This window comes from Sebastes fasciatus, chromosome 23, assembly GCF_043250625.1.
Source record: "Sebastes fasciatus isolate fSebFas1 chromosome 23, fSebFas1.pri, whole genome shotgun sequence".
NCBI lineage: Eukaryota > Metazoa > Chordata > Actinopteri > Perciformes > Sebastidae > Sebastes > Sebastes fasciatus.
This window is the reverse complement of record NC_133817.1, coordinates 18583287-18711781: the sequence shown is the minus strand read 5'-3', so window position 1 is coordinate 18711781 and position 128495 is coordinate 18583287. Positions and strand designations below refer to the sequence as shown.

General features: G+C 41.9%; 5 protein-coding genes across 13 annotated transcripts; 1 reads left to right on the top strand and 4 right to left on the bottom strand.

Annotated features, from left to right (window-relative positions):
• Positions 1–29676: 29676 nt before the first annotated feature.
• On the bottom strand, positions 29677–42550 carry LOC141762232 (glucoside xylosyltransferase 1-like). Its single transcript, XM_074626241.1, has 7 exons — positions 42246–42550; positions 40120–40330; positions 39863–39994; positions 39241–39492; positions 38889–39012; positions 38587–38759; positions 29677–31228 (listed from the first exon to the last, which is right to left on the bottom strand). Exons 1-7 carry the CDS (start codon positions 42449–42451, stop codon positions 31067–31069), a joined length of 1260 nt encoding a protein of 419 aa, XP_074482342.1. The 5' UTR covers positions 42452–42550; the 3' UTR covers positions 29677–31066.
• A 2866-nt stretch (positions 42551–45416) lies between these two features.
• Positions 45417–65596, bottom strand: LOC141762239 (YY1-associated factor 2-like). The gene is made up of 4 exons (XM_074626253.1): positions 65378–65596; positions 64845–64970; positions 49375–49530; positions 45417–49056 (listed from the first exon to the last, which is right to left on the bottom strand). The coding sequence occupies exons 1-4, from the start codon at positions 65401–65403 to the stop codon at positions 48804–48806; spliced, it is 561 nt and encodes a 186-aa protein (XP_074482354.1). The 5' UTR covers positions 65404–65596; the 3' UTR covers positions 45417–48803.
• A 1991-nt stretch (positions 65597–67587) lies between these two features.
• Positions 67588–70918, bottom strand: zcrb1 (zinc finger CCHC-type and RNA binding motif 1). The gene is made up of 8 exons (XM_074625876.1): positions 70769–70918; positions 70551–70653; positions 70369–70397; positions 68781–68892; positions 68538–68645; positions 68256–68365; positions 68084–68165; positions 67588–67891 (listed from the first exon to the last, which is right to left on the bottom strand). Exons 2-8 carry the CDS (start codon positions 70632–70634, stop codon positions 67742–67744), a joined length of 675 nt encoding a protein of 224 aa, XP_074481977.1. The 5' UTR covers positions 70635–70653; positions 70769–70918; the 3' UTR covers positions 67588–67741.
• Positions 70919–72010: 1092 nt separating this feature from the next.
• Positions 72011–96092, top strand: pphln1 (periphilin 1). 8 transcript variants are annotated; one of them, XM_074626244.1, is made up of 12 exons: positions 72011–72103; positions 73023–73086; positions 74177–74241; positions 74653–74874; positions 77474–77538; positions 79431–79547; positions 79732–79904; positions 80770–80856; positions 82483–82518; positions 83328–83383; positions 88765–88905; positions 95112–96092. In XM_074626244.1, coding segments are annotated over exons 2-12 (1239 nt in total). In that variant the 5' UTR covers positions 72011–72103; positions 73023–73085; the 3' UTR covers positions 95388–96092. The 8 variants fall into 8 exon arrangements, with proteins under 8 accessions (XP_074482345.1, XP_074482343.1, XP_074482347.1 ...); XM_074626242.1 differs by having other exon boundaries at positions 79732–79910; XM_074626243.1 differs by having other exon boundaries at positions 72085–72153; positions 79732–79910.
• Positions 96093–96440: 348 nt separating this feature from the next.
• On the bottom strand, positions 96441–127935 carry LOC141762225 (prickle-like protein 1). 2 transcript variants are annotated; one of them, XM_074626231.1, is made up of 8 exons: positions 127687–127935; positions 105761–105958; positions 104991–105104; positions 102754–102891; positions 99903–100106; positions 99611–99797; positions 98433–99431; positions 96441–98332 (listed from the first exon to the last, which is right to left on the bottom strand). In XM_074626231.1, the coding sequence occupies exons 2-8, from the start codon at positions 105944–105946 to the stop codon at positions 97386–97388; spliced, it is 2775 nt and encodes a 924-aa protein (XP_074482332.1). In that variant the 5' UTR covers positions 105947–105958; positions 127687–127935; the 3' UTR covers positions 96441–97385. The 2 variants fall into 2 exon arrangements, with proteins under 2 accessions (XP_074482332.1, XP_074482331.1); XM_074626230.1 differs by lacking the exon at positions 127687–127935 and adding an exon at positions 110491–113183.
• Positions 127936–128495: the final 560 nt, after the last annotated feature.

The window sequence follows — 128495 nt, the reverse complement described above, 5'->3', positions numbered from 1 at the left end:
AAAAAGTCTACATTTTAAGGCCCTGACACACCAAGCCGACTGTCAGCCGTTGGACAGTTTGGGGCCGTCGTTGAGTGTCCGTCGGCCTAGTTTTTTGGTGTGTCCCGCACCGTCGGTTCTAGTCTGCCCATGTCTGACTTTTTCCGGCGTATTCAGCATGTTGAATTGGCGGCGGCGCCCGTCTGTGAGAGAAATCACATGAGAACAGAAACGGACTTGAGGAAAGCAAGCCAACGAGTAAAGTCAAGAGGGCACACACAGAAGGCTCTTCTCATTTTTCATCTTCATCTCATCATTCCAGATATTTTCACAGCGGCATGAACATCTGGAACGAAGCTAAGTGGTGAGTGAGAGTGGTGTGAAAATGGTCGGCAAACGCCGCTTTGTTTCATGTACGTATCATAACAACGGCTTTTATATCCGCAGTCTTCGGGTTTCCCGTTTTGAATGACAAATACAGACTACCACCACCTGCTGGTAGGGAGAGTTATTTCCTCTCACGCAGGCGCAGAACGTTCGTGGTAGTTGGCCATCGACTGTAGTCGCGGTGTCTTCGAGTGCAGCTTTTTCGCCGAGACAAAGGATACATGAGGCGACGCTACTGGTAGTTCTTTGATGTCGGGTCGGTGTGTCTGGGCCTTTAGATGCTAAAGCATGGCATTAAAAATGAAATGCATTATTGATACCCGCTGGATGGATGCAATCGCTGCTGATTGATACCTCTCTCTCATATGAGATGGTGGTATCGATCTTCTCGCCTAACACTCTGCATTTTGTTTCCCCCAAAATGTCAAACTATACTTTTAATGGATGTGACCTACATAGTTCTTTTGAAGAAAAACTCGCCAGCACCTTTACACACAAGAAACAAAACAAACAACCATAAAAAACAGAGAAAATGAGCAAAGAAAAAGTAGAAAACACTGTTAAAAAAAAGGTTCAGTCCAGGTAATATCTATTGATTTTCCCAAAGCTGCAACTCCATGAGGAAGACATCTGGGGGATTTTGTTCAGTCAGTAATCAGCGTTTGTGGAAGAGTTAGGTCGGTATTTGTTGGAAACTCTACAGCTGTTTATTCTCTCAAATCTGGAGCTATCCTCACAGCAGGATGCCGCCCCGAACACACAAACACGCACACGTGAAATCCATGAATCCTGACTCCTCTTCTCATCTTGATCTGTCTCATTCAAATTCCAACAGCTGAGCGGCCTGGCGCTGCACCGTGGCACAGATGAAAAAGCATCCAGGTATCCCGGCTCTCTTTAATCTAACGACGCCTTTGAAGCAGCCGCGAAACGAGCGGGACTAGAACAAAGTCAGGTGTTCTTCACTGAGACGGCGGTTTAGACGACGTGACGGGAAGTGGGTGACATGTTGTGTGTGTGTGTGTGTGTTTGGGTGTTGACTGTGTGTCCTTGAGAGAATATGCCATTATAATCCTCATCTGATGCTCCATTATAAGAAGAAACAAATTTGGAATATCAATATTTCATTTTCACAGTTATCATCAGTACCAGTACATCACAACTCCCCCAGTTGTGGCTTTTGTTGAATGACCTGCAGATGTTCATTTGTTCAATCAGCGTTGTTTGCCGTGCCAACAAGTCTGTCATATATTTTAATATGCAGCGGCACAATCAAGAGTTGTGTCTTATTACGGAATAAATGACTGATTAGGGTGGGGTAATGACTGATAATTTTCCATTCATTAAACCTCTATTTACGGCCTCAATTATGCGCTAATGGCTCATTCAGACTTCTAATTAACCAAATGGATATTTTTCACCGTCTTTTTCCTCATGAAGGACGACTAACTGTACTCCCGTGGAACTTCAGTCAGTTAAGAACACAGAAATGTCACTATGTTTTTGTCTTTTCCAATTCTCCCTGTATTGATTTATTGTCATGTTGCCTTCAAGGCTTCGCACAGACAGCATGCACTTTCTGAATATCTGGTTCTTTGCACAACAGAAATCAACCTCTTGGACCTTTCTGCTCTTCCTCACTTGGATGATGTTACCCAAACATGAAGCATCCCATTCAGAAAAGACAACATTTATGACATAAAGTATATAAGTAAGTAGATGTTCAATGTTTTGCATTGATGGAAACATTAGGGGCAACATCTGGGATCAACCCTGTGACCCAGGTGTTGTTAGAACGGTCTCTTTTGCCACTAAACCACCACATTTCCATCAATTGTTAGTCAAACAGAGAGACCACTGTGTGCGGTTTCAGCAGATAAGATGCTGCAATGTAAAGAGGTGCTATTATAGAGCGAAAACGCGCGCAGAGCTGTATAGCGGAAACAGTAAAAGTGGCTCAACTCGGGCCTAATTAGCAATATAAAATATTCAGAGGACCATGCAGTCCCGACGCAGATTTAACACTTGAGATAATTGGAACAGAATACACACTGAAGAGGTGGGATGGCAGGAACAAAAGAGGCTGTAAGTGTTCCTCTGTGGTGGGATGTAGGGAGGGAGGAGAAGATTGTATATGAACGAGAGGATTTTCTGAATGAGGTACAGTAGGTGTGTGTTTTGGAAGATGTTGCTCATGATTATTTTCAATTAAACACTTAAAAGTCAACTGGATTTACTCATTTTAAGAGATTTGTTCCAAATGCTTCAAGACATGAGAAAAATAAGATACCCTTTACAAAATTTCATTTGCTTTTTATATTTTTTGGAACCTTATATATTACAAGACCGATTTTTGATGTGAGCATAATACATTATTTCCAAGTAGCTTTTTTTCAGTCTCAGCAGTGACAATAATATGCGGTTGGTTGCAGCTGGTTTCATAATCCTGCCGATCTGACACCTGGATTATCTTGAGAGACAAACCATTCTGTGTCAGGCTCTCCTGTGGGCTGAAGGCTTTGATTAGCCACAACTATTGATCCGGCTGACTGCTCCTTATCTTTCCCAGTTATCACTGGTTTACTGCAGGCCGTCCTGGTGGGCTCAGTTTAGAGCGTTTCTGCTGGGAATACCATCTCTGCCCTGCTCGGAGGATTCAAAGCTCTGTCGAGCAGAGCCAAACCCCAGCTTTTTCCAAAATATTCGATAAAAAGGCTTCATAGGCTCCATAGGCTCTGTTTTGAAGAAGAATACAAGAATAACAAGCATCTCAAATATAGCTTTGTCAGGTATCCATCCACTTTACTTTAAATGATAATGATACGATAAAACTACATGATGTATTTTCCAGTCTTTTCTGCTGCTTTTGTTTCGCCTCTGCAGCATTGCAGCCAAAATAACTCAACAGTGTGAATTGATAGCACCAAAAAGTTCCATTAAAAATGATTGCGAGAGGTCATGTCATGTTAGGGGAAAAACTGCAATCCACACGCTGTTTGACACGATGTATGACATGTGTCGAGACAGCAGTACGTCTTCCCAAGCTGTTTTTAATGGATCTGTTAAAACAATGTGAGCCTGTGACCTCCAGGAGGGAGGGAACAAACAGTAATGGCTGTGGACTGTGGCAGAATTTCATGGCCATAAGTGACGTGGGAAAAATAAAAATGACTATACTTAAAAATACATTAATTTGTATGATTTTTAGCCATGCTACCGATGTGGTTTAAGGGATGGAAATGTCATTTTGATCCAGACTCCTGAGGTGGAATGGCTTTTTTCTTTGACAGATATTTGAACTCTTGAATCAAAGCCTTTATGTTTACATGGAGGATAGAAATAACCAGGGCCTTCCAATGACAGAGCTGGGTCAGATTATGGCCACAGCTCTCTCCCTCTTGAGGTCCTATGGGAATTGTACATGTGGACCTGAAGCCTGACAATATTATGTTTGGGGACCAGCAGCAGCAGCCACCGAGAGTGAAAATGATTGACTTTGACCTGGTGCATCTCGTCTCTGTGCAGACCACCTGGACAGAGCACCAGAAGTCATGCTTCACATTCCCTTTAATGAGGCCATCGATATGTGGTCTCTGGACCCTGGTAGCTGCAGAACTACCCACTCTATCCTGGACTACGACTATTACTTCTACAAACAGCAGACCAGTCCAGATCCCCGAGGAGTTTGCTATTGAGATGGGGTTTTATGCTCAAGGTATACATCAGACTCAAGGGTCTTAAGCAGGTGATGGAGATAAATTGACACCAGAGCGTCCAGCATCTATTAGTAGATCTGGTCAAGAAGATGTTGCAGCTGGATGCAGAACTGTGCATCAAACCCCTGGAGGTTCTGCAGAGCCTCCCTCAGAGCTCCCATCATCCTGACACCTACATGGTGATGATAATGGACACTGAAGAGGCTGAGACGGACACCAGCTGGCAGCCTGGCTCACATCAGACAGCAGGACCAGAGAGCACTCTTAGATGACAGAGTCACAACTACGAAAACTGGCTCCCCTGTTGAAGAAATTGGAGTGAAAGAAAATGACACATGCCTCATTGCTGCTCTGTTTTCCTGTTTGCAAGGGCTGGACCTGAAGGCAGCACAGTCAGTGGCATGGGGACACACATTCGTGCCCGGCCATAGACTCCCCCCACAGACTACTGTATTGTGGCTTTTGTTGTTTTATCTTTTTGTTTGTGCAACACAACATCCAAACAGCACACTCTCACTCTTCACTACTGATATTACAAACTGCACCTACCTATATGCTTACATTATTTTCTACTAATGTGTTGTAAATAACTATAATTTTTCTACTAATTTGCTGTTAATAAATGTGTTGTTTTTCTACTGATTTCTTGTAAATAACTTATTTTTTCTACTAATTTGTGTAAAATAAATGCATTATTTCTCTACTAATTTATTGTAAATAAATGTATTATTTTTCTACTAATTGTTTGTAAATAATTATTATTTTTCTACCAATTTACTGTAAACAAATGTGGTGTTTTTCTACTAATATATTTTAAATAACTATTATTTTTCTACTAATTTGCTGTAAATAAATTTAATATTTCTCTACTAATTTATTTTTAAATAATTAGTATTTTTCTACTAATTTGCTGTTAATAAATGTGTGGTTTTTCTACTAATATATTGACAATAATATACTCCAAATGGTTGAATATTGGTATAATATCATCACCATCTTCTCACATCATTTGCAATATTAACATGAAGTGGTCTTTTTAAGTATCATACAATATTATACAATTTTAAGATGCTTGTACTTGCTTGTTTCTAACATTACTGCTGCAAATAAATCAGAAAAGCTTATCAACTTGGACTGGAGTTATTATTTAACATCTCTGTATTAAGACCAGTCAATCAGTTTGAGAGTGATGGCAGATTCTAATCCTGTGTTTTCACTTTTAATATGCCACTGAGTGCCATCATCATCAGCCTCAGCTGTGCTATCTGTTTAGTGCTAATTAGTAAAAGTTAGCATACCGGCTAAACTAAGATGGAGAACATCAGCATTGTTTAGCTCAAGCGCTGCTGTGTGGCTGTAAACTCTCAACACAGTTATTAAAAACACTTAACACTGATGCGTCAACTGTCACAGCTGTATTGTAGAATCCAATTATTGGGTTTAGGGGGCATAAAGGAGCATGCATGAGTCAAATAAATAAATAAAACTAAGTAAATAAATAAATGAATATGCCACTTGGGTTAAATGTTCACATTTTAAAAGTAGATATACAATTGAGGGTGAGCCCTTCTCTGATCCTTTCAGCAAAGTCTATTGACCATATGGATCATTGGATTCTGAAGTGTTTTCACTAAGTTACTTCATCCTCCATGAATAGCTCCCTGAATGGCCTACTTGGAAACGGCAGCCCTAACCAAGTATCATTAGGCCTGATGAAAGCAAATTGATTTCAGTGGCAAGAGGATTTCCAGAGGAACAAATGCCTCCATGAGATTATCTTAAACACAGAGAGAACGTGTTTTCTTCTTCTATTTTGGGGGGGAGGACACAGATGGTGCTCCCATTCCCCTATAGTCCCTGTGAAGCTGTGAAAAAAGAGGACAGGAAATGAGAGAAAAATCAGGTCTCACTTGGAGTAATTGATCTGGCTTTATGAGACGCTGCACTGTGATGTTGTAGTGGAGTCACTGGGACCCGTGGGCCAATTATGCTGAGAAAAAATGAGGTGAAAGGCTACTGGAAGCTGCACCATACTAGTCTGGTGAATTAACAGAAAAGCAATAAAAGGCAAGCTGTTCAATATGTGTTGCCTTTTCATTGGCAGAATGAGGAAAATGTATCGGGCTAACATAGTGCACATCAAAATTTGCCAGTACAGTATGTGCAGTGCTGTGTAACTATGTACACTGCACACATTTAGTGATGTAGGAAGGACTTCAAATGTCCTCTAAATCTCAAACGGATCCCCTGGCAACAGTCAAAATACCAAATATGATATAAAAGTTAAGTATAACAAAAGACTTGCATTTATACAGCGCCTTTCTAGTCTTCCGACCACTCAAAGCGCTTTACACTACATGTGAGCATTCACCCATTCACCTACCTCTGAGCCACAGCCAACCCAAGGAACAAGACTCATACAATACAACACAATCATTCGTATGATGTCTTACGAGAAATGATTCCTCGTTTTTCAACCAATGTCCAGCAACACGTGTCAATTTCCGCTTGTTACATGCATACAGATTTTTCAAGACAAACTTTCCGTCGTGGTTTGGGTTAAAATAACTCTGAAAGTGACGTAACTGAAGTACGGAAGTTACGTGACAAATAAATCAACATTGACCTCTGGTTTCACATGGGGTACGAACATTAGTCTCCTGAGCGAAAGTCCAGCATTTTTTGACCCACCCACCCACCTCGACCTCTTCCCTATGTGCTGTTTGTCGCTCTTTATACCTCCTGGTTCATGATTGTGTGGATTACATAGGAATGTATTTAAAGGGACTGTTTGTAACTTCTTACACGTATAAATCAATCCGGGTCGGTGTCCCATGCGCACTCGCATGTGGCTACGCTGTTCAGACTCAGACTCCAACACAAACTACACGGAAGCACCAAAACCGCAAAGTTATATTTAGTGAAGCCCGTCTTGTCAAACCGTAGCTTTGTCGCCAGGGCCGTAGTCTCTGCTGTACTCTGCTCCTCTTCCTGCTTGTCTTCACTCACACAATGCGCTCGTTCTTGCTCTCTCACTCCACCTCTACACGTGCATGCGTGCACACTACACACTGCAGAAGAGTTAGTTTAGCTCTGAGAATATCTAGTGGACGTTCTTGCAGAAATAACTGCTGCAGCTCCTCCAGACCGACAGAGGTTTTCTGTGTATTTTGAAGTGACGGGGCTCCGTAGCAAGTTACGTTATCGTCCCCGACCAAAACTCCGGTGTCTTCCTCCGGCCGCGGTCGGGAGGCTGAGGCAGGAAAAGCCAACACTAGGATCAGCAGTGATTCATGGAGAGACCTTCATCTGGTCAGCTAACATTACTGCCAAGCAGGTGAAATATAGAGTGATATTGTGGTTTTAGCTGACGTGTGTCGCCTCACTGTTTTGCGGATGCTCGCTCACATTCAGTTAGCGCGTGCACATGGGCGAGCGCGAGCAACAGGACGCTGACTTTCGTTGACTTAACGGCCACAGGTGTCGCTGCTACAACCAATTTCTGATTCTTACAAACAGTCCCTTTAATGGGATATAAATTACAGTGCATTACTTTTCGTAGGTATAGCTACGAACGGTGTATGAGACCAGCCTGCAGCAGTGCTTTGGGCTTATTGCTATCGTCAGCATGCGAACATTCTTACAAAAATAATGCTAACACACTGATGTGGACACCTTCTTGTGGAGGAAAAGTCAGGGTATCACAAAAGTCAGTAGGATTCATCCTCTGAGCACCCTTGAATGTCATGGCAATCCATCCGATAGCTGTCGACTAACGTGGTTAAAAATGGATATGTAAGTAAGTTTAATTAAAAACTTCTAAAAGTCAAAGTGAAAGAGAGACTCCAGGTGCTCCAGAGTGCAAAGGTCTTTCAAGTTTGATGAGGACCAAAATCTCCTTCAGATTTCTCATCGTTTCTTTCAAACATTTATCCGTTCGATCATTCATTTATGAAGTTATCCAAGAAGATCTCTGAAACTGTCTGTCTCTCCTTTGACAAACTGGCTTTAGGCAATCTGAAACCTCCATTAAAAAGACTTAAAGGAAATGTACTGTATATCCTCTAGATAAGATGTGTTATATACTGACAAGGTGGCTATATGTTGCTGACTTGTTTCTATCTTCTATCAGACTTATTTAGTCAAAAAAGGTTGAAAACACAAAGTACACCTCTAGACATTTGCAGCAAAAGAAAGACGGTGTTTTTGAAGGCTGAAATCAATAAAAGATTCATCTGAGCGAGGAAAGTAAGTTGGTATGAAAAAAAAGAAGAAAACACAAGAAACATCGAGGGATATCAATAAAAACAGCTTTAGACCAAAGCAGCTTTATTTGACAGCATGACGGAGAAGTGTTTGCTTTGCGATCGATTACGTTAATTAACTGTTTCACACAGCAGAGCTCTGTAAATATCAGCTAAACAACAGGTCAATAAAGACAAACCAGCTTACATTCTGCATGTTGCATTTATCTCCCGCACTGATTTAAAAAAAAAAAAAAAACGTACATATGCTTCACACTCTGATCGATTCCATCACTATTATGAGAGACTTTGTCCTGTAAGTCATCACCACCGGACTGCATCGACAGATTTCCGTAATTGCTGGAGCAGGCCCTCTCACGTTCTGATGCCGTAATAGTCTCATAAGTAATTGCCATTTGACAAAGTGAGGCTGAGTGAGAAAAAGGGGCCGAGTTGGTGTCCACAGCTGAAAATGGGCTTCGGAAATGTCTGTGGGCAAGGCACTGTGTAGAAATCATAGGTCGTAAATGTACAGGCAGTAAGCCACTCAAGTCAAGTTCTTGAGAACTTCAGGCAGTCTAATATTAAAAGACTTAAAGAGGACCTATCATGCTCATTTTCAGGTGCATACTTGTATTTTGGGTTTCTACTAGAACATGTTTACATGCTTTAATGTTCAAAAAACACTTTACTCTTCTCATACTGCTGATGTGCTGCAGCGCCTCTTTTCACCCTCTGTCTGAAACCCTCTGTTTGAGCTCCTGCCCCACCCCTTCTGAAAAGCCCAGTCTGCTCTGATTGGTCAGCTGGCCCACTCTGTTGTGATTGGTCTACCGAACCAAACTCTTCGGACTCTACTCCAGCTCCGCTCTAACTAGCTTTGTTTGAGTGCGTGCCAAACTAGCGGCCAGGAATTTTGCAAATATGTTACTTGGTGACATCACCATGTTAAGGGAGAAAAGGCGGGACTTCAAGCAAGGTGTTTCAGGCAGTTCAGGAGCAGTGTTTCTGTGGGGGAGAGTAACTCCCTTTGGTGTAGGTTTTCTTTTCTTTTGCTTTCATTTGCACAAAATAACTATATAACACACTAAAGGAAAGGGAAGAAGCACAAAAGCATAATAGGTCCCCTTTAAAACTTCTCATGTTAATGGAGGTATTATGTACACGTTACTGTAAATACACATGGAGTAGAAGAAGGATGATGCATTGTCAAATTATGAATCATGAAAAGGATAGCCATGTTTACCAGTGAGACTGAAGGGATGTAGAGAAAAACATTCCCACTAACTCAAGAAAGCCCAGATAAAAATAGACTTAATGGTGATAATGTAAATTTTGTGTTTACAGCTTTTTGTGATGCCCCTAATTAAAATAAACAACAACAACAAAAATTAATTCAGGTTCAAAGTATAAAAGTCTGGTTAAATTCAGGCCTATTACCTGTCTAACAGAGTTACCACTTCCCTGTATCACAGCAGTTAAGCTGGTAAGTAAAATTGTATCATAACTAAGAGATTATGACCAAAACTATGAAAATAAAAAAAAAAATTACTGTCTACAGTGCCATTTGCCTAGAGCATTGTACCATTACCACTACAGTACACTACAGTAACACTGACTTCTACAGTATAGAAGGAATAAATGTCCACAGTAAAGTGCCTTTTACATCAGTGCACATTCAAGGTGTCCTCCTCCCATCTCTCCTCCTCTGCTTACTGTAGTTCCATGTTTTCCCTCCTTTTCCCCAGCCGTTTGGGTCTCCTAACATCGAAGCCTCGCTGCAGGGCTCTCCATAATCATGTAATCCATTCATTCACTAGATGGAACCTCTTTAAATCCCCCTTATATTTACCCACACGTTCTCCTCGGGGGTGCCGAGGCCAACTAATAAGCAATAAGCTACAGTGGAGCTAATGCTACGATATCCTTCCAATCCTTCATCGCTGATAGGGGAAAAGACCTGAGGAAAGCCGTGGGGGAGCGAGATAGACGTGGCTATTAACACTGGACCACCTCAACCGTGTGTACGTCCACATACTGGGGGCCCCCCATAGACGACTTCTATCTCTCGGGCCCTGCTTCTCTACTCCCTATGTCTGAATCGCAGGGCCATATGTCTAAATTGTGTGTCAACACACAATCTAAATGCAAATGGTTAATCGTCTCTTCTGCAGTCCTCGGGCCTCCCAGGAATCAATGCACACCCCCAGCAGACATCCAAGCCGTTATTAGGTTAGTGGGGAAGCGATCACAGGTACAATCAAATAATTAAAGCTGCATTTTTTAAAAACCCTCTATAGCTTTGCCTTGCCTCCGAATAGCCAAGGGACTCTTTTGCTGCATGTTTGTGTATACCATGGCTCCAACGACGGATGCTGTTGTGCAAGCAGCGTTATTTCTAAGGATATTTCATGTTGTATATTATGAGAATTTTGCATTTGTTTGTCTCTACAACTAAGGAGAAGTGGGGTATTTAAAAATGCATGTTCAAAAAGGTATAAATGTTTTAGTATATAACATGAAATACATGTTTGTTTCTTCTTTCTTTCCATACATGGGAGAAGAGCTTAATTACATTTAAACACCGGTGTAGGCATTTAACCTTTTTTCGACACCAATACATTAACTACTCGCTCTACTTGTTCATTGTAAGCACCGGGGAATAGATCCTCAGAGCCAGACAACCAATTATTGGTGGGTAGTTTAAGTCTGCTCTCACTCTTAAGAGGAGTCCCACATACTGGAGTACCTATACAGTATGGTAATAAGGAGGGCAGGTACGCTACAGCGGGAGCTGCTTCTTGTGGGTCAAATATCATGTTATATGTGATAAATGAAATTCCTTTATCTGGAACCCCAAACAGCCTCTATACTTGATGCTCATATTTCCAGGGCCGGCTCTAGCCCTTTTGGTGCCATATAGGCGAAATTTGGATTTGGAGCCCCCAATAACCCTAACCCTAGCCCATCACAATGGTTTTAAGACAAAAATTTATATTTATATTTTCATAAATAACTGTATTTATTATAATATAAATAAACAGTTGGTTCCTTATATTGTTGGCTTCAAAGTGTTTAGTCAGTTTCACTACAATTTACACTTTTATTAACAAATAAGTGCGGCCGAGCCGGTGAAAAAGTGTGAGAAAGAGAGTTACAGGGGTGAAAATTGTATTTCTTTATTTGTTCATTTGTTACCTCAATGCAGAAAATAAGGAAGGGCGTCCAGAAGGCATTTTTTTTTTTTTAGAGGGCGACCAGCTCCCCCAGAAGGTGGCGCCCTAGGCGACTGCCTACTGTATATAGCCTATGCCTTAAGCCGGCCCTGCATATTTCTATCACACTGGACTGCAGCATGATGAATCCAACACTTATAAGTATTTTATAACCTCAGGATTTTGGTAGATATGTCTCGACAATGATGAACCATGAATAATTCTGTGCGTTTCCTCTCGCTGAAATCCCTTCAGAGAGGTTCTGTGAATATCACAACCCACCTACTTCTGACTTAGCCTATGAAATGTCTTGTTAACACATAGCACATCATGCTGATGATAACCTACATTTCTTCCAGACAATTTTTTTTGGGTGAGTTGAGGGGCTCGTGTTCTTTTTTTGGAGGAGGAGGAGGGGGCAATAAGGTTTAGTGTGCAATTATGCAAAAAAATCAGCTCTGGAGGAATCCCCCTGCGAGCGCTGAACTCAAAACTAAAGGCGGCTCAACTCGTGGCTTGCAGCCTTTTCTTTTTTGAATAATTCCTCACTTCCTGAATTAATTATTGCCTGAAAAAAAAGAAGCACACACACAGAGGGTGGGCTATAATACTGCTATTGTGTCAAAAAACACATGTATTGACTTCAGCGCTTCAGGCATTTGATGATGGGAAGCTGTTTTTGGAAGCTGTATCAGGCTGAATCAAAACGGCAGTGAGGCCACCCCCTCCTGTGATAGTGTTTTCTTACATTTAGGCACGAATCCCTGAAGAGTGTGCAAAGTGCTGGCTTAGTTAAGGAGCGACTGGCGGGCATGAGAGAAGTACCGTAGAGAAGAGAGAAAGAGTTTAATGCACTTTGAAGCACAAGAAAAACAAACCAGATTGCATGCTGCTGAGATGCCACGCCATTAAGCTCCCCGCCGCATTTCTTTAAACAACTCAACGCATCACAAAGACGACTAATTCACCTCCGGGCGTCGAATACGCCTTCCAGTCAAGGCCCCGCCCTTTTTTTTTTTTCATGTACGGTACACACTCATGTGCCGAGCATCTGTCAAAAATACATATTCTCCCCAAAGCATTCCCAGACACCTCCATTCAAGGACAAATCAATTAGCGGCGAAAGACAGGCAGATGGTTCTGAAGGACGTCGGCGCCTGCGCCTCAGGTGAGAGGCATCGGGATGGCGGCGAGCAACTGTCAAGCACCATACTCGTCTGAGTGATTCCCCCGATGTCATCCGCGCACGCTCTCTCTCCCCGAGAGCATCCAGCAGTATCACACACATACACACGGCGCCACAAAGAGGCAGCTTATACTGTAGGATGCACAAAAAAATCCACGCCGAGAGAGAGAGAGAAGAGTGAATATTTCATACACACATTATCAAACTGAATCCTAGATTAGCATTCCTTCCAAACTACCCCAGGTGATGCTAAAGAGCCTCTGTGGAAACTGAATGTTTTGTGCGCCTAGAGAGCAAAAACATGGGAGATCAAAATGTGAATAATTAAAAAAAAAATATTACAGAAAAAGAAATCAAAAGCTGTTAAAAGTGGATTTCAGCAGCGGAATAAGCAAATCTTTTCTTGCTGATTGTATACTTACAAAGGGACAATACATCAAAAGTAGCTAATTAGGTGATTTCCCAGCATCTTTCATTCTACCGTCCAACTGATGAGATAACGAGCTAACTGGATTATCCTATAGCTGCTTATCTGCAGGTAACCAGGGCGACCGTTTTGGTTTGTTAATAATTGTGAGCAGGTACAAAGGCAGCCATTTTTTGAGAACCTGTGGCGAGGAATGATAGAGGACCAGGAAGCTGAGACAAAGGGCCTATCAGTTAAAAAGACTCGTTGTCTCCCATTCAGCCATAATTAAGGCACACAATGGCGAGAGGATACGGTACACAGTGGCTAGTATGGAGAGACAAAACGCTACAGACAATGGGAAATCATTAATTATAAGACAAAAAGGAAACAACAGCAGCAGCTATAAGAGCACTTCAACACTGAATGTGAAAAAGTGCTGATTTAGTGTAAATAATAGATCTGTTTGCAAGAATCTCACTGGTATGATGCACTGTAATAAAAAACAGTTCATACCAATACATTTTACATTTTTTCCCTGTACTTCAAAGTGACAGGAAATCATGTTAAAATTACAAGAATGAACTGTTTATTGAAATGTGTCATGTGTTTTAACAAAGAAATCTGTATAAAGGCAATACATTAAATATCTGTTTTTTAACAGCTTTTGAATGCTAATTTTTACTAAAGTAACTGTAAAAATAAAGTATTATGAATTAATAAAAGTAGCAGGATTTTCTGTAATTTTACAAAAAGTACTTTTGTTATGCCGATATATCACTGTCAAATATATAAAAATACTGTTATTAATCTATTAAAGCTTCAGGAGGCAGTATTTTTTGGCATCATTGGGCAAAAATTCCATAATAACCTTTCATCATATTGTAATTCAAGTGTTCTGAGAGAAAACTAGACTTCTACTCCTCCTCATGGCTCTGTTTACAGGCTTTAGAATTTCTAGCCTGTGACGGGAGACTTTGACCAATCACAGGTCATTTCATTGAGAGAGCGTTCCTATTGGCTGTGCTCCGGTCATGTGACCGGTACTTGGCGTTCCTTCACCAGATTTCACAATGGCGGCGGCGTCACAAACTTTCTCATTTTACAGCTAAACCGTGCACTACAAGATGATTCTGAAAACATCTGAGGAGAGAAATAGGCATTAACGTAACATAATATTGATTCATATTTGATCAGCGCTGCCTAGTTTGACCATTTGGTCGGAGTTCGCGAGTGATTGACAGCCGGCTGTCATAGACGGTAGCTGGACAGCAGACCTCAGATCAGCTCTTACTGCTTGTTTTTCTCCGGTCTGTGAAATCTTGCAGATGCCGTTAGGAGCACCGGAGGACACAGAGGCACATGGTTACCCGTTTCATGTACTACTGTCACAATAGCGGCCGTTTTATAAAAATAACTTTTTTAAATCATATTTGCTCCAATCTCGCCTACTTCAGCTTTAAAGTTTATAATTTCAAGAAAATATGTGCCTAAAGAAGTAAATATATTGTCATTTTGCATAACTTAACCACTACTTTACATACATAAACTGAAAAAAACACAGGTATTGACTATAAGACAGTTAAAAACTGGATTTTAACAGATTTTGACCTCCTCTTTAGCGCTACATTCGTATAAATTTAAAAGATTTTATGGCTAAATAAGTGCATTTATATGACTTGTAAATCAAGCATAAATTACCCATCACTACATTCCCAATACACAGAAAAAGGTATTACAGTCCATCCGTGCAACATGTTGGGTGCACATTCCTACCAAGGCACCATGCAGATAGAAAATGATGCTATAACCCACCAGTTACAGCAGACATTTGGCGATGTCATCATAAATAGAGGTCAAAGGTGTCAGCGTTCACTGCAGGTAAACCTCATGTGACCACTCACTTATGATTTCTAAGTAAAAAGAAAAAGTAGTTGCTAATCAGGAATGTATTAATGGGCTAAAATGTGTGAGAGTCAAACAGAAGATCTGCATGCAATGACTGCAAAAATATGTTGCTCAAGTAAAATTGAAATGCCATATACTTTTAAGATATTTTGCATCCTAAATTAACATCTGACGACTCATATTTTCTCTGGCTGTTTACAAAAGATTACCATCGATGCAGTATATTAACCCTGGCAGGCTCCAATTAGGAAATGGACTCCGCATAACTGCCAAAAACAGATCCTAATGCCTGCTAATTGAGATTCATGGCTTCAAATACCAATCAGATAAAGTGATTAAGTCTCAGCTTGTCCAGATCTTTAAATCACAGCTTCCCCTCCCGGCGCATCATCCTCTGATAGTCCGTGTCTCATCATTTCATTATTAATCTCTCTTTGTTTAGGAGCGGTGTCGCTCCCTCGAGAGCTCGGACTCGGCGCAATTAGAGGATGTGATTATTCCTCGGCAGCGCTGTAAATCTAAACAATCTATATATATACACACACTACTGTCTTCAATAAGCTTAAATCATGCTGTGTAGCGTTTTGAGCGTGTGTAAGATCGCAGTGAAAAACATGCCAGCATTCATACTTCTCAGCCAAATTGCTCAGTTGTGAGTGTTGTGCTTCACTGTTGTCACACATTGCAGAGTGAAATGGCAATGAAAAGGCACCATTCACAGCTGGTAAAAGTGAATAAACACTTCAGAAAATGGAGAAAAGAAAAAAAAAAGTAAGAAGTCCTTGGATTTTTTTTTGTGCCCATTTGTTAAGACATCACTGTATGCCTTCTACAATTCCCTTTTAATCCAACCCATCCTAATTCATTGGATACCCAGTAGTCCTTTATCAACATTTGTATATAGTGTGTACAACCGTAAAGTCTATATATAATGGAATGACAAAAAAAATGTTTTATTGGGGACAAAGGCTTTCCAAAGCACAGACTGCTGTACATATAATTGTAATGCAATTGGTCCAAACAGAAACAATAAATATCTCAAGCTCAACTTTTAGTTCTTAAAGGGCTCTAAATGGAAATTTGAACATCTACAAATCCATTACAACTGAGTAAACTCCATCTGCTGATGAAGATCATGTGATATGATTGAAACAGCTGGACATTGCGGTGGAATTATTTTTGTCAACTGCTATTTCCAAGGTTAACAATTAACTTAAAAGCTCAAATAAATGAACTGCGTTGTACATACTGTATTATGTATTGCATTGTGCTTTGATCCACCAGGATTTCAGTTTGTTCAGTTTTTATTTGTTTGCTTTTGTTTTTTTGTATTGTAAGGGATTGTAAGGGAAAATCTTCATAAATAAAATATGTTAAAAAAAAAAAATCAGTATATGTGGTACAGACACATCCTGCCACGTTTATGTAACATTGTCATATTATATATAAGTATGTAAGAAAAAAAATTGTAATTGTTAATAAATTTGGACTCCACGCCGTAAGACTATACAGTTATGTGAAGCTGTATTTTTGGCACAGCGGTGCTTTAGGCTAAATGCTAACTTGTTAGCCTGCCAACATCTACTAATTAGCACTAAACACAAAGTACAACAGAGGTTTGATGGGAATGTCATTAGTTTTGCAAGGTTTTGGTCATAAACCAAAGTACTGTTTGGTACAAATTTGAGCATGGCTAAAAATACATACTCTTCATTATGTGAAACAAAGAGGCAAATCCAGATAAAAGCCAGTGCTTTTTATTGATTACCCTCATATTTCTTGGCATTTCATCTCTCTTAGATCACAGAGGTGAACAACGGTAGGACAGCTTGCACGGGGATGACATTCAGCAAAGGTTCCACATTTGGACTCAACCCCCCAAACATGGCACACAGTCCAGACCACCGATCCACAAGGACACCACATTCCTTTCATCAAATCTGTACCATTAAAGGTCCCATATTATAAAAAAGTGAGAAACACTCAATCCACAGGGAAATACACACAGCCCGTATTCAGAAACTGTGCATTTGAAACAAGCTGTCAGGATTTCTGCCCATTTGTGATGTCACAAATATACAGATATTTAGACCCTTGACACAATTTTAAACGTAAACATTGTAAATGTGTCCCAGTATATTCCTGGTGGCAGTGTATGTGAATGTCATCAGCTGACAGGAAGTACACATGGACCCAAGCTGTTGCCTAGCAACGCAATTCTGTTGCAATTCCGTCAAAATGTGTGAGTGTTCCAGACAGAGGGTGAATACAGGCATATTCAGGCAGACAGTATGAGGAAAATAAAGTTTTTTTTAACATTACAGCATGTAAACATGTTCTAGTAGAAACACAAAATACAAGTATGAACCTGAAAATGAGCATAATATGGGACCTTTAAGTAATAAAGGAAAGGCAGATATAGAAAATGGCTCGAAGATGTCCTTCATATTTTGTACATTCTGTATATTCTATAGATTTTAACTAATGAATTGGCTCAAGTTTGTTTCAGCGTAATCGCCATTAGATATTGAAAACATGTCGACAAAAGACATTAACCAGGAAGCGGAAATGACCTTGCCCCCCGCGGCGACAGCTTAATCACTGTTGACCAATATTGAGAGCCTGAATCACCAGCGATCCAAATTTAAAGCTTTAATCAGCATCGGCCAATATAACTGACAGTAAGCCTGTATAGCCGGCCTGACAACTGAAATAGTGTTCACTTCCACAAAGACTGTGTCTTTTTATGATGGCACTGAATCAAAAAGGAATTAAGCACTCTGCAAACACAACATTACTGTGATGAGCTCGGGGTAAATTATGATCAGAAATTGTCATCATGCTGCATGCATGGATACTTTCAGTGGCCATCTGTTTTTATTGCTCCCCAGTGAGCAAGAGAATGGAGTTTGTTTGTTTTTTACAGTAAGTAAGTCTTCCACTAAAGACTTACTTACTGTCAGTTCACTAAAGGTTTCCACCAGCTGTCGAGTTCATATATGTGGCTCAGTCCAATGATATAATAATCTCTAAGTCAAAATCTCTGTCCTTTTTCATTTTTTAATTCACTATATTCATAAATACATCTCAGGCCAGCTGCTCTATTGAAGACGTGTCTTTTTGGCTCCAAAATGTTAATTAAACCATAAATTGAATCGTGGCCATGAAAAAAAGCAACAGCCCATATCTATGATCGGTATATAGCAGAAAATGGAGTTCACTGAAGAAGGGAGGGGTCCATTCATCTTGACTTTGAAGAACATTATAGGCCGATGAATGAGCACGGTCCATCCCTCACACGCACACACACTCGCAGGGAATGTTCCATTGGACGTTAAATTAATTTCCCATTTCGAGTCATTAACCTCTTAACGAATGAGTCCTTAGAAAGTGGAAATCATTCCATCGGACGGTATTCAGGGCGTCGATTTCACTTCTATTTCACCATCAGGGCAGTAAAGATTGAGAAGTCCTCACGCCGTTGCCACGACCTTGACTGCAGTTTGACTGTTATGTTTGAAATGCCCGAGACCTCTCCGCCATTCCCCTTCAATTGAGACGCTCCGTGTTCAGGACCCACATGTGTCAGGGTCTTTTTATTTCGCTTCTGTTACCCTTGTCTCTCTCCCAGCGTGTCTCTTTCGTCCGTGCTCTCAGAAGCGTTTCTTTCCCCCAAAGTGGCGGTGATCTGAGCGGCGGGCTGGGATCTGCTGCTTACATAAGCTGTCAGCGCCGAGGACTCTGTGTATTCCCAGATCAAAGTGAGGCCTGTCTGAGCAGCTGAAGTGCCCTTAATATGTTCGCCCCAGCAGGAGGATCCGCCGGCTGGTTTCTGCCCCGCCTTGCCGCTGCTGGTTCGTGACTTGGGAAAAGAGATGTTTTTTTTCTCAAGATTAAAAAAACCTTGAAGAAAGTACTTGAATTTCCATAGGTAATCTCTATAAACAGAAATCTGCATAATATGAAAGCAGAATCTGTAAGCAACGGGATAAGATTTGAATATCGGAAGCGTTCTGGTTTCCGTTTGTAGTCTGAGTAGTATATTGACCAATCACGTTTGAGCAGGCTTTGGTTGAATGCAGGTAAACAGTCCCTGTGGAGAGCAAAAGAGATGGAATACATTGGCCGAAATGCAATCTGGGAACCCAGCGGCTATCGTCTGACGTCCATTTAGCTTTTTATTAGCTAAAATATTAACTGTTAAAGGTGCAGTGTGTAGGTTTTGGCACCATCTAGCGGTGACGTTGCAGATCGCAACCAACTGAAACTTCTCCCATGTGCCAAGCGTGTAGGAGAACTACGGTGGAAAACACGAATGGCCCTATCTGTAGCCAGGGTTTGGTTTGTCCGTTCTGGGCTACTGTAGAAACATGGCGGCCGGCTCCGTGAAGAGGATTCGCTCCCTATGTAGATATTAATGGCTCATTCTAAGGTAACGAAAACAAAATTATTCTTATTTTCAGGTGATTATACACTAAAGAAAACATACTTATTGATATTATATTCCAATTTGTGCCAATAAAGCCGGTCGTAGACATCGCTTCTCAACTCCAACTCCATTCTTGCGTCTCTCAAAGTGTTAATCAATCTGTAAACAATGACCAGCGCACAGAGAAAGAATATCTGGATATAGCTACACCGCCAAAATATTGTCCGTCGGAGGAGTTTAGTTTTATTCTACAATTTAACTTAAAGCTACTATGAGGAACTTTAATTTTGTGTTGATTTTGGCGCTCCCTGTGGACAAAAGCGGTAGTGTTTCCGTGCACCAGATTCCCTTTAGAAAACCTCTCATTTTACTGCAGCAGGGTCTGACGGTCTGCCCCGCTCAGTCCTGTTTCTGGTTCTCCCCATGCCTCCCTTCCCTCAAGCGGGCCCAGCAATACGGCCTGGGCCTCCAGCAGCGTGGTGTCGGTGTTGTCTCCCACCGGGGACCGGCGGAGCAGCGAGGCGAAGCTCTGCTCGTGGCCAGAGTAAGAGCCAGTGCTGCCGGATGCGGAGCTTTCCACCTCCTGCCGGACCTCCGACTGCAGGTCGAAGGCGGCAGCGAAGCTGGATCAGATTCTGTCTATGGTGGGCTGGTCATTGCTGGAATCTGAGATGGTGAACCTGCATGATGTCGTCTGATTTTGTGCGGAATCCAACCAAGTGGCACAAATGATGAGCATTAAGAATAACTATACAGAAATAGAAAATATTCTCGCTGATTGTCTCGTTTACTTTTGTAGGTCATCTAAATTGAGACTGTTTCATAACCAGTTAACATCAGTATTTCTAAAATCCCGGCTATGTTCCTGTTTACTATGTTTTATTTTTTAAGTGTAAAGGCCTATAGTATATTTAGACTTTGCTATTTATGTTACTAAATCAACCATTTTAGTCTGGGATCAATAACATTCTGTGTTATCATATATAACAGCGAGCAGGTAGGGTTTCACTTGTCTCTCAGGGATTCATTGACAGGAGACATGACTGTTCGCTGTAGTCTTTGTCTTTCTAAACACTTCCCCGCTTTGCACTGTTTCAGTATTGACCTTTTAATTCACTTCTCCTTCTTTCTCCCTCCCTCCTTCCCCAAGTCTCCCCGGACAGTATGAATCCATCTTCGAGGTAGATAATCCTGAGTTTTTTTCCCAATTACATCCTTTTCCTCCGTGTTCCTTCGTTAGAAGACCTCGTTAGTCCCCGTGTGATGCTATCAGTGATTGATCACAACCATCAGCCTCATATCCTGTCTCGCATCCTCCGCCCGGAACATCAAGAAGAGCGCTGAGCCTGATAAACATCGCTGATAAACTCTGAATGCATTTGATTACGGCGACTTGGAGCCCTGCCAGGAACGCCTAACCATTAGCTGCTCTGCGTTTTACTCATTGACATAATTTAGGAGCCACAAAAGCAAGTATGTGACGGCAAATCATCTTCATGCGTCACTGCTTTTACCTGGGGAAATAACAGTAAGCTGCAAACACATTGAGGAACAATGGAGCATTTAGAGTCCTCCACTTAGTCGCGTCACTAAATTATTGCATTTGTGTTTACGTGTGTGTTTTTATACACGTGTAAGCCCCTAAGTGCACACTTTAACCTGTCCGTCACATAACATAACGGCGAAGTAAAAGGCTTTAATTAACCGAGTGGATCGTTATCGTCATGGGAACAGATGTGATAGGGTGTTACTGACGTATTCCGCCACCTTGAGAGGTTGGAGAATTATACGGTGTGAAACACACACACATCATCAATATGTAGCAGACATTTTGCCTTTGTCTTAACAGAGCTTTAGAGCCTTAACATGTGTGTTCAAGCAGATCAATAGGTGCTCACTATAAAATGGACCCGGGTGTAAATTAACACAACAGGGAGCTGCCAGAAAAAGACACCAGAACAAGACTCAACAGGGTGTCATTTGGACAAATACACCTCAGCTGCTTGGGTGAACAACAAGTAGTTGGGGGGTGCAATTTGCTGTAGGCGACTATTTTTACATTTATGACACTGCATAATCATTATTTACTCGTGAGTTGCAGTACTCACGAGTAAATAATGATTATGCAGTGTCATAAATGTAAAAATGTAAAAGAGCTAAACTCAAAAAACTTTCCTGGCACAGCTTTACCTTGCACATATCTATTATTAGGCTATATACATAAGTTATTATAGGTTGTCAAAACCTTTAATGCATAGTATATTTTTCCCTTGCACTCCATGCCATTGGCTAAATGCAGTTATGGTGATCTAATGTGTTATCATCCGCATTTTATGAAATGTTTAAATTCTATTCTAAGCTTGTTCGCTGACGCTACGTGGATCTAAAAGTGTGTTCAAAACAAAAGTAATAAGGTAAAGTGATGCGTTTCACACCAGATTTTTTTACTTTGATGCACTGACGTCATCACCTACATAAAAACAGTAGGGGTTCCACTTCACCAGCCTCTCACTCGCAATTAATGCAAAGGAAAACAGCAGGATTCAAAAGCAGCTCTACACCATCTTAGAATTTCTACTTGACATTAAATTAACAGTGTGTGTTTGTTCTGAATATTACTTGATTATTGGTAACGAAACAAAGAACAACAAAGTTAATCCAGGGGAGGATGAGCAAACATATTTTTTGTCATTTTGCTATAGAGCGACTGCAATTTCCAGAGTGTCAGTTAACAGCTATCCAGTGCTAGTTCAGGGTCATGTAGAGAAGGTAACCTGCAAATTGCAAAAACTTGCAAAACTCTCGCGAGACTCGCTCCCCGTCGACCAATCCTATCCTTTTGAGGTCAATGCCTAACCTTAGCCATCTCAGGAGAGTTTCGCAATTTGCATGTTAACCTTCCTGACACGACCCTGGATCAGGGAGTTAACAACGCAAACTTCTACGGCCCACAGTAACCTGTGTAGCCTACTGTCAGTGAAACCAGTACATCTCACCTTCTTCTTCTTTGGAGAAGCTAAAATATATTACACGGTACCCTACGGTATTTTTTTTTAATCACAAGTACCACTGCCAAGTAGGGCTGGAAATGTTTTATAATTGAATTAAATTAAAATATTGAATCATGATTAATCACACATTTTTTTCTGTTCAAAATGTACCTTAAAGGGAGATTTGTCAAGTATTTAATACTCTTATCAACATGGGAGTGGATAAATATGCTTGCTTTATGCAAATGTATGTAAATATTTATTATTTGAAATGAATTAACAACAAAAAACAATCACAACTATTATCCAGAAACCCTCACAGGTACTGCATTTAGCATAAAAATATGCTCAAATCATAACATGGCAAACTGCAGCCCAACAGGCAGCAACAGCTGTCAGTGTGCTGACTTGACTATGACTTGCCTCTAACTGCATGTGATTATCATAAAGTGGGAATGTCTGTAAAGGGGAGACTCGTGGGTACCAATAGAACCCATTTTCGGTCCCATATCTTAAGGTCAAAAGTCAAGGGACCCCTTCGAAAATGACCATGACAGTTTTTTCTCACCAATATTTAGGGTACGTTTGGAGCGTTATTTAACCTCCTTCTCGACAAGCTAGTATGACATGGTTGGTACCAATGGATTCCTCAGGTTTTCTAGTTTTATATGATGTCAATATCTTCACCCTTGCCCGGTACAACCTCCAGAAGATTAATTGCGTTAATGCGTTAAAGAAATTAGTGGCGTTAAAACTAATTTGTGTTAACGCGTTATCACGTTAACTTTGACAGCAGTACTGCAAAACAATGTTTTTATGAATGGGTCCCTGTCCAAGTTTGTAACTTCTCACACACACAACTCAAGTGTAATTTAGTTTGATGTTGTTTATTGTGCGTAATATGTTCCTTTTTCAGTCTTTCTGTGACTTTTAACATTTTTGTCGAGCACCTCCGTTATGGCCAGATATACAGTATAGCCCATAAGGAAACTGGAGTGGCCCCCTACTCAAAGCATTCTGAAGTTGCTCCAATTTTTCTCTCCACTTATTCTCTACTCACGCTGAGAGAAAATCCACTTTAATTCTCTCCATAGCAGGGCTAAAAAGTGTTTAACAACATGATGAACGCTGCTGCTCGTATAGGCGCCGGCGGGATCGGAGCTGCTCCAGGCAAAATAACGCTGCTCTGCTCCCACTGCACGCCGCTCGCATATACCCTGAATGCAACACTGGCATTTAACACGTACAATCCACATCTTCACATGAAAGTTAGGGTTGATAAATGTTTTGGTGAACATGAGCTCAAATGAAAGTTTACTTTCTAAATCTCCCTCCATCACTGTCACGGAATATGACTAATTAAGAATCTTGCGCCGCCAGCTCCGACACACACACAATAGACCCCGTAGCGCCTAAAATCAGTGTGCACACAAACACACCTGCTTAGGTACAGTGTACACACACAGGCTGAGCAGACCCATGCAGACACAGTCGCTGTTTCACACACACAAATATATGCACACAGACAATAGCCTGCAACTCCCCTCCAGCCTGCCAGGTAATTGCTGTCTATGGGGGGACAGGTGCTTCTACAATAGAGTGCCAGTGTCCAGGCAGGCTCTATTCACTGCCACTGTAATTACCTAATTGAAAAGCTAACAGGGGAAAGAGAGAGTGTGTGTGAGTAAGAGAGACTGGAGGAGAGAGGAAAAGATAAGCTCTGGGCTTTTTGGAATACAATAAAGTTATATATTTCACACCACACACGACTCATATTCATACCATCATTTTTTTGCAGCCACGAACAAATATTCACATGACCACACACACAAGCACGCGCTGAGGTATTTTCTGAAACAGACCACTCTGGGGGTAAATATTGTCGAGCTGTGATTGAGGGATGGAGTGAAGGAGGGAGCAGTAATGGGAAATCTATTGTTGTGCGATGAGGATGCGGCAGGGAGAAGAGGAGGAGGGTCAGGGTACGTTTGGATATAAAAGCGCCACGGTCACTCTCATTTCTGATGTCGGCCCCCTCTATCTCGGCGCCCCCCTCTGCTTCGGCTTTAAGTTTTATATGGGATCTATGGAGAGGGGAGAGCAGATGGTGTGTGTATGCATTTCCCATGCATATAAATGTGCAGCTTTGTGTTCCCATCCTGCTGACATTCTGTGCAAAAAAAAATGTAGTTGGAATATCACATCAGAACAAAGAGTCTAAGCACCCATTGCAAATGTTATCGGCCGATTGAATGGGCATCATCAGTGGTTATCACTACCATGCTAATGCTTCAGACGTGCCAAACTGCACCCCTACCACATTGTTAAAGTGAAACTAAACGTTTTGAATTGAAACAAAACAACTATAGGTTTAGGCAACAACATTAACTTTGTTAGGTTTAGGAAAGGATCGTGGTTTGTGTTCAAGTACGTACGCTTGTTATGTAACTTTGCATTGGTGAAGTATGGAAGATATGCGACAAAAGTATGGTAAAATACGACAAATTTTTGGTTTCATACGGGTTAAGAACAGCGGCCTCCCGAGTGAAAGTCCTGTGTTTGTTGGACCCCAACCATCGCCCCCCCCCCTACCACCACTCAAATGGACTTTGTCGCTATGTCACCTGACTTCCTCCTTTGCTCCCGTCATAATTACTACGGCCACTAGAGTTCGGCATCGTCTTCTTGTATTCGTGACTGTAATCAAACATGTGAATAGATGATAACGACCTTCTGAGCCTACTAGTAGGTGTAGCAGGCCGTTATCTATTCAACCATGTGAATAGATGAAAATGGCCTTCTGAACCCACTAGTAGGTGTAGCAGGACGTTATCATCTATTCAACCATGTGAATAGATGATAACGGCCTTCTGAACCCACTAGTAGGTGTAGCAGGACGTTATCATCTATTCAACCATGTGAATAGATGATAACGGCCTTCTGAACCTACTAGTAGGTGTAGCAGGGCGTTATCATATATTCAACCATGTGAATAGGTGATAACAGCCTTCTGAACCCACTAGTAGGTGTAGCAGGATGTTATCATATATTCAACCATGTGAATAGATGACGGCCTTCTGAACCTTACTACCTTACTAGTAGGTGTAGCAGGCCCCTTCTAAACCATATCTATGAGGCTAAGCGCTGATAAAACTCATTCAATTGACTGATAACATTCAAAGCGGGGGCACCAACACATTTAAAGATCTTAAAGGAATAGTTCAACATTTCTTGCAGAGAGTTAGATGAGAAAAATGTATATCAATTTCATCAGCTAGCTAGAAATAGCTAGCCTGGTTCAGTCCAAACGCTTTAAAGTCCTTAAGCTCTCTAATCAATACATTTGTTTTATCTGTTCAAAAACAGAAGTGTAAAGATGATGATTAAGCTTCGTTAAGCTTAGCTGCTGGTTCATATTTACCACGCAAATCCGAGAGTGGTATCGAGCAGCAAAAAGGCTAATAAGCGCAATGTCAAACTTTTCCTTTAAAAAAGACGTGACTCACTCTGAAGAGAATCACGGAGCCGTGTGTGCTTTTGACACTATTTAAAGCTTCTATGTTTCTAAAGCAAATCCAGCTGCTTCAGAACCCCTCCTGAGCATCCCATTTTGTTGCAAGCGGTACCTCAACAACCTCACATGCTTGAAGAGACAATAACGTCTCGTTACTGTCCTTGGATGCGTTTGTCTCGCGGTAGCAGCCTGGTTTCGGCTCTTATGTGTGCCTACGGTCTAGTACAAAGCAAAGGAGCTCATATCCCCAAGGCTAGTATTTCTAAGTAGGCACAGACTCGCACTGGTGTTCTTGAAATGTTTGGAGGTGAGAAGCACAATCTGTCTTTGAAAGCAAGTCTGTTGCCATTTCTTGAAGAAAAAAAAAGCAGAAATGTGAGCATGTTTGATGAGCACATTGGGTATTTTTGTATTCGCAGTGTGGTTTGTCTTTGGAAGTTTGCGTGCCCTCTGATGGGTGCAGGAAAAAAAGAAATCAGGCGTGAGAAACTAGGTCAGAAACTGAGGATTTCAGAGGTAGATTCTTGTAGAAATAATGTGGAAAGATAGGAATTTAGGAATGCGAGAAGAAAGGCAGGACATGGGTGAAATAAACTGATGAAAAGGAAGATGGAAGGAACATACGATGAGGACAAAAACAAAGGCCACATTTGGGAGAAAGCCTGGTAATAGTTGGACATTCCTGACTCCCTTGAAAGCAGCCAGATTTCTACAGAGAGCTGGAAGGAGACATCCTTTGGCTTTGGCTGCGTGGCATTTGCCGTATCGGGTCTAACAAACACACACAGAAAAATAAGCTGTGAAGTAAATAAACCAATCTGCCGAAACACCCATCACTCTCTCTCTCTCTCTCCTCATATGACGTACCCCAGCGAAGCACTGAAGCAGATTCAGGGTCGGTATACGAGCAAAGATGTCGTATTCCATCTCACTGGGCATCAAATGTACCCCGCAGTCGCACACATGTAAATAAGAACATGACATTCTGTTTGTGGGGAACGTTTGTGCCTCTCTCTCTCTCTCTCTCTCATCTCCTACAGCAGAGTGATATGTAGACCCTATTACAGCATGTAAATGACCCCCTGCTGTGCAATCTACGAGTACGGTACGACATACATGCTCAAATTTGCGGAGCAGAAGTCGTATATAGTATAAAAGAGTGTGTGTGTGTGTGTGTGTGTGCGATGCCTCTCGACCCTAATGCCTCTCCTCGCTGTGTGTGTGTGTTTGAACATGTGTGCATTATGCATCAATACACTGTATGATTCAAGCTGTCGGAGTTAGACAGATGCAGTCTTGTCTTTTTAGATAGAAAGTCACATGAATAAGAGGAAATTCTACTTCAGATCAAAGCGTACGCTCACTATAAATGACACACGTATGCAAGCACGGCCAAAGCAAACAGAGCCCATATTGAAATAGATACCACTTTGAAATAAGGCATAGTTACTGTATAAAGGGAGTTTTAATGCAAATTCGTTTGAACGCCACTAATTTCTTCAACGCATTAATACAATGTGATTTTTAGGTTGTAGCTGGCTCAGTTTTAAAGCTAGAGTGAAGATACTGATATCATATGAAACTGAAAAACCTAAGGAATCCATCGGTACCAACCATGTCACAGTAACTTGTCACATAGGAGGTTAAATAATGCTCCAAACTTGCGCTCAATTTTGGGGAGGAAAAACTGTCATGGCCATTCTCAAAGGGGTCCCTTGACCTCTGACCTCAAGATATGTGAATGAACATGGGTTCTATGGGTACCCACGAGTCTCCCCTTTACTGACACTTTATGATGATCACATGCAGTTGTGGGCAAGTCATAGTCAAGTCAGCACACTGACACACTGACAGCTGTTGTTGCCTGTTGGGCTGCAGTTTGCCATGTTATGATTTGATATTTTTGTGCTAAATGCAGTACCTGTGAGGGTTTCTGGACAATATTTGTCATTGTTTTGTGTTGTTAATTGATTTCCAATAATAAATATATACATACATTTGTATAAAGCAAGCATATTTGCCCACTCCCATGTTGATAAGAGTATTAAATACTTGACAAATCTCCCTTTAAGATACATTTTGAAGGAAAAAAAACTGTGCAATTAATCGTGATTAACTATGGACAATCATGCGATTAATCACGATTAAATATTTTAATCGATTGACAGCCCTAGATTTAATTTGTGCTTTATTTGACCAGCTTTCTTAAAAAATGGATGCATTTAGAGCCACAGTGTGGATGGATTAGCAACAAAGCCTCCCCCCTTGACAAGTTAAAAATAGAATAAGGTTTCTTATGTTGCACTTATGTGTCTCTTTAGGTTCTTGTGGCTTTTATCGATTTCAGATTCTCCATCTGTTTCCCCTATTTGATCAGTGAATACAGTTCCATAATTAGCCCACTATTTATTCACTGCAACATCCCAATGTGTACACATACAGGCCTATATTTGTTTCTATAGAAATCTCTCTGTTGCTGTTTTCTTTTGATGACACCATTTATAGGTCCTACTCTGTTTTCAGGAAAGCAATAACCAAAAGACGGAGCTCTGAAGCAACAAAGTGCCCTAATTGCTGTATTGGCTATGACAGCCTTCTTTTCTTTCATCACTAACACACTCCATCAGCCCTTTTCTCTGTCCTCCCACTATGCACTCATCTCTCCTCTTCAACATTTTGTCCTGTGACAAAAGAGGAAAAATGGCCAAACCGTACCTGGATTTAAAAAAAAAAAAAATCTCTTTCTCCCTCACACACACACATTTAATTACTCTGTGATGTGCCCATTTCCTCCTCATCTAAACCCACCCTGACCCCACCCTAAACGCTGGAGGTCACATATTTATTTTACATAGTTTCTCTTCCAGCCGCGACGGCACAAAAGGGAATAAAATCAGAGTTATTTATTACAAAATAAAACACGTAGTTTCAGGAAAATGAAACCTCGGGAGGAAGGCGATATTGAATTTTTCAACATGGTGCTCAATCCGAGCCATTGTCTCCCTCTCTCCCCGGGGACCCGGCCTCTTAAATGTTGCATTTAAGCACACAGGTCAATAAAGGTAATTGATAAGCTCTCATACGGATATATAGTGATGAATGAAGGATGTTTCTGCTGCAATGAATCAAACTACCTCTGGAGCCATAAATGCTCGGTTGTATCCCCCCACCTAATGGGAATAAGCATAAACTCATTCTCCATAGTCAATGCCGTACAGTGTCACAGACAGGCTGCGTTATTGGTCCATCACTTACACTTTATGAGCGCCTCAGAGCTGAAGCAGGAATGGTGTAGCACCTCCGGTGGCCTAGTCATAGATTATTGGCAAATCCATTGATCCGCCCTAGAGGAGGCGATAGAAACGTGGCATCAATCTTCCTCATGCCAGATCTTTATAGAATCAACTAACAAAGATGCCTTGTGTGGTAAAAAAGATAAAAAATCTAATGTTTGTATTTGCCTGATGTAACATAAATATTGAAATTATATCAAGTGAAAATGATAGCAACAATTTAAAAAAAAATGAAATTAAGTAGCTTTCCCCTTATAATCATTCATTTGTCATAAATTAGATTTATCTCCTACAAAACAAATAGTTCTTTTAAAAGTACCTCAATATCTTTCATCCCTATAAGCACTAGTGGACATATCAAAAAATGCTACCCTCTGGTGGTGAAACAAGACACACTGCTACAAACATCTCACAAAATGATCTTTTAATGTAAAAAACACACAAAAACACATAAAGGAGTAAACATGTCACTGAGGATATCCTCACATTACAACCAACATGATGAGAACTGATCATAACATTTTGACTTCAACCCTTCTTCAAAATACATTCAATGGTGCAAAACCCATAATTACAGTAAAAAAAAGAAATGCTTTGGCATCGGGAGAGGAACTTGTAGCTTATTCAAATAGCATTACATATCCTTTAAAAACAAAAGAGTACATGGTATCCAATTATTCAAGCAATGTGCCAGCGACATAAGTAAATGTATGACGTCATAAGACACAAAAACAAACGTTTGTGTAGTCGCAAAATTGTACACTTGATATTATACAACATACAAATGACCTTTTGCTTTTATTTCGGGTCAAAGTAACAAATAAAATAACAGAATAGAACAAACCTTTACTCAGGAAAACAGTACTCTGATAGAGGTTTAAACCCTGCCACTGTAGAAAATCACACATGAGGAACTATTCCAGAAACTGTTTACATAATCAATCACTTTACAAACTCAGAAATCCTGCTATCTGAAACGACTTCTCTTCCATCTCGTTGGTACTGAAGTGGTTTCTGAAGGTTGAAAAAGTGGTCCAGTGCATACATCACCCTGCTGAAAGCCTTTGTCCAGTTCTCTTTTAATAATAAAAGTGTTTCACAAGGTTCAATAAATTCTCCAATATGGAAAGTTAATAGCTACTCTTCCAGACTTTTACACATCTTTTTGCACCGTGAGGATTATTCGCCGTTTAGTCAGTAACCAAAGGGGCACTGAAAGGAGAACATTATTGGAAGAAAAAGCCTAGATGCTTGCTGTTTTCTTAAAAAATAAAAATCCCCAGTTGTCAACAAAATATCAAATGTTGTGAAAGTCTGTAATCGAAACACCTGGGGGAAAAGAATCCATCTGTAGTAAATAGTTTTTCTCTGTAACGTTCAGTTCTTTGCCACAAAGCCAACTGGCATTTGCAACATTTACGATAGATTTCAGGCATTTACTTCACGCTCTTATCCAGAGCAATTTACAAGAGGTGAGCAGTAATTAGTCTCAGTTTGAGACAATCCCAACTGTCTTATGTAGCAGCTGTTCACCAAAATAAGCTAAAAGCTCCACTCATTAGTTGTCCACAATGCCGTCTATGCATCTTTGGACAACTCAGGTTCATTATTATTGAACAGTTTGCCAGGTAAAAACATGTTAACTGTGTTGTAGTGGTTGCTTTTTTTTGTATATCAGTCAAAAAAAGAACCCTGTTGTACAAGTTTGTACGGCCAGTCACAATCAAGTCCTTCTGACCAAGCCCAAGGTCTACAGTTTCTCCTTTAGATCTCCGTCCCATCATTGTGATTCAGTATTGTCACCGTCCACGTGGGGCCTTCCTGTTGATGTTTGCCAGGCTGTGCGACAGTCTCATGGTGAGGAGCGCGTGGGATTTACCACAATAAGTGTGTGTCGTCTTCAACAGCTCCTCCTCTAGTGGATCCAGCAGAGAAGTCACAGGGTCTGCGCCAAACGAGTACTGGAACGACAAAATAATTCACTGGTTAGATTTGATGTGATGTATTGTTTTTAAATTTAAAGCTAAAGATAAATTCCAAACAGGGCTGGGTATCGGTACTGAAATAACCCAGTACCAAGTAGTATTGAATCCTTGATCGATCCTTTTTGAGCCCAGATCTTGAAAAAAAAAATTACTTTGGATGGAACGCGGTGCGTATTTTTTTAAAAGTTGGAGCGATGTTTCATCTCCTGCTCCAATTTCGCTCCAGTACCGCTCACACCATTAGTTTGAAGCATGCCCGAGTGAGCCTGACCCAGAATGTATTGTAAGTATTGTGCATGCTGGCTGCGTAGGATTGTTTCTGACTCGTGTAATCCAAACATTTCCAATAACTCGTAAACGATGTAAAGTCCAAAAGTCAGGTCAAGATAGAGGTATTAATTTCCCAAATTCATAACGTGTTTTTATCTAACGAAACATTCTGCTTCAATCCATAATTGTTGGCGTTTAGCCTTTCAAAAACAACACTGCGGTCAAAAAACTGTTTTCTTTCCAACTCGCCGCACACGTAGGACACACCTGTATTAACGGGGTGGTCTAGCAGCAATCAAATGAAACTGACGAGTTATATTCATTAGAGAACGTTGATTTAATAAAAAAGACTAGCTCGTTCAATCTGATGAATCACTTTATTCAAATTGAAAATTTTGTTCAAGGATTTCAGACATTCGAAGCTTCATCCGAAAACCTCAATAGAAGCTTTGAATGTGAAAAACATACATTTAGTAGCCTACAGCCCTAATTAAAATACAACGTAGCTTGTTTCTTTATTGGAGCGATTTTAGAGGAGCAGCTTTGAGCTGGGGAGTGGAGGGAATGAACAGTTCCTTGAGCTAGCCACTGGGACACACGAACAAAGCTTCCATTTACATGAAAGTCAGATCCTACGCCACTTCAACCTGGACTTCCACTGCTATGCTGACGACACTCAGATCTACCTCAGCACCAACACCCCTCACAACCCACCGCTCTCCCACATCAACTCCTGCCTCTCTGCAATTAAAGCCTGGATGCAACAGAACTTTCTAAAACTCAACAGCGACAAAACACAACTCCTCCTCATCGGCTCCAAATCCACCCTCACCAAAACCAACAACCTCACACTCAACATCGATGGCACTTCTGTTTCCCCCTGCCCCCAGGCACGTAACCTTGGCGTGATCTTCGACTCCACCTTCTCCCTTGAGCCCCACATCCGCCAACTGGTCAAAATATCCTTCTTCCACCTTCGCAATATCGTAAAAATCCGTCCGTCCCTCACACCCCCCACAGCAGAGAAACTCATCCACGCCTTCATCTCCTCCCGCCTTGACTATTGCAACTCACTCCTATATGGCATCAGCAACACCTCCATAAATAAATTACAACTGGTCCAGAATGCAGCTGCCCGACTCCTCACCCACACCAAATCATGGCATCATATCACCCCAGTCCTGAAAGACCTTCACTGGCTCCCCGTCTCCCACCGGATCTCCTACAAAATCCTGACCCTCACCTACAAAGCCCTCCACCAACTTGCACCCCCCTATCTCTCTGAACTCCTCTCCCCCTACCAACCTCAACGGTCCCTCAGATCCACCTCGGCTGGTTTACTCTCCACCCCCACGTCCAAACTCCGCAGCTTTGGGGACAGCGCATTCTCCAGGGCAGCTCCCCAGCTCTGGAACTCACTCCCCAATCTCATCAGAGACTCCGATTCCCTCACCATATTCCAGTCCCGCCTCAAAACACATCTTTTCTCATCTGCTTACCCGTAGCCCCCTCCCTCCCCCTACCCATCAGTCCATGTGTATGTATGTGATTGTGCCTGTGTATGTCGCTTTTTGTCGTTCGTCTCCTGTCTGTCTCACACCGTTTTCCCCCCGACTATGTTAAAGCGTCTTTGAGATTAATATAAAGCGCTATATAAATCCAATATATTATTATTATATTATTATTATGAAGGGTAGAATGAAATACTCTATTGGTATCAGTCAGTGGGCAACTCCTGGGTCTGAAAAGTGAAGCCAATGCGGAAGAACCTTAAACTTGCATTCTTTCTAATAGCCAGCAGGGGGTGACTCCTCTGGTTGCAGAAAGAAGTCTGATCGTATAGAAGTCTATGAGAAAATGAGCCTACTTCTCACTTGATTTATTACCTCAGTAAACATTGTAGACATGACACAGCGTTTTCAGTTCGTGGAAGTTAATTATAACCTTTTTGGTTGCCTAAAAATGTCTTATTCAGCGTTCGGTTGTACTTAGCTCCACCCTCTCGAGTCTCTTCTGGTTGCAATAAACCAAGATGGCGACGGCCAAAATGCCGACATCGAGGCTTCAAAACCGTAGTCCACAAGCCAATGGTTGACGTCACAATGACTACGCCCACTTCTTATATACAGTGTATGCGTATCAGTATCGTAATTTGCCAAACGATACCCAGCCCTAATTCCAAAGCACTCTATACTCATTCGGAGAATAAGATCCTCAATATAAATGTATCGATCTTACATATTGAGACATTCAGTAAACAAAAAGCACCCTGATAGAAAAGAACTTTTAAAACAAGGAAATGTACTGAATATAAAAAGGCAGAATCACAGGATATGAAGACTTGCCAAGTAAGATGACTTGTTCTCTCCTGTTTCCACAGAGAGCTGGAACACGGGGGTGGTGGTTGTCTAAAGGTTGGAGGAGTGGGCTCGGAAAATGAGCAGCTGAAATCCCAAACTACTATCCAAACTCCCCCCCGAGGACAGCTCTCAACCTCCTACTGTTCCCATGGAATTGATCAGATTCCCTCAGTAAGTAAGCAAAGTGGTGCTGTGGGCAGCATTTGGGCTTGGAGGATATCTTTCCCTGGATAAATTAAAAACTAAATCCGCAAGGCATTTCCGAGCTCAGAAGGGACTCCAAATCTAATCTGATCGGTCAGCCGGAGCGAAACATAAAGCAGCCAACGTTGTTGGAGTCGGTTTTATGCTATAGGCTTACCGTCCAGCGATAACCGCGGATCACACAAGAAATTTCATGTCTTCCCAATAATGAAGGAGCCTTTACAATGCTCCGAGGAAATCAAAGGGGAATTACCATTTTTTATGCCAGCTCATTTGCTTGCGGTTGGGTCCCAAAGAGAATGACGTTTTTACGAGCACATACTTACGCACACACACATGCACACACACCCCGCACGGTCATAAAGTTGCATTTACAGTTGGTGTATTGATTTTGTGTGGCTGATGGGGCACTGTTGGTGTGCAGACTCCAACTCTAAACGTACCATCGGCTGTAAAAATTTAACTGCTCCTTCCTCGGCTCAGCTTTTTGCAGCGGGGAGGGGAGGGAGGAGATGCTTTATGACGGACAGACCGCTGTGGTCTGTTCGAGACACAGACGGGCAGACAGACAGGGAGGAGCACTGCTGCTTGTATTCCCATTTCTTTGTGTGAGGACGGACACTAATTTATGTACATCTGTCTCTAGTTTATTAAGAATATTAGCTTCTATGACAAAAAGAAACAACTAAATTTAACGGTAGAATTTATGACTTGTTGTGACATTAACAACAAATGGATTTAGGGCTTTCAAATTACATTAACAACAATTTTGATGATCAATTAATTATCAAAGTCATTTTTATCAAGCAATAGTGCTCATCATTCACTGCTCTAAAATGTGAGGATTTGCTGCTTTTCTACATTTTATAGAATTGTAACATGAATGTGTTTCAGTTTCGGACTGTTGGTCGGACAAAAAAAGCAAAAGATGTCACATGGAGCTCTGACACATTTCACTATTTTGTGACATTTCATCAGAGCTGCAAAGATTAATTGATTAGTTGTCAACTATTAAATTAATTGCCAGCTATTTTGATAATTACTTGAGAAATTTTTAAAGAAAAAAAAGTAAAAAATTCTCTGATTCCTGCTACTTAAATGTGAATATTTTCTGATTTCTTTACTCCTCTGTGACAGTAAACTAAATGTATTTGAGTTGTGGACAAAACAAGACATTTGAGGATGTCATCTTGGAGGACATTTTTCACTATTTTCTGACATTTTATTGACCAAACTAATCGATTCATCTAGAAAATAATCTTCAGATTTAATGACCATTAAAATAATCATTAGTTGCAGCCCTACATTTTATAGATTAAAAGATTAAACAGGAGGGATTAACAGAAAATGAAAATAATCATTAGTTGTTGTGGCCCAACATAAATGACATGTTTATCAGACTTTCTGTCGCGCTGTGGCCTTTATCCTTAATTTGCTGATTGGCTTTTCAGTGATTTTTACTCATTGCAGTGGGCAGGTGTTTTGTAATTTTGGTGAACAGAAAGCTAACTTGTGGCTACTTTGCTCAAGTAAGTTATATCAACTTCAACAAGCACATAAAAGAGTCCAAGCAACAGAAAAGCTAAAAATGTGCAGGGATACAACAGAGCCATCGTTAATGTCTGAGCAACACCTGTGCTCCTCCCGATTTCCTCACATGTCCTTCAGCTGTGTTCGGTGTGTTTCCCCGCCTAAACCCCTCCCCTGACCTGCCACCTGACTACACACCTGGTCCACATTGGTAATCAGCCCCAGTATATACGTGTTCTCCAACCAGCACTCACACTTTTGCCAGATTGTCTCTGTTGCAGAAGCTTGTCCTGCTTTCCTGTATGACCCTTTTAGATTGGCTTGCCTCTGAGCTTGAACCCTATTAAACTAGACATTTTGTTAGTCACAGAATACAAGCCAGGCTGGGAATGGCTGATGGGGAGCATGGGATTGCACATAGGGCCATGTTTAATGTGGGTTATGCTGTGTCTGTCCGCCTTCTCACACGGGGCAATTGTTTGTGAGAGCAAAATAAAGTCATGGATGATTGAAACTTGGAATTCGAGGGCTGTCCTCGACCAAAGAAATTCTTAGTATACTAACACTCATACGATTTTGTCCACTAATCGACAGATCTGTGAAACTGAGTTTCTCAACAAAGAATGACACAAAAGCACCACTTTTCAATGTGCTCGCAAGATTCTTAGAAATGTGTCGGCATGAAAAATAACTTGTCGACTAAAGAAATCTTAGTCGACTAAGACCAAAACAACCGATTAGTTGATGATTAATCGACTAAGAGGGGGCAGCCCTAATTAATTCCCCTGCAACTATGCTATATTTTAAAAAATTGGGCCAGTTTTCTGAACCGTCACACTGTTGTTGAGCAGCAAATGTAGTACTGTCCTGTTTGTTATTCACTCCATAACACTACAAAGATTGCCTGCGGTTCTGCTGCAGATTAACAAGAAATAAATGGATGAAATGGTCTGTCCAGTGAGATGAAACACATGGAAGATCAATCCATACTCCCGGCAAAGCAGACTTAATCACACATCTATGAAAGTATCAATACCTGCCTACATAGGCTATTGGAAAAAACAGGGTGTGTTAGTGCTACGGGCCCCTTTGTGGGGGTTTTATGCTCACTTGTAGCAGCACAGGTACATGTGTGTGTCTACTGCCGTAATTGATCCTGTCCTATAAAGCCCCAGTTTTAACTGCAGGCCATGGATAAGGTATGGATCAGCCATCGCTCTGATCTACGTTCAATGCTTTGTTAATAGGAAAGCAATGAGACTTCCAACGTTGATGGCTTCATTAAGTAAAATGCCACTGGTGTCGTCAATATCATTACACTGCTGGTAAACAACCCATAAACATCCTCATGGGGGAAATTAGCTTTCGCTCCAGCCTTCTGGAGACGGTGGATATTTGTTTTCCAATGCAGACAGTCGGATGTCGCGAACACTTGCGGGCTGTGGGGTCAGAACCAATCCAAAATCTCATCTAGGAGGGTGAAGGGACAGGGCAGCGGAGGAGAGCAGGTGTGTCACTGGGGTTATAAAAGGGCTCCTCTCATCAGATGTTGCACTAAATTACACCCATAACACTGAAAAGGCTCAGCAGGCTCTTTTTTTTGGTAACTTTAATGGACCCAAGAGACTTTTAACTGGGTGCTCGTTTTCAGTCACTGTTGTGGTAGACACTTTATTTCCCATTTGAGGCTGCCTTTTCTCTAGGGATGGGCATTTCAAGTCAAAATATTATTCCATACTGGGAACTAGATGATCATTCTTTGAAGATTGCCCAGTTGTAACATCACTACCAGGTGGCGCCTGCGACGGTAACAACAAGCGAAAATATATATTTTTAAGACAAGACGATAGTCCCATAAACTATTCAATTTTGAAATAATTTAATGACTGTTCGAAAATCATGACCAATCCCTCCTTTGCTCCTCCTCTGCTACCATCAATATCTGCCTGTATAATGTCTGTGAGATGGAATAAAGCCTTTGGAGCCTCAGGGGCAGATACTAAAACAGATTTTCTTTTCTGTTAATATTTAAGATTCTTTTTTGTTGTCGTTATTAAATGTAATTGTAGACACGCATCTTGATATGACGTCTTGTTATCTACATGTAGTCTTCAATAATTATAAGTGAAATAGATCACAAAAATGAAAGGGTGTGTTCAAGAGCTTTTTTTCACAAGTTTTGCACAGTTCTGTGATGAAGATGGCTAAAGTGAACAAAAAAAAGTTATTAAAAGATAAATAGAAGTGCAGTTAATTTTCTGCACTCAGTGCAACTTGAGGGCACTTTCACAAGCTTTAGTCCCTTTGGCTGGTCCGAATTAGAGATAAATTGATATTTTTGGTTTGTTTTCTATTTAGTCTGGTTTGGTTTTACCGTGCACAAATTAAAGCGGACCAAATGTGTGTAGGATACGAAGGAGAACATTTTTTTTTTTTCATCTTGAGAGCTTCCACTTCCATGCAGGAAATTCCAAACTTTGATGCTGTCATAGTTTTTTCACTTTGACTCGGCACTGATCTACTGTGTGCACCAATCCCTCCTCCAAGACCACCACTCGCAAGCGGTCTCAGTCCGATTGTTTTGGTCCGCACCAGAGTACAATTACTGTGTTCACAACACCCAAACGAACTGCACCAGAGTTCAATTAAAGAGGACTAAATGTTGGCTTGTGAAAGCTCCCTTAGATAACATTAAAGTAGATGCATCTTGACAGTTGATGCATCAGCGGTTGGAGTTCAATGTTAATACAGCTCATTTTAATGTTTTTTTTTCTTTTATGTAGAGAGTTCTGTATTTTACTGCTGCCAATCTTTCTGGTTTGAACACTGCATACATGTGTCAAATCCAAGTCCCGGCTCAACATGTGACCAACATCAGAAGAAGGCCCCATGCTATAGCTGAATTCACATAGCCTAAAGATGGACAAGTGTATTCAAGCACCTCACATACACTAACACACGTGTGCCCACCTTTCGTATGGCCTCATAAACAGCTCTGAAGGCGGGTTGTTTGTTGTCGTGGTAAACCCCTCTGTTTCCATGCAGTATGTAGATGCCATCTTCTTCAGCTGACGCACAGTTGCTGCCATAGATGCAGTGATCTGGACGATAATTCCACTGGCACGGAAACTCCAGCAAGGACTCTGTGAATGGAAGTGCACAAACACAGAAACACTTTAGTTTAACAAATCAGTGCTACAAAATTGACACCCTGTAGACTTTGAGTATGATAGGCTGATATCTAACTTTAAAAAATGTGCGTGCAGGTTTACCAGGGTTGTGGTGGAAAATGATATTGAGAAGGTCCTGGTCTCCCCAGGTTATGTTGAGTTTGTATTTCTGAAGTAGAGGCATCAGCAGCTCCTCCCAGCGCAGCCCCACGGACGTCATGTCATTCTGTCAACACAGACATGAATACACACCAGTCAAAAAGATGCCTTTTAATGTGTCACCATATTGTCAAGTGGTTAAGAGTAGCAGACAGGATCATATTGACTCCTTTCACAGGCCTCAGTGCACAACAACTGCAGCAGAAGGAGGACATCTTGTGGCCAATAGAAGTAGTACACTAACACAGTAAACAGAATCAAACAAATCTCTCCCTCTTCAGCACTCAGAACCTACCTTAAAGAACATGTCCCTCATCCGCGTCATGTTCATAAGCATAACCCCCGAGTTGATGCCAGTCCTGCCGTAGAAGGGGTGGCGGGCGAAGCGGTTATACCAGGCGATACGGGGCTCCTCGTGCTCCGGGGCCATGGCAGCCAGCTGGGAGGAATTAAACTGGGACAGGAACGCCCACAGGCGGTCTACGGGCTGCAGGAAGAGGATGTCTGAGTCGACGTACACGATTGAGTCGACGTCCTTCAGGATCAGCTGCAGAGATTGAAAAAGACAGATGTCACCGAGGATATAAATAATGTGGATGTTCTCTGGTGTTTTGAGTGGTGCATACTGCCGGTATGTTCTGCAGTGGCCTTAGAAAGAGGATTTTACTCAGGATAACAGAATATAATCACCCTCTATCTTGTATAAAGGTGAACTTCAGTGATTTGGAAACATTACATTTCACTGCAGTGGTCCTGAATTATTGTATTTCACTTTTTTCCCCATGATTAAATTGATTTCTTGGGTTATGTTTTGTCTGTACAAAAGGAACTCTTCAAAAAAAATTATTGAGAATGTTGTAATGATGTCAGATATGTGTTTCCATGCTGAAGGGTTCTCGCTCTATAAAAAAACTCACAGGTAAGAAGAGCCTCTGAGAAGCGCAGGGTTTGAAGAGCTTCTTCCACTCGGCTGCGTTCTCACTGGGGAAGCTGATGGAGTAGACTGTGTAGTTGAACCTGGAGCGAATAAAACCAGGCCACGACTCCAACTGGAAAACAGATAACACAATAAATTACTAGTGAGGGATATATATAGCACATAATATAATCAACACAAACTCGGCGTCATTCGCAGTCAACAGAAAGCAATTTGCAGTTAACATTTCCTACTCACAGCTTCCACGAAGCTGGCGTGTAGCTGATCTTCAGCGAAGATGTGCAGGCAGAGGCGCTTGATGCTGAAAAGCACAGCAGACTTTATCATGGTGAGAGTCTCCTCCAGTCTCTCCCCACAGGCCACCACGGCCAGGTGCATGGGAGGTTCAGGTCTGCTGTGAACGTTGCCACCGCCTGCCTCCACCTGACCCCGCTGACGCATGATGTACCTGAGTGAGAGGATGGAGAGTTGGACAGATGTTATAATATGTAAATTACAGAGTCCTGAGTATATAGGTTTGGGTAATATTACATGGTTTTGACAAAAGGCTTCATCAGGGTGGCAACGTAGGTGTCAGCCATGTTTTCTTATTAGCGTTCATCGCTAATGGGAACATGATTTGAGTGACTTTTTAAAAATACTTCTGATTTATTGTCCATAAAGCAAACACACACTGCAGTTTTCTCTTTTTGTATATAAAAAAAAACATTAAAAGACGTCAATGTCAAGTCACCAGAAGATGTTCATCATACTGTGGATTGATATCAATTCAATCTTCCAGAAGCTAACAGTTTTAATTATGTGTATACTTTTAAGTATATTTTCTTATGTCTGGAACAACTTCACTCAGATTAGAGTTTGGCTGTGTGGCTGACGACCACCAATATGTCTTTGTACTGGTATAAACCCGAGCTGAAGTCCAATTTTAAGCAAAAATACCAATCATACCCTGGTTCCAGCTTCTCAAATGTGCTTTCCTTTGTCTCTTAGTAAACTCTTATCTTTATGTTTTGGACTTTTAGTGGGACAAAACAAGCAATTTGAAGACTTCTTTAAATCCATTGTCTGGCCTTTACACAAACCAAACTGTTGATGACCTGATAACATGTTTATTAAGAAGTAGTATCTATATGCTATGGACATTATCTTGACTAGCTGGGCCCAGTTTTGCCTACAGCCATGATAACAGTGACCTCTGTAACCGATCTCTTCCTGTTGAACTTTATTAGCGCCTCCTCCCATTCATCCTACTCCTCAAACCCCAAACATCTGGCAGACACATAAACATATAACAGTCATGTGTGAATACAAGCTGTAGTAAAGCAAGAATGCCAGAATGTTCTTCAGCTGAACAAAGACAAAACTGAGGTTGTAGTTTTTGGAGCCAAAAAGGAAAGCTTAAAGGTTAGTGCTCACCTACAATATGTAATGTTAAAAAGCCAGAGATCTTGGTGTAGTCATGGACTCTGACCTGAGCTTTAACAGCCATATTAAGACAATTACAAAGACAGCCTTCTATCACCTGAAGAATACAGCAAGAATTAGAGGACTGATGTCTCAGCAGGATTTGGAAAAACTAGTCCATGCATTTATCTTCAGCCGACTTGATTACTGTAACAGTGTCTTTACTGGTCTTCCTAAGAAATGGATCAGACAGCTGCAGCTGATTCAGAACCTGCTGCTGCTAGAGTCCTCACTAAGACCAAGAAAGAGGATCATATCAGTCCAGTTCTGAAGTCTCTACACTGGCTCCCTGTCTCTCAGAGAATTGATTTCAAAATACTGCTGCTGGTTTACAAAGCACTAAATGGTTTAGGGCCAAAATACATTTCTGATCTTCTGCTATGTTGTGAACCATCCAGACCTCTCAGGTCATCTGGATCAGGTCTGCTTAGTGTCCCCAGAGTCAGAACTAAACATGCAGAAGAAGCAGTGTTCAGTTTTTATGCATTATGCATTTTCCATGTGCCTTTCATTTGTTTGTCTTTCTGTCTGACATCTAAAATTGAAAATCTGTCAAAATGTAAAGGTAGTTTGGTGTGTGTGTGAGTCATACTGTGTGTAGGCTATTCTTTGCACGACAACTGTATCTGCAGCTTTAGTGACGAATCAATTATTACGCTGCACGTAAGGTCACACACCTGTCCAAGTCTCGCGTTATTGCAACCATAGGAAGATGTAACGTTAGCTCGCTAAATGAAGTGTCTGCAGTGTTCAGTCAGTCAGCGTCACATTCCTATACATCACAAAGTGTGTTAAAGAGTACATATCTACATCTATACTCACGTTTATCGTATGAAATGTATTTATCCCCCATTTAATACCCCGTTAAAGCAGCATAAACCTGATAAACCCAGTCCTACCTATTGTACCAGTGCGGGCTTCGGGCCCCGGGTTTGTCCGCGGCCCCTCGCCTGCCTCCGGAGACTCTCCCCGGTGGGATGAAAGCCCTCCTCGGTCCGCTCCCACCGACCGACCCGTCCGAGTAGAACAACTTACTGTAAACATACAAGCCCGAAAACACGGCGAACACCGTGCACAGCATTAGTGCACGAATGTAACGCCGCATTTTGGGAGTTTGTAAACGCAACTCTGAGCTAAAGTCATGACACAGAAAACTACTAGCGTTTAATATGATGACTAACAAGCTCGTCGCTGTGTCGACACCCTTCCGGTCAGGGTTTAAAAAATAAAAGTCTTATCAGTAGTGGCAATCACGCTCTCTGGCGGTCATGTTGAAGCTCTGCAACTCTTCTCCACATTTCTTACTTTAAAGGATTTGGAAAAATGTAAAAATGTAAATGCTGTTTTAGCTTTAATCAGCTATTCTCAACCCCTGGGCGGGGCCCCACTGTTGGGCCTCAGAGAGACACCTAGTGGGCCGCGAAGGTGCTGCCAAATGGTTAGATTAACCGCTATTCTGTATTTCAGAGGTTGTAGCGGGCTCACTTTTAAAGCTAGAAGAAGATAGTGGCATCATATTAAACTAGAAAAACCTAATGAATCCATTGGTACCAACCATGTCATGCTAGCTTTTCGGGAAGGAGGCTAAATAACGCTCCAAACTTGCGCTAAATTCTGGCGAGGAAAAACTGCCGTGGTCATTTTCAAAGGGGTCCCTTCACCTTTGACCTCAAGATATGTGAATGAAAATAGGTTCTATGGGAACCCACGAGTCTCCCCTTTACAGACATATATGTTACAGATGCAGTGACACAAAATCAAGCAATTTTTGAAACCAGTAAAAGTGTGTGGTGAGCCAAATATGATCCTCAATACTTTGGATTCATAATGGCAGGCAGTGATGAGGTGAGGGTAAGCTAAATATTGATGTGGGTCATTACACCTGACAGTGGCATATCACATATTTATAGCCCAGTTTGTCATTTATTTGGGAAGGTGGTCCTTGGAAATTTTTTAACAATCGGAAGTGGACCTCGAGTTACAAAGGGTTGAGAACCCCTGGCTTTAACTACATGTTATTTGTCTGTTTGATCTGAAGGAATGAGTTACTGTCTTGTCTAATGAGACAAATAGCTTATTACAAAACAAAACATGGTCAGGACTCCCTCAGATATCGTGGTGTACAAATATGGAACACCAAAATACAAGTTATCAAGAGCTCATTATCCTTAGAACATTTTTCTTTTCTTCTGTACTGTTTTTATTGGATTGTTTTCCACTGTTTGGTTAGGGTTTTTCTGCACATTTTGTGTACTTCTTGTTGTTGTTTAACGTTTGTTGTTTTTAAAATTAAGTTAGTTTAGATCTTTCTTCCTTTTTTGTTATAGTTTTTTCTCCTGGGGTTGGGGGGAGGTCCTTCGTATAAGCCTGTAAGGCTTCCCGACCTCTCCTGACACATTTTCTTGTTTTCATTGACTGGATTTTGTGCAGATTTATATATGTGCAAATAAAAAATAAAAAATAAAAATAAATAGAGAAGACTATACAAACAGATTACACACTAATTGCATGCCAGATGATAATACTACGCCTCAATGTAAATACTGTGCAACAGTTTAACAGAGTGGGAAACAATATAACAAAATATTATAATGGCTCCACAGCTGTCATACTCACTCTATACAGTATATTATGCATACGCCGTACTGCTCATTTTATTTAGGCATGTTTGGTACTGTACATTTTTGTTTCGATTTTATACATCTCACTCACCAGCAACCTTAAAGGGTTTTGCAGGTCTTTCCTTTCTAGAAAGATCATGTTTATGCATTGAGTAAGTGGGCGTTTCTGCTCCAAAATAGGAGTGTGGTAAATTGGATAAGATTACTTACATCACTATGAGCATTTATGACATTCAAGACCCATTTATGCAGTTATGCAGTGTTACATTTTTATTTTTTTATTTTTTTTGTAACCGATCATGCTCCTGCCAACGCTTAAAAGCATACCTCAGATATCCCTTGTGTGGTGTTAAACTCTTGTTCTTGAATAATGTGAGGGAGGGATTTACAATATCTTTAGCCCTCCTCCTACAAAAATTCAAGAATTTTGACATTTGGCAAACTTACTCCTGAAAGACGGGAGACTTCGGAATATACCCTAATACAAAAAAATGATATGCGTGTGCTCATAATCCATCCATCCAGCCATCCATTATATGTAACCGCTTATCCTATTCAGGGTCGCAAGGGAGCTGGAGCCGATCCTAGCTGACATTGGGCCGAGGCCAAGACTAATCACAGGGCTGACACACATAGAGACAGACAACCATTCACGCTCATATTCACACCTATGGGCAATTTAGAGTCAACAATTAACCTGCATGTCTTTGGACTGTGGGAGGAAACCGGAGAAAACCCACGCTAACACGGGGAGAACATGCACACAGAAGGGCCCCAAGCCGGGTTTGAACCTGCCACCCCCTTTTGGTGTGATCTTAATCACATATTGTAATACTCTGTGCAGCCACTATCAGTATATTTTAGGCTTTTATTTTGAAGGCCTTAACAAACATCCGGGTTTTCTCTATTCTACCAGTTTCACTTGATGCGCTTCACTGCAACAGAAGCAGGAGGTCGGGACCCTTAAATGGGGGAAGGGTGGGAGCCATAAGCAGAGTTGATTCCTCCCCCTCCTCAGGCTGTGTGTGTGTCTGCAGCAACTTTCAATTGATTTCACCTCTGAAAAGACCCATTCATGGCTTTAAGTGACTAGTAGTCTCTATTGATGTGGCTCCACATAGACAACAGACCTGAACATCCACTGCATTTTCATTTAGTGTGGGAAAATGACTGATGTAGTGGGTGATTAATTAGTGTGTAAACCACACCTTATGCTCATAACTACTGTAAGCCTATATAATGAAGTCATGACATGGATAAACACAATTTTCAATGTATGCAGAGAGTTGCATTATGGGCCTTTTGAAACCTGCATATGTTGAGGATGAGTAGCAGTTATTATGTCGTTCACCAGATGGAGCTGGAAACACAACAAGCTGCTTAGAAAAAGGCTGGATGACACAAAAGTGCATGCACCTTCATGAAATGACAGGAAACTAAAATTATCTCTTTTGTTTGAATTTTCTTATTTTCTTATTTCAGACATGTAATAAACAAGTTCACACATTTTTTTTTTTAAAACAACTGAGCATGGCAAAGCAAAGCAAAAAAAAAAAAAAATCAACAAGTGACAACCAACATATTTTTAAGTGTCTTTCCATTTTTGCCACAAACCGAATAATAACAAAAAAAGGTCTTGTCCAGACGGTTCTCACGAGTCCACACAGCTAGTCCCAGCTAGTGCGGTGAACCTATGAGACACATTAAAACGATGCTAACAAACTAAGAGACATAGCCTGTCCCACAATATACCGAGACCGTAATATTATCATGCCATGATAGTTCTCAGGATCTGTGCTAAAAATGTTAACGTAAAACTCTCGACGATAACACTGCTATGATGGATAATACAACCACATCAAAACATTGTAGCACAATATTTTTTAGAAATATCCATTTCATCTGTGTAGTACTCTACAGGTTTTCATAAGTTATTGTGTAGTTAGGTTGATCTATAGTTGTTCTGCTGGAGGGGTTTAGTATATTCTAAAGCTCCCCCCACTTTGCTACGTCAAAATGGAGGAATTTAAAACAGTTTTCTGAAGTCCGTCACAACCGCGGGGCCATCAAGCTTACGCATGTCCAGGAGTCAAAGCTCCTTTTCCCCGTAGTAGTAGAAGCACCATGCTGTGTCCAAACTGGGTCCATAGTGGAGGGTGGAGGAGGCAGAACAGCATGAGCACCATCCGGTTTTCCACTCTGACGCTGAGCAGGTGCAGCCCTGTTTGTGCAGCAGAGATTTTAAAAAGGAGAATACCGGTGTCATTTACAGCTACAGTCCCTCAACTATCGTCTACATTTAGTGGACATATTCCTCATTTTGCAATTAATTCTTCTTTTTTTTCGTCTTCCCTGACTTGAAGTTAGCTCTTGTTGGAGAAAAAAATACAAATAAAAGCACATTATATGATGATGTATAAAGAACTGTTGCTATATTTGTGTAGATCTCATTCTGTGGGAGTCTTGTGATTGACAGTAACCACGGTGGTGTACCATGGAGGACGTCACATCATGTACTCACAATGTGACAGATAAAGTACGACCGAGCTGACAGCAATTATTAACAAATCTTGGATAACTTAAAGCTGCATTAAGTGATTTTTTTTGATAGCATGAGGGTACAGCAAGACTGCAAAATCAACTCAAAGCCCTGAGAGACTGTCATGGCTAATATGTGAGCAATGTATTGGTCTACTTGCATATCTAGCAGACATATACCGACATAAACATCCCTTTGGATTAGTGTTTCTGGTCTTTCTGACCAATATTAGCTCAATATGTACCCAACTTTTAGCTCTGGTTTGGTCTGTACTAGTTAACTAGTAGCTGGTAAAGACTTTCTTTACCAGAAACTTCAATCCTCTGTGATTTAGTGCTGGCCAGGTAGTCTAACAACAGCTGGTTTGCTGGACACGGATAGTCTATGGTTGGTCTATGTGAGGGTCAGAACACCAAAACAATGAGCCTCATGCAAGAACATTTTCGTATTCTTAACTTTCTCTTACATTTGTTCGTACCGTGGGCTCGTACGAGCGTGCCACGTCAGATTCAGGAAACGCTCCTAACTTCAGATAACCCTGTAAATGACCTGAAAGCCACCTGTGCGTTAACGAGAATTGTAAATTAGCATATCATTTGGGCATAATTAACGCCCCAATGATACCATATAAGGCTACGCGTCCTGTCATAGTCATCTGCCTCTACCAATATATCTGCACGCTGTTTAAAGACGTGCTACGTGTACACGTAAGTCAGCCATGACGCGCCTGGTTACACTTCCTGTTGACATTATTATGTAGAGAGACAAATTAACATAGTCATTTTGCAGTTTGACATGTTCATATTGATATTGTAGTGTTATACAATAGCATCAATGGCCAATTTGAAATGAATGATATCATTAGGCTTTATGAATACATTTAGAATGACATTATAATTGCAGAGTCAAACAGGATAATGTCAACATAATTATGAGGAGTAATTTTAGATAGGATATTCAAACTTTAAATTGCTTCAAAGTAATGAAATACACAATCCATAACTTTGGTTTGGATAACAGCAGACTGATTACACATGACTCCTATGACAGGTGTGGACCACTCGTAAGTTGTTTTCATGAGAGAAAATTAAAAATACAAGAAAATTGGTGAATGTGAGTTCTCCTAAATCACGCTTACAAGCCACTTAAGAACGAATCTGTTCGTACGAGCGGTTCTTGCATGAGGCCCATTGAGCTTAAAGCTGCATATGGCCGGAGAGTTGCTAATTCTTTACATGTTCATCTTTTCACATTGCTCAAATTAGCATGATTTACATCAAAAATATCACTTAATGCAGGTTTATATACTGTACAAAAGGAATGGCTGCAAAGATAGAATAACAAAACCCTGATTTGTATCTCCAACTGTGTGCAAACCAAACAGCGGGGTAGCGTACAGTAGATTATTGGCACAAACTGGGAAAAAAACAAAAAAAAACACCGGTATTATCCTTTAAAATCATACACTATACCTTCCAGCACCATTTCAAAGAGGACGTTTTATCAAAACCTGCCCGATGCCCTTACACGGACATAACGAGCATTACCTGAACTAAAACAACCTGCTCCAAGCGTTACCCTAAAACAGTTCAGCCGCTGTGCTGCGTCACCAAAAAGTCACTCCACAGCAGAGGCAGTCCACGAGGAAAAGCTTGGGAGTAATCGAGAGCAGGAGCAGAGGTTTCGCTGCGAGGTTGAAGGGTTCAGCGTGGGGGACTCTGAGAGCTGTGTAATAGATGGTTCAGGTTTATAACGGGGGTAGGTAAAGATCCCAAACGGAGGCTGAAGATTCCACAAGAGGGTCCCTCTGCCGGCCACCGAAGGTGATATCGAGGGTGGGGGCTGCACAAAAAATATTGAAAAGGAAAAACCTCAACAGGCGGGTGCTTCTGAGAGGGAAACCGCACAGGACCGTGAAGTCCAAACATTTATTCAGACAGATCTCAGGTCAGTTCTGAGGAAGTTCTTCGTCAGAATAAAACCGTCTTTTGGACAGCGGGTGGGAATCCTTTTTCGAGTGCACCGAAGTGAAAATGTAGATCACTTAAAAATGTTGAAGATGGAGCAAAAAGAGGTCTTTTATATTGCTTTCTAAACGCAGAAATCCAGTGCCGTGGAGAATCTTTTAAACTGATGAAACTCGCCAAATCTGATGCTCACAATTCCTATTGAAATTGTAATAATCCAGAAGAAAGAAAACGGTTTTAGTCGTGTGCAGCTCTGAAGTTGAGGCAGGATGCAGATGAGATGTGGAGGTGGAGGAGGCCGGGGGTGGGGGTGGGAGTGGGAGGAATGACTCAGTGGGACTCTCCGTTGACCAAGCTCCCCTCTCCTCTGGGCGAGGACGAGCGGGAAAGCCCCTTCTCTGTGTTCTCTGAGCTGGAGCCGTTCTGGCTGTGGTGGTCGGCCGTGGACGCGGTGCTGGACGACGTCGCCGAGGTGGACGAGGGCTTGGCCTTCTCCTTAAAGTCCGTTATGATGACCGTCAGGTCCCCGACCGTCACCTCCAGGTGCTGGGCGCTGCTCCGGTCGATGTTTTTTAACCTCGGCCTGGTGAGTGAGTGGGAGAGTGAGTATATTAATAAGCCCCTTGCAAAATCTCTCATTTCCCCATGACTGAAAGCACCTTGATGTTTTTGCTACAATGTCACTGAAAACTCCCAAAAAGCATTTTCAAGACGCCGCTTTGAAACGGGGTTTCCCTCCCTCCTCATATCTATCTTTTGAAGTATTTTATAAAATATGACAACCTCACTCTAGGTGGCAACGCAAACACCATCTATGCTTTCTAGTGTTTATTCATGCACTCCTGTAATATCTGATTCCTGTTGATCCCACCCCCACAACCCCCAGTGTCAGCTTGTTTACCTCATCTTCTTGTGACTGTTCTTCTTGAGCGCCGGCTCTCTGTCGCCCTTCTCCCTCTCTACCCGCTCCTTCTTTTCCTTCTTGGGCTGCGAGGGCAACACGAACTGCTGCGTTACCTGCTGCTGCGAGACGAGCTGGGAGACGGGACGAGGCTTCCTGATCCGGAGGGGAGAGGAAGGGAGGCATAAAGAGAGGGGAGAGACAGAGTGTGGCAGATTAATGAGAGGGAAAATCACAGTGAGCACATGGCTTCATGCTAGCGTACCGCCATAATCAAGAGCCAATAATCGCTGCCAGTGCCGGTTAGGACGGATGCTGCTGAAGTGTTCTTAGCACTGGCACCACGTCGAGAATAGAAACCCAGGATTCAGCCATCTGTGAGATATGTGCTGGTGTACCTGCACAGGCTTGTTTTAGGGCTCAGAGGGATAAACATTGACACGCTGAGATCTGTTTTTTGGTGAACACAAAGATGTGACAGGAATTATAAGTGTGCGAGATCCGCTGAATTCAGAATGCATGAGAGGCGTTTTCTACTTGCTTGCTTTTTGCAAAGAAATCCATGAGACTCAAGAGGGGTGTGATGCTGTGTGTAAAGGAGAGAAGTGAGATCAGCTCTGACATCAAACCACAATGCGTCACGTTTTTATTAAAAAGGTCACACCCAAGATGTTTTTCCCCGTTCTTCCCAAAATGTGGTAAAATTCTCCTGCACTGCAGTCTTTGGGTCTCTTATAACTCCAGGCGAGGGTGTAAGCAGCCTAAACGAGCATCACCTGCTGCTTCTTTTTAGGCTAGATCCACACTAATACGGCGTTTTCAAGCCCCTAAAACGGAGGCGTTTGAAAACGCTGCTGACCCCGTTTTGGTTTTAAAACTCCGGGTGTTGCGTTTTACTCAGAACGGGTAGAAACGGTGATGCAGACACCCACATTTGCGTCCTGATTGGGTCTTATCAGTAACAACGTGTCCTTCCCTGATTCGTCACGTGAACCTTTTCTGGTAGAAAACTATATCAGCCTCGACCACCAGTGGTTAATTTCAACATGGATAACGAGTCACAAGCGTTGCCGACCTTGTTGTCGATCCTAGCAGCTTTTGTGCAGTTAAATTTGCATTTTATAATGCTACAGCTGAAAACAATATACGACTAAAATTACAATATATTCACCTATTATGTACCGAAAAATGAACTTCCAAGGCCTCCGCTATCTCTGACAACGTCAACAAACACGTCACAACTCGGAGCTTTCAGAAACTTTCCACTTATGAGGTCGTGAACGCCACAAGAGGGGGGGCGTTCATATGGACTCTTCTCGCGAACACGCTAAACACGACCCCCATTTGAAGGCACCATTAGTCACTACTGCAGCATCAGGAGGCGTGATCCCTCACCGGCTTCCCATCCGTGATCACAATCTGTTGTGTTTTGTGGCTTCTGTGTAATTATGTTTTCCCATGATGGATTTTAAGATTTCATTATTCAGTACAAAACACACTGTAATGTATTCGCCGCCTCGCATCAGAAGTCCCGGGTCCCGGGTTTGTTATTGATGACAGAGAAAAACAAAGTGTTTCGCTGATGGCGATGCTTTGCCTGATAAAGTGAGGATGATGCACCTTGCGCACACACGAGCTCCGCAGAATGCTAAAAGGCAAATATCCAATATCAAATAGAAAAGTGGAACACCGTTGACTAAAACGTTCCTCCTCACAGTCACATTTCCATCCTCCGCGAGTGCCTGCTGTCTCAAAAAATTATACATTATGCAATTGGTCTGGCAACAGTTTGCAATGCACAAAGGCTGCGATCGTATTTCTGTGCAGGAGTGTGTGTCACTGCGTGTGTGTGTGTTTTGGGGGCTGGCAAGAGCCCTAGCCGAGAGGCGAGTGTGCTGAAAAGGCCATCTGTTGAGAGAGCCTGCACATCTAGTGCCCGATTTTTGCATGTGCACAGACAAACACATTGACACAGTTGTATGTATGTATGAATGCACCTATGCACATCGCGGCGTGCACACACACGCTGCACCAAAAAGCCAAAGTGATGCATGCAAATAAAAAATGGGTGCACGTGAAAACATATGCATGCTTTATAAATGCATGCATACGTGCACGTGACTGCACGCACGCATGCATGCAAACACACACACACACACACACACACACACACACACACACACACACACACACAGCAGATGAAGCATGATGGGGCACGATGGGAACAGCAGAAGAGCACAGTGTGTTTCCTGAGCCCTGTCGAGACGAGTCGGGTTTATAATTCGAGCTAAAAATGAACACAGAAAACAAACTCATCAGACATACAGTGTAAGCTTTAAACTATCAATAGATTAAAATATTTAATCATGATTGTCCATGATTAATCGCACATTTTGTATCTGTTCTAAATGTACCTTAAAAAGGGAGATTTGTCAAGTATTTAATACTCTTATTAACATGGGAGTGGGAAAATATGCTGCTTTATGCAAATGTATGCATATATTTATTATTGGAAATCAATTACCAACATAAAACAACGACAAATATTGTCCAGAAACCCTCACAGGTACTGCATTTAGCATAAAAAATATGCTCAAATCATAACATGGCTATCTGAAGCCCAGCAAGCAACAACAGCTGTCAGTCAAGTCAGCACACTGACGCACTATGACTTGCCTCAAACTGCATGTGATTATCATAAAGTGGGCATGTCTGTAAAGGGGAGACTCGTTGGTACCCATAGAACCCATTTTCATTCACATATCTTGAGGTCAGAGGTCAAGGGACCCCTTTGAAAAATGGACATCCATGCCAGTTTTTCTTCACCAAAGTTCGGAGCGTTATTTAACCTCCTTTGTGACAAGCTAGTATGACATGGTTGGTACCAATGGACTCCTTAGGTTTTTTCTAGTTTCATATGATGCCAGTATCTTCATTGTAACTTTAAAACTGAGCCCGCTACAACCTCCAGGACGATTGATAATCTCATACTGTAACTCTCTGGTACAACAGCTTCACTCAAGTCCACCAACCTGTGAGTGAACCCCTTCGAAAAGTATTGCAATTATAAAACATTGGCCTCCGGGTGCTTTTGTGAAAAATGTCCCTTTGCTCTTGCCTAATGCAATTACAGTCTGAGGGTGAAACGCAGTACCGAGTAGTACAGAGTGTACAAAATGCACCGGACTTGACAAGAATCCATCCACAAAATGAGTTTGAGCACCTGGCACAAGTGCAATGCGCCACATTTTGTTTGCCAAAAAAGAGCCTCGGTGGCCTATTTAGCTTAATTTAGAGGCTTCTACCCCGTTTTCTAAAAGGGAAATAATTATATAAGCCGGTTGCTGCTGGTCTGCTGTCTTGTTCTAAGGGCAAAGCTGTTGTTTAACAGTTCTGGGATGACCTAAATTGGGGCCCAGCTTCAAAGAGTCTCTCTCTCTCTCTCTCCCAGAGTCAGTCTTTTTTTTTTCTTTCCCGGAGTTATCATTGCCTTCACAGAACATGCTGCGGTGATGCTAGCGAGGCTAGAGCGAAATGCAAATGGGTCTCTTGGCCTACATAACCGCCTGATAGGGAGGAGATGTGGAGATCCTCTAATATGTCTGTCTTGTCAGCACGACGCTGCAAAGAACTGCTGACACCTTTTTTTTAACAAAATAAAAGAAGAGACCTCTCCTCAACTCCTCAGCTCAAATCATTCGCGGCACTCTTTGACATCCTTCTAAAACCGATATAACGTAGAAAATGTCTGTTTTTTTCTGAATTTACTGAAGCCTACACACAAAACAGCAACTGTCATAACAGAATGGACCATCCTGCCCTCGGGCCGAGCTTCCCAAAAATAAAAACAACATTCATAACCTCCTTTTGATTTATGATTTCTGTTCAGGATGACATTATCTGGTTGCTGTGATTTACTTGCATGTAATAAACAGAATGAATTACTACTGTCTCCATTGCTCATTAATGCAGTGTGTTTTGCTTGATGTGCGTTCAAGAAAAAAAAAAGAAAAAAACACCACCTGAGGCTAGTTCTGCTCTTTTCTGTTTCAAAATAAGACTGCCTGAGAGCGATCGAGGCCAACACCATAAACATATTTTGTACATCCTATCTTCTTCACGTATAACAATGAAGTCGATTCTCACTAATAGAGCCGGCTCAATAACCCGGAGGTGAAAGAGGAGACGAGCTAATATCACTCGGTGAGGCAGAGCAGCAGGCCTAAACAGAGCTGCCTCTGTTAACCCAATCAAATGGTTATTATCTTAGCACTTAGGCCGTTCGCTACTGGCCTCCATCTGGATGCCGAGTGTGTGTGTGTGTTTGTGTTTCTATCGATTCCAAACAGGAATTTCTGTGCCTAATGTAACGGCCTATTCTTTCTGACATTAATACAGCGTGTTGGAGGCCGCTGTTTTCCAATCGATATTCGCTCCACTCGTGCTCATCTATTCCACGGCAGCTAATGGAGTCCCACGCTGGGAAATTAGGACATCACGACGAGGGCGTAAACGCACCGAATTTGATTTTCTTGAAAAGGAAATCACAATCTCTTTGTATTCATTCTGTTTTTATGTAGTTTATCTATACAGGCGTGTTTGTTGTTGATAATATTTCACTGTCTGTTGTCATCAGTCCTTCTGTTTCACCCGTTTTGTTCCAGTTCACTTTCATTACTTCAATAAAGATCTTAAATTTCCACAGCGTAAGTGCAAAACACTCTGCCATAGGGATGTCACAGTACCAGAAATCTAGTAGTTGATACCAATACAAGTGCATTTCCACGATTCTCGATACCAAATTCGATACCACGGAAAAAAACAAAACAACAACAATAAATCCCATGTAATTCAACACGCACTCTTATTAAAAACATTTGAACAATACAAAAAACAGAGGCATGTAGCTTAGAAATAAAAATAATTGACCTATTTAGTTCATTTTGGCGTATCACCGTCATGTTATCAATCGATAGTCAAATGGCGGACGCTACAAACTGAATGTGAACGCATCTGGTCCGTCAACTCAGATTAGTAGGAGCAGGAGGCAGAGGATTTGTTGTCGAATTGAAAAGCAAACGCACCTATTTGGCAATATTTCACATTTAATCTCAATGCTATAAGGGAACCATAGCGTCATGAGGTAATCGTCGCGAGGTGGATGGAGCCGTCACAGCTGGTGTGCACGGAGCAGCGGCTTCCAAAAGCGCTACCGGAGAGACCAGACACACCGGCACCCGGCAGTAAAGATCAGATTCAGCGCTCTGCACATATTGACCGGAATCTTTCTTGTAAAATGTCCGGTGTAATCGGTAACACTGGCTTTGTCACAAGTTTATTAACCGGTGGGAAAATTTTCCTCACTGTCACATCACTACCAACGACCAATACAGGCATCGGTACTGTAGAAAAAAAGTACCGTCACTTTTTTTAGAATTTTGGCATCGACTTGGTATAACCTGCCATGTTCTATCTTGCTTTAGATTAAACAAACAAAATAAGCATAATTTTGCTTTTAAAAGTTACGATTGTGCAGCATCTAGTGGTGCGGTTGCAGATTGCAACCAACTGAGTACCCCTCCGCTCACTCCTCCCTTTCCAAGACTGCGCTAACGGTGAGCCAACGAGTGCAAAACTCGAGCAACGGAAGTCAGATGGAAGCCATACGATGTGGTTTTGTCCATTCCTGAACGCAACATGGCGGAGTAACATGGCGAACTCCGTAAAGAGGACCCGCTGTAGATGTGAAGGGCTCATTCTAAGCTAACGAAAACAATGATTCTTAGTATCAGGTGATTATACACTAATGAAAACATAGTTCTGAATATTATATTCCATTTCCGCTAACAGATCCCCCAAAATGTTACACGCTGGCCCTTTAACAGCAAGCTAAAGACAAACTCGTCCTGTGCTGCAGACTGGAAGAGCTGGAAAGTGCCACTGATCCTGCACACATTTCACTGACAGGGAAACTCTGGCTGACCCCTTTTCAAATATGTCATACACACACACACACACACCGTCTATCGCTATCTCCCTCCCTCCTTCTGATGCACCCACTGACCTCACACTCCTCCACCAACACAAAGCAGTCGAAGAACCAACGACGCTGCCAGAAAAATGTCTCCTCTGGTCCCAATTTGGTCGCATAACACATTCAGTAGGTGGTCGAATTATGACTCAGGACGGTTTGACCGTCAAGTTTCTGCCACAGCGGACAAACGGGTCATAAACGCCGCAGCTCACAGAAGACTCGGCAGTTAACGCAGGCGGTGCGAGCCAGAATCTGTTTATAGACGAGGCAAAATAACCTTTGTGAAAAGACGACTTGGAAATCACAGCGACGATGAGTGGTTTCAGCTTTGTGACGATGCATGTTTTTCAGATAATCCAATGTTTTTTTTTATTTAGCCTAAGATAACACATAAAGCAAAAGGTATCTCTTCAGTTTATCTACTAAAAATGACCAAATTTGGAGATATATTGATTTTCACTAGATAGCGACAATTGGTTTTGTGGCCTTTCAATGTTATTAAAATGACACTTTAAAATCTGAACAGCATCATCTTTTTCCAACTATACCTTCAAGGTTACTCAGTGTTCTGACTGACAACTACTTTCTACCAAAGTATGCATACCAATTGTCAAACCACTCAAGTCTTATTATGTTTTTTGGGTGGACAGGCCCTAATAAAACTGAAAACTGACGCTGTAACGAATACAAATCTCACTTCCTCGGGAGGTGAAGTGTTTGTGCAAGGACAGAAAGGTCCATGCAAAGGAGATGCACTGATAAAGGTGCAGTATTTATCTTAAAAAAAACACGCAGTCTTTCGGCAAAGCATTCAGTCTTTTATTTTGAAATATTTTCAAAGCTCCAAAAGGTGTCTCTCGTCTTTTCAGCCTTTTTTAATAAAAAAAATCCACTTTAAAATCTAAATTGCATCATCTATTTCCAAATATACCCACGAGGTTACTCACAATTCTCTAACCGAGTACTACTTTCTCCCAAAGTATGCATACCAATTGTCTTGTGTTTTTTTGGGTGGACAGACTCTAAATAAAATCAACAATCTCACCTCTTCAAGGAGGTGAAGTGTTTGTGCAAAGACATAAAAGTCCAGGTGCACAGATGTACAGTGCAGTATTTATCTTAAAAACACAAGTGTATTTAGGGAAAGCCTTCATAGTCTTTTATTTTGAAATATTTGCAAAGCTCAAAAACTGTGACAGGGCAACACTGGCCCCATTATTCCAGGCATTAAAATGTTGAACTGATAACGTTTTACACCCCCCAAAAGACAGCAGTGCAGAATCCTGCAGATGTTTGGACTGCTTGCTAACATTTGTCGAGTACATTGTGTGATGAGCAAACAGCCCACAGGACAGCTGATGGACTGCAAATAAGCACTGACGAGTGCTGCTGCTGCCGCTGCTATAAACAAATCTCATCTCGCTGTTCTGTGCCGATTGTAAGATCATTGTGAAATAGCTTATTTTCTGCCCTGTTGAACAAACACTCTCCGTCGAAGTGTAGGTGTGTGTCAGGTTTTCTATCAGCGGGTCGTAGGCCGCTCCTGGGAGCTCCTCCAACCCGATGATTAATGCCTCTCCCTGCCCGTACATGCAAACGCCATGCGTGTGTGTGTGTGTGTGTGAGACAGATGGCTCTCCACGTCCTGTGGTTTATGACACCTTCCACAGCCCGCTAGCCACACTATATAGCACATTCTCCTCTCTCACACACCCACACACCACACACATACACACGCTCTCGCACGCATAGAGCAGTATGTCATGCATCAGTGTCACCGCAGTAATTACAGGCTTATCACGTAGCCATAATCTTGAGCCATGGTGATGTGATAACAGCCAGCTTCATTGTCCTCGGCGTACGCTCGGCGTCCGTGTGCTGCGTGCGAGCGCTAAAACTAGTAACCCACACGACCGAGCACGACTTATAAGAGGATGTAATCATTTTAGATTGGTGATGTAAAGTCAATCGTTTCATTAAACAGTTGCAGTAATCAGTTATTTGTATTAATAGCATACATGTTGTCACTCTCACTTTGCAGATCCAGCTCATGAAACCGGTTCAGTATTTGTTGTTGTCGTTGTTACATGCCCTCTAAAACTGAAGAATGCAACACAACCAAGAATGTCTGCAAAGAGATCTTTTCAGGGGATTATACGTTACGTGACTCGACGTTTAGCACCGAAGGTGTTGCAGAACAATACGACATGACTCTAGGGTGAGAGTGAAATGTGTCGCTCTCTGCTAGTTGCACGTTTTGGGTAATCAGATCGGGGGAAATTAACACCGACGTTAACACGGCAGCCAAATGGCAGTTGCGTCTGGTAAATTAGCTTGCTTTTCCAACATGTTGCCAGCTAAACAACATTAGTTTCTGATTTAAAAATGATTTTGATTCTCGACCCTGTAAAATGCTGTAAAAGGTGCAGAGGAGGGAAGCTAGGAAGCTAACAATTAGGGGGTTTAAATCACAAGTTTCATTAAGATACGATCCATCGATTCTTTGGACAACGATACGATATTACTGATATCACAAAGTCTGACATGATACCATTTTGATTTGGTTCAATTCAGGGACCTGCGATCGATATGAGATGATATTATTTCATTTATATTTAACACAGCTGCATTTATATCAACTCACAAAAAGCAACCAAATTATGACTATTTTATTACTGGGCTCTTCCAGACATTTAAATGAAAAACAATCTATACTTTTAGTGAACAACAGGAGGTCTATTTTCATTATGTCGTGCCACATTTCTCATGTTTAAGTGCAAATGCTTTATCGGTTAAGAATTTCAAAATAAATGAGCATCTTGAAAGACATTGATCCAGATCGATGTATCGTTACACCACTAATAATAATAATATGCACAATAGAGGGTAACTGATTTAATTGCCAAGAGGAAACTGCATTCTTCCAAGTATATACTGTATGTGATACCCCTCAGGCAGTGGAACAATATGGAGGTACAGCTAATTCACACTTTACACTGTGCATTTCAAACGGATACATTTTCCTTCAGGCAGCATTTTAATGTATGTATATAGCGTATATTAGTATTCCATGGCGGTTGCACACTTTTTTTTTTTTAACCAATGCAGAATAAACAGAGAGAAAAGAGAGATAATTAATCCGTTTCCTTTTTGCAGTAGAAGTTTTGTTTCGCATTTTGAATCCCAAATTTCTATCCATCCACTTAGTCTATGCAGCTCACAGCTCCCAGTTTCATATGATCTGATGGCTCCAGCAGGCTGATCACTATCTCATATTTATGATGCATATCTACTGCAACCAATCGCTGGCTTGATTCGTAAAGGTCATGCAAAAGCTTCGAAATGGCAACAATTTCATTACTGATACCTACATCAGAATTTGTTTCTTCCACTGTACTACATCTTGATTTTTATGATGGCATTTGGTTCCATATTATCTTGTTTACATGCAATTCATTGCTGTGTTTTTTTTCTGTAAAATGCCCCAAATTTGCTGGCTACAAGCTCTAGAAAATTAAGATTTACGGCTTTTCTCTGTTTTATATACTTGTAAACTACATATCTTTAGTCAGACAAAACAAGATATTTGAAGATGCCCATGGAGTTGGACATTTAGCATTATTTTCCTGACACTTTCTGGACTAAATGGTTAGGTACTTATATGTATTGGTTTAATACCTTTAATACTAGGGGTGGGTGAAAAACGATACAGTATGATATTGCGATATTTTGCGTGGGAAATTTGTATCAATACACGGACGTCAAGTATCAATTTTTTTTATTATATAAACTATTAACCTCCTAACAGTCGGGCTGCTATTCTGTCTTTCAGAGGATGTAGCGGGCTCAGTCTTAAAGTGAAGAGACTGGTACCATTCATGTCATGTTAGCTTGTCGGGAACAACACAAAATAACGCTCCAATGCTAAGTTTTTGAGAGGAAAAACTGGCATGACCATTTTCAAAAGGTGTCCCTTGACCTCTGACCTCAAGATATGTGAATAAAAACAGATCAACAGAGTGAAAACTGTATCTTATTAGATAAACCAGATGTTGACAAACTGCATAATTTGCAGTTGAAAAAAAAGGTAATAAAACATATCTGATTGCAATAAGATCGTATCGTGATAATATCATATCGTGGGGCCTCTGGTGATTCGCACTCCTATTTATATATACAAATCTGTCTTGCCTCTGTTCGACTGTTTTGAGTTTTTTTATTTTATTTTATATGATAAATAAACTCAATAAAAATGCTGGAATCCTACACTACATACTCTTAACTACGTCATATTGAAAGATACATTTAAAAAAAAAAAAGTACATCAATAACAACGGTGCCAATTCCACAATTTCAGCAATTACACAATCTTTTAGTGGGTGTGCACTTGCGCATGAACTGTGAGGGCGAGCCTGAGCGGAGAGATGATAAAACAACATCTAAACAGCCAGATGCTGACAGGTTGCCAGCGAGCCAGAATAGCGTGTGCTTGTTTAGGTGGAGCTGACGAAAACGCGCACATCAGTCAATCTGTCACCGAGAGACGCCCCTAGGTTAAGTTCAAGTGCTGGAAAAGAGAGAAGAAGACACGGACTGGCTGGGAGAAAGACGCGATAAAAGGTAGGGAGAAAGTGAGCACAAACAGAGAGGGAAGAACTAATCAGAGCATGATCAGGCTCACTGTCCTGACCTGTAGAAACACAATGCTGCAAAACAAGCTCCTGAACGCAGCGCATGCACACACACACACACACACGGAGAGTGTTTCCCCCGGCGGGCCCGACTTGTCAAAGCTGAACAGATGCAGGTGGTGTCGGCGAGACACAAGAGAAGGTCACACACACACACCGCCGCTCTATTACACTCGGCTGTTAAACCCAAACCTAAACACGGTCCTTAGCCAAATACTACTGTCTGTCAGCACCACTTCACATGACATTTTCAGCTTATTCCAGCTATTCCAAAACACCAGACGGGAGCATTAACTCTGTCATATGCCTCGTCTTCCATCTTTAAACATTAAGATGACACTCTAATCCGGGACAAGTCGTAATGGGCGCACCGGAGAGAGGGAGAGAGGAGGGAGGCCTCGCTCTGCCGGGTGTATTTCAGCCGATGCAGGAATCAAACCTGTGACCTTGCACTTATCAAACAGCCTCTTTTTTTTCAACCGCTGTACCGTGACTTTCATCTATCACGCTGCAGCTTTTTTTCAAAGGGCTGGGACTGAGCCCAAAGAGTCGCGGGAAGATAAAACACCTCTCCTACTTTTTTTTTCTCGGAAAAGTCTTAAAGGTGTAATGAGGCTGCGTGATATGTCGCGAACCCGATGCTCCTCTAAGATGGGTTTAATTAATACAGTGTAAACTAGCAGCTCACTGTAGAAAAACCATCTTTTTTCAATATTATTCTGCACATTTGTGTGCATTTTCTTTAAAAAGAGTAGAGAATATTTAAATACTCCTTTCTGTTTCTTACTGTGTAAATTAGGGGCTGTCCCGAATACCACGCCGCGACTGACATGTTCTTCTGTTTGTCTGTCTCCATCTCCCACAACTGTACGCACCTCTACACACAACAAACAGCAACATCCGTCTGAGAAAACCTAATAATAATTCATGTTGAATATGAATAATGAATAATGTTGTGGGATTATTCCTTATTTCATGGGGTATTTTGGGATTTCTACATTATTACTACATACTGTATATTACAAAATAACAAAGCATTTGATTACTGATTCGGAGGTCAATTACCATGACAACAGTCAAAGCTTCGAAGTCCCACTTATGTTTCCTCAAACTCGACTCCCTAGCCGCTAACAGAATTAGTGAAACGTCAGGCTATTCCCTCTTCTGTCTCTCTCTCTCTCTCTCTCTCTTCCATTTCACTCCACCTCCTCCCTCCGATAAGCGAGTCCAATCCTGCTGACGTATCCCCTGTCTTCAGTCAAACTCGCAGCCTTTCGCCGACGATGCTTTCAATCAGCCCGCCAGCTTTGGGTCCTCCGCAGTAGATCATCTCTCCGCATCAGAGAGGGGATCTAGGCGGCGAAGATCTTCTCTAAACCCTTCACCTTCATAAAACATTCATCTCCATCTCTCCGACGGCTCCTGAAATACTTCTCTGCCGTGTCCTAAAATGTTCCCTATATACTTGCTGATCCTGTCACTTAGGTAGAGTGCGTTTTCGACCGATGATAAGTGATAAGCGGCACTTCCACTGAGCGCCCACACTGGCTGTCGCACCTGTGACCTTCAGGCTACGGGACACCGCTGGATGCCCCCGTTACCCGTGTCGAGCATTAATTCATTACTCCGCAGCGGCGGCTCCGTCGTGCTTGTTTAGCAACCCGGCGAGGGAATTTGTCGTGTCCTACATTTATATTCTGCACGTGCCCTTTTTGCCACCTTTTGGCTTGCTCGCTGCGAAATCCACTTGTCTCTTGTGTTCGGCCTCGCTAACAGCTGCGACCACCTGTGTGGCCATTTTGCTGCAGCGTTAGCCTGCGTGTGGTGTGGGGGGGGAAAAAAGAGCATGACAAAACACTACAGCATTTCTGGGAACATTAAATAAGACCTTCTCATGGACTAAATTTGTCAGGGGGTGTATTAGGCGAGGAACTCTGGGTCCTCGCGTCCTTGCCCAAAAAACGCCCAGATGGGGAAGACAAAAGAGTGTCACAGCTTTTTTGGTGACGTGAGGATTCCAGACAGGTTCTTGGCAAAGCTGCAGGCCGCTTGTTTTTTTTTACAGAAGCGAGTCCCTGGAGTGTCCTCTCAACAATCAACCGCAATAAGCTGAACCCTACGACAACAGCATGTCTGCCGCTCAATCGCTTTGTTTGCCGCCGAGCGGCGACCGTGCACTCGAGTGCGCGATTACGGGCGAGCGTGTTAAGGATGTTTGTGTGTGGGGATGCGCACGCGGTCATGTGTAAAATTTGCATGTTGAGTGCATCTGTATACGCGAGTGTCTCTGATGACAGCGGGGCTGATTAAGCTGTTGCATAGTAATGAGCTATGGCTGTCTGTCTGGCAGCTGCTCTGACAACCTCTTTTCACAACTAGCCCTCCCACACACGCACACACACACACACACACACACACACACACACACACACAAAACAACACACGGGGAGATAAGTGCATGCGCCGACACAAGAAATACGACAATTCTGTAAAGCTGACAACTGCACTGATGTGTTGTTGTTGTAGTTAAATCATTGGGGGAAGTTGTGCGAATGCAAGGAGAGGATACATTAAAAGAGGGAGATCATGTAACAACACACTGTGTTCCTCGTAGCCAAACACTTCCTGTCCTTTCACCCTTTGTTGTGTTTTCATCCTGATAATGACTGCCACTCAGTCACTTCCTGCCTCAAATCACTGATGTCAGGACAAAACGCCAACCAGTGTGTGTGTGTACCTACATGCTGTGTATTTCTATGCTCAAGCACCTGTGTGTGTGTGTGTGTGTGTGTGTGTATATGAGTTTATGTGCATGCCTATTGGCAGTATCTAGTCCCCCCCCCCTACTCACCCACTTCCCCTCATCTGTTACAAATATCTCCGGGGCAACAAGATGGATGTGTGTGTGTGCTTATAGAGCCGAGACATCCCCGTTCCCTCATTTTACGGAGGTCAGTGTGGGCAAGAAGATGGAGACTAATGCACCGATCAGAGGAGAGGAGATGTGAAAAAGAGATGTTGAGTTTGAGGACAACTATCATTTGCACACAAACATGCAGCATGAATCCAGTTATTGTCAGGAAACTATGGATGCACCGATCTGACTTCTTCAGTCCTGACACAGATAGCTTTGGGTAATCGGCCGATACCGAGTACCGATCTGATACCAGTGTTTAATTAATAAGCTTCACTGTGTGGAAGTGACTGGGATCATTCTTTTACGTGTAAGGCAACATCAGACTTGACTTAAATATTGCTTTCCTAACAAATAAATACATAGATATACATTTACTGAATTGATATTTATTATCAAAATAATAAATCATGCACCAGCAACCTGGTTAAAAAGCTTCAAAATTAGCAGGAATTACAACTGACATGTAAACCTTTTTAATGCAGCAACAAATTGGTCAAAACTTTAACAGGAATTAAAATCCCAGTATATAATGTATATAGTATATAAACATAGAATTGAACTGAATAGATCGGCCCCATTGTCACCGATACCCGACCCAGCTATTTGAGTCAGTATCGGCCCGATATCCGATCCGGTATCGGTGCATCCCTACAGGAAACTGCAATAAAAGAACTAGCCTACACACCATGTTTGTTTGTTTGTTTACTGTCTGAGCTGTATATAGAATAGTAACAGTGGGAAGGTTTGCATAATTATCTTAATAAGATGGATGTGTGTGTGCTTAAAGAGTGAGGCATCCCTCTTTTCCTCATTTTAGGGAGGTCAGTGTGAACATGCAGACTAATGCACTACTCAGAGGAAATGGGAATTAAAATGATGAGTTTGAGGACAACTCGGATAAAGCAACTGTCATATCTTTTGCATATACAAACATACAGCATAAATGCAATTATTGCCCGGAAATTACAATACAAGAGCTAGCCTACACCATGTTTGTTTACTGTCTGAGCTGTTTATAGAATAGTAACAGCGGGAAGGTTTCAATATCTGAAGGAAATATACATAATTATCTTAATAAGATGGATGTGTGTGTGCTCAAAGAGTGAGGCATCCCTCTTTTCATCATTTTAGGGAGGTCAGTGTGAACTACTCAGAGGAAATGGGAATTAAAATGGTGAGTTTGAGGACAACTCGGATAAAGCAACTGTTATATCTTTTTTAATATACAAACATACAGCATGAATGCAATTATTGCCAGGAAATGACAATAAAAGAACTAGCCTACACCATGTTTGTTTACTGTGTGAGCTGTTTATAGAATAGTAACAGTGGGAAGGTTTGCATATCTGAAAAAGATCATTATCTTAATAAGACGGATGTGTGTGTGCTTAAAGACTGACTATTTCCTCATTTTAGGGAGGTCAGTGTGAACATGCAGACTAATGCACTACTCAGAGGAAATGGGAATTAAAATGATGAGTTTGAGGACAACTCGGATAAAGCAATTGTCATATATTTTACAGCATAAATGCATTAAATTACCAGGAAATTACACTAAAAGAACTAGCCTACTAGCCTGTGTTTACTGTTTGAGCTGTTTATAGAATAGTAACAGTGGGATAAGGTTTCAATATCTGAAAATATACGATAATTCATTGTCTCAAATGCACAAATTGCTTAAAGGGAGAGGGGTGAGATATTAAAATGATCCTCATTTTGTTGAGAGGAGGAGGGGGAGTCCCCAAGGACCCCCCCACCTCCTCCCACCTTGGGGACCTGCTATTGCAAAAAAAAAAAAAAAAGCTAGTATCCATCCATCCATCCTTACCTTGTTGACGTCCCCTTCCTGACATCACACATCATGCACTTAAAAGCCTCCGCCGTGTTCTTGTACGTGCACACGCTGCAGTCCCAGAACCCCTCGTCGGAGGAGGGCTTCGGTTGACGCTTCGGCCTTTAAAAACAAGAAAATACACACAAAAATAGATATAAAAAATAAAATGTAGATGGTGGAGAGAGAGGGAGAGAGAGGAGGAAAAGGAAGGAGAGTGAGTTGAGCTCGGCTATCGATAGCAAACATCTGGGTAAGCCTAGTAGAGGAGGATTTAGTGAAATCATCTGCAAAGCGCTGCTGTGTGATCCGACACTACTGTAATTGGCGATGAGGTTTTAACACCAGCGCGCACACACATTTACCCGCACGAACACAGACACATGCAGAGAGAGAGAGAGAGCGAGAGAAAGAGAGAGAGAGAGAGAGACGGTGGAGAGAAAACCCATTTTTTTCCTCCGTGTCCGCTCCCCCCCTCTCTGCTACTAGCTTTGCCTGCTCTCTGGCTGCTCTGCCTCGCTGGTTTTTACCTTGTGGGACTCCTCTTGTCGCCCATGCCAGACCAGGGTTTCTCTGGAGGTGCTGAGACGAGCAGAAGTCTGGTTATTTCCCGATATTTCGTAGCAGAAAAGAAAAGAAACGATGCGCCGCCTGGTCTGTGTTGCCCCGCTCGGCTTCCAGCTGTCGTGGAAACTCCGCTTGGGAAAGAGGGGCGTCACGTGACGTCGCCACGGCCAATCAGAGGCCGAGCTGCATCCCGAGGCTGACATTCCTCTTGATGAATCGATGCCGCCTTCATGGTACACGCTGGAAAGTCGTATTACTGTGTACTAAAGGGTTGTTAAAGAGACATATTAACTAGTTATTATGACAATTGGACACTGACTAGTCGTATGTAGCCTACGCATGTTTGTACACATTAAGAGGGAAAAATACTGAAAAACACATTGTGTTTGATATAAAATACAAATACAAATAGCACCTTATTCACAAAATGTTTCAAAAACTAAAAAAAGAGAAATATATCCATATTGATTGGTTATTATGACATGTAGCCATTTTTGTACACATAAAGAGGGAAAATACTGAAAAAACACATTGTGTTTGATATAAAATACAAAAACATATAGAGGCTTAATCATTCATTCATTCATTTCATTCTCACTGTGCAATATCATTTTCCACTTGGTCAATTTTGTTAATAGTCTGTTTATTGTCAATACTGTATATACTGCTCCTATTCTTATAGTTCCTTCTATTTAAATGGTTCATATTTTGTTACACTTTGTGAAGCTATTTTTTTTTTTACTGTGTTAGCTGATGCTGATGCATCTTGTTTTTTGCACTATCCCCTTTGCTGCTGTACACTGCACATTTCACTGCTGCGGGACTAATAAAGGAATATCCGATTTTATTCTCCATCGTTATAAGCTTGTTTAATTTCCGACAGTACTTAAACGCACCAAAGCCATAGCAGCTAATGTAGCGCCTGCAGCAGTGTGTGTGTGTTAACCGCTCATATCAGCGCACTGTGTGCTGAGGGGAATCAGCTCATATCCGTGCAGATTCGCGTTTAACTCGCAGACTGCAGATATTTCCGCAGCAGTTCAGATCCCAGGCGCATTATTAAACTGTGGGGAATCCCTCTCTTTGTTTGCGTGCTGCTGACGCAAGTAGGGCATCAAAAAAAGGCACATTTTCCTGTGACTCATCTATCATGCTGGTAGTCAAAGAGATGGGGCTGCTGAGCCCTGAGCTCGGGCTGCTGAGCCCTGAGCTCGGACTGAAGGCCGCAGGGGTTCCCAAACCTTTTTCATATCAACTAGATCTCCATTATTATCTCGATTGTGAGATTGTGCAGCATGGAAACCTCATCTGATGCTTTTTATCTGTTGCAGTATTTAGGATTTACATGCACTAGATTAGTGGTTTTCAAAGTGGGGTCCTTGAAGGGGTTCCCCAACAAAAAGGGGAATCATTTATTTTCTCTATAATTCAATCCAAAGTGCTCATTCCAGTTGTGGCAGGAACACAGGATCATTTCATGTATTCTTTTATACGTGATAACGTATGATTTTCTGCTATTGAATCTCATTCTGTTCAGTGGATTATAAGGTTCATGGAGTCTGTTCATTATAAAGTAATTCACTGCAGGAAAATGTTTGTTCTTATGGAACAGCAGCTTCATCTTCACATTGGGACAAGTTTTAAGAAACTAAGACAAAATATGTCTGTGATTGTCATGTTTTCTCTACTACAATTTAAGTCTTTTCATACTCCGATAACATTTTTTATTAACAGATATATGGCTTGTTTTGTTTACTATAGTTTTATATAGACTAGGGCTGCAACTAACAATTATTTTCATTATTAATCAATTAATTGTTTGGTCTATAAAATGGTGATTTTTTTTGTAATCCTTGCTGGTAATCTATTAAGTAGAAAACTGCTCATAAAAACTGACATACATCAACACTCTTGACTTTTTTTTGGACAAAATGAGTCATATATAAAATATAATCCAATCTCTAAATTGATTAATGATAAATAAAATTGACATTTAAAGCATTTTCCTATTTCCATTTACTTCATCAACCTAAGCAAAGTAGTAAATAACCTTTTCTTCCTTCAGCATTCTTTATCGGATTCTGTGTTTAACACTGGAACAACCAACAATTCATTTAGTTTGTCGTTAAGAAACACGGTTTTATTGACTGACGTAGAAAAAGACTCAATCAACCCAAGAACAATTACTTTATTTTTAGAAACAGAAAAAAAGCCCTAGTTCTATGTACAAGAATAAAAAAAAAAGTATAATTGGAAGCATCCCCACTATATAATACAATACAACTTAGAAAAATAAAGCAATATTTGATGTATTATAATGATTATTATTAGTCACTGAGCTCCTCCTCGTCACTGAAGTACGCGCTCTTTTTGATCCTTGGTTTCTTGGAGTCTGAAGACGTTGAAGCTAGACCGCCGTCCTCTTGAGACATACGTGCCTGCTTCCTCTGTACCTCCTCTTCCTCGATACGGGCTTGCTAGAGGGACACAAAAGACAGAAGAGAATATGACACTGCTAAACGATAATAACATATGGTTTAAATAAATCCAGTTCCCATAGCCTCAATCTCAAACAGCAGTTCTTCATATTACCTACTAGCTCTCTAGGGAGAGTATGCTACATTTCATTTGAGATGTCTATTTGGATTTCTATATCTGCACGCACTTACCTGAAAAGCTATGGCTTGGCTCAGACTATCTAAGTTTGGGTCCTCTCCCTCTTCTTCACTTTCTTCTTCTTGTTCTTCTTCACTATAAAAAGGGAAAAAGATGTAGGCATTACAAAAACATCACTATCTAATATAAAAATCTCACAATATATATCAGCAATAAAGTACGTACACATGCTCAGGTTCTTGAGCCCTTTTCTTCTTTTTCTTTTCTTTCTTCTTCGGAGGTTCCCTCTCTCCCAGAATGTTTTTGGGGCATGCGTAGCTCAGATGACCCGTATCCTGTGATGTTTCATTTAAAAAAAACAACAAAAAAAACACACAAAACCAGATCTCTGGGATCATTTTCTACACTCTTTTTTTATTCAGGGCAGAAAAAAAGGATATACCTGCAAATGCAATTCAATAAAATTGGACGATCTCACGGGATAAAAGATGTGAAATATGTACTGACCCCACATTCGTAACATTTAGTCTTGTCCGTGTAGTTCCGTCTTCTTATGAACTCAGTTGCACGCCCGTTGTCTACGGCGATGCTCGCTGTCACTGTTCTGCCAAACAACTGGGAGGCAAACACATTTGTATGTGAAGTGAATATCCATTAAAGAAACATCACTGACAAGGAGACTGCAGTTTATGTTCAGAGACATATTGCTGTACGAGAGCACTGACGGTCTTTTAAATGTGACAGTCTCACCTGTTTGTTGTTCACTGCTCTTGCACAGTTATGAGCGGATTCTCTGTCCAGGAAGAGAACAAACGCCACCCCTTTACTCTGGCGAGTGTCTTTGTCCTTAACGATCGTAACCCTGAAATAAGCATCACAGGTATTAATACCTACTGAGAACCGCGGGATTGCTGGGGATTCCGACCGATGTTACTGCCTTTCAGAGACTGTAGCAGGTTCGGCTTTCAGTTTAGAGCTAGAGTGAAGATACTGACATCATGTGTACCTAGAAAACCTAAGCAATTGGTAACAACCATGTCATGCTAGCCTGTCGGGAAGGAGGCTAAATATTGCTCCAAAGTTGGGCAAAATTTTGCCAAGGAGGAAAAACTGGCATTGGCCATTTTCAAAGGGGTCCCTTGACGTCTGACCTCAAGATATGTGAATGAAAATGAGTTCTATTGGTACCCACGTGTCTCCCCTTTACAGACATGCCCACTTTATGATAATCACATGCAGTATAAATGTGTTCTTTTTTTGCCTATTCTAAAAATGATGTGTTTGAATATTTCTGCATACTGGCGTCCCTAAACAGTCTTGGAATTACATAAATTGGGTATCACTGTAAAGCTGAGACTCTTGTGGATCCAATGAGACAATGTTAGTCCTCATAGTAGCCATTTCATTGTAGTGAGATCATTTTTTTTTTAAAATTTGACCTCACTGTATAAAATGACCTGTTGTGACCTCTAAGATAATCACAGCCTCATGAAACTGTACAACCACAAACTAGAGACCTAGAGCATTCAGGGGATGTATGGATGTCCTACGTACATTGACAATAAGGGGGTTTCTGAGCAGTTTCTAGAACAGAAGTGGTTCCCAGTTTTTAGATGATGTACACCACTTCTATGTGACATATACTGTCCTCCCCAAAAAAGACAAACGGGTCTAATGTGGGTCTCAGAGGGTTAAAACGTGTAATAACTAATACAAGTATTCAGAGCCTTTAACTGATTGTTGTGGGCGTTATTCATTCACTGCTTTGTTTGGTTTACAAAGCACTAAATGGATTAGGGCCAAAATACATTTCAGATCTTCTGCTATATTCTGAACCATCCAGACCTCTCAGGTCATCTGGATCAGGTCTGCTTAGTGTCCCCTTAGAGTCAGAACTAAACATGCAGAAGAAGCAGCGTTCAGTTTTTATGCAGCAAATATCTAGAACAAGCTCCCAGAAACCTGCAGGACCAACTCCAACTCTGAGTTCTTTTAAATCAAAGCTTAAAACGTTCTTGTTTGCTGCCTTTTATGAAACCAGATAATGATCTTATACTGCACTAGAGCTTTTACTCTTGTGTGTTATACTCTATTTAAGCTTCTATCCTAGCTTTTATTTTTAGCTTGTTTTTATTTTCTAATCTTTAATGTTTTTATAACTGTTTTAATTATGTCTTGATGTTCTTTTGCACTTTGTCGCAATGTTCTTCAATGTTTATGTAAAGCACTTTGAATTGCCCTGTTGCTGAAATGTGCTCTACAAATAAAGCTGCCTTGCCTTACACATTGCTGTAAAATATAAATAATACAAAGACATTATGACAGAGCCATTACTTACTTTACAACTTTTCCATATTTGGTGAATAGCTGAAATGAGACAAAGTGATCCATTTCAGTAAGGGAAGTTTGCTTGGACTCAGAGACCACAGCGGAATATGACTCTCATTGAAAGTGAAAGCATCATTAACATGATTTCAAAACACTGATCACAGCACTTTGTCAACATCTGTAGGAACTCACCTTGTGTAGGTCATTGTTGGTGAGAGAGAATGGCAGGTTGGACACATACACTGTGCTCTTGCTTGGTGCCAAACCCCCACTCATACTGGACTCATGTGACACACTGTGAGGCAACAATAAGAAAACCAAATGATCATAACAATAGTTTAATGCACAGCCAGCTTGTTTCACATGTAAACAGAACTGCAAGCAGCTGAGTACATTATTAAATGACTTACCAACACAGCCTCCAGCGTTTGAATAATGTCTAAATGTGTTTAAAATAGCAGAATTGTGTGTATTTGTAATACAGCTTAACGTTTAGCAAACAGCAACAAACGCCATGTCTGCTCGTCCCAGCTTGATGACGTATGCGCATCCCTCGTCCAATAAAAACAGACGTTCTCCAGTAGTGATGGGAATCGGGGCTCTTTTTAGTGAGCCAGATCATTTGGCTCAGCTCACCAAGAGGAACCGGCTCTTTCGGCTCCCCAAACGGCTCTTCGTTTTACTTCACTTCTGCCTTTTTATAATTCAGCCAAATTTAGCACTGTCTTGACCTATTATTAGTATGTGTGTGCATATATCATTTAAATTATTCAATTTAATTATGCTAAACCTTATAATTTCCAGAATATTGAATTTTACATGCTGTTTCGTTTCCGACTGTCACTCATCTTGTCTGCTATTCGCGCACCACACTCCTCTCTCTCTTTCTCTCCTCCTCTCCCTCCTGCTCTGTACCTGTAGACCGTCAGCGCCCCTCCCTGCTTGATGGTATGATCCTTGTCTGTCATCACCTGATTGGTCGCACGGATGTCAATAACACAACGTCAGTCAAAGTAATGGTACGTGTCCACAGGTTCCGTGCTTTCCACGCTCCCCATTCATTGTCTATGTAAGCAGCCGCGTAATGCATTCTGGTAGCGTGGCGTCGCGATCCGAGAAACGGAGCGTCACGACGCCCGCTCCTCATTTGCATAAAGCTGAGGTCTAGTCTACTTTATGCAAATCACGGGCGTCCGACATGACTCGCCGCTTCTCGAAACTCCCGAGAATCTTTAAAATAAACGTTGTCAATCCAAAATAAAGACATATTCAGAAACTGCGTGGCTTATTTCTCGCCTCAAATGTTCTCAGAAACACATTTCGGTGAACTATTTTCGTGAAATAAGAGAAGAAGGTTTCCAAACAAGCCTCCATACTGTTTCAGGTTTGAAAGCTTAGAGCAGCAGCCCCACGGAGGGAAAGTGTTCGTCCAATCAGGTGGGGACAGCCTTGTGTCTAGACAACCCACCAAGCGTCCAATGTTGGGAAGTGTCGCGTCCCCTCGCGATAAAAAACGTCCCTGTGGACACGTACCAACAGTCAGTGCATGGAGTGCCCGTGGTGCGGAGAAGATCGTCCTATCATTCTGCCTTGAATTAATTAAAGAAAAAAGAAGAAAAAGAAAAGAGTCGGCTCTTATCGTTCACTTAAAAGAGCCGGCTCTTTTAGCCGGTTCGTTCACGACTGACACATCACTATTCTCCATGTAGCTAGCTACCAGGAAAGGCTAGGCTAACTAGAGGAAGGTGAGATTGTTTTGCTTAATTTGAGAGGAATAAAGGAGCTTTTCTGTGAGGTATTTAACACGTGTTCATCCAGAAGATTCAATAGTTTACCCGCACATATGTGTTGTGTCTGTATTGGTTGTTTAACTTGATCTGAGATGAAATAAAAACGTGATATATGGAGGCTATAGCTAGTTATTAGCAATGCTAGCTGTGGGTTGTACGTGGAGTTACAGTAGATATCAGTACAATCACCCACACAGGACATGTTGCACTGACTTCCGGGTGGGTGATATGAAGCTAGAGCTGTGTTTAATATGTTGTGTTGTTGGTTAAATGGTCATTCATCCATTAGGTCAGTATGTTCTGCAGAAAGTAGCTCACATGGCCAAGCAGCAGTGCTCCCTATCTTAAGATCAGATAAGAGATTCCTTTCTTAGTCCCACAGTGGGGACATTAGCAGTTTACAGCAGCAAAGGGGATAGTGCAAAAAAACAAGCTGCATCAGCTAACACTGTAAAAAAGAGCTAAACAAAGTGCAACAAAACATGAACCATTGAAATAGAAGGAAGTATAAGAATAGGAGCAGTATATACAGTATTGACAATAAACAGACTATTAACAAAATTGCACAAGTGGAAAATGATATTGCACAGTGAGAATGAATGAGAGATTCCACCTGAAACTATCAGGTTATTGTCAGTGTTTTGGTGTGTAAGTGGTCTACTGGGAGCTGTGCTGGTTGTGGAGTCTGACAGTTGCAGGAAGGACAGCTGTATGTTGCATGTTTTTTTAAATGACTGAAAAAAAAGATGCATCTCTCTCTTTTTCTTTCTTTTATAGGCTGAATTATGAAGATTCTTTCCTAAACAGTTGCATGAAAGCTTATACCAAGTGTACAGTCTTGACACTGTTTTAAAAAGAAATAATCTTTTTACAGATTGGTGTTGAAGACCATAGTTTCTCTCCATCACCCCGATTCCCAGAGGTCCTTGAGTCCGAAAGTAAGTTAGAGATTAACCCTTGCATTTAACACTTGTTTTACACAGAGACGACAACAAGAGAAATGCCACTACTGCCTAAATAATATAAGATAAGATATACTTTTATTGTCCTCGTCCTCCGTCCAACTGCAGTTACAAACACTAAATTAAAACAGCATCAACAACAATACTGAACGATTCCACACAAGACAGGGAAACAGTTTCACAGAAACAGATGTTTCAACACATAACACCGTCCATGTACATAATGGCACGTACTATCTCACACACCATGGCAGGTAATGCACCCAGGTAGTGCACTGCACCGTCTGCCGTCTTGCCCATATTGCACAGACAATAGCCCAATATCACACAGATGCAACATATTGCACTGTCCCTGTTTAACATATTGCATTGACAACTTATATTGCACCGTCCTTATGATAGCTTTATGTTACGAGTTGTGGAGAAGTTTAATAGACATCGGCAAGAATGTTTGTAACTGTTCAATCTGCACCGTGGGACTCTATATCTCTTGCCGGAAGGTAAAAGTTGGTACCCCTGATGTAAGATGTGAGTTGGGTCTGACAAAATGTTCTGTGCCTGTCTGATGACAGACTGCTCATAAAGCATCTGGAGGTATAGGGTGGTTTTTGACCCCCATAATCTTCATGGCAGTCTGCACCAGGCGAGAAATCTGTGACCTCAACTGCACGGTCAGGTTACCGTACCAGGCCGCAATGCCATATCTTATTATACTAGATAGAGCTAAAATTAAAAAAAACAGGATCTTATAGCACATGCAAAAGCATTTTATATATTGTAAAAGTGTTTTTGCAAGAGCTGTGTTAAGTGTAGCAGCATGCACCGGACTGAGGCCCAAACCAAAAATGCTTTCACATGAACAAAGTCCTGTCCAGTCCCCTGTTTATAGACTATCATTCTATTGTTATTGCATAGTGATACTGTCTTTTTTACATGAATATTGCTGCCCTAAAAGAAGTAGACTTGAACAAACACACCGTCAATGAATACAGAAACGAGTTTGCATTATTTATTTTGTGGAACCACCCTTGCACGACTGTACATACTCACTGTTTGCCTTTCGCAGTGACGTACAGGAGAGACAGGACTATACGAGAAGTGTATGATGACCGGTTTATAAATGAGAGGCAGGTGAGTGTGTACAAAGTGACTTCGCAGTCTTTTCTTCTCTTGATGACCTTGTTGTATCCCATTCAAAGTATGCAAATAGACTTGTCTATTGTCCAAGCAGCCAGTATACATAGTTTGGTGAAGGAGGGCTAAAATATGGCAGACCACTTCTTTTAATAGCATATTTCTACTATAACAACTAAAGATAAATGTCATGTTTTTCTGATGTGGTTGTGATCAAATATGCTACGGCTTTCCTTAGAGATTTAATTCTACATCAGGTGAAGAAGTCCTTAGTCAGGTTTGGAGTAATTTCAGCAGACAGACATCTTCAAGCAGAAATGTACAAAATAGGATTCCCCCAACAACATTTTTTTTAAAAAACAAATTTAACTGCAAATGTAAAATCCTAAAATGTGCCCATCCTGGTAGGGTCAGTACCCACGGGGAGGCGGGGGAGCGGAGAGGAGGGGCCCCTTCAACAGACCAGAGGAAGACTACAATCGCGGCGGGTACGAATACGAAGGAGGTCCACGCTTTTTCCCGAATGGAGGAGGCCCACGAAATTATCACGAAGATCAGAGGGGCTACCACGGTGGTGACAACGTTCAACATTTCCCCGCTGAACGCAGAACTGGTCCACCTTCAAGGAGGGTGAGAACATAAATGTCATGCAACTAACATTGTTTTATACACATGAACCAATTAGATAAATTGTAGTAAAAATGTGCGCAGCGGAGATAAAATAATATATATATTACGAACTTCAGAGACTGCCTCAACTCTGAAGAAAAGTCACAATCAAAAAAATTAGTTACTTACTTCAATTTTTATAGAGCACATTTAAAAACAACAGAATATACAGCGGGTAAAATAAGTATTGAACACGTCACCATTTTTCTCAGTAAATATATTTCCAAAGGCGCTATTGACATGAAATTTTCACCGGATGTTGGTAACAACCCAAGTAATCTATACATACAAAGAAACCAAAACAAATATGTTCAGAAATTAAGTTATGTGTAATAATGTGAAATGACACAAGGAAAAAGTATTGAACACATGAGGAAAGGGAGGTGCAAAAAGGCATGGAAAGCCGAGACAACAGCTGAAATCTATCAGTAATTAGAAAGCAATCCAACCCCTTGTCAGTGCAAATTAATTTCAACTGGTTCAGTCCCAACTGATGGCCTATGAAAAGGTGTCTCATGACCAAGGTGTCACACAAGAATCACTCATGATGGATAAAAGAAAAGAGCTCTCTCAAGACCTTGGCAACCTTATTGTTGCAAAACATACTGATGACATTGGTTACAGGCACATTTCTAAACTTCTGAATGTTCCAGTGAGCACTGTTGGGGCCATAATCCGGAAGTGGAAAGAACATCATTTCACCATAAACTGGCCACGACCAGGTGCTCCTCGCAAGATTTCTGACAGAGGAGTAAAAGAATTATCAGAAGAGTTGTCCAAGAGCCAAGGACCACTTGTGGAGAGCTTCAGAAAGACCTGGAATTAGCAGGAACAATCGTTTCAAAGAAATCAATAAGTAATGCACTCAACCGCCATGGCCTGTATGCACGCTCACCACGCAAGACTCCATTGCTGAAGAAAAAGCATGTTGAAGCTCGTTTAAAGTTTGCTGCACAACATTTGGACAAGCCTGTGAAATACTGGGAGAATATAGTCTGGTCAGATGAGAGCAAAATTGAACTCTTTGGATGCCATAATACACACCATGTTTGGAGGACAAATGGCACTGCACATCACCCTAAAAACACCATACCAACAGTGAAGTTTGGAGGTGGGAACGTCATGGTGTGGGGCTGCTTTTCAGCATACGGTACTGGCAAACTTCACATAATTGAAGGAAGGATGAATGGGAAAATGTACCGAGACATTCTTGATAAAAAATCTGCTGCCATCTACCAGGATGATGAAGATGAAACGAGGGTGGACATTTCAGCAAGACAATGATCCCAAACGCACAGCCAAGGAAGCTCTCAATTGGTTTCAGAGAAAGAAAATAAAGCTGCTAGAATGGCCCAGCCAATCACCTGACTTGAATCCAATTGAAAATCTATGGAAAGAACTGAAGATCAGAGTTCATAGAAGAGGCCCACGGAACCTTCAAGATCTGAAGACTGTTTGTGTGGAAGAACGGGCCAAAATCACACCTGAGCAATGCATACGACTAGTTTCTCCATACAGGAGGCGTCTTGAAGGTGTCATTACCAACAAAGGCTTTTGTACAAAGTATTAAATAAATATCAGTATGCGTGTTCAATACTTTTTCCCTGTGTCATTTCACATTATTACACATAACTTAGTTTCTGAACTTATTTGTTTTGGTTTCTTTGTATGTATAGATTACTTGGGTTGTTACCAACATCTGGTGAACATTTCATGTCAATAGCACCTTTGGAAATATATTTACTGAGAAAAATGGTGACGTGTTCAATACTTATTTTACCCGCTGTATAAGAAATGATAAAACATAGTCCAAACATATGCGGCAAAAACATGAATACAACCAGAACAATGAGAGTCAACTACATATAACAAACAGGAGGGCAAAACAAGCTTGTTAAACAAGCAAAATAAGAAGTAGATAAAATAAATAGAAGCACGTAGAGTTGCAAACGAGTTGTTCTATCACAGCAAAATTATTTCAGAATTGAATACGGGCCAAAAAGTTTGTTTTGAAAGTCAGAAATATTAGCAGCTGCCACTTTACACTCTGATATCAGACTGACTGACTGTCATTGTTGATATCAATTTACACCAAGGGTCTTAAACATGCTGTATGCTAATCATACTTGGCCAGCAGAGGGCGCTATAGTTGAGGATTCACGTTTAAATATTTTCCAGCCTTCCCTTTTTGCAGTAGTTTTTTGTTTTTCTTTATAGCCGACTGACTAACTTGGTGACATTTCTTCGAGAAACATTCTACTTAAAATGATGCATCCATATTTAGTCATCATATTTATGAGTTTAAATGTCATGAATCCATGTAATACTATTACATAAACTGCAGGAGGGGAAATTCTATATGTATGGAAGTGAAAATGCACATTTTAAAAACCAAAACTTGTTACATTGTTTGTAGTTTTAGACTGATTATTCATAACAAAGTCCCATAACATCTGTATTTAAGGACATGATCAAATCATTTGAAGAAAAATGCCAGCAAAGCATGCCAGCTTCCATGGATTTGATCTTTTTTTTTTTTTACATTTTGTTTATTGTATAGGAGGAATATCCTTACAGAGGAGGACCCAGGGAAGACCAACACACAGGGCGGCCGATGGAGTTCGGGTAAATTGCAGCTAATATTTCTCATCCAAAAAGATGAATCTTGTCTACCAAGTCGTACTTCACATGTAACAGCACTCATTGGAATTGGATGTTATCATTATGGACAGCAGGGGACAGTCTTTTTCTATGAACTTGTGTTGTGGAAAAAGTCCTCTGTGTTTAATTCCTCTAGTTATGCCCAGAAGGGGAATTCTGCAGGAGTAGGCCTCCGTTTTCAGTATGTGTTTGTTTACTGTACATAGCAGCAATTCTAAATCATGGTCTGTCAGACCCATACTGGACTTTCTCATCCTGTTCACATTTCTGACGCTCTCAGTGCTCACCTGGTTCCACACTTTTGTAGGTTAGACCTGAACATTCTCCTGTATTTCGGCTACAGATTGGGTTGCAAAAATCTCGGCCACTGACCTAACAGGTTCACAATATTCACTCAAAACCCTTTTGCTCTGGTTCCACTCTGGCATTTCGGTAAAAGTATGTTAAAGTTTGTCGATGGGCAAAGCCAGGGCGAGATGACCACAGATGACATTATCAAACACAGTCATTGTTTTACCTGCTTGTGTTGTTGGTCATCTAAGATTTGCAGCTTAATACTATATACAACAGTGTTGACTAAACATACAAATGTCAAGCAAATTAAGGGTGAAACTGACCAAAAGGCTTTAATTTGTTTTCTATATTAAAATGGTCAGAAACTTCCAACTATTGATTTGATTTTTGAAGAATAGCATCATTTTGTAAATATGATTTTTAAAAAAAAAAAAATGTATAGGTGTGCTGGAGGAGTATAGGAAAACACTAAAACTGGTGCATTTGCATGTTGGGAAACGCTCTTTCCTTCTCGGTTACTGAGAACGTTGATCAGGTTTTCAGGGCACACCTGTGTTGTCTGACGAGTGCCAAAGCTAATGATATGTTTGAGTTTAATATTTGACAGGCGATTGAATTGACGTAGGATTGCTGGATGAAACAACAAAGAGGTGAAATATGATAACAACCTTGCATGACACGAGATGCTCTGCGGTTTTTGTTATAGCGTCATGCGATAAATTCAATAATTTCAGCATAAATCCCTTCGATAGTATCAACACTGACAGACAGATTTGATTGATTATTGAAGATATATGAAGATTCACCACTAAGCAGGCAGACAGGGAAATGAAGGCTTTCCCTCCAAACGAACATTTTGAGTTGTGAAAGGGCACTGAGGTCAGTTCCGGTCTGTTGATTGGAGGGTTTTGGTTTTAGGTAGAGGTCAGAGGTCAGTTGAGACGGGGTGGGGAGTTAGGAAAAGGGGCACAGAGCTGCCGGGTGCTGGGAGTTACAAGGCATACGGGGTAAAAAGTCAGTTTTGCACAATGCATTTGTGCATGTTTGTTTTTTCCATTCAAGAAGGTTTTGTTATTGGGAAGCATAAACTAAAAACACACATAAAAAAAACTGATATACTGCATAATCTTCTCGTGCATATTTCGACCTTCTGGAAGATCTGTTGCTCTGTTTGCAATCGCAACAAGTATCACCTTTCTATTATTCGTTCTCATGCATTAGCATTAATGATAATTGAGAAAAAAGATCCTCTAGATCTAAGCCAGGCTAAAGTCATAACCATGCTTGGTTAGTGAGAGTTGCTTGCCTCTCAAGATTCTTTCTCTATGACATTTGTTTTGCATATGAAAGAAGTGTGTGCTACTAAATCTTGACCAGGGATAAGGGTTCACACATCCTAGTGAGGCAAGTCATACCCTGAATACATAATCCTGACAGCACTGGTATTTCAAGATTGTTAGTATGAAGATAGAAAATAAACCAATTGGTATTTGTTGCCATGTTGTGCAGTAATATATATCTGCAACTGACCATGCATTCGTGTGTGTATTTATTCTCCTCAGCGCCCGTGCACCGCCTCCTCATAATGTGCGAAACCAGAGCATCTACCCAGCGCCCAGATCGCTCCCAGAGAGCGGTGACGACACACTAGTTCAAGCCATCCTCAACCTGGACAGAGGGTACGAGGGGTTAACTGTAATTATTGAATACACCTAGTGGTCAGAATAAAAAAAAAAAACCTGCATGTGTTTAGGCCTCATTGCTAGATGGCAGTGTTGTGCTATGTTGGCACAAAACAAAAACAGTACTTTGGATCATGGGACTAATTTTTAACAACGACAGCTCCTCTCTGCTTTCCTCCAGGGAGGACAGAGACCACTACAGGAGAAAGACGGCCCCGTTCCCTCCGCTCAGAGAGCGCTCCCCCGTGCGCCGCGACGTGGCCCGCTCCCCCCACAGCCGCTCCGGCTCCAGCGTCAGCAGCAGAGGCTACTCACCAGACAGAGCCAAGAGCCTGCCGTTTCCCTCACAGCAAGGCAAGAGTATGTAGAACCCCTTAGAGCAGGGGTGCACACACTTTTTCAGCATGCGAGCTACTTATAAAATGACCAAGTCAAAATGATCTACCTACTATAAAAATGCAAAACATATATTCATTTATAAATATATTGAGTATTCTTTATATGTACAATATATGTTGGTGTACCTTGCATAACTGCATGAACCCATATTGTACAATATAACTCTGTACATTTTGTCATTACCTTACTCTGATGACTTGCACTGAATGGAATCAGCCAGGGATGCATAGTCCGGACAGTAGCTGCTGATAGCCAGCCTCAAGCACACTTCCAAATGATCATCAGTCAAGGTGGAACGGTATTTGGACTTAATAATCTTCATGTGGGAAAAGGCTGACTCGCATAAATAAGTGGAGCCGAATAATGCAGTCAAGGAGGTAGCACATTTCCTCATGTTGAGGTACTTTTCCTCTGTGAGTAAGTTCCAGAACTTTTTTTTTTAATGCCATGCGATCTACCCACACTACCTTTGCGATCGACCGGTAGATCGCGATCGACGTATTGGGCACCCCTGCCTTAGAGTTTCCCCTCCCTCCCCTGATGCAGCTCTTTTAAAAAAAAAACCAACCTTTGTGTCCATCCTGGCACAAGAACTGACAACACTAAGCAAGAAGAAGAAGCAGAACATGCATAGTCACCGCCTCCAGATGTGACTTAATCATGACTAATTCATTGGCCGATGCCATATAGAAAAGATCAGTTAGGCCTTGCTTTACAGAACAAGTTTTAAATTCAATACAATCTCCCCCAAAATGTGCATTCATTGTCAACACCTTTCTATTATTTCCCTGACTGATAATCTGGCTGATTGGCTTTTCAGGTGTGGACGGTCCAGAGGGTCATGCAGGTGTTTCTGAGCACCTGTGGGGGGCGCTCTTTCCTCAACAGAGTGGACATGAAACGTTGGGTCTGTACAGTACATCAGCCATGTGTGAAACAAGCTCGGACTTGGGTGACAAGAGGCTGATTTGTCTCCTCGCATCCTTGTCATGTCAGAAATATGTTAGAAGGTCGTGGCTTTCTATGCTCCAAAGATATCTGCCACTGAGTCTTGAGAAGGATGCAAGGACGGAGGACGGCATGAATTGAAATCAAGTTTAAACCTACAGAATATAATAAAATGTATATATTACAACCTCATCAGAATAATTAGACACTGAAACTCTTTCACCCAGGTCTGAAGTAATGCATTATGAATTCTGTTTCTTCATTAGTACATAGCAGTGACTTTGCTGTAATGGGTCGGGTTCCTTTCTACTACCCGTTGTAGACGTACGTTAGCACTTTCCTACACTGATCTGTAAAAGGTATGCCATTTGATTTTCTAGGTCTGGAGACAAAGTTTTAAAAGTAATTGTACAGATGAAATGAGCATCACGCTGTCAGCTCTCTGGGTATAGCACTTTTGATGAGGATAGTGTAGGAACAGTAGACTTTACTGTCCATATCAAAGCTTTATGACACTCTACAGGCACTGGGACATGCAGCTAAAACGCTAACTAAGACAGTAGTCTCTTTTAATGCCTGTTTGCATCTCAGATTTACATTAGGGCTGTCAAAGTTAAGGTGATGATAACACGTTAACGCCAATTAATTTTAACGGCACTCATTTCTTTAACGCATTAAAGCAATCGATCTTTAGGAGGTTGTAGCGGGCTCAGTTTTAAACTGAACCAAAGGAGGTTAAATAACGCTCCAAACTTGCGCTCATTTTTGGCTAGGAAAAACTGGCATGGCCATTTTCAAAGGGGTCCCTTGACCTCTGACCTCAAGATATGTGAATGAAAATGGGTTCTATGGGTACCCACGAGTCTCCCCTTTACAGACACGCCCACTTTATGATAATCACATGCAGTTTGGGGCAAGTCATAGTCAAGTCAGCACACTGACACACTGAGCTGTGAGGGTTTCTGGACAATATTTGTCATTGTTTTGTGTGGTTAGTTGATTTCCAATAATAAATATAAACATACATTTGCATAAATCAAGCATATTTGCCCACTCCCATGTTGATAAAAGTATTAAATACTTGACAAATCTCCCTTTTAAGGTACATTTTGAACAGTTAAAAAATTTAATTAATTTTAGATTAACCACGATTAACTATGGACAATCATGCGACTAAATATTTGTCAGTCATAAATCTTTGATTAAGTGGACTATAAAGTGCTAGTGTAGCCTTTGTTTTCTGCATGTTGATTCCTGAGTCTGAGCTCCCTGTTTCCACTAGTAGTACAGTGTTATATAGATCAGCTACCATCTTCAGTGCTGGCCATCTCTCCGTTAAATTCCCATGTTGATTGGTGCTTTTGACTCATGAAATGAGCTCAGAGGACCTTTTAGAATGACCTTGAATGACAAGTGGTCATCATGCTTATGTGGCAAAATACTGTTGCTACATATGGTTTGAAATGCATGACCGTAGCCTCTCGAAAGGAAAGCATCAGGGCAGTGAGTGTGCTTGCTGTAAGATAAGAAGGCCTCGTTGTTATACGTACACAGCCAGTGACCTTACGGTTTGGTCTTCCTACAGGGTATGAAGAGACTTATTCTCAGAGCAAGATGACCGGTAAGTACAGTTCAGTCTAGTTGTTGTAGACAGGATTGAAAAGCTGCATCACACTGTACACGGTGTAGTTGTCCGTACCATTTCTTTCAGCTGATTTATTTCAAAACAAATCGATGACTGCGAGATGAAATTACATGCAGCGGATTTGTTTCGGAAACATACAAAGGTTACACTCGTTAAACTTAACCTATTCCCAGTCTGGGTAACCCGAGAGACACATAATGTGTCCAGCAGCCGGCCTTCCTCCCCGCTCTGTCTGCCACTTTGTCAGGCCTCATAAAGATGCCACCAGGTCGTGTGTGGACGAGGAAGGAAAAGGGTATAGGGTGTCTGATGGATATTCCTGAAGCCAACGCTTCCATATCGGGGTGTTTTTGTTTCATAGCGAGGTCCTCGGAGTTCACGTTGGTTGGTAGAGTTGATTGGTCGGCTACGAAGCCTTTGGAATGGACTGTTAGGAAAAGTTGGTAGAAGAACAAATGGAAAGTGAGAGAGGAGGTGGTGTCCAATCGATGAGTTGGGGATTGATTTTGGAGTTTTGGGGGCACGATTATGAACCATCTATTTCTTGATTGTTCTAGCCTAGGTACCTGTCCGGGATCCTGGAACCACCTGATTACCATAAACACCTACTACCTCCCTTACTTTCCAGATGTACTAATTGTCCTTTTTCCATTGAGTTTCTGCTTCTCGCTGTTTTCCTCCTTTCACTAGTTTATAATTTTTTCTTTCCACATCTTTTTTTCTCATGTTATTTTGTCCCTCACTCAAGTCTCAAACTGTTTTTGTCCCTTTTCTCATTTCTCCAGACAAAATTCCTGGCCTGTCAAGAGAAGGCTCCCCACACAGTGCGACCTCAAACAAGGTACCAAACTGCAATCCGTTTGTGCTTAAAGAGGACCTATTATGTTTTTGTGCTTGTTCCATTTCCTTTAGCGTGTTATATATTTTTTTTGTGCAGTTACAAAGCCCAAAACTCCACGCCAAAGGGAGTTACTCTCCTCCGACAGAAACAATGCTCCTGAACGGCCAGGAACGCCTTGCTTGTACCGCCTTTTCTTCCGTAACGTGGTGATGTCACCAAGTAACACATTTCCATAATACCTGCCTAATGGCTAGTTTGGCACGCCCTCAAACAAAGCTAGTTAGAGCGGAGCCGGAAGAGTTTGGTTCAGTAGACCAATCAAAAAAGAGTGGGCCAGCTGACCAATCAGAGCAAACTAGGCTGTTCGGGAGGCGGGGCAGGAGCTCAAACAGAGCGTTTCAGACAGAGGGTGAAAAGAGGTGCTGCAGCACAGCCGGTATGAGAGAAGTAAAGTGTTTTTTTGAACATTAAAGTATATAAACATGTTCTAGTAGAAACCCAAAACACGAGTATGCACCTGAAAATTAGCGAAATAGGTCCTCTTTAAAGTTGACTCGAACGAACGAGAACATAACACAAGCCTTTTTCTTCTTTCCGAAAATATAAGCTTTTTTGTCTTTTATTATAAATGTTGTATTTATTATATATCGCGGACTCCGCCCGTTGTCACTGTACAGCAGGATGCATCTGGAACATCTTAAATTCCATCCTTCTAATAAGTGTTTAGTCCCACTGAAGTATGTTAATGGGTTTTAAAGTGGCCCTCACGCAGAGCATAAAAGCCATCGGGGCCTGTGCTTTGTTTACCTGCGCTGTAAGCAGACTTCAATCACTAGAACTTGTAATGGTGTAGGGAGAAGGGCTCAAGTGTCGACGAAAGTACGAGCCGTGCTTCCTTAAAGTGCTCTTGTTTTTAAAAAAAGAAAAAAATACTTTTTACTGTTTTGAGTAAGCGTTCAGTGTAGATTTCTTGTTTTGCCGATATCATCCATCTCTAACTAAGCAGAGGGGTGTAAATAGAATCAGATGTGATTTAGGCGCAATGCGTCTGGCTGTGGCCACCCAGAAGTGAAGAGGCTAACTCGGGCAGTAGCCCAAAGTCACAGCTTTATCATCGGGATCTTAGCAGCAACGCAGCCAGGAGAAGTCCCCGTGAAACTCTTTGGGGTGTGTTTAGACCGTTTTACAATGAACAATCGTTTCCTTTTTTTCTGTTGAAGAGTATGACTGACTGTGTTTGGTAGCTGTAACTGTCTGGTAGATGCAGCAGGTCGGTGGTGTTGTGCTTGTGAGAAATTGATGTGTGACACAGGGGTCACAGGGGAAGCTTTGATGACCGATCGACCACCACATTCCACGTCATATGGGATGGATTTCGATCGATAAAATAAAATGAAGGCACACTAAACAACTTTAAACCCTTTCTTCTCATCTCCACTGCTCCTGTATTTACTGGCAAACAGCTTGACATTTTTCATGATGTGCAAATATTCTCTTTGATCAAAAAGCCTATAAAACTGCATCTGCTTTAATGTCCAAGCAGGCTTTTTATTTTTATTTATCTCATTAGCAGCCTTTAGATGTTTTTTCCAAACACACTAGAGGTCATTTAAATGTTGCCATTTTTTAAAATATTTTCACTGGATCATCCTTTTCGAGTGGCACAGTGGGCCCTTTGATATATATATATCCACGCACTTGCTTTATACTCCAGAAATTACAAGATACGACATCCTTATGTGCATTTTGTTGTTAGAACCACCCACCACCACCCAATCATCTGCTGGGATGAAAGTTTTACTTTAAGTGCCCCACCCCTCCACACACACACACACACATACACACTGCTGCCCTTTTTGCTGTGTTTGATCTAGCCTGTGGTGCATTGTGTTTTTTTTTTCTGTTCTGGGGGGGCACAAACCCGTAACCTTGGCCAACATGAAAGGCCCAAGCTGCGTGCCCCCAGTAAAGCTTGCACTTATGGCCCCGGCCCGCCGCCTGCTGTGGGGATTCAACAAACACACACGCAGGCTCTCCGCAGGCTCTCTGGAGCCATCCCAGACAACAAGAGAGGGGGTCTAAAGAGCACCTCCGGCTCTGGCTGCGAGCCACGGTGGCGTTAGTGGGCGGAGAGCATGCCCTGTAACTGGAAAGGTCACCAGTAAGGTTTCATCCCAGTTCCTGTCATTACAGTATGATAACATTTTACAGACCAACATAATTGCTGAGATCTGGTGAAGCAAACGAGGCAACGAAATGCAAACGGTCACACAGGTTATAAATTTGTTGTAATTTCAGAAGGACGTCTGCAGTTATTGTGATATTTTTAGCCATGTTGGCGATATCAGTTTATTCATGGTTCCCTAAGGATGCATCCTAATCATTTGATGCTCCCTTGACTATTCCTATAGTGCCACCATGAGGTTTCCTGTAAGAAAATATCGATACACACGAGTATCGCGATATTATGTTGTGCGATAAATAAAAAATAAATAAAAATCCGATAGCCGTCGTTGTAGCAAGCTCAAGTTTTAAAGGTCCCATATTGTAAAAAGTAATATTTTCGTGTCTTTTATATTATAAAGCAGGATTAAGTGCTTTATAAATATTGTTAAACTATCAAAACGCTCAATATACGGAGAAACACACACAGCCTGTATTTAGAAATTGTGCATTTGAAACAAGCCGTTAGGATTTCTGTCCATTTGTGATGTCACAAATATATACAATATTTAGACCATTACACGGTTTTAAACATAAACATTCTAAATGTGTCCCAGTTTATTTCCTGTTGCAGTGTATGTATATAACATCAGCTGACAGGAAGTAAACATGGACCCAAGCTGTTGCCTAGCAACGCAATTCCGTTGCAATTCCGTTGAAATGCGCCAAAACGGAGCGTTTCAGACAGAGGGTAAATACATGTATATTCAGGCAGACAGTATGAGGAAAATAAAGTTTTTTTTGAACATTACAGCATGTAAACATGTTCTAATAGAAACACAAAATACAAGTATGAACCTGAAAATGAGCACGATATGGGACCTTTAAAGCTAGTGAAGTTACTAGCATCATATGAAAATAAAAAAAAAACTTAAGGAATCCATTGATACCAACCATGTCATACTAGCTTGTCGTGAAGGAGGCTTAATAAATAACGCTTTTGGCGAGGAAAAACTGTCATGGTCATTTTCAAAGGGGTCTCTTGACCTCTGACCTCACGATATGTGACTGAAAATGGGTTCTATGGGTACCCACGAGTCTCCCCTTTAAAGATATGCCCACTTCATGCTAATCCCATGCAGTTTTTTACATGCAGTATAAATGTGTTATTTTTGCATATTCTAAAATGGTGTATTTCTGGTGTGTTCTTTATACTATGACCTAAAATTAAATATGATGGAAAACCCAATATATTGAATCGTTACCCCGGTAACATGATACATATCGTATCGTCAGATTCTTGCCAATACACAACCCTAGTTCAGAGTGAAAATGTCTCTAACTATTGGCTAACTACCATTACATTTGGTCCAGATATTCTTGTTTCCATGAAGGTACAGGCCTATGATTATGGCCAACAAGCTCATGAACATTTATTTGATAGTTGTCTGTTGGAGAGATGGTCCCATTCTCTTCTACGTCGTCTCTGTATGTTTTTTTGAACATCATTGCAAGATGACGAACCTTAAAAATGCGGTTTGGTTCTGAGGCTGTGATCATAAAACATTTATCTTTCCACGAATGTGCATGGCAGGTCACCAGTGGGAGTAAGAAAAAACACACTGACTTTAAAGGTCGGTTCATGGTTCACCAGACCAAGCAAGCACTTAAGGTACTTAAGGTCTAATAACCTTTTTTAAATCCATTTTTATTATTATATTGAAAAGAGATTACCCATACCTCCCGGCTAATGGTATTTCATTTGAGTCCAGTTTGCACAAACTATATCTGCCAAGCTTTATATTGATGGTGGAGCATCTCTTCCAGGTTGGGCTATGCCCAGCGAGTTGAAGTGAAACATCCAGACAGGGATGTATTTTTCACTGAGGCTAAAGAGGCTGACAAGATGCACCGTCGTACACACTGGACGCCTCCCAAGCATCGCTTCAGGGAGAGATTTGGACGGAGGAGTAATCGGGATGATGCTTTATGAGTTGTGCTTTTTTTATTTTAGACCACACTCTGCTTTGTGATGTACCATCCCCTGCGATTTCTATCCTCATCTATCTAGAGATTTAACCTGACTTAGTGAGTGGCCCGTTTCCCCTTAATGTATGAGTGGACTTTAGTCATGGCTGGGCAGTTTCTGCTCCCTGGCCTTCAGACTCTTAATAGCATCAGGAAATGAGCAAGAGAAATTGAGCAGCGATCCAAGCTGGCCTCATTTTTCTCCCCTTTTTGCTCTTTCTTTTGGCTTTAACAGTAATACTTGTGGGTAGTAGAGTTTCCAGTCTATCCATTAGATGGCTCATCACGGCTCGTCTGGCCAGATTTCCTATTAAGATATAAAAACAGCTGAAATATCAAATTCTACCATTTACATAGAAAAGTAAGTGCAATGTTTAAGTAATGAGAACAATGTACAATATGCTGTAATTCCTATGAAACCCTAAGGCTACATCCACACCGATACCTTTACGTTTTAAAAACGCCTAACTTTTCTACGTTTAATGCCTAGCGTCCACACTACTCCGGCGTTTTACAACCCCTAAAACGGAGACGTTTGAAAACGCTGCAGACGCCGTTTTAGTTTGAAAAACTCCGGGGTTGCGTTGTGAGCTGGACGGGCAGAAATGGAGACCTTTTGAAAAACGAATATGTAGACACCCACGTTCGTGTAACTAAGCAACTAACCACAGAGGAGACAAAATCTGCTTCCTGTTTACGCTGGCACGATGTAGCCTAATTTTTGGACTAGTTACAGATGTAATTAGAAATCCACAGCACCCAACGTCTACATATACTCTAGCTCTTCAGCTTCAGGAGCTACTGTATATCTAAGCTTCATGCTTTGGTGCGCCTCATCAAGCACATCTTTGCTGTAAAGTTAAACAGTCAGTAGGTCAGGTCATGGCGTTGCGCCAGCACCGATTATATGTGATTGGGCGCTAAAAGTTGCTGACCTACATCCTTTCACATCCTTTCCCATTCTATATATCATTTCTGTCATGTTGGCAGTAGTAGTAGGCTTCTTAAAAATTTATTTCTATTATTATTGTTGTATAATTGTCACTTCTGTAGTTATCCGCCATACATTTTCATGATTTAAAAACCTTTCATTTCTCTCCTGCTGTGACCGTTAAAGCTCACTGTTCTGAGTCTTCTCTAAGAGCAGTGGCTCACCCCGTTTCTCTCCTCTACCTTTTTTTTTTTTTTAGGAAGAGAACCTTCCTCCAGAAGCAGAAAGAGAGGAGCCACCGGTGGCTCCGGTCGTGGAGGAGAGTCAAAAGCCGCCCACAGACAACTTTCAAGAGCGACGAGCCCTGGCCATCGCAGCCAAAGCTCAGGAGATAGAGAAGGTACCCGTCCAACTCCCAATTTACATTTTAGCCGAGCGTTTAACTGGAAGGAGTTTAAAATGAGTCGGCGAGTAGTAGCCTAGTTCAGTGTTGAAATAACACATTTTGCAGCCAACATAACTTGTTTTTAGACTTCTATGTATACTCACCATGAGCTGATACCGTATCTAGAATTCTTTATTGGTATTCATGTAGCATTTGTAAAGGAAACATATATAAAAGGGAACATTTTGTGCCAGTGGCTCTCAGTTGCCCCTTTTTGGAAAATAGCTGCCTTTCCAATCCTCTCACAAGTTTGTAATTTGTAGAACTTTTCTATAAATGTCAACTTGGTGCATGCATGATTTGTACTGTACCATTGGCAAAGGATCCCATCCATATGGTGGCCTTGACTCACACATGGATTATTTTTTACTGGATAGGCATTACTGGAACAGCCACCTATTATGCTCCTAACGAGGCAGGAAATTGACTTTTTCTGTCCACCAGTCACAGTGGTGGGTACATCCCTAAAAACTCACCAGCCAGATATCACTTTTTGGAGCAGAGTGATGGTTAATTATCTGGCAAAGTAGCCGGTTGCCAAATGTATCACCCATTTCCCTGGTGGCTCTTGTTAATCTCCCATCTTGACTGGCATAACAGCTCATTATACCCTCTACCAGCGCAATATCCTGCATGGACTCAAACATCACAACTCTCCCACAGTGTTTGACTCATCTTTACATATGCAAACAGGCCCACACACGGGGGGCGGGGGGGGTTTGGATAATGTGCATTGTACAGGAGCCCATAAACGAAAGCAGAAACACAAATAAAGCTCAGGCATGGTATAGATTTGTGCGTACAATAAATCGAGAGCTTAACGGAGCTAAAAAACCACCCCAGGCTCGAGGTCCCAGCTCTGCTCGGTTATCTAATGAAGGCCATTCCTGCACCGGCGAGCACTACCGCTGCTTTACTGGGACCATTAAACCCGAGCCAGCTCTGCCCTGGAGCACACACTGCTGCGCTCTCACATTGAGCTGCGCCACAGAGCCCAAAGGCTGTTATAACACTGTTGCTGACGCTGCAGCTCCTGGCCTGTTTTATAGCCTGTCTCTTTCTCCCCCACCCCCATCTGTGTCTCCTCACGTTTATCGAGCTCTATTGTGTGAGGTTGATTTCACGTTTTCAGGTTGCCTTTCGAAACATGCCTGTTCAGAACGGGCCGGATGCCTGGCCTGTGGTGTTGCTGCTTGCAGCTTTATCGAAAACCGCTCATACAAATAACTTGACACTGTGCTTCCTCGGGTCCTGAGTGATACACTTGCCATGACATTTGCGTCACACACCCAAGTCCCGGCTTCTCACGGTACGAAACACCGGTGAAATACACTCTGTTTCACAGGAAAAAACACACCCAGGTCACTGTTACTCGCGTTCAGAAACACTAGTGAAATACACTTTGTGAAGGTAATTTCCAAATAGGTGTGTTGGTCGCTTGCTTTGACATAACAATATATATAATGTAAAGTAGAGCATGGAGGTATTTTGATGATGGTAACATTATTAGTGTTATAAGTTAATATCAAGTCTGACACCGGGGAAATACACTTGCCGTGACAGTTAGGTCACACACCTAAGTCACGGCTTCTCACGGTCAGAAACACCGGTGAAATACACTCTTGTTCAAGGGGAAAAAACACCCAGGTCGCTGTTACTTGCGGTCAGAAACATCTGTGAAATACACTTTGTGGAAGCAATTTCCAAATGGGTGTATTGGTCGCTTGCTTTGACATAACAATATATATAATGTAAAGTAGAGCATGGATTTAATTAGCGGAGGTATTTTCCTGCTGGTAACGTTATTAACGTTTATAAGTTGATATCAAGTCTGACACTGTGGAAAAAATACACTTGCCATGACAGTTGCGTCACACACCTAAGTCACTGCTTCTCAGGGTCAGAAACACCGGTGAAATACACTCTGGTTCACATGAAAAAACACACCTAGGTCGCTGTTACTTGCGGTCAGAAACATCTGTGAAATGCACTTTGTGGAGGCAATTTCCAAATAGGTGTGTTGGTCGCTTGAAGTACACTCTGGTTCGATTCTGCTCGTGTTGATTCCAGGGAAGTGAAGAAGAAAAATTGTAAAGTGAGTCAATGAGCCGCAGACATTTGGAACGATTGCGTGTCCAAATTGCACCAAATTCAACACTGCATGTCCTTGGGGGGTCCCCAGCAATACACCAGCCAAGATAGATAAACATAGATTTCATACAGTAAGTATTTTGGAAAATGATTACCAAGACCCATGTCAAGAATAACCTCTAGGTGTTTGTCGTATTTCCATAGTCAGTATAACTCATGCCCCCCTTGCTGTAATCTTCAAATGAAATTAAGGTCTTGAAAGAGTAGATTAAAATGAGAATCCAGAGGGAACCGTGTTTTCCATTTGTCACAGGGATATGAAGTTTCAGCTTTTCTTTCCAGGATTTCTGATTCTTTGGAATTGTCTGTAAGAAACGGATGATTATCAGCTTTTTTTTTTTTTTCTTCTTCCTCCTCCCGTCCCTTTCTTTGGCTTTTGTGATATCCAGAACCAATTGCATGAAGGTTGTCTCTGTGTCATGAGAGGCTGGCTTGTTTAGTCGTGATTGTGAGTTGAGTCAATTCTGTCACACACAACCAGGTTAGAAATCAAAGTTGCAGCATCTTTCCTTACTCCATCGAGGAATAAAAGGAAAGCTGAATGGGGGATGGAGAGAACCAGTCCCGAAGGTCTGTCTTGTTTGTTTGTTGGTAATCAAAACCTTTAGAGAATTGCCTTCACATGATGGTTGGTTACCTGCCAAAGTGGCCGCTGGAAAATCTATACAGTAAGCACTTGCCTGGTGGCTGGTATTAATTTCCCAGCATGCCCAGAACACACTGCTAAACGCTCTTAAAAGTTGGACTTTCTTTTTCGGTCTGAAACAACAAAGTCGCAGCAGTGTTTATGTCGCAGTAGCCGCTCTGTGTTTAGCCACTCATCAGCTACATGTTTGGCTTTCTGCGCCCCGATCTGGTCTAGCCATCTCCTCTGTACACACGAACACACACAAACACACTCCAGTCCGGTAGCTCCTCGCTAACCGTCTCTCTCTACACATTTTTTTGCCACAGATCACACAAGCTGAACTTTTCCATCATCGGGCCCGACGCCGTGCTGGGCCGCACTATACCAGCGCCTCACTGTGTGTTTGTGTAGCTAAGTGAAATTGGTCCGCTGAAATTCAACCTGAACCCCCGTTTCTCGTTGTCAGAGTTGACTTTGGCCGCAGTACAGACTAACTGGTTAGAGTGAGTGACAAGGCATGAGAGGCAATAAAGGGTATTATGTTTTTACTCCTCGCAGTCCAGGCTGTGATACAAAGGGAGTTTTATTTCATTTGTTTGAGGAATATATTTGGCTACAAGACGGAAAGCCAGACAGTTCCAGCTATTTTTTTTTTAGCTATAAAGATGGCAGAACTGGACCGAGGGCCTTGACTCTTTCACTCTCGTTCTTCTCTGAAGCCAGCCAGGCTCACACGCTCACTAACCTCTTAAAAAAAAAAGATTCTTTAAACTTAATTTTCTACAGAGACAGTTCTGGAGCGACCCCACCCGAAGTTAAGAGCTGGCCTTTTTTTTTTTCCTTCCTGATTGGATAACAAGGGAGGGAGTTCAGGAAGTGCGTTTTAAAATACAGGAAGTTCGTTTTCAGCACATTGTTATCTAGGAACGACTTTCCCCCTGTATTCACAGAAGTTGTTGTCAGCGCACTTGATTGGATACTTCCTTGCGAAAGGTTGATAAATAAATTCGCTGTCATCAGTTAGATGTTGAATGAGACGATAAGAAATTAAAAAGGACAATGAGTTGTTACTAAATTCAGCTCGGGGCTATCACGGGTTTGCTTTTCGTACGGATTTGTTAGTCTGACTGTTGTGTAACATCTTCCACTTGATCATGAGGAATGTACACGAGCTATAGAAACGCCCAGAGTGTGTTCGATGTGTACGTGAGCACTCTTTCCTGAAGCTGTTTGTGTCCTTATGTTCCTGTAAATGAATGTATCCTATTGTTAGATTCAGCTCGCCCTATGAGGGAGAAATGATAAACTACTAGTGTACATCAAGAGGGAGGTCATTAAGATCACGGTTGCATAAAGGCAGAGACGCTGGTCTCATTCCTTCACCAGAAATCATCTTCACTAAAGTCTCATGGTTGATAATATCAGGAGGACAATACAGTTCTGAACCATATGATTTGGCCATAGCTTCAGTCAGTGGAAATACTTTTTTGTTTAATGCAGCTTTTGGAAAGTTGCCATCTGTTTTGGGCGAGTACATAAATTCTGTTTGACAGCAGATCTTTATTTTGCCATGCTCTCTGTTCCAGGGACATTGTGAAATGCTATAAATAAAGCCAGTGCCCCGCAGCACAGAAGCAACCGTTGGCATCCGGTTAACGACTGAAACTCACCCCGGCCTGGCCTAATTTAACATGCACATGTGTAAACAAGCAGATCCGCGCACAACCCTCGTCATTGGAAGCGCCCTATCGGCGGGGTTAATTCGCTTCCACGTCAGAACTGACGGCATACGAGAGACACAGAGAGACTGATTAGAGAAAGAAATAGTGGCGGGACGGATGGAAACACACAAAGAGAGGAGAGAAATTGAGGTGTTTGAGTGTCTCCGAGGTGCGTCAGTGTGGACTTTGTGACCTTTTGTGTGGCCAATTTGTAGAGAAACAGAGCGTCATGCTGTCCAATTAGAAAAGGTCCCCATGTGTGTATTTGTTATTTATTTATTAATTGGAAAATGTTAAGCCTTTTATTAGATAGCGATCGTGGAGGGAGGGCAGGAAACGAGGGAGAGAGATGCAACAAAGGACCAGATGTGTGTGAATACATCCACAGCACGTCTGGAGCTTTTACTTCTCCTAGAAAATGGAAACTGACGTACAAAATATTACCATCAGTTTAGGTGACTGATATTTCCCCCTCTGGAATTTCATTGTCAGCTCATGATGAGCTGGTAAAAATATCTGTTTTGGGTATTTTGCAAATCGAACCACTTTTACGTGGAAGCAGTTGGCTCCCTCCGTTGTTTAACGAGACATTCGAGGCTCGGTGTGAAATAGCAGCTCCCCATCACCTCTTTCCTCACTGTCCCTCTGACACCTGTTGTAAGCCTGCGAGACACCACTAAAGAGGGGTTTTATTACTCCTCGGGCCACCCTGTCCTATATAAAGGGCCCTTATTAAACTTGAGAGGAGAAGTGTTTATCTTTTGACACTACATGATGTGTGTTGACACCAGAATGATCAGCTCAGGGCTCAATGACACTGGAATATTTACACCTAGGCGCCAGGTTAAGCAGGAAGGAAACGACTCTCCGTCTCCTCAATTAAGACTCTTATAGGTTTTGACCTCTGCCTCTTGACACTTTCAGTCTTAAAACCTGCATACACATGGATGTAAATGTGTTTACTGAAAGAGTAAAGTCTTGTTTGTCTATTTTTTAGGGCTGTCAAAGTTAACGCGATAATAATGCAAATTCTTTTAATGCCACTAACTTCTTTAAGTTATCAATACAATCGATATTTTGGAAGGTGGAGCGGGCTCAGTTTTTGAAATAAGGCATGCTTATAAAGGGGTTTTTAATGCAAATTCTTTTTAACGCCACTAATTTCTTTAACGCATTAATACAATGTGATTTTTAGGTTGTAGCGGGCTCAGTTTTAAAGCTAGCGTGAAGATACTAAAACCTAAGGAATCCATTGGTACCAACCATGTCATACTAGCTTGTCGCGAAGGAGGCTAAATAACGCTCCAAACTTGCGCTAAATTTTGGCGAGGAAAAACTGGCATGGCCATTTTCAAAGGGGTCCCTTGACCTCTGACCTCCAGGTATGTGAATGAACATGGGTTCTATGGGTACCCACGAGTCTCCCCTTTACAGACATGCCCACTCTATGATAATCACATGCCGTTTGGGGCAAGTCATAGTCAAGTCAGCACACTGACACACTGACAGCTGTTGTTGCCTGTTGGGCTGCAGTTTGCCATGTTGTGATTTGAGCATATTTTTTTTATGCTAAATGCAATTAATCGTGATTAAATATTTTTAATTTGTGCACATCAAGCCCCTATGCTTTTTTAAAAAATCATATTTCTGTCCACTTCCAGGTCTACCGGCAGGACTGCGAGACATTTGGCATGGTTGTAAAGATGCTGGTGGCTAAAGACCCCAACCTGGAGAAGCAGCTGCAGGTTCCCCTCAGGGAAAACCTCGGGGAGATCCGCGAGCGTTGCCTGGAGGACCTCAAACACTTCATCACCGAGCTGGACGAGGTCATCCGGCAGCCAGAACCTTCGGTCTGTGACTCGACCACCCCGCCGTCGACGGCTCTGACGGCTCATAAACTTTCAAAGACAGGAGCCAATCACAGCTCGTCTTACTGACACATTGACACACATAGGATTTGATTGCTGATGGATATCGCCAATACAATTTTGGATTGCTGGACTTGAGCCGATTCTGCAGCACAGCAACCCTGAAGAACAACTCCACATTGGGGAGGATGCAAGTGTTGCATTGTATGTGTGGATGAACAGTGTTAGTGTTGAACAGACCTTTTTGTACCTTCAATTTATCTGTTAAATTTTGTTAATTATAAGATATTCTAAGTTGTTTCACGGTCAAAAAAACACATTTTCTCTGTTAAAATGTGTCACCTCACATGGATACGGTTAACATGGGTTTTGTTATTTAAACAATTTTGATGAAAATATGTTTTGAATTGAGTCAGTCATGCAGCATGATCACACTTTTCTAAAAGAAAAGCCAGATAAGACAATGTTTTGTTTCGTAGTATTTTCAGTCATGTACATTTTTTTTATTTCGTAGCAGTCAGATGTACGACTTGGTGCTGCTAAAAATTACAGTTCTCCATTCTTGTATAAATTTATACTGTCTTGAAATGCCAGTTTGGTTACTTTTTCATTGTGTTGTCTCGTTTTGCTTTTCAAACTTTATGTTTTTCTTCTTCCTCACAGAAAAAACCTGCACAAGGCTTCATTATTTTTGATGACATTTGAGACACAAAGCTTTGCACAAACTGAGGTGTCTCTGAAGGGTTGTAGTAAACATGATTTTCTGTTAACTTTGTTTTGTTTGGCTGTGATCTATTAACACAAGTTACATAAACATCCCGCTGACATCGTAGACAATCGAAGATAGTATAAGGATCAGTTTACTGGCATGATTAAGCTCCATTTTAGCCTCCTTACTTGCCTCACTTTGAAATTCCAATGCATTCATTTCTTAAAATTTAAAATGCATGCTGGCAAATGGTTTCCAACTTCCATATCATAAAAGTATAGATGCCCATCCCATAAACTCTTTGATGCATCTCACTATTAAGAACACCATTACAATCTGAGGGTTACTAAATGTAATTAGAAAATGAACATATGTCAAACATGAGGAAAAAGAACAATCATTCCCGAAGCTTTGAGAGGAGAAAAAAATATTTATTACAAGCGTCTTTACATCATAAAGCATTTAGCTGGTTATGTCAGAGCAAGGGTAGTGAACAGTTCAGCTGAATATGGAAAAAAAGCAGGTGTTACTGCCATTCGTTTCATCTTTTGTACACCAATAGTGAGCGTTGCGGAATATATGTTATAATAATAAGACATTGTTACAGAGTAACATGGCACTTAACTGTGAAGAACACAGTTTATGAAGTGGCACCTTCTTTTGTTTCTCATAAAATATTAACGAGGTCTGTTTGTTTACCATAACGACTGCTATTTTTTCATACACTTCAAAAGAAAATTCTTTAAACCACGGATATAAAAATACCAGTATTAAAATCTTAACTTAATATATACATTATCATTTTTTACTATTATGCATTAAATAAGTATTTGGTTTGTTTCCATTTTCTACTTTATCAACCTCTGTGTACAATGTGTAATGCACACACAGATATTGCTGCAAAACGTTTAACTGAACATTAAAAAAAAAAGAACTTAATGGCAAATGCTGAAATGAAAAGAAAGGTTTAATGTCGCCGCTCTGCCAACTCCGCATTCTGATCTAAAGAAAGAGGCTTCCAAATTGTACCATTACATGCATCACTTTAGTGCTAAAATTCCATAAGACCCAGTATATAGGCCAAATTTTCATACACAAAAACAGATTTTCTGACTATAATTTACAGAGATGTCTTAACAGTTTGGATTGATTTCTTCTTTCAGTAGATTTGGGCTTAAAATTTGATATGCATCTTGACATTTGGCCATGCACATTCTGTTGGGGCATAATACGCTGTCTGTGCACATGGGAACTGCCTCTACACCCAAATTTGATCCGCGAAAACCATCATATGATCAGAAAATCTGACTTTATTGCTTGGTGTGGCGCAGCTTCTAATTTAAATGCACTCTGAGCTGTTAAGAGATGATACAGTTTTTGGAGCGGTGGCTCTTTCTGCGACCAGTCTGTGAGCCATGGCTCTGTGGAGAGAGGGCTGTAACCCTTGTAGGGTAGTCCTCGGCGTAGTAGCGCCCAGCCGCTCGAGGCTGAGGGATTGGCTGGCCCAGGAAATAGCCCTCCTCCTCAGAGTCCGATGATGAGGAAGAGCAAGTAGAGCAACAGTCATCCTCGTCTCTGTAGAGACCCATGAAATGCTCGACTCTTGGGTCTCCTTGAGCTGAGCCCTGTAGCATATAGTCAGATCGGGTTTGGGAGTAGGCCAGCCTGTGTGCAGGATGGAGCATGGCACCACAAGGAGGGTTTACCAGACCCTGCTGCTGGGGCTCATACGGCCTTTGTGCTTTCTCCAAAGGCACCATGTGAAGGTTGTTGTCCGAGCGGGTTTTGCGGCTTCTGTGGGGCCGGCCTTGCCGGTGGTGGTGTTGCCTGCTGCGCCCATGGTGGCTTGTTGGGCGGCTTCTGTCTCGGCCCATCTCATCTGGGCAGTACGCCCTCCGCTGTGGCCTCTCACTCATGGGATGCCTTCTAATATTGACATCAAATCCATCATTATATCCATTGTCCACAGTGTCTTCTGAGAACTTGACCATCTGAGGAGGCCTGGACTGTGACTTGCTCCTCCTCAGAGCTGGGGCATGGACAAAGGACGAAGGGAGGCCTTCCGAATTTGGGGACAATGAGAGGTGTCCTCCTGTTGGGCCTCCTCTCATTGCCATTGCTACCTCCTCGTCTCCCTTCTCCATGTTAAGGTTGAGAGAGTTGGCACTGTGGTGAAGATGAGATGAATTAAAGGTCCCCATGTTGCTCATCTTCTCGCAGTCATCTGCCACCGAGGGATCCTGGCAAGGTATGGCAAGGGTGTAGACTATTGGTCTATCCCTCCCATCTCCATCCACTGATGCACCTAAAATGAACAAGCATGAGAGACACGTTTTAAGCAGCTGTTCGATATAAAAAAGAAAGCATTTTTTCTACTGAACATATACAACCAGCAGTCTCCTTACCAGTGATGTTTGAGAGCGCCAGGGAGTCCATGGAGTCTCCAGCACCCTGGTCGGCTTTCCTCAGCTCATCAGCGATACACTCAAGGGAATCGTCATACCACTGCCTGCTGTCTGGCCAGAAGGCCCGACTTCCTGTCCCAGATTGGTCCTGATCCTGGTCCAACTCCAGCTCTTGGATCTTTCTGGCACTGGCAGGACCTGGATGACTCCCATAGGCTGAGTCGCCCAACCCGTCCTGGGACTGGGCCCAGTACATTTCAGGCAGGTGCTTCTTGCTCATCAGTCCAGGGCTAAGGCTGTTGGCTCGGGATTGATTGGAAGTCTGGCTCTGGGTGGGACTGGCAGGGGAGGGAGAGGAGGCGGTAACCCCCATAGATGCAGTATCAGGCTTTAGCCAGGGGTCAGAGACACTCATTAGCCTGCCTCTGTCACTGCTGGGGCTGGGAGATTTTAGGGCTGGCTGCTGAAGTTGGTGCAACATCCCGCGGTCACCAAACTTGAGAAGGAGCTGAGTCATATAGTCCTCATGCTGGGCCCACTCCTCTGGATCCTCCTCTCCACCAGCATCCTGCTCATCCCGCTCCCTCCAGAACCTCTCCTCTTCCAGGCCTAGACGGGCCAGCTTGCGCCCTACGATGCCAATGTCGCAATCAGCATCCCCATCACCCTCTCCGTCTCCAAACTTATACTCAAACGAGGGGACGGCGGCGGGGGGGTTAAACAGCTGCGACTGTCTCCACTGTTCGCCAGGCCTGCTGCTCTTCCCCATGCGAACACTGCGCCGGGATTCACGTGAGCGGGCAGACTGGAAGGCCGAATCGGACGAGTCGGAGGCATGAATATCTTCCCCCTGGCTGCAGGCCTTTGAGCAATAGATGCGACCCTGCTTTGGTAGGAAGGGACAGCCCAGCAAGGATGTCTTGCACTGGGCGCAACAGAAGCACTGGTCTGCGGCATGCCAGTGTACACCTTCATAGGTCATCTGGGCATGGTCAACACCTAAAGGATCGTAGGATGGAGAAAAAAGGAGCATAAGATTAGATATAGTATTTCTACACAAGTAGTCAAAGAAATACATCAGCAGGATCTTGTGTTCGACCTTGGGTATAACAGGTTTAGTTCTTTATTCTAATCCCAAGAGAAACAAATAAATCAATCACCTCACAAATAGAACTCACCAATGTTTTCACCACAGGCCTCGCAGTACTCTGCATACAGTGACTCAAAGCAGCCTGTACAGTAGGGCCGGCCATCTTTCATGATGTAGCGCTGCCCCCCTAGCATCGTCTCGCACTCGAAACAGGCAAAATGCTTCATGTGCCAGTGACGACCCTCTGCTTCAGTGCACTCATCCGAAAAGATAATCTAAAGGGAGACGCACATACCGCTGTTAGTTTCGTGGAACTCTATGGACCTGACATTGCCATGGTTCATTGTAAAACATTAAGTGCTACTATTTCTGCGTCTTACCTCGTCACAAGAAGAGCATCGTGGTTTGAGAAGCTCAGCATGGTGTCGTCCGCATAGGATCTTGCCATTTTGGTAGAAATATATCAGATCCACCAGCAACTCTTGACACGTGCCGCACACAAAGCACGCTGGGTGCCAGCAGGGGCCCGGCCCTGCTCTGGAGGCAAAAATTGCCATCTCCCCTCCATTGATGCCTCCGCCACACTGAAAATCAAACACAAACAAGAGATGATCCGTTAGACTTATATTTCAGGCGTCTTGTTGATGCAGTTTATAAAGTAGCTTACAATGCGTAGGGGTTAACCATTGAGCCTATAACCTCGTATTAATAATAAATCTGGTGTGCTACCTTGAGAGGGAAACTGGAGATAAACAGAGACAATCACATGACGGAATGACATTTCAAATTAAATGTGCGGTACAGTTGATGCTTGTGACACATAAGGATTGCAACGTAAACAAAAGAGAGATTATGGAGATAACTATTCAAAATATATCTGTGAGGGTCACTTGCCACTCAGCAGGCTGGTTGGGTTAATTATCTCTGAGGAGAGGCAGCTGTGGAGCCTAATTGTCTCTGATGAGGTTCAGGTGGTTGAAGTCTATATCTACCCCTGGTTTCAGTGCTCAGGTGCTGACTCATTGTCTCTTTGTCAGACGTAGTGAGAGTGCTGTCCTGTTTTTGCTCTATCTGTATAGGGGTGTGTGAATCTGCAGAAGTACCACGTTGAACCTATCTGTGGGATTTGCTCACCATTTAGCTTCTTCTCAGAGTCTCTTAGAGTGGGTTAGATCTGTGTGGCCTGCCTTCGCTGGTTCTTTTGTTTCATTTATGTTCTAGTCAGCTGCTCAGCAGCGGTGTTTTAGTTTTAGTCTTTTCAAGATATGTTGTCTGTAGGAAGCCTTCCTTTTAGGCCTGTTTTCATTTGGTGTTTCCCCTTTCCCTTTAAATCGCTTAGTGGTTAACCTTCGGGATTAACTTTTAGATTCCCCTAGTGCACAATTGCGTCCCTCTCCCCGTTCCCCTGACAATATCACATATCAACTGATGTTTCATTTGCAGTAAAACAAAGAAGCCAAACAACAGGTGATCATACTGCAAGTGCCAAAGGAATATGATCCATTCAAAACACAGTAAATCCCACAGTGATGACAATCCTAGCACAAATACAGCAACATGGATAGTGCAATTTAATATTTTTTTAAATGATTGACTGCACCTGTGACAACCCCACCCAGTGTCTTCCTGAGTAGAACTCTTTGTGTTAACATGGGGCAGATGCAAAATAACTATTTAAAAGTGAATGGTTTGTACTTGAGAGCAATACGCTGATCAATCTAACCCTCCTACCATACCAACAAAGGTTGTGGGACAACGAATTCATTGGGTGTTGCTGAGGAATAGGACATTATTTATCCCATAAGCTTGAACAGAACACGCTGGCCTTGGTCCTCAGTCAAAAGATCGTATGACTCCACAAAGATCGTAAGAGCATGTCTGAACGTGCAATCACGAGTCTTTATATAACCCAGCCGAGCTATGAGACACCCATGGGCAGCTACGGGATAGCATGCCCAGCTGTTAACCATTATTACCAGGGTGGACATTCAGAGGGCCTTGGATACTGCCGGTGTTGTGTGTCCCCCACCAGGAAACTGGAGCCCAACAAAATGTGTGTGTGTGTACATGTGTGTGTATACCCACATCTTCGTGATATATCCTATTGAATACATGAGCATGTGCGGTATTTGTATGAATGGTTACATGAGCGTATGAATGTCCAGAGGGTGGTTGTGTGTGTTTGTAGAGCATACAGTATATATGGATACACATGCACACATGTCATTTCAGCGTGTGTGACCTTGCATCACTGTGGCACCATCTGTGTTTGAGTGATGACAGACATCGTCTGCCTGTACGGGGGAATTAACGTGGCCGGCCTGTGCACTCCCTGGATGCCTGGCAGAGAATGTGGTTTACTCACTGTTCAGGGCTCAATTTTCCGGAAGCCACATAACACTAATATTTACGTCCGTTGCATCGAAAGGAAGTTTTTCAGAAACATGATTAAGGACGGCTTGAATGGCACTGGATGTTATGATTAAATCTCAAAAGTCGGAAACAGAGGTCAGGATTTAGTTTTTCCAGTGTTGTGTTTGTACATAGCTCGCTATGACATCAACTAGCATGTCTACAGCTAGATATCTCTCTTTTCCTCAAAGTCAAGGTTCCCTTCAGCAAGCTGATCAAAATATAGCTTAGATTTCTAAAAGCTTTGGACATTCAGATGCAGAAACATGTCCACTCCTTTCCAGAAAAAAAGTCTTAAAACCAGCTGCATGTACTGAGCTGAGCTGCATGCAATTATACCAGTTGATGTGGAATAATGTGCTACATACTGTGACCTGCTTGGGAAAAAAGTAGGATTTTTAAGACCCTATGCAAGAATTACTTGTTAACCTGTAAATTTTTTTTTTTATGTCATGCTGAGATATAGATGGTGCGGCAGGAAATGTGCCGAATTCCTCGCAAGGAACTGGCTTCTCCGCTCGGCTTGAGCGCGAGCCTCCCCAATTTCCCCCGCTTCCCCTCTCGCCCTAATGAGGAGGTTTATGTCCGTGATTAAAACCATCGCATTAGCCAATCGGGATTGTTGCCTCGGGGGCTGCTGTGCGTTGGGATGGGATTGGATTGGTGGGTGTTATAGCTGCTCAAGATATAAATAACTTAAGAGTTGGTTTCCTCACAACTGTTTGCATACCTTATGGCTATATATGAGCCCTAAATGACGCAAGCGGTGTGTGCATATATATGCATGTGTGCTCATGGGTATCCACGTGTGGTACCTACACTTTCACAGCGGGTGTGGTGCAGAGCTCGGGGCAGGATCTTGGGTGTTCCTCTCCCCAGTGCCTCCCTCTTCCTCTGGGCACTGAACATGTGGATCTCCCTCTTTTCCTCCTCCGTCAGAGAGTGGCAGTAACGCACCTGGTTAAAAAAAAAAGAGAGAAAGAGATGAGTGGAGTTGACAAAATAAAAGCACAGAGAGGTTGATTTAGCACTACTGCTGATGGTTCATCTTTGCTTGCATTTTTTGGGGAAGTATATGACCATATATAGTCCATATATGGATGGAAAAAGGGGTTTAATTAAAGCTAATTCCCCTCAAGGCTGCGTTGAAAGGATGGCGTGAGCAATACACAAACTCTTTCCTCTGTGTTTAGAGATGGTGATGAAGGCCTAGATAAAAGACGAAGACTATCCTAACAACCAGCTCGGTTGTTCTCTAAACAACAGTAAACGATGCCGCCATGTGAGCTCACACACACACACACACACACACTGTCTCTCCCTTTCGCACACACAACAACACACACCGAGTGTTTATCCCCTTCGAACCACAGTTACGCCTGGAATCCTACGGCAGTTTGTGCCCTCAGCCACCAGGTCTGCCGGCAAACATCATAAAAACCGCACCGTCAAACACTGTGTGTGTTGTGAGTGTTCCTATTGTGTATTTTCCATGTGTGTATACAGAGACCACCTCCGTCAGACAGGAGCAGCCCCCCCCCCTCCCCCCTCCACCCCATCCCTCCCCTCTGGTGATAACCCCTCCACCATATCTCCTAATGTAAACTCTATTAACACAGATGTGAAAGGAGTGCTGGTTTACACGCCATAAAGCAATTCTACGGAGAGAGGCTGGCCTGTGCTTTACTGTCACAAGAGCGGTTTGAGGGAATGTGGCCATTGTTTTAGTTTTACAAGGAAAGACTTTACTCAGCTGCTGGCTTTATAGTATAGTTAGGGCTGGGTATACACATTTCTTATTGTCAATTTGATACCAAAATGATACCAAAACTATACATTTTTTTATTTTGAAGACATGTTTTTCCATTCAACAAATAAGCTAAACTTCTTAAATGTTGTTAACAAGCAGCTATAAAATAACTTTGTCCAAAAACAATACCGCCGCATTACTATGAAATTCAAAATAAATAAATTTTCGGAAGAAAATGTGACCGTGCTTGAGTCTGTAAACATATTAAATGTCTTAAAATGTAAAGTTTTTTGCATGTGAGATTTTTATGGGAGTTTCAGTTGAAGTGTCTGTTGAATTTAAAGCAGGTGAAATCAGTTGAAGTGTAATTAGTGAAAGCATTTAAAGATTGACTCCCAACAACGTCCACTGTTCCCTCCAACTGCTTTCAGTGCTTCCACTTCCACAGACACTTTAACTGTCTGTCAGTTTCTACACTTAAACCGGCACTAATTTATTTTCACTTCCAACTGACACTTCCAGATTTATTGATCCCCTTCATTTCGACTGACATTTAAACTCCTTTCAGTGCTTGAATTTAAACTGGATCTTCAACTCCTTTCAGCACTTTCATTTTAACTTCATTCAGCATTTGCACTTACTGAAACTTCAACCTCTTCCAGGTCTTTTATTTGAATTTCCACTTCGGTAGCTACTTTCAATATTTGTATTTTGGTTGCCGCTTCTACTGCCACTTCAACTGTTTTCAGTATTTATTCTATTTCAAAAGTTTCTGCAAAAAATGTCAGCAGCAAGCACAGAAAAAATCTAAAAATTCTTCCGAAAATTTAGCTTTTTCTAGTTTCAAGTTTAAGCTCTGTAAGCAATTGTCAGTTTGTATGTTAGCCCTGAAAGTAGTTGAAGAGTAAGCTGAAGAATAAGTGAAGTGAAAGCAGATGAGATGTCATTTAAAGAGTAAGAGGTGAAAACACTTGTAAGCTGAGCTTTAACTGATGAAAACAAATTAAATTTCAGTTTAAGTTGCCGTGCCAGAGCCAGTTGAAGTGCTACAGACACATTTCGGACTGTACTGAAAGTTTAGCTAAAGTTCCAGTTCATGAAATGAACATGACTTCTTCATCTCATCCATCCATCCCTCAGCTGCAATATCTCTGACACATTGATCAGATTTTGACAAAATTTGAAAGAAGAAATAAGATTCTCCTACTGGCCCCATAGGAGCTTTAATAAGTCATAAAGAAGGTGGCATGTCTGTTTGATCACACACCCCCCCATGCTGTCACCGTCTCCCTCTCATTATCTCTACCTCGTTGTCATGCGGCGGCAGCTGGTAGAGGAGCTGTCGGATCCGGTGCTTCTCTCCGGGGCTGTTGACGTACGGCACCTTTTCCTCTGGCAGACAGGAGAAATACATCTGGACCTGCGGATGACGAAGACAGATGAGTGAACTTTAGAATACAGAAAGAATAACATCTCGTCAGTCCATCGGTAGCTTTGTTTTTATACACTTGGAGGGACAGAATCTCTGAATTTTAAAGTTTAAAAGACCCTATATTGTCAGGCAGAGGAGAGGGCAGCTGGATATCGGTGCAGAATGACTGCTGCTATGCGCGTCCTTTTATTCTGTGACACTGTGGGGCAAACATGTCAATCTCAATCCAGTCCCAGGCGTCTGACTGTGAAATCTTTCCACACACAAGAGACAGCGAGGGACTGGAAACGTTAATGTTTGCCTAGGATAATTCCCGCTGACAGGGGAAAAGGAAACTTTGACAAAATGTTGTTTGTCGTTGTGCATTTATATGAATAAAATATGGGAACATATTGGAGACAGTTTCTGACTGAGATGTGCTGTGTATCTTGAATACGCAATAATGAATAGTGAAAAAATCCATAGCCAGATGTTGGGCTTCATCATACTAATCCGCTAGTTTAGCACAGAGAGAAGAACGTCTGCACACATAACCTTGTTTGAACTAAAACCTCCATGCTGTTAGCACTAGAATACAGGTTTGTACTCTCATCTTCCACCACCGATAAGACAAATTAAGTAATTTGGGGGGAAATGTAGCCTACCTGCTCAGGCCTGACTCCCGGTGGCACCCACGCATACTCCTCCAACGCACATCCGGAGTCGTCGTCCGAGGTGGAGCTCCTCTGGAAGCCCACGGAGATCTTCCCCATCTTTCCCCCGGTACGAGGCTCCATGTCCGGGCCTCGGGGAGAAGGGCGCTCCCCTCTTTCGCTGCGCTCCAGGTTCATCACACACGGGCGCTGTGGATAAAAAAAAGAGGAGGATTTAGGAATCACTTTTTATAGAACTTCTGTTTACTTATATCCTAAACTCTGGCTTTTGTCTCGTCACTGATTGGCTGGGATCCTGCTGATCTAAGACTTTTTGCACTTATTGTAAATCCCTCTGCATTTCGTCAATTAGTTTTAATCTCTATGTTTCTCAACAAGATAATTGTTTTTCATTCTCAGCGGCGTTATAAGAGTTTAACATAATAGCTTGAACAAATACTGAGAAGAGCAGAGAAAACATTCATTCGAAAACAGAGAACAAAGGACGACGTATCACACCATCCTTTCACAATTCAACCTCCTGAGTCACACTCAAGAATATGTTATTTTCCATCCCATTACTGGAGTATGTCATACTTCCTTTGTTTATTCATTGCAGAATCATGCTTGATAAAGGGCCCAAAATGCTACGTGACCACCTTCAAAGGGAACTTAAGACAAACTTAGGGATGATTTATAATGGAAAATCCTTGCAGGCTTTTTCCAGTATGGTCACATTGCATTAAAGACACATGAAGATAAAACAGCAACATTGTTAGGTACAGGGTGTATATCCCTTTAAATCGTATTATCTATATCGGGGGAACAAATCTGTGCATTTATTTGGTGTGTGTCAATGAAAAAAGGTACACGGGGTACATTTCTTTTAAACAAATGCTTTGATTTAACATGACGCAACAGAAATTTCCAGCTGTTACCCCACCAAACATCTGTTGCGCTTACTGAAGGTTGTGAAACACGTGTAAACAGTCTACCACGATGTGCTGGGAAATCACTATTGCTTAAACGAACATCAAGAAAATGCAAAAAACAGCAACTGAAGTGGCGATATAAATCTTCCAAAAGACAAATAATCAACCTTTAAACCACTCTGCAATGTGTCCACTCAGACTGCTGCAGCATGAATCCACTTTCAGCAGCTTTTTTTTTTTTTTTTTCTTCCTCTTTACAAGCTGATAACAGTTGGACTGTTGTTACATGAATAGGGATTAATCGGTCTCGTCGTTGTGTGTCTCCCGCCTTCAGCAGTAGCCCTCTTATCTCAGCAGCTATGTTCTTCAGAGCCCCCTCAGCCCGATAACAGCACTTTGGTCTCTAGGTGTTGAAAAAGCCACTTGTGATTTGCCTACACTCTGCCTCTTTGACATGCAAATATGTACCAGAATAGAAACTTGTTTGGGTGAAAAACAGTCGGAAACTTCACACAGGTCCTCAAAACTTCACGTGGGTTTGATGTTCAACGCCACAGCAGCACTACGAGGGGACGTTAGGGTCTTGATGGCTTCCATTGACCAACCGTTATGCCTGTTAACTGTGACTAGAGCAGTCATTAAAATTCAGTTATACCAATGCTTGTGCTAGGTGATACTTAGGGACTGTATGAAAATTATTTGGGTGGGACTTTGTTTGATTCTTTTTTTTAAAGAAAGAGCCTTCCAGGGTTATTAATATATATTTTTTAATACTCAACTCAACCCCGATTAAAAGCTCAATATGTAAATAGAGCAACAACTTTTACATTGCCCAAAATCGTACATTCAAAGTGGAATTAGCAATTGCCAAAATTAGGATAAATGTAACAAATGGTGCGCATTGTTTACCAGCTTTTCTACTTTTGAAACAAGAGCTATAAATAAATCAAATATTACCACTGTCAATGAATAAGCGATAGGCGGACATGCATGTTTTTCATCTATCAATTTACATGTAACTGTTAAATTATAAATTACAATAAGTCTTGCAAGAAAATGGTGAAATAAAATATAAATCTGGGGAAGGAAAAATCAAAGACCCTCCCCTGGCCTCCCAAATAAATCAGACGAACCTCCCTTTAGCAAGAAATAATAAATACTTAACCCCTCCCCTTTTCTGACTTTTCCCACCTCCCTCCAACTAATTTGTGTACAGTCCCTTATCAGATACAAAATATGTAAATATAAAATTGAAAGTTCATTTAAGTACTTTGACACCTCTTTACATCATAAATTGGTGCACTTTGTGATCACCATTCCTTCTTTTCCTTTTAAAAGATGTGTGATATTGATCCCCTAAAGAATGGTTATCTTGCTTGTGCCCCCTCCAAAGGTCACAGGTCAGCTGCAACTGAACTCACGAGCCAAACGCTGTTGTTGTGCCGCCCTCAAGGCCTCCCGCACCTCCCTAGCCGTGTAGTCAAAAGTAACAAGACTGGGGAAATATTAGCACTCCCTCAATTAGCATACAGTTGAATGAAGCCCAGGGCCTCAAAACACTGAATTTACAGATTAGAAAATGCTGTTAAAAGTCTAACCACAGCTCTTATCACAGAACAAAAGGGGTATTTGACTGTTGCTTTGTTCTTCAGTGACTAATCTATCAGGTTTTATGGTAGGATAGATAATGTTATCACCCAGAAGCTTTTCTTGACCTGTTCTGCTTTATCTCGCCTAGTTCAGACCAGAAAGTTCTGTAATTAAATGAAGTACTTTTTTTGGAGCCACTATCTCAGTGGCACGACGGCTGTTTGTAAGACATATTTGTGTAGCTTGGAGTTTTAGAATAAGGGGCCATTAATGCTTCTGTTTTTCTGGTGACAACATGGGTGCAGATTTGGTTTAAAGCTAAAATGCAGACTTATTTCTTAATGGACACTGTTGCAAGGGGTTCCAACATGTGACACCCAAAACCACATGGTCCACCCAGCATCACCACAGAGTTATTAAACAACATAAGCGCAATCACATTTTTTCGAACTGGCTATGACTAGAGTGATTGTATTGTAATGTGTTCATATTGGCATGCAAAGAACATCAAAATATCTCCTTATGCATGAAGAAAAAAATTAACTATCTTTTTTGTTTATCAAATTTGTGGACCGTTTATTGGAATGTTTGGTATTCAATTACTTTCATTATGATTTGTCAAAAAAAAAAATCCCCATTAACATCTCTAAAAGCCAAAATCATTAAGATATTAATTTCTTTTCTTTTCTTTTCTTTGTTTCTTTTTTGTTTGTTTTATATATGTTGTTGTTGCTGTCTGTATGTCCCTTTACAAGTATGTGTATGTATTCCTTTAACCTTTAAATAAAAATATATTTATAAAATACTTTAAATAAAAAAATAAAATTAAAAAAAAGATATTAATTTTACTTTTTTCATATATGACAAAATAAAGCAACAAATCACCTCTTTTGAGAAGCTAAAACAAGAAAATGTTTGGTATTTTTGCTTGAAAAATGACAAAAAAGATAGTCTGATCTGATATTTCAGCTCTAGGTGATATGGCCAAAATCTTCTATCACATATGAACATAACAGTTTTAAGGGAAATTATTGAGAAAATATAAATAAATACAGGCCTAGTCGAAATCGCGATAGGAACGACACAGAAAAATATATACGATATACAATCTTTAGATTGTTTTGACAATATATATGGTCATATTGCCCAGCCCTATACTCTAGTTAGGTATCCTGGTCTCTGTCCTCCTCTGCCCTTCACCTCTCCTTCGTCTCATCCCACAAGTTACGGGGAAAAAAGGTGACTGCGGATTCCTGAGCCAACATACACAAGCAACTCACATTACACCATGTCACCCGTTGGCAATAGCACAATGGCCGTCTTTGTCGAAAAAAACAAAAACAAAATGTCCAACCATTCCTCCTCTGAACCCGGGGCCGCGGTGGAGACGTGACAGGAGGAGGAGGAGGTTAAGGTGGGGGGGTTAAAAAGGGAAACTCTTTGAAAAAGGCATTTAAAGAGTCACAACATTGGGTCTGTGTAAACACGGGCCAGATGTAGCCGGGTAACGGTTAATCGTGTTGCGCCTCCCCCCGCCTAACTGACACTTTTAAAAGGGGCTCTCTCTTCACCGAGGAGTTAGTTAGTCAAACACGTGTGATTTTCAAATGAACACAACCCCGGGGCGAACTAAAGGAATACATCCTAATTCACCGAGAAGTTGTGCCAAAGTGGATTAAATTTAAATTTGAGTTATTTATTAAAATATCAAACTGGTAGAGTAGTTACAGCTCTAGTTACTTAATTCAAATGACAGATTTTGGAGATGCCGAGCACTTGCTGGAACCAAAACACTGGGAAAAAAAGTCTATTTTTCTAAACGTCATGGGATTTACTTTAGGAAAACCATTAAATTGTGGAGTTCAAAGGCCGAGGTCATCGCTCTTTGACTGGCGAAGAGTGTTATTTTAAGGCCAAATGGGTGTCGGGGTGCACGAGAGACTTAACACAGCTGGAGTGAGACCACCTGCACAGACACACGAGGACTGTCTATACACTAGACATGCTATATCACAAATACACACATGCTGGATTGAGCTTTCAACACTTAAAAACCAAACAAATCTCCCACAATCCATTGCATTCCTCCTTAACCAACACATCTAAGCAATGGTGGCAACTTAAAGGTGCAAGTATTTTCCACATGCAGAGCTGCAAAAGTGCATTTCATTCATTCAACAAAAATCCCTTTAAGTTTCAGCTCATCTATTTTCCTCTTACCTCCAGAAAAAGCATCTCTCTTTCCACCTTTCGCATAAAGCTCTCATTCACGTCCACAATCCGCCCTCTGGTTACACAGTTGCTCCCGCTCTCTGGCTACATGTCTGCAGCAGCATCAAGCTCAACGGATCCACGCTCCTAATCAGATCCAGATCAGCCAGGAAGTATTCCCCCAACGGCTCAGGCTTTTTTTTTTTTTTTTTAAAAGGCAACGTCAGCTTTGAGGGGGGAAGTCTGAGAAGACACAACTTTCACTTCACTCCGCACAGCTCATTTAAAGCGATTCCAAAAAAATTGTTGAGGTCCAAAGAGCAAATGAGGTGGGCAGAGAGGTGACGTCTCTATCTGGAGTGTCTCTGATCCCTGTGAGTGTGTGGGAGTGAGTGGATGTGTGTGCTAGTGGGGCAGCCAAAGCCTTGTCGGCCCCTCCTTCATTCCTCCCCTCCAGAGCAAATCGCCTGCCACCGCACTTCAATCTCACACACACACACACACACACACACACACACACTTCAGAGTCAACACCCCACCTATCTCTACACCCCCTTCCTCCTCCACCAGAGTGACATCAAGCCCACAACCCAGCCCCCCAACTCGGCCGCAGGATTCCTGAGAGCCAGATGACATGACCACTCTACTCTCACACTCTTTCTCTTTGTCGTTTTCTTTCTAAAATATGTTTGTTCTACAAGTCAGACAACTATAAGAAAGTAGTGTAGGTGAATAATCCCAAAGTCAATTTCAAACTCTGCTTTTTACTCAGAAAACTGAGTTTGCATTCTTTTTTTTTTTTTAAATATATGTATTTGTGGTAATTTGCATCACAATCACCAGTTTCACTGCTCATTACTTCCCTCCGAGACACAATGTCTATTTATAATGCAAGTGACTGCACACCCTGCTGTCATTAAATGCTTCCTGGCGTCATCAAGTCTCGTGGCGTCTCATGTCATTTGCTCTAATAATGTCACATTCATTTCTACTCTGCTGTTGATTAGATCACACAGCGGTTAATGCTGTTAGTGTTCTCGGCCCAGCTGCTCCATTAGCTCAATGACGAAATTGATCATTTGTGCACAAATCTGAGCTAAATCTGTTAAGGGTTTGATCATAAATGCAATTTCATGAAAATGAAGCCTTGTTTTAGAAAATTGCTAATAAGCTTAGGCAAATTATGGTACCTTTTTAAAAGGACGTTAGTTAACTCCGGGTCTGAGAAGTGAAGCCAATGCTGAAGTGCCTTAAACTTGCGTTCTATCTAATAGCCAGCAGGGGGCAACTCCTCTGGTTGCAAAAAGTGGCTTCCTGCTGTTACCAAAAATGACGCTCATGAGGCCAGAAAACCAAAACAATGAGCTGAAAGACGCTACAAGCCTCCATAAAGCTGAGATGGAGGATAATTCTGTGTTGGTTCGTAGCTTCGAACAACCTCTTTCACATACAAGTAGCCATGTGATCCATTATCAATATAAAAATATCGATTATAACCACTTTGTTTGCCAACATATTAACGCCATGACAAACTGCTCGCCCTGATTTAGTTTAGCTAATGATTTCTCTTTCCAAAATTAAACCCCTCACGTCTTCTTGTAGTTTTCCTGGTTAAATATTGACTGTGCTTCCTCCCCAGTCGGCCTCATCCATCTCAGGAAATTCTCACGCTGGGGATCTGTCTGCTCACCCCGTCCACTGGTACCACCACCAACGCCCCCTTTCCTATTTTGGAGATTTGAATGTGTGAGAGGAGAGGGGTCCCCTGTCCTCATCTCTCACTTCAGCCAATCACAATGACGTTATTGTCAAAGAGCACTTTGCGTCAGGAAGCTCCCGAAAATCCCGGCAGAACTAGAAGTGAAGAGTTTTGTTCCAAAATGAGCCACCGTGTGAAAAAGGGGGACACCTGCATTACTAAATTATAAGATGTGAAATGTTGCTCAAAAACAGTGCAGAGGACAAAATACAAACAATTCACATGATACGCCTGGGGAAGTTTGTTGTAATTTATTTGGACAAGCTCTGCACCATCCGTCATTGTGAAAGGCTGAAAAGCAGCTCATTTAAAGGGCCTAAAATGATAAATGAGTTTACCCTTATTGTCCGGCAGACAAAGGCACCCTCTCCCTTGACAACCCCACAAAAGTGACTTGCAGGAGAGGGCAACGGAGCTGTTTGTCACATGCCAAAATACCTGTTACAAATGAGAAATGGCTCCAACCGGCTTAGAAGAGTGAGACAGAGCGAGAGATTCTCCTTGTGCGTAGAGATTCGGATCGTCTATGTGCCTCGCCAACGCGGCCGTCTTTTCCTGGCACGCCAACACACATTTGAAATTGAGTGAGAGGAGAGAAGAGAGCTTGGCAGTCCAGTCGGAGGGTAAACCTTTCAGAAAAAGCTCTCAAGTTTTCCAGGGGTCTTGGCGCCGCTCTGCGAGAGCCACTTTGTGTGTAAACCCTCCGAGAGATGTGCGTTGAGTTTCCTGAGATATTTATCTGGATATGCATTGCATATGGAGACAGGGTAGAGGGGAAAAAGATCTATTTTTTGCGACAGACAAGTACTTAATTCAGATAACGAAAAGAGACAATGAGTGGGTGAGCGTGAACAAAGGACAGGTCAGAGGATGAGTGGCTTTATCACGCACAATAGGCACATATCAGCCCTTCAGGCTGGGCCTGGGCTTGTGGCCAAAGACCCATGGTGCTTTAGAAAAGACAAGAGGACAGTTGACCTTGCTGTCTCCTCTGTTTCCTCTCTGAGAGGAGACGGTGCAGAAAGTTGAAGTTCTTTAAAATGAAGTCAGAAGGTGTCAGTTTGTTTATCTTTTACAGCCAAGGAACATCATGGAAAGAGGTCTTTGACTTTATTCCTTATTTGCGGATTCATTCAAGATCACAACTGCAGACCTTCTGTCCCTTCCTTCACAATACAAACTGAGGATTTTAATGGGTCATTATAAGGCAAAGGCGTCATGTATCAGCACTCTGCAAAGCCAGTGGACATGTGCTGAATGGATGGTCTCATTCACATGCCCGACGCTGATGAGCAGGAACTAACAAATGGAGGGTTTATGCAGTGACCTTTGACTCCGGCGCTTCCAAATACAAACGTATTTGGAAGTAGTGAATGTGCACAAATGCACAGTTTCACCAACAGCTACAACTGCTTTAAATGTGACCTTTTAAATGTTGGAAAATGGAAAGATCCACCCACTAGAATTCTAGGACAGGGAAACGGCCATTATCAGACAAAAATATTGATCTAACCTTGAGTCAGAAGAAAGCTTTCGATCAAGTCTCCTTCAGGACTTTCTGAGCAGAGTTTTCTTTCTTTGGCAAAAAAGCTTTTGGACTGCGCTTCAGACAAAGATCTAGTGGCTTTTTCTACACTTGAAATCCAAGACCAAGTCTAGACTACACACTCTCATACCCGGCACGCTTACTCACTCCTTCTGGCTGCACATTTCACCTATCTATTGGAACAGAGCTCAACTGGTAATTTGGCCTTTCTCTTAACCTTTTATTATGTTAAGCAGACATTCTGCATTTTCATTTATAACAGTCCTTCACACCTGGACTCTATACTGCCACTGCTGTGTTTCATCCCCAGGAGGCAAGAAGGGGGTTTAACTGATCCCTTAGAATGCAAATATCAGGGGTGACGTCCCTTTGGTTGTTCAAAACGGAAATCAACAAGGACAGCGGTGACGTGTCTCAACTTGTTGCTGGACAGTTCGTCATAAAAGTCAAACAGAGCACGGAGGCCATTCCTGATGTTAAAGTAGCGTAAAGTGATGAAATATACAAGATTGTGCAAACAGCTCTCCCACATGGGATTAAAACCAGCAAAGGCTTGGTGCAGCCCAATTATTACGTTCAATGGCAACTTTCAGGGCTATGCCATGTTCGTGTAATTGTGTTAAATGTAAGGGTGTGGAGAGGACGGCATGGTGGAGTTATAAATTATCAGTAATTAAATATAATTTGTGGGAATAAGAAACAGTCGTATTACCTGTCTCCCCATCTTGAAAAAGGCTAGTGTATTCTTGAGGTGACGAAAAGTCGTCCCACTAATCTAAAGGCAAAAATGTTTATTTATGGCTCTTCTCAACGGCCACACTTGAATGCCTGAAAAGCCTGTTCTCAGAAAGAGAGAAGAGACCGTGTGAACTGTTCAAATTGGATAATGGTTAGTTGCAAGAAAAATCTTGACACACCAAGTAACATTGCTGAACCAAAGCTGACAAGTCCAAACAAACAAAATCACAATGGGGGCATTTCAATCTCTGAATTGAAACTTCTTTCTAAGGAAGAATGTCCTCTGTGACTGCATATAAGCTAAATATATTTAAAATTTGTAGTCCTCTCTATGGCCCTGTGTCATATGGACTCAATTGTTGTGACACCAACACCCATGATGCCAATCTTTACACAAGTATCTTTACAAATAAAGAAATCTGTATCCTCAGCAATGTCCCACTTCCAAAGGTCATATGCACAAAGGCTGACAAACCAGCTCACTCACATATCTGCTCCACAAAAAGACCTCGGATCCACGTCTCAATTCACATCCATTATGACACCCCATTCAGCCCCATTCAGCCCCATTCACGGCGACAGACGCCTCTCAGCAGCCTTTCACACCAGGAAATGGATCTTTGGCCCTCGCTAACAAGGCCCCTCCAGCTCGACTCGCTGCTGCATATCAGGTCCGGCGGAGTGCTGCTCAGCGGTCTTGCCAGTTCGGTGTTAATATTCCCTGACACTCCCGGGGCCGAGTGTGATTTAAGTTTCTGGTCATAAAACCCTCTGCTGAGATTTGTTAACCACTGCAGGGTGTTACCTGCACACCTCTGGGGACAATGGGGGCAGCAATAAAAGTGTTGTAAAATGCAGGAAATTGTCAAGTACCCGTGATGGGAGCTTAGGTAGGGATTGGTTTGGGAAGCTTCTGTTAAGATTGTTCTTGTTCAGAACTCTACTGAAACCATTTACAAGTAAAATGCAGAGTGGACAGTTTTGATGTTGATCTATTTTTGGGGATGGTTGGTTGGGTCGATCCACCACTTTGGCCCACGCTAAAATATCTCAACAACTATTGGATGGATTGCCACAGAATTTGGTACTGACATTCCTCTTATCACTCATGAATATATGCAAGGACTTTGGTGAGCTTCTAACTTTCCTTCTAACACCATCAGGTCAAAATTAGAATTTTCCCAATATTTGATCAAATACCTGCAAAACGAATGACATTCATATGAGCCTCAGCTGGACTTTCTGTTTCGTGCTAATTGGGAAATGTTAGCAGGATAAAGCGCTAAACTACAATGGTGATTATGCCTACTTAACATCAACATGTTAACATTGTCATTGTGAGCATGTTAGCATGCCGATGTTAGTACTACAACTTCATAGCATGGCTGTAGAATCTTAGGCTGCATTCACACTGGATCAGGCGTTGCGGTGATTCGCCGCAGGGTTGTGCGTTGGTGAGGGAGAGTCACATTAATGGCCCATTAACTGTAACGATTAACGTCTTTTGTTCCGTCATGGCTGAGTTATACAGCTCTGGATTGCCGGTTACATGATTGGCCACCGCAGTGTGACGTTGGGCTGCGTTTCTCCATAAGTGGACACTGTTTCTACATTTCCGCCACAGGTCGCTGCATTTGTTTTGGCAACCCCTGCGGACGTCACAACCTCAGCCGCTGGCTGCAGCCCAAACAAACTACCCCCATTCAAAATGAATGGGAAGACTTGCGTTTTTGACACACCGCCGGACCTGGTGTCAATGCAGCCTTGGTCTTGTTTTTCTTCTTTCTTACCCTTCTTTTACAAGTGACCTCCTCGTGATTGTGATTTCTCACAAGATCAATAAAGCGATCTGCTCCGGGGTCGTAAACTAGAGCCGACTTGAGTCGCCAGCGTGCATCCAACAGATGCTATTAAATGTTCTGTTGGTTCTCTTCCAAAATAGTAGGCATCGCATTTTTTAATTAAATCTTTGCAAAATGAAAATAATCCCTGCTTCAATGCGGCTACTGTTCGGCCTTACATGTGTATCTGTCAATCTTTATTGTGCTTTCGGTTCTGCCTATATCCCTGCATATGTAGCCAATTATTGTGACGTTTGAGTGGATTTTCTTTAAATCCCTTCACTGCTCGCAGGCTGATTAGAGTATGTTGAGGAATTATGCCATTTCAGGGCTAAATAGGGTTGGAAAAAACAGTATAAAGGCTTCTCCCGTTCATGTCTAGAGGTAACTTATTCATTATTATCACTGATTTGGCTGAGTCGACCTCACTTAAACAGCTTAATACGAGTCATTACCTGAATCTGACTGCATGCAAGTCCTAGATGGTCCCTGTAGGCTAAAAGTGCCTTGCCAAGCCAAAGTATCCTCTTGGATACTTGGCAACTGGGGTATAGAGTATATCCACTGTGGAAAAACAACTGATAATAGATGATGAAATACATTTCTCTGCTTTTCAAAATAATGGTAACTAAGGTATGCAAAGATATGCACAGGTACATATTACATTGTGCAATATCTACTGCACTGCATACATACTTGGTACACTTTCGGAGCAGTATGTCCACAGTGTTCTTAGTACTGTGTTTATATTTCTGTCCCATGCATTTGAAGATAGATGAAGTTAAAATGCAGCTACGTTAAACAGAATCATTCTCAACTGACCACAGTGTGGCGATCCTTTATAATACCAGGAATTTGCATGAAATAATAGGAGGCTTTCACACACTCTTACCACTTCAGTGAGGAACTGGAATATACAGTAAGTGCAAAACACCATCATAAAACTGTAATACCTATTAGGAAACAATAGGAACCTACTGTCATGATAGTTCAGCGGGGGTGTGTGTCTGAAAGACTTGCTTCATGTCTTGTGCATCCCATCCAACACTAATTTGATATTGTTAAGTGATGCATTCCTCCTTTAACTAAATCCAGAGGTCACTGTAACCACCACTGTGAAAGGTGTGTGTGTGTGTGTGTGTGTGTGTGTGTGTGTGTGTGTGTGTGTGTGTGTGTGTGTGTGTGTGTGTGTGTGTGTGTGTGTGTGTGTGTGTGTGTGTGTGTGTGTGTGTGTGTGTGTGTGTGTGTGTGTGTGTGTGTGTGTGTGTGTGTGTGTGTGTGTGTGTGTGTGTGTGTGTGTGTGTGTGTGTGTGAGAAACATCTTAATAAATCCCAGGCCGCTGCGATCACATTGCCTCCCATACAAAGTAGAGAAGATAAAGAACAGGCAGATATTTATAACAGGAACAGCGGTGAGCGATGGACTGATGATTGAAATGAAATATGGCAAGAACCAGATTGTATTGTTCTTGTTGACAGGAAAAATGTACGCATCACTGCAGCGTTGCTCCACTTGAATGCTAATAAAAGCAAAGGGTTCATGATTGGAGCGCTGACATAAGGCCAACAAACTGTAATACATTAAAGGTGCTATTGATAACATTAAGCCACTAGATGTCGTATTCCTCGTCCCCCGTTCCATTGCATTTACTTCACAACACAAGTTACTTACTGTCAATCTCAGCCATTTAACCCTGTTTTTCCACACTAATTGACGACACACAGAGATACCACGTGATACCAATGTCATGTTACTTTTGTCTCACAAGCCTTGTTAGAAGCGGGAACCAAACGTCAGACATCAGAGATAAACAAAACATCAATTTTGGACTTGCCAAAAAAATTTTAAATGATTAATTAACAATCATAATAATCTTTTTCAGGAAAAGCTATACTTTTATTTGGCACCTTTCTACTATTCCAGTGAAATATTCTCACGAACAAACTGTTATTATGCCACAGATGTTTGGCCGACAGGCTACAATAGAAGATAAGAAACCGGTTTCTTTTTCTTGTTAACAGGAAAACAAAAGTGAAACACTCCAGCTGCACTTCATCAGAAATAAACTTGTTTATTATTTCTTACTGGCTTCCCGCGAACTGAGAACCATGCAGCATTGTTATTACTGCACCCTCTATCAATCTACTGTAGGTATCCATCTGACTGATTTACAGCGTGTCACACGGTTCAGCCAAAATAAACCGAAAAGTCAGCCCCCTTTAATGAGCGGTGCCACTCAAACTAAGATGGAAGCATTGCTTATGAAAAACAAATCCATAAAAAAACTAAACAGAGAGGCAAACGTAAAAAAAAGAGCTACATCTGATGACATATCATGCAAGACGAGCTGCAGCATTGCATCACATTTAGTATGTGAAAGCTGTTTATGTGTGTGTAGGTGTGTGTGTGTGTGTGAATCCCACATGAGTTTTGCATAAGAGATAGATGTAGGCCAGGGATTGGGGTTGTGTACACAGAGGCTTAATGACAGGACCCTGAAGGGATGGCGCATCAGTCAAGCGGAACAGACAAACACACTCATACACACACACACACACACACACACACACACACACACACACACACACATATATATAAACCGGCTGTGTATTACACAACCAGCGCCCTCACTTTCCCATAATTTAGTATTGGAAACACAACAAGAGCTGGGAACGGCGGGTTTGCGGCCCCAGGCACTTTGTCACACTCGGGCTGCAGTTTGGCCTACATGGATGAGGCTGGCACCGTTCTCAAGGCTGCATAGTGTCGGAGAAAGGGTGTGTGTGTGTGAAACCATATAGCCTTCAGCTCCAATAGCAGGATTCCCAAGGCGCTTTTTTTTGTTTGGCTTTATATGGGTTACTGAAGCCAGCGATAGAAAGATAACAAAACATGCTGAGTGATCAGCTTAGCTCCGCACGGTTACATTTTGGCGAGCGGGTTTGGATGCCATGAGGGCGACAGATATCGAGTGTATGTGTTTTATGAAAGTCGCTTTGAGCCCTGCGCTTTAATAAACTCAGTTTCACAGGAAAAAGTGGCGTGACTGGCCATTTTGCGGGGTGTTTGCCCTCCCTACACCCTCCCGTCCTCTCTCAGGGACTGTGGTTGAATTTGGCCACGCAGCCGCTGTTGGCATTCCACACTGACCCTCGAGTAGCGGGCCTGAGGTTCACGGGTAAACAGACAAACCGTTCGCTGTGTAATTTCGGAGCCTGTCTCACCCTCTTCGTTGTCTCTCTCTCTCTCTCTCCCCCCTTATCGTTCCTCTCAGCCAGCCATATCCTCAGTTGGCCTCTCTGTTAATTCAGACCTACCTGACAGTTCTGACTAAAACCTTCTGGGTTTACTATCTGTTCCGCTCGGCGACGGGGCTCAGCTCTCTAAACACACACGGAAGACTAATCTGCAACAGATGGGAGACGGACCAGTGGAAGGAAGTAGTATAGAAAGGATATACAGCATATTTGTACCCCTCTAAACCAAACGATAGGGTTTCAGCGAAGTTCCGAGCAAAGCCGTCGGAGGGCTGTAATGATGTGCACGGTGGCGGCGGCTCCCAGGGGCTTAACTGGACATATTACTGGGAGATATAAGCTGTCCATCCGCAACCAGATGTCTGAAAGGCCCCGAGGGGGATTCTTGAGAGCTTCCTCTGATGGGAACACACTCATTTCACACACCCTAATATATATGTGTAAAGAATTGAATAAATAAAAACATATGGAAACAAGCACGGATGCATACATGTGCACATAAACAAGCCCACACATGTTGGATTTCACGGGTGGCTGGTTAGAGATAATGAACGCCTTAGCCCCCGGTTTACTGTCTGGTTTTTGAGGTCATTAGTATAAACAACAAAAGACATTTATTTACTACCCTCATTAATGCAAGTGGCAATTTAAGATCCCTTTCTCAGGCAGGAAAAAAAAGGAACTGGATGGATCTCACAGCGCCGAAAAACCAGACAACTGTCAAATCACTGTTTGTGTTGGTTTTGCGACGAGTGCTTGGAAAGCCCCGAGCTTTCATCAGCTAACCGCTACGGGTGGATATCTGTTACATTCTCCCTCTCTTGGAGATGAAATTGTCCTAGCTGAAGGATACGCTGCTGTTTGATTACTTGCCACAGAGCACGAAAGCAGTGTGGGGCTTGTCAACGGGAGGAGAGGTTATATAAGAAGACAGTGTACCTCTTATAAGGAAGTGCAGGCTTCCCTTTGAAGAGTATGTGCAATCTAGAAATTCCTGGCATGATTTGTGCCTAAACAAATGCGATTTAAACTTGAAATAACTTGATTTTTTCCACTGTATGTTAAACATGTTAGCACACAGATGCCTATTTACATCCAGTAGAGACAGAGCAACATTAGCATTCATTTGGAATTCAATGTTCACTCCTCTCTTAGCTCTGTTTTTGGTCTCCTCCAGTTCTGAAGCCAATGCAGAAGTGCCTTAAACTTGCATTCTTTCTAATATCCAGCAGGGGATGACTCCTCTGGTTGCAAAAAGAAGTCCAATTGTATAGAAGTCAATGAGAAAATGACCCTACTTCTGGTTGCAAATAAACAAAACAGCGATGGCCATAAACTAAGATGGCGATGGCCTAAATGCTGCTAAATAGCAATAGCAAATAGCTGCTAAATGCTCCACTATGATCTCAAGCTAGTTTGGTGCTTACAGTGAGCTTTTATAGTTTTTTTTTTTGCTGAAAACAGCGGTCTACTGTGGCCAACACGACTATGAGAGCGGTGAGAGTGAACCAAAATATTAAAGTTGCGGGCCAGAAAACCAAAACAATGAGCTGAAAGCCACTAAAACGCCCGCTAAATGTATTACCCTTTTTCAACTGCAAATTCTGCAGTTTGTCAAAATCTGTTTTATCTAATAAGATACAGTTTCACTCTGTGCATCTAAGAATTTTCATTCACATATCTAGAGGTCAAAGGTCAAGGGACCCCTTTGAAAATGACCATGCCAGTTTTTCCTCACCAAAATTTTGCGTAACATTGGAGCGTTAATTTTGCAACATGACATGGTTGATACCAATCGACCAAGTTTTTCTAGTTTCATATGATACCTGTATCTTCACTCTGGCTTTAAGATCGCTCCATATGAAAGACAGAATAGCGGCTGGGCCCGCCGGCAGCCTGTCGGGTTGTTAAGATGTTAATATCTTATATAATTAAAGATAGAGACTTGACATCTGTGTACCATACTATACTGTATCGATTTTTTCCTTCACTAAAATTGACCCCTTTCACATTAACCATAACCATTTGATCACTCGTTATTAGAAATAATATTATTCATAGCAGCTTTAATGGCCATTTTGTACTGAAAGTAGGACTTGTGTGAGTGCTGAAGCAAAAGCAAATGTGCAGCTTTTGGCGAATTTGGTGAGAATCCTGTAATTTCCCCCCACCCTCACTTATACACTATTTATCACAACAGGCCATTTCCTGACTCTGAGTGGCATCAGATTGGAGCCATTTCCCCCTTTGATTGAATTAAGAGGCTGGTATTCCTTTGGGATGGTGTGAGGCGAGATAGAGATAAAGTGGCAGATAGGGCATGTCCCCAGAGACTTCTGCAGATACGGGCGACCACCCAACAGACGAAGGTTTTTTTACATTAAACGTTGACTAAACGTGGATGTCTTCCTTAACATTTGTCGCAAAGTTTCGGAATTGTTCTATGCCTCATCTGCTTCTGCTTATTGAAGCAGACTGACAATGATTAGTCCGTGGAAAGATTCATGAGAACATCCTGTGCCATCTGAAGCTTCATGCATATTGGAAGAGAGGTGAAGTGGTAAGAGGAAGAAAGCAGACTGTCCCTGATTAGACCTGAGTTGAGACATTCAGCTCAGGAGCTCGTCTTAGCCTCAGGAACACACCGTCCAACACATGAGACCAATTTAAAGAGGGAAGGCAGGAGCCAAGTCATGTTTTCCTGATGCACGCACCCAAACTTTGATCCCAAAATCACGTATTAAGCGTTCCCCCTGTATAGCCATTTATGAACAATTATAATTATGTTGTTTTTGAAATAGCTGTCCTTTCAGTACAGCTATTTTTAGCCGACGATGGCTCAATAATGGCTTTCTGCATCTGTTCTCCACTTTATTTTCATACCAAAAAGAAGGTGTCACATCACATTTTTGCACATTTTTCAAAAGATATTCTTTGCATGATGCAAACAGTTGCAAGTTAAACCGTTTTCATGGAACGAGACCATGTTTTGTTCATACTCGCTATAGGCTCACAACGTCACCGTTATATGTGAACCATTTATCTCCAAAATGACAGCGGGATTGTTATTGGCTCTGTGGCGATGCATTTGTGACATTATATCAGATGGATTTAGTACGGGTGGCCCTTCATCTGAGCTGAAAACGTGAAACCGCCAAACATCAAACTGTGAAACATGATCATCAACATTGGAATTACAGCAATATTGTACGAGTGATGTAGCGCCCAACACAACTGTATCTGTTATGGAGACCTTTTATGTTTTTTATCCCAATCAAAAACAAAACTTGGAAGCTATCATTTGCGCTCTGCCTCAGGGTGGTCATTTGACGAGGAATAATTACGTGGTTGTTCCTATACGAGCCTCCTGTGCTTCTACCTATACTGTTTTCCTTTACTGGAGCTTTAAAGCCTTTTAATCATTATCATCTAATAATCATCACCTTTAATGTCTCCATAACCACTGGGACTGGCGACTGGCAGTGTCTGGGCAGGTGTGTGTGTGTGTGTGTGTGTGTGCGAGTGGCTTTAATCATCATCAAATAGAGCTGTGTGTATGGGTAATTAAGGTGGTGCCAAATCGACTCTCACTCGCAGGCACGAGTCGGGAGCTCTCGACAACGCCTCAGTGTTGCGACGCTTTCGCAAGTGCTGCGGGCAACTCTATTTCTGCAAGTTTTAACACAGTGCAACTCTCCCTCTCTCCCGAGTCCATTACTCAGTGTCTGATATCCTTCTAAACCCTGGATTACGTTTCCTCGCCACAAGCTGACCATAATACCAGGCTTGTGGAGCCAATGCGGCCTGCAGGGTTTGGTCTGTAACCACTCGTATGAGCACAAGGATCCCGATTAGTGTTCGCACATCAAGGACTGCCGTCGTAACACACACACATTCACACACCGCACCCTTCACCTCCTTCAGCGTAGCCATGGTTTATAGCTACTGTAGACCAATATACATGTATTAGCTTCTCTTTCGCACATTTATAGTGCAATATTTCCTTCAAACGTGATCAACCTCACAGACTTGAAAAGTTGAGCTTTTCGTTTTCAGCTGATCTCTTGATGAATCGTTTCGTCTATAAAAATGTGATAAAAATGCCTGCGACAAGGGAATGTGCTTCGTCAAGGTTGCTCCCAGCACTAATCTCCCACTGCACCAGTGATAATGCGGCTGATAACTGGTATAACTGGGTGGTTCCCATGTCAAATTCACAACATCACTTTGAGACTTGTTTAATCTCCGTTCTTCCGAGAAAGGTCTGTTTTTCATTGTTCGCTCTTCTGTTTGGTGATTGGTCCTTCGCTGTTTTGGCCCTTCGCACACATCTACAGGGGATAGCTGCTTGGCAGGCGTGTGTGTGTGTATATGTGTGTGTGTGTTTTCTGAGGTTTGGAATGATTTACACAACCCCACACTCGATTAATTCCAGTGTGACGGCACAAACTTGCCTGTGTGTACTCAGGTTGGTCTGAGGTATTAGGCTGACAGAGACAGCACAGACAGGACAGTGTTGACTTACTAATAGATGGAGGCCTCTTTATTTTTTTACAGACACACTCGTGCAAACACACACACACTTCACATTCATGCTTCTTATTGGTTCCATTTGTTTAATCTAATGCCAATATGTAACTCAAACACAAGAAATCTGTGAATGCTGCATGACCCCCCTGAACCAGCCAGCAGCAAACCATCCAAAATGTATACACTGCTAGTGTGTGTTTATAATATTATGCACTGTAAATGTGAGAAACGGCTCTAAAAAACTATATATTCATTGTTGCAGGGGAACGAAATGCATTAAGGTAACCAGCTATCCATTAAAAAAGTTGCAGAATTTATCTCCATGTTGTTTTTAATGCCGACAATCCCCTTTTGGATTGAATCTCTTCAGCTTCACACACCAAAAAAAAGGTGAAACACGGCACATCTTGAGCTCTTCAAACAGCTCCACTGCTGCGATCAGATGAGGTGTTTCAGCCGAGGAGCCAATGGTTCTAAATCGAGAACACCCTTGGTCGCCGAGCAAAAAGGTTTTCCAGGAGAGTGTCCAACAATATCAAAACAATCTCTAGGCTGGATTTCCTCTCTGGCTCTCAAAACCCCCGCTGGAGGATGAGAATCTGGGTTGCATGTGAGAAAATGAAGAACTGTAGGATGAAGAGACACTGCTCTGAAAAATGAGTCTGTCAATTTTAACAAAAAAGTCAAAATAAAGGGCCCACAAAAAAGCAAAAGCAACAAAAGTCAGCATACATTCGTGATGCGTCCACTTCTCCTGCCAACGCTTGGCTCATAATCGTATGACAGTACGTGTCCAGTCATTCTGTCTTTCGTTGAAACCTCAAAGGTCACCTTCTCAAGAAATGCTTCACATCCTCCCCTCTGAATCACATCCTCCTCCTCAGTTGGAACATTTTCCTCCTCTCCACGCTCTGTCATGTTGAAACAAAATCAACCTTTTTCACCCTGGCTCCTTAATTTGTTAAGGTAGCAAAAATCTTCCACCGAACTTCACCATGAAAGACGCAAACGCCTCTAATTGTGTTGACTTGTGAGAAATCTACTCATATTCGTTTTCTTGACGAGAGTTAGACAAGAAGATTGATACCACTCATGCATGTATTCTAAATATGAAGCTATACAGCCAGCAGCTAGCTTAGCTTAGCTTAGCATAAGTCAAGTATTTATGCTAAGGGAGAAACAGCTAGCCGAGCTCTGTCCAAAGGTAACAAAAGCCGCCTGCCAGTACCTACAAAGGCATACGGTTAATCTGCATACCAGCACCTTTAAAGCTCACTTACTAACAAGTTATATCTCGTTTGTTAAGGTCGTACTACAAACCGAAATTTAAAAACAACAATTTGTGGTTTTATGAGTGATCATGTGTCAGAATATTTCTTGGCCGGGTAGTGACTTCCTGTGGTTGCCTACAGTGTTTCCAGATCAGTTGACAGTTTTCAGTCCCATCACGCCCAATTCAATACAACCAACTGTAATCATAACCTTGCCTGTGTACAACAATAAAGCCATTACACGTGCAATAGCAAACACACGATAAGCATACAAAGAATTGTTTTCAGTATTTTCAAAACCCCGCCAAATGTTGACAAGAGCAGTCCAAATTTCATCTACCAGCCCAAGGCTGTTTTTTTACCAGCCCAACTTAATCAAAAGTAGCCCAATTAGGCAGAACCCAGCCCAATCTGGCAACACTGGTTGCCTAGCGGAGGAAACGACCATGGTGACGACAAGACTCCAGACTTGTACAGATTAAAGACACGGTGACACGATGCACAAATGCGGAAGCAAATGTTTTTTTGCCCCTTCGCTTTCATAGAATGGAAGTGAACGGGAGGCGAATGTTAATTTCGTGCATGTGTGACCGTGCCTTTAACGAACAAGATATAACGAGTTAATTAGTGAGCTTGACCATTCAACAGAGCCATGGCTAACTGTTTCCGCTGTTTCCAGTATTCAAGCTAAGCTAACCAGCTGCTAGACAAACAAAAGCAAATAAGTATAGGCCTGTTTCCCAAACTACTTCTTTAAACTAATTCTAGCCTACTGCTGCATACAATTTACCGTGGATGGTAGCATTAATTTGGCTAAATGAGAGACAAACAACCCGGTTCAGCATCCATTAAAGGTCTAGAATCAATGTTACGTCCCGTAGCAGGCAGTAGTCGAGCCAAACATGCCGATCATCTCAGCTACTGCCTGACTTGACTCTCCCATGTGCTGACCAAATGGCTGACCAATTAACAGCAGCTTAACTCCTGGGTCCAAACACCCATCTTTCTCTCTCTCTCACACTCACACACACACACACATATGCATGCACAGAAAAAACACACATGCATGCGTGCACACAAGCATACAAAGCAATAGGCTCGCAGATCCTGCGCACCCAGCCAGTACCACACACAGACAAGAACACACAGATACATACTCATTAACAAAGGCTTAGCATTGCAGAGTGTATACCCCCAGCAAAGCACAGCATAGTCTGGCTGACTGGCCTCCCACAGAGGGGGGGATACACCTCAGTCACCTGATCCTCCTCGGCTGCTCCGTCATCCTGGATCAGCTAACCACACATCAGTCATTCAGTCAAAGGGAGCAAGCCTGCATGGCATGCAAACACTACAGGACTGCCTGACTGGGACTACTTCAAAATATCCAAAATATGATTTTAAATTCAAGGTCAGATTGAAGTTTTTTTTCACTAAACAAGCTTTCTTCATCACTGCTCTGACTGCAGCATCTTTACAAATCTCTCCCACCACTAGGTGCCACCACTGGCTTCAAAACAGAAAGTCCATCACAGGACTCACATTCAGTGTTTAAACATGTTTTCTTTATGTTATTTTAATACATTTCTATGCAATTTGTGACAAAAGTCAGTATCTCAGAACAAAGGCAGATTACTGAAATGACCTGGAGAGAATCACACTCACACAATCTTGAACAATTTGTACTGAAAGAGAGTAAAGTTAACACTTTAAAGAGTTTTACGTCTGATTGGATTTGGTTAATTTGTGGCTTCACTTTTTTAATGTTTCTGTGGGTTGTTCTATGGTCTGTCAACAGTGATGTGATCCTGAAGAGCTGCATGAAAAGACAGGAAAAGTAGTAGTAGACAGACCACCTGAGTGACAAGCAACAGCTGAGTCCACACATCTGGAAACCAAAATGCAACCCTCCATTTAAGTGCGTCTTTACGCAAACACTTTTCCAAGCTTAAAAACCCCCCCCCCCCAAAGACTCCCAAGACTCGGCCACAGTTTCACTTTTTTTTTCTCCTTCCTTCAAGGAAAATAATATCCCACAGAGTCTCAACTAACTCTTTTCTCCTCCTCGCGTTGGTGCGTTCTGGCCATGAAGTCATGGAGAGACAAATCATTTCCATCTCTTAATCTCGTTGGATACATGATGATTTCCAAACCTCTCCAGACTACATTCACACACAAACTGTGTGCACTTAAGCAGTTGGAACATTTAGAAGATAATAAACTATTGTTAGAATAGTTCTGTGCCAAAAAAAAAAAACTCACCTCAGAGGCAACAACTTGGTCCTGGGTTTGGATATTCCGTTTTATCAGAACAAAATCACGACTGTGGAGGCATCCGGGCTGACTGCAACACACAAACACAACTCGGTGCTGTTTCCAGTCCTGAATCAGCTCAGTGGATGCAGTCTTTCAGTGCATGGTCGTGGAAAAGAGAGAGAGAGATAGAGAGAGAGAAGGACACTCACCAAGGAAGGCTGAGCGCTGCGCAGCTCTGGCACCAAGTTAAAGCGTCCAGAAATTACATTAGTGCTGCTCTGCTCCTATTGGCTCAAACATGATGAAGTCCTCCCTCCTCCTCCTCCTCCCTACCTCCTCAACACACACATGCCTCCCTCACAGGCACACAGAATACTGTATACTGTACATACACCCCATGACTTTATGGATATGTTTTGGAAGTCCAAATGATCTATTTTCCAAAAAAGATACTTGGTTCCCATTAGAATCTGTGTGTTAAAATACCATTAAAGGTCCCATATTATAAAAAAAGTGAGATTTTCATGTTTTTTTTAATTATAAAGCAAGTTTAAGTGCTATATAAATACTGTGAAAGTATCGAACACTCAATCCACAGGGAAATACACACAGCCCGTATTCAGAAACTCTGCATTTGAAACAAGCCGTCAGGATTTCTGCCCATTCGTGATGTCACGAATATACAATATTTAGACCCTTGACACAATTTTAAACGTAAACATTCTAAATGTGTCTCAGTTTATTCCTGGTTGCAGTGTATGTGAATGTCATCAGCTGACAGGAAGTACACATGGACCCATGCTGTTGCCTAGCAA

Bases quoted from the DNA above. Each gene is read 5' to 3' on its own strand.
- LOC141762232 (XM_074626241.1), bottom strand. From the start codon at position 42,451: ATGCGGCGTTACATTCGTGCACTAATGCTGTGCACGGTGTTCGCCGTG. The intron at 40,331-42,245 runs GTAGGACTGGGT...CCTCTCACTCAG, and splicing joins AGCCCGCACTGGTACAATAG to GTACATCATGCGTCAGCGGG. The intron at 39,995-40,119 runs GTGAGTAGGAAA...TCTGTTTTCCAG, and splicing joins ACGCCAGCTTCGTGGAAGCT to TTGGAGTCGTGGCCTGGTTT.
- LOC141762239 (XM_074626253.1), bottom strand. From the start codon at position 65,403: ATGGGCGACAAGAGGAGTCCCACAAG. The intron at 49,531-64,844 runs GTAAGGATGGAT...CCTCCGGATCAG, and splicing joins AGGAAGGGGACGTCAACAAG to GAAGCCTCGTCCCGTCTCCC. The intron at 49,057-49,374 runs GTAAACAAGCTG...CTCACTCACCAG, and splicing joins AACAGTCACAAGAAGATGAG to GCCGAGGTTAAAAAACATCG.
- zcrb1 (XM_074625876.1), bottom strand. From the start codon at position 70,634: ATGAGTGGGGGTTTGGCACCAAGCAAGAGCACAGTGTATGTGTCCAAC. The intron at 68,646-68,780 runs GTGAGACTGTCA...TTTGCCTCCCAG, and splicing joins GAGCAGTGAACAACAAACAG to TTGTTTGGCAGAACAGTGAC. The intron at 68,166-68,255 runs GTACGTACTTTA...CCCTTTTTATAG, and splicing joins GCTCAAGAACCTGAGCATGT to TGAAGAAGAACAAGAAGAAG.
- pphln1 (XM_074626242.1), top strand. The intron at 82,519-83,327 runs GTAAGTACAGTT...TCATTTCTCCAG, and splicing joins TTCTCAGAGCAAGATGACCG to ACAAAATTCCTGGCCTGTCA. The intron at 83,384-88,764 runs GTACCAAACTGC...TTTTTTTTTTAG, and splicing joins ACAGTGCGACCTCAAACAAG to GAAGAGAACCTTCCTCCAGA.
- LOC141762225 (XM_074626230.1), bottom strand. From the start codon at position 110,526: ATGCGAAAGGTGGAAAGAGAGATGCTTTTTCTGGAG. The intron at 105,959-110,490 runs GTAAGAGGAAAA...TTTTATCCACAG, and splicing joins GAGAGATGCTTTTTCTGGAG to CGCCCGTGTGTGATGAACCT. The intron at 102,892-104,990 runs GTAGAGATAATG...TTTTTTAACCAG, and splicing joins TGCCGCCGCATGACAACGAG to GTGCGTTACTGCCACTCTCT.